Source organism: Oncorhynchus mykiss, chromosome 32, assembly GCF_013265735.2.
Source record: "Oncorhynchus mykiss isolate Arlee chromosome 32, USDA_OmykA_1.1, whole genome shotgun sequence".
Lineage (NCBI taxonomy): Eukaryota > Metazoa > Chordata > Actinopteri > Salmoniformes > Salmonidae > Oncorhynchus > Oncorhynchus mykiss.
Window position 1 is genome coordinate 40,156,132 of NC_050572.1, and position 144,179 is coordinate 40,300,310.

The window sequence follows — 144,179 nt, forward strand, 5'->3', positions numbered from 1 at the left end:
CCTAGCACTGTCTATCTGTTTGTTTACTCTATGTCCAGGTTCATTGAGCTTGCTTTTTCTCTCTCGCACATGTCAGGGAGAATTCAGAGGGCAGTGCTAAGTATGGGAGGTGAGCAAGCGCCTGAATGCCCAGCTGAAAGAGTCTGAGAAGAGACACCAGGAGGAGAAGGACTGAATGCAGGTCAGTGTTCACCAGATGATGAAGAATATTCATCCCCCTCTTTCTCTCTCTCTCTTTCATCTCCCATCCTTTTTTTTACTCAACTTGTCTACTGTCTCATCGGTCTCCCTCTTTCTTTTCCCCATCCCTCTCTCTCTATCATCCTATATCGTTTTGTTCGTTCGTTCAACTGTTATTCAGTGTCATCTCAGAACACAGTCATTAGTTCCAGTGTTATCATGATGCATATGTGTTGCATAATATTACATCCCAGTCCACAATTGAATTTTAACTATTTCCTGACCATTACTGTAACTAGATGTAATTGGGAACTCCCCCTGCAGACTGAAAGCGGTGAGTTCAGCCGGCGTCTTGACAAGCAGTCGAAGCACCTGCAGCGAGTGGAGGGGTAGGCGGAGGAGCGAGGTCAGAGGTTGGAGGAGTTGGAGCGGCTGCTGGGGGGCATGGAGCTGGAGGGTGTTGTCCTGAAGGACAAAATGGCCAACAGCGAGGCTGAACTGCTGCAGCTGAGAGCAGCCAAGGAGGGGGGGCAGGTGAAAAAGCAGAGGTGAGGAGGATCTGTCGCCATAATGACTACAAATCAGTCATACAACTGAAACGTAGACTGTCTGCACATAGTATCTCATATACAACTCTACATGAGTATACAACAATACAGTCCTCAGCAACAGACATTGAAACATTGCTACTCAAGCCTACAAAGTTCATGAATTTCCATACTTATAAATCCAAAGTTTGAAAAGAGTATACAGCATATTTTTTAAGATACTAAAAAGGATACGGTATACTCCCTTTAAAATTTGGACCCATAAATATGGCAAGTTCATACACAGTGTAGATATGATGGTAATTCTGTTTATGTAACCACTGGGTTGTGGTGTGAGAACTGAGGAGCTGGAGAAGGAGCTGGCTGTCCTGAAGGAGAAGATCCATCATCTGGACGACATGCTGAAGAGCCAGCAGAGGAAGGTCTGCCACATGATCCAACAGCACACACACACACTCGGATGCATATACATGCATGCGGCAGATACACACACACATACAGTGCATTCTGAAAGTATTCAGACCCTTTGACTTTTTCCACATTTTGTTACGTTACAGCCTTATTGTAAAATTGATTACACCCCCGCCCCCCTGTATCAATCAATCATTGCTGTTCTGGTTAGTGTTTATTGGCTTATTTCACTGTAGAGCCTCTAGCCCTGCTCATTATACCTTATCCAACCTTTCAGTTCCACCACCCACACATGCAATGACATCACCAGGATTCAATGATGTTTCTAGAGACAATATCTCTCTCATCATCACTCAATACCTAGGTTTACCTCCACTGTATTCACATCCTACCATACCTTTGTCTGTACATTATACAGTGCCTTGCGAAAGTATTCGGCCCCCTTGAACTTTGCGACCTTTTGCCACATTTCAGGCTTCAAACATAAAGATATAAAACTGTATTTTTTTGTGAAGAATCAACAACAAGTGGGACACAATCATGAAGTGGAACGACATTTATTGGATATTTCAAACTTTTTTAACAAATCAAAAACGGAAAAATTGGGCGTGCAAAATTATTCAGCCCCCTTAAGTTAATACTTTGTAGCGCCACCTTTTGCTGCGATTACAGCTGTAAGTCGCTTGGGTATGTCTCTATCAGTTTTGCACATCGAGAGACTGAATTTTTTTCCCATTCCTCCTTGCAAAACAGCTCGAGCTCAGTGAGGTTGGATGGAGAGCATTTGTGAACAGCAGTTTTCAGTTCTTTCCACAGATTCTCGATTGGATTCAGGTCTGGACTTTGACTTGGCCATTCTAACACCTGGATATGTTTATTTTTGAACCATTCCATTGTAGATTTTGCTTTATGTTTTGGATCATTGTCTTGTTGGAAGACAAATCTCCGTGCCGGTCTCAGGTCTTTTGCAGACTCCATCAGGTTTTCTTCCAGAATGGTCCTGTATTTGGCTCCATCCATGTTCCCATCAATTTTAACCATCTTCCATGTCCCTGCTGAAGAAAAGCAGGCCCAAACCATGATGCTGCCACCACCATGTTTGACAGTGGGGATGGTGTGTTCAGCTGTGTTGCTTTTACGCCAAACATAACATTTTGCATTGTTGCCAAAAAGTTCAATTTTGGTTTCATCTGACCAGAGCACCTTCTTCCACATGTTTGGTGTGTCTCCCAGGTGGCTTGTGGCAAACTTTAAACGACACTTTTTATGGATATCTTTAAGAAATGGCTTTCTTCTTGCCACTCTTCCATAAAGGCCAGATTTGTGCAATATACGACTGATTGTTGTCCTATGGACAGAGTCTCCCACCTCAGCTGTAGATCTCTGCAGTTCATCCAGAGTGATCATGGGCCTCTTGGCTGCATCTCTGATCAGTCTTCTCCTTGTATGAGCTGAAAGTTTAGAGGGACGGCCAGGTCTTGGTAGATTTGCAGTGGTCTGATACTCCTTCCATTTCAATATTATCGCTTGCACAGTGCTCCTTGGGATGTTTAATGCTTGGGAAATATTTTTGTATCCAAATCCGACTTTAAACTTCTTCACAACAGTATCTCGGACCTGCCTGGTGTGTTCCTTGTTCTTCATGATGCTCTCTGCGCTTTTAACGGACCTCTGAGACTATCACAGTGCAGGTGCATTTATACGGAGACTTGATTACACACAGGTGTATTGTATTTATCATCATTAGTCATTTAGGTCAACATTGGATCATTCAGGGATCCTCACTGAACTTCTGGAGAGAGTTTGCTGCACTGAAAGTAAAGGGGCTGAATAATTTTGCACGCCCAATTTTTCAGTTTTTGATTTGTTAAAAAAGTTTGAAATATCCAATAAATGTCATTCCACTTCATGATTGTGTCCCACTTGTTGTTGATTCTTCACAAAAAATACAGTTTTATATCTTTATGTTTGAAGCCTGAAATGTGGCAAAAGGTCGCAAAGTTCAAGGGGGCCGAATACTTTCGCAAGGCACTGTACCTTGAAGCTATTTTATCGCCCCCAGAAACCTTTTACTCTCTGTTCCGGACGTTCTAAACGACCAATTCTCATAGCTTTTAGCCGTACCCTTATCCTACTCTGTTCCTCTGGTGATATAGAGGTGAATATAGGCCCTGCAGTGCCTAGCTCCACTCCTATACCAGAGGAGCTCTCTTTTGATGACTTCTGTAACCGTAATAGCCTTGGTTTCATGCACGTTAACATTAGAAGCCTCCTCCCTAAGCTTGTTTTATTCACTGCTTTAGCACACTCTGCCAACCCGGATGTTCTAGCCGTGTCTGAATCCTGGCTTAGGAAGAACACCAAAAATTCTGAAATCTCCATTCCGAACTACAACATTTTCAGACTAGATAGAACGGCCAAAGGGGGCGGTGTTGCAATCTACTGCAAAGATAGCCTGCAGAGTTCTGTCCTACTATCCAGGTCTGTACCCAAACAATTTGAACTTCTACTTTTAAAAATCCACCCATCTAAAAACAAGTCTCTCACTGTTGCCACCTGCTATAGACCACCCTCTGCCCCCAGCTATGCTCTGGACACCATATGTGAACTGATTGCCCCCCATCTATCTTCAGAGTTTGTGCTGCTAGGCGACCTAAACTGGAATATGCTTAACACCCCAGCCATCCTACAATCTAAGCTTGATGCCCTCAATCTCACACAAATTATCAATGAACCTACCAGGTACCACCCCAAAGCCGTAAACACGGGCACCCTCATAGATATCATCCTAACCAACTTGCACTCTAAATACACCTCTGCTGTCTTCAACCAAGATCTCAGCGATCACTGCCTCATTGCCTGCATCCGTAATGGGTCAGCGGTCAAACGACCTCCACTCATCACTGTCAAACGCTCCCTGAAACACTTCAGCGAGCAAGCCTTTCTAATCGACCTGGCCGGGGTATCCTGGAAGGACATTGACCTCATCCCGTCAGTAGAGGATGCCTGTTTTTTGTTTTAAATGCCTTCCTCACCATCTTAAATAAGCATGCCCCATTCAAGAAATTTAGAACCAGGAACAGGTATAGCCCCTGGTTCTCTCCAGACCTGACTGCCCTTAACCAACACAAAAACATCCTATGGCGTTCTGCATTAGCATCAAGCAGCCCCCGTGATATGCAACTTTTCAGGGAAGCTAGAAACCAATACACACAGGCAGTTAGAAAAGCCAAGGCTAGCTTTTTCAAGCAGAAATTTGCTTCCAGCAACACAAACTCAAAAAAGTTCTGGGACACTGTAAGGTCCTTGGAGAATAAGAACAACTCCTCCCAGCTGCCCACTGTACTGAGAATAGGAAACTGTCACTACCGATAAATCCACTATAATTGAGAATTTCAATAAGCATTTTTCTACGGCTGGCCATGCTTTCCACCTGGCTACCCTTACCCCGGTCAACAGCACTGCACCCCCACAGCAACTCGCCCAAGCTTTCCCCATTTCTCCTTCTCCGAAATCCAGTCATCTGATGTCCTGAAAGAGCTGCAAAATCTGGACCCCTACAAATCAGCCGGGCTAGACAATCTGGACCCTTTCTTTCTAAAACGAAATTGTTGCAATTGTATTACTAGCCTGTTCAACCTCTCTTTCGTGTCGTCTGAGATTCCCAAAGATTGGAAAGCAGCTGCGGTCATCCCCCTCTTCAAAGGGGGGGACACTCTTGACCCAGACTGCTATAGACCTATATCTATCCTACCCTGCCTTTCTAATGTCTTCGAAAGCTAAGTCAACAAACAGATTACCGACCATTTCAAATCCCACCATACCTTCTCCGCTATGCAATCTGGTTTCAGAGCTGGTCATGGGTGCACCTCAGCCATGCTCAAGGTCCTAAACGATATCTTAACCGCCATCGATAAGAAACAATACTGTGCAGCCGTATTCATTGACCTGGCCAAGGCTTTCGACTCTGTCAATCACCACATCCTCATCGACAGACTCGATAGCCTTGGTTTCTCAAATGATTGCCTCGCCTGGTTCACCAACTATTTCTCTGATAGAGTTCAGTGTGTCAAATCGGAGGGCCTGTTGTCCGTGCCTCTGGCAGTCTCTATGGGGGTGCCACAGGGTTAAATTCTTGGACCGACTCTCTTCTCTGTATACATCAATGATGTCGCTCTTGCTACTGGTGAGTCTCTGATCCACCTCTACGCAGACGACACCATTCGGTGTACTTCTGGCCCTTCTTTGGACTCTGTGTTAACAACCCTCCAGACGAGCTTCAATGCCATACAACTCTCCTTCCATGGCCTCCAATTGCTCTTAAATACAAGTAAAACTGAATGCAGATCACTGCCTGCACCTGCCCGCCCGTCCAACATCACTACTCTGGACGGTTCTGTCTTAGAATATGTGGACAACTACAAATACCTAGGTGTCTGGTTAGACTGTAAACTCTCCTTCCAGACTCACATCAAACATCTTCAATCCAAAGTTAAATCTAGAATTGGCTTCCTATTTCGCAACAAAGCCTCCTTCACTCATGCTGCCAAACATACCCTTGTAAACCTGACCATCCTACCGATCCTCAACTTCGGCGGCGTCATTTACAAAATAGCCTCCAATACCCTCCTCAATAAATTGGATGCAGTCTATCACAGTGCCATCCATTTTGTCACCAAAGCCCCATATACTACCCACCACTGCGACCTGTACGCTCTCGTTGGCTGGCCCTCGCTTCATACTCGTCGCCAAACCCACTGACTCCAGGTCATCTACAAGACCCTGCTAGTCCCCCCTTATCTCACCTCGCTGGTCACCATAGCAGCACCCACCTGTAGCACGCGCTCCAGCAGGTATATCTCTCTGGTCACCCCCAAAACCAATTCTTACTTTGGCCGCCTCACCTTCCAATTCTCTGCTGCCAATGACTGGAACGAACTGCAAAAATCTCTGAAACTGGAAACACTTATCCCCCTCACTAGCTTTAAGCACCAGCTGTCTGAGCAGCTCACAGATTACTGCACCTGTACATAGCCCATCTATAATTTAGCCCAAACAACTACCTCTCTCCCTACTGTATTTATTTATTTATTTTGCTCCTTTGCACCCCCATTATTTCTATCTCTACTTTGCCTGTCCACGACCATTCTCTTGCCTATTCCCTTTGGATTTATTAAACATCTTAAACTCCAAATCTACCATTCCAGTAGTTTATTTTTTTAAAAAATGTTTTTACATGCTATATTGTATTTACTTCGCACCATGGCCTTTTTTTGCCTTTACCTCCCTTATCTCACCTCATTTGCTCACATTGTATATAGACACATTTTCTACTGTATCATTGACTGTATGTTTGTTTTACTCCATGTGTAACTCTGTGTTGTTGTTCGTGTCGAACTGCTTTGCTTTATCTTGGACAGGTCGCAATTGTAAATGAGAACTTGTTCTCAACTTGCCTACCTGGTTAAATAAAGGTGAAATAAAATAAAAAAAATCTACTCACAATACCCCATAAAGCAAAAACAGGTTAAGAAATTTTTGCAATTGTATTAAAAATAAAAAGCTGAAATATGACATCACTGTTCAGACACTTTACCCTTTGTCATTATGGGGTATTGTGTGTAGATTGCAGAGGATTTTTTTTTTTTAAATCAATTTTAGAACAGTAACAAAATGTGGAAAAAGTCAAGGTCTCTGAATACTTTCCGAAGGCACTATACAATACAGACACAGAAATACAGAAATTATATTGAGATGGAGGGAGTAGAGGGTTCCTAATTGCTTTGGTTTGTAAAGGTGGTAGGGGAGTTACTGTAATCCACGCAAAACTGTTTGCTGAAACAGAATTATCATCATGAATAAGTGATGATATAGCCTCTTCTGTGAATGTTAGTTTTCCTCTGCAGTATCTATAGTGGAAAGAAAAAGTATGTGAACCCTTTGTAAATACTGTACCTGGATTTCTGCATAAATTGGTCAAAACATTTGATCTGATCTTCATCTAGGTGACAAGAATAGACACAGTCTGCTTAAACTAATAACAAACAGTTATACGTTTTCTTGTCTTTATTGAACACACCGCATAAACATTTACAGTGTAGGGTGGGAAAAGTATGTGAACCCTTGGATTTAATAACTGGTTGACCCTCCTTTGGCTGGGCCACTCCAGAAGGCACATTTTCTTCTGTTTATTTACGTCTGTGTTTTGGGTTGTTGTCCTGTTGTGTCACCCAACTTCTGTTGATCCTCAATTGGCGGACAGATAGCCTTACATTCTCCTGTAAAATGTCTTGATAAACTTGGGAATTAATTGGGGCGGCAGGGTAGCCTGGTTAGAGCGTTGGACTAGTAACCGGAAGGTTGCAAGTTCAAACCCCCGAGCTGACAAGATACAAATCTGTCGTTCTGCCCCTGAACAGGCAGTTAACCCACTGTTCCTAGGTCGTCATTGAAAATAAGAATTTGTTCTTAACTGACTTGCCTAGTTAAATAAAGGTAAAATAACATTTTAAAAATTCTGCCGATGATAGCAAGCTGTCCAGGCCGAGGCAGCAAAGCAGCCCCAAACCATGATGCTCCCTCCACCATACTTTACAGTTGGGATATTTTTGCCAGTAGCACTGGAATATCCAGGTGCAGGGGGAGGCCCCCTGGTTGTAACCTTTTGCCTGTCCACGACCATTCTCTTGCCTATTCCCTTTGGATTTATTAAACATCTTAAACTCCAACCATCTGCCTCTTGTGTCTGCATTTGGGTCTCGCCTAGTGTCATGATACCTACACTGTGAATGTTTAAATGATGTATTCAATACAGACAAGAAATACAATTTATGTGTTATTTGTTTAAGCACGCTATGTTTGTCTGTTGTGACTTAGATCGGATCATTTTGCAGAAATCCAGGTAACTCCAAAGGGTTCACATAATTTTGTTGCCACTGTACGAGTATTCTGTTTTGTGAGTGTTACAGCTGCAGAACTCACGGACAGTGATCCAGGAGAGAGATCAAGTGATCAGGGATCCAGAGGGGAAGGTAATTTTCTGGAAGCTGAGGTCCGTACTCATACAGCTATCTGTGTTGTGGTGCGTGTGCATGTTTTTGAGGGATAGGGGTCCCTCTCTCTTTGAGTGACTTTTCACCCCTCTCCAGAACACAGAGATGCGTGACCAGATGGAGTACTTCCTGGAGGGTCAGAAGCCCACCTCTCTGCCCACCAAAGAATGGAAACCCAAACCCCATCATCTACAGGTGACAACACCATCTTCCTGTCTCTTATCTCTATAGGGCCGATTTCCCGGACACAGATTAAACCTATTCCTTAGTCCTGTGCTAGGCCTAATCTGTGTCTGGAAAACTGGCTCATAATAGTTCTTCGCATTTGACTCACCTGTCTTGACATTCAGTCAGTGTGCGACGGTTATTTTCATGAACAACAGCAATGCAGTATACTTTTTGAGGATAGAAACGAGGGCCAAGGAAGTGGAAGAAAATCTATGTCCACCTTGTGTTTTACGGTATATTTCTGCTTTTTTGCCCACAGTAAGCTGATAAAACCTTCAACAATGCAAGGCAACAAGTCACTTCTTTTAATCATTCATTGAGGTCAAGGCTTGGGAGCGGGAGAGAGAATAGTATGTGAGTAGTCTGTCTACGCATGTACAGTGTATTCGGAAAGTATTCCGACAACTTGACTTTTTCCAAATATTGTTACGTTACAGCCTTATTCTAAAATGTATTAAATTGTTTTATTTCCTCATCAATCTACACACAATACCTCATAATGACAAAGCAAAAACATGTTTTTATGTTTGCAAATTCATTATTCTTATTATTTTTAAATATCACAAGTATTCAGACCCTTTACTCAGTACTTTGTTGAAGCACTTTTGGCAGCGATTACAGCCTCGAGTCTTCAAGCTCTGTCAAGTTGGATGGGAAGCATCTCTGCACAGCTATTTTCAGGTCTCTCCAGAGATGTTTGATCAGGTTCAAGTTGGGGCTCTGGCTGGGCCACTCAAGGACATTCAGAAACTTGTCCTGAACCCACTCCTGCATTGTCTTGGATTGTGTGCTTAGGGTTGTTGTCCTGTTGGAAGGTGAACCTTCACCCCAGTCTGAGGTCCTGAGCACTCTGGAGCAGGTTTTAATCAAGGATCTCCGTACTTTGTTCCGTTCATCTTTCCCTCGATCCTGACAGCATGATGCTGCCACCACCATGCTTCACCGTAGGAATGGAATTGGCTAGGTGATGAGCGGTGCCTGCTTTCCTCCAGACGTGATGCTTTCTTATGGTTTAAAAGTCCTTTAGGTGCTTTCTGGAAAGTTCCAAGTGGGCTGTCATGTGCCTTTTACATGTGCCTTTTACTTCCATCTTGTCACGTTCGCTGGAATAAATACCGGAACAAGCTGCAGCGTGATATGGTTTCCACATATTATTTATTAGAAACTAACAAAAACAATAAACAAAGAAAGAACGAAACAAACAACGAACCATAACTAAGAGGTGTAACATACACTAACTCAAAACAATATCCCATAAAACAAAGGTGGAAAAAATGCTACTTAAATATGATCTCCAATTAGAGACAACGATAGCCAGCAGCCTCTAATTGGGAATCATATCAAACACCAACATAGAAAAACTAAACTAGAAACCCACGTAGAAAATAACAACTAGAAACCCCTCCTGTCACGCCCTGACCTACTCTACCATAGAAAATAAGGGCTCTCTATGGTCAGGACGTGACAGTACCCCCCCCCCCCCCCCCAAAAGGTGGGAAACCAAAAGGGAGAGCCTGAAACCAAAAGGGAGGGTCAGGGGGGTGTCTAGTGTCAGTGGCGGCTCTGGTGCGGGGCGAAGTACCCGCTCATCCTGCGGATCCGCCAGCATCGGGGGCAGCTCTGGTGCGGGACGAAGAACCCGCTCAGCTCGCGGATCCACCATCTTTGTTTTTAAAGTAAGTGAACCACACAACAAAACAATAAAGAATAATCAAAATGTGACAACAATGGAGTGCTAACATGCAACTACACATAAACATTATCCCACCAAACACAGGTGGAAAAATGCTACTTAAATATGATCCCCAATTAGAGACGACAATAGCCAGCTGCCTCTTGGGAATCATACCAAAAACCAACATAGAAAACAAAACTAGAACCCCACATAGAAAATATAAACTAGAAACCCCCCAGTCACGCCCTGACCAACTCCACCATAGAAAATAAGGACTCTCTATGCTCAGGACGTGACACATCTGGCCACTCTACCATAAAGGCCTGATTGGAGGAGTGCTGCAGAGATGGTTATCCTTCTGGAAGGTTCTCCCATGTACTCTGGAGCTCTGTCAGAGTGACCATCGGGTTCTTGGTCACCTCCCTGACCAAAGCTCTTCTCCCCCGATTAGTAGCCTTCCCCAGGTCTGTGCTTCGACACAATCCTGTCTCTGAGCTCTACGGACAATTCCTTCGACCTCATGGCTTGGTTTTTTCTATGACATGCACTGTCAACTGTGGTATCTTACATAAACAGGTGTGTGCCTTTCCAAATCATATCCAATCAATTGATTGGCGTCGACCTGTGGTAAATTCAAGTTGTAGAAACATCTCAAGGATGATCAATGGAAACATGATGCACCTGAGCTCAATTTCGAGTCTCATAGCAAAGGGTCTGAATAGTTATGTAAATGTATTTCTGTTTAAAAAATATATAAATATCAAAAAACCTGTTTTCGCTTTGTCATTATGGGGTATTGTGTGTTGATTGATGAAGGGAAAAATATATTTAATCAATGTGAGAGTAAGGCTGTAACGTAACAATGTGGAAAAAGCTAAGGGATCTGAATACTTTCCGAATGTACTGTATATAGCCACCTCCTAGCGTTGATGCTGATATGTGTTGGTTCATTGTGGTTTGGTGCCTGATATACACTAGATAAACCCCATGATAAAAAAGCACTCCATTTGCAGGAACATTCCCAGTTCGATCATTACTTCCTTGCTTGAGGCATAACTGAATTTGAGACTGTTTTATGTGTGATTTATTGTCTCTCTCAACTTTTCTCAAGCTGTATCTAGAATTGGGAATTTGGCCAATACATGTACAGTGGGGCAAAAAAGTATTTAGTCAGCCACCAATTTTGCAAGTTCTCCCACTTAAAAAGATGAGAGAATTAATTGTAATTTTCATCATAGGTACACTTCAACTATAACAGACAAAATGAGAATTTTTTTTCCAGAAAATTCACATTGTAGGATTTTTAATGAATTTATTTGCAAATTATGGTGGAAAATAAGTATTTGGTCAATAACAAAAGTTAATCTCAATACTTTGCTATATACCCTTTGTTGGCAATGACAGAGGTCAAACGTTTTCTGTAAGTCTTCACAAGGTTTTCACACACTGTTGCTGGTATTTTGGCCCATTCCTCCATGCAGATCTCCTCTAGAGCAGTGATGTTTGGGGGCTGTTGCTGGGCAACACGGACTTTCAACTCCCTCCAAGGATTTTCTATGGGGTTGAGATCTGGAGACTGGCTTGGCCACTCCAGGACCTTGAAATTCTTCTTACGAAGCCACACCTTCGTTGCCCGGGCGGTGTGTTTGGGATCATTTTCATGCTGAAAGACCCAGCCACGTTTCATCTTCAATGCCCTTGCTGATGGAAGGAGATTTTCACTCAAAATCTCATGATACATTGCCCCATTCATTCTTTCCTTTACACGGATCAGTCGTCCTGGTCCCTTTGCAGAAAAACAGCCCCAAAGCATGATGTTTCCACCCCATGCTTCACAGTAGGTATGGTGTTCTTTGGATGCAACTCAGCATTCTTTGTCCTCCAAACACAACGAGTTAAGTTTTTACCAAAAAGTTATATTTTGGTTTCATCTGACCATATGACATTCTCCCAATCTTCTTCTGGATCATCCAAATGCTCTCTGGCAAACTTCAGACGGGCCTGGACATGTACTGGCTTAAGCAGGGGGATACGTCTGGCACTGCAGGATTTGAGTCCCTGGCGGCGTAGTATGTTACTGATGGTAGGCTTTGTTACTTTGGTCCCAGCTCTCTGCAGGTCATTCACTAGGTCCCACCGTGTGATTCTGGGATTTTTGCTCACCGTTCTTGTGATCATTTTGACCCCACAGGGTGAGATCTTGCGTGGAGCCCCAGATCGAGGGAGATTATCAGTGGTCTTGTCTGTCTTCCATTTCCTAATAATTGCTCCCACAGTTGATTTCTTCAAACCAAGCTGCTTACCTATTGCAGATTCAGTCTTCCCAGCCTGGTGCAGGTCTACAATTTTGTTTCTGGTGTCCTTTGACAGCTCTTTGGTCTTGGCCATAGTGGAGTTTGGAGTGTGACTGTTTGAGGTTGTGGACAGGTGTCTTTTATACTGATAACAAGTTCAAACAGGTGCCATTAATACAGGTAACGAGTGGAGGACAGAGGAGCCTCTTAAAGAAGAAGTTACAGGTCTGTGAGAGCCAGAAATCTTGCTTGTTTGTAGGTGACCAAATACTTATTTTCCACCATCATTTGCAAATAAATTCTTTAAAAATCCTACAATGTGATTTTCTGGATTTTTATTCTCATTTGTTCTTTCATAGTTGAAGTGTACCTATGATGAAAATTACAGGCCTCTCTCATCTTTTTACGTAGGAGAACTTGCACAATTGGTGGCTGACTAAATACTTTTTTGCCCCACTGTATATTGCACCTTTTTAAAAAGGGCGGTGCCTGTTTTCTAGTTCACCCAAGGGAGAGACAATCAATATAAAAGCAGTGCAGCTCTGTTGTCACTCAGACACACTTGGAGTTTTCAGCACACAGATTCGTAGCTTAGTTAACCAGTTTTAGGGTCCATACAGTAGGTCGCATTCCTGTGTTTGCAGTGCACCTTACACACAGAGGTATTTAGTTGTTTGTTAACATTAATATGTTCTCTGATTTAACCTACTTGTTTTTCTCTGACATAAGATGGAGATAAAAATCCATAGTTCATATTCGTAGAATTATGAGTTATGATTTTTTTTGTTTATTACTAAATGTAATATTGTACAGAAACGTAATGTCCTCTTTATACCTAGCTTACCTCTGTCAGTTATTAACCAAGTAGATAAATGGTTATACTGAAAAATACAACATGCTGTTATAATGCTGCACGTGGTGGCTGTCGGATGTACAGTATCAATACAATTAATAATAAAAATATGTATGTATCTAACCTGCCATCTAAGCATAAATATGCAAGTTGCTTACAGTTCTTTCACCTCCCAAGATTAGACGTTTTCAGTCTTTGGCCTTGATGGTATCATTTTAAAGGGGGTATTGCGTTAAATTATCATTACACCCTGCATGTATACTGTATAACTACTGATGATTATGGGGTGTCCCCCAAATGGCACCCTATTCCCCCTTTGTGCCTTGGTCAAAAGTAGTGCACTAGGTAGGGAATATGGTACCATTATGGACACATCCAATGTGTGGTATTATCCTATATATTAGTAACCATTTTCCTGTCTGGTTTAAGCTCTTATTTTATGTAACAACTGTTATTTTTCTGTTACAGTAATTACAAACCAAGCATATTTAATGTGAAAACTACCCCTATGTCTATTGTAGATAGAAGCATTGTAGTCTGTCTTTATTTGTCAGAATAAAACTTATTTAAAAAGTGTTTCCCTCCTTTTTCTATCCCAGATGTTAGATACTTTGAAGAATCTCAAATATAAAATATATTTTGATTTATTTAACACTTTTGGTTACTACATGATTCCATGTGTTATTTCATAGTGTTGATGTCTTCACTATTATTCTACAATGTAGAAAATAGTAAAAAATAAAGAAAAACCTTGGAATGAGCAGGTGTGTCAACTTTTTACTGGTACTGTATATTTTCATATCAGGGCGCACGATTCCTGGCACAATGATATTGCAATGTTAAAATGAAAATCTAAAATGGAAGAACATATTAGACTGGTAAGCAAAAGCAATTTTTCTGGTCTCAGGCAAAGTTAGTCAACACAAGGCAAAGTTACTCATCACATGTGTATGGTCACCGAACCAATTCTCCCTAGTTAATTGTTTGCATGATGAGTAACCTTGCCTGATACCTGAAGAGTTGCATTGTCTATAGGCTTTGGTTTAGCAGGCTAATGTGCTCTTCTTATGTGCAGAAGACAGTAATTTGAACCCTGTCGGTCATCAGGGTTTTTTTCTGGATTAAAAACTGGTTTAGGTGGTGGGCGTGGCAATGTGCGCGGTCGACCAGCAGCTGAATTTTAGATAACATTTTAGAGACCCCCATCTTGGCAGTGTAGATACATTTTAAGCCAATTTCCTGCAATATGCAAATGTGTCCATGGAGTTGAGGGGAAATATTGCAGTTAGGGTTAGGGTAATTTCTTGCTAATTTCCTGCAATTCTATACATTTTGCCAATGCTAATTGGGTTTTCTTTTTCTAACATTTTACTCAGTGCAGATGTTGCCTGTAATCCATGGCTTCTGGTCGGGATATGTACAGTACATTCTGAAAGTTCAGACCCCATCCCTTTTTCCACATTTTGTTTTATTACAGCCTTCTTCTAAAATTGATTAAATAAAAAAAGGTCCTCATCACTCAACACACAATACCCCATAAAGACAAAGCAATTTTTTTGCAAATGTATTACAATTTAAAAAACATAAATACCTTATTTACATAAGTATTCAGACCCTTTTCTATGAGACTCTAAATTGATTTCAGGTGCATCCTGTTTCTGTTTCTGATAATCACCCATGAGTCCACCTGTGGTAAATTCAATTGAATGGACATGATTTGGAAAGGCACACACCTGTCTATCTAAGGTCCCACAGTTGACGGTGCATGTCAGCAAAAACCAAGCCATAAGGTCAAAGGAATTGTCTGTAGAGCTCTGAGACATGATTGTGTCGAGGCACAGATCTGGGGAAGGGTACTAAAAAATGTCTACAGCATTGAAGGTCCACCAAGAGTTTGGAACCACCAAGACTCTTCCTAGAGCTGGCTGCCCGGCAAAACTGTGCAATCGGGGGAGGATGGCCTTGGTCAGGGAGGTGACCAAGAACCGGATTGTCACTCTGACAGAGCTCCAGAGTTCCTCTGTGGAGATTGGAGAAACTTCCAGAAGGACAACCATCCCTGCAGCACTCCAGACTAATGCCACTCCTCTGTAAAAGGCACATGACAGCCCGCTTGGAGTTTGCCAAGAGGCACCTAAAGACTATCAGGCAATGAGAAACAAGATTCTCTGTTCTGATGAAACCAAGATTGAACTCTTTGGCCTGAATGCCAAGCGTCACATCTGAAGGATTTCTAGCACCATCACGACGGTGAAGCATGGTGGTGGCAGCATCATGCAGTGGGGATGTTTTTCAGCGGCAGGGACTGGGAGACTAGTCAGGATAGAGGGAAAGATGAACGGAGCAAAGTGTAGAGAGATCCTTGATGAAATCTCCTCCAGAGCGCTCAGGACCTCTGACCAGGGTGAAGGTTCCCCTTCCAACAGGACAACGACCCTAAGCACACAGCCAAGACAAAGCCGGGAGCGGCCCAGCCAGAGCCCGGACTTCAACCCGATCATACATCTCTGGAGAGACCTGAAAATAGCTGTGCAGTGACGCTCCCCATTCAACCTGATAGAGCTTGGGAGGATCTACAGAGAAGAATGGGAGAAACTCCCCAAATACAGGTGTGCCAAGTTTGTAGCGTCATACCAAAAAAGACTTGAGGCTGTAATTGCTGCCAAAGGTTCTTCAACAAAGTACTGAGTAAAGGGTCTGAATACTTATGTATATGTTATTTCATTATAAATTATATTTCGTTTAAAACAATTTTTTTTATAAATTACCAAACATTTCTAAAAAACAGTTGTTTGCTCTTCATTATGTGGTACTGTGTGTAGATTGTTGAGGGGGAAAAACAATTTAATCCATTTTAGAATAAGGCTGTAACGTAACAAAATGTGGAAAAAGTCAAGGGATCTGAATACTTTATGAATGCACTATAATAGCTCCAGGGTGCCTATAATAATTTGTCCATACCATTTGTCTCTATTTTCTGCATTAAAATTGTGAACTTTAAAAAAAGAAAAAAGATTCTTCCTTGCTGAAAATCCAAGAATAAGGTGTCATACTGATTGATCACCCGGCATACTGTACTTTATAAGCCCCTTTCCTTGAATAAATGCAGTGGACCAAGTTGCTCCCCAACATGCTAATGCCATCTACTGGAAGAATCAAAACACACCACTGGTGTATTCCATTTGGTCCCATTCCATGTTTTAATCAGAACACAAGAGCACATCACTACATAATTGAAAGAAACATAATTGAAATAAATCATGAAATTCATATAAATGTATTTTCTTATTCTATACAAATAATTATTCAACACAAATATATGAAGTTGACAATTCCCCTCTCTCCACTGGGATTCTCTGCCTCAAACCCCATTACAGGGGCTGAGTCACTGGCTTACTGGTGCTCTTCCATATCGTCCCTAGGCGGGGTGCATCACTTGAGTGGGTTGAGTCACTGATGTGATTTTCCTGTCCCGGTTGGTGCCCCTCCTGGGTTCGTGCCATGGGGGAGATCTTTGTGGGCTATACTCGGCCTTGTCTCAGGATAGTAAGTTGGTGGTTGAAGATATCCCTCTAGTGGTGTAGGGGCTGTGCTTTGGCAAAGTGGGTGGGGTTATACCCTGCCTGTTTGGCCCTGTCCGGGGGTATCGTTGGATGGGGCCACAGTGTCTCCCAACCCCTCCTGTCTCAGCCTCCAGTATTTATGCTGCAATAGTTTATGTGTCGGTGGGCTAGGGTCAGTCTGTTAGCTTTACGCCTCACCCTGGGGATTATTAGGTGACCGTGATGGTTTGAGGGCCAGATTGGGAATTTAGCCAGGACACCGGGGTTAACACCCCTACTCTTACGATAAGTGCCATGCGATCTTTAATGACCTCAGAGAGTCAGGACACCCGTTTAACGTCCCATCCGAAAGACGGCACCCTACACAGGGCAGTGTCCCCAATCACTGCCATGGGGCATTGGGAAAAAATTTTAGACCAGAGGAAAGAGTGCCTCCTACTGGCCCTCCAATACCAAATCCAGTGTCCTGTGTGAATTTAAGTATGCCTGCTCTAATTCTCTCTCTTTTTCTTTCTATCTCTCTCTCTCTGTCTCTCTCTCTCACTCTCACTCTCACTCTCTTTCTCTCTGAGGACCTGAGCCCTAGGACTATGCCTCACGACTACCTGACCTGATGACTCCATGCTGCCCCCAGTCCACCTGGTCGTACTGCTGCTCCAGTTTCAACTGTTCTGCCTGCGGCTAAGGAACCCTGACCTGTTCACGTGATACCTTGTCCCAGACCTGCTACTTTCAACTCTCTAGAGACATCAGGAGTAGACTGACATTTACTCCTGAGGTGCTGACTTGTTGCACCCTCTACAACAGGGGTGTCAAAGTCAAATGGACGGAGGGCCAAATAAAAAAATCAGCTACAAGACGAGGGCCGGACTGTTCGAATGTTCATTGAAAAATTTTTAAATGACGCATATAGTCTAGTGAACCTAATTGAACCTACTGAAAACCTAACAAATATATTACAATATGATCAGATAAATAAAGCAATATTTTCTTATGGCTCTGTCAGTAATCTTTAATTTTCAACAGACACAAAAGACAAATTTCCTTTATATAAATATCCCCATAACATGAACATTAAATGAAAGAAACCGGTATTCAAGGCACCATCAGTAGACTATATTTTCTATTTTAGCAAAAGTGGGCTAAATTTACTTCAAAGAAAAAACAATAATAGCAATTTTCTATCATCCACTCAACTGAAATATTTTTAAAATATAATTGGATTGAAATACAAAAAAATAAAGTGCAAAAATCTATTAATCAAAAACAACACTTTGTTTAAGGAGAAGTAACATGCAGTGAAAACAAATATTAAATTTTAACTTTTAAACTTGAACTGAGTAAAAACTCTAAATATGTGATTGCACAGTAATGTTCACTTGTTTGAGGTTGAGGGTGATACTTGGTGGTGTCCCATCTTTTCCACAAGTTCATCAATGTTCGGGGTAAGGCTCTGAGCTGAAGAAATCCTCAGAATTGAGTGGAGGTGTTCAGCAGTAAGTCGACTTCTGTGTGATGTTTTGTTCAGGTTCATCAAAGAAAACAGTTGTTCACACAGGTATGTGCTGCCAAACATAGACAACGTTTGAGCAGCCTGGATGCGCAGCTGGGGCATTGTGCCGGGGAGGAAACGGGCGAACTCCGCAGCACCCACTGCCGCATATTTTGCCCTCAGTGCATCATTGCATTGGAGGTCAATCAACTCCATTTGGAGGTTTGGTGGTGAGCTTTCCACGTCAACAGCAAATGGGTTACCGAGCAGTTCCAACCTGCTTTTTTGTGCTTCAAAGTCAGCAAATCGGCGTCGAAAGTCAGCGGCAAGCATACCTATTTTATCAGCCAACTGTGTGCTCGGGAACGCACTGGTAGAGAGCTTCTCTTTCATGGTCTGGCAGCTGGGAAAGTGGCTCAAATTTTCTTTCCGCATCTGCGTCTCCCACAGAGTCAGTTTGGTTTTAAATGCCTTCACTGTACTGTGCATATCAGAGATGACACGATCCCGACCCTGCAGCTGCAAGTTTATTGCATTCAGATGACTCGTAATGTCACACAGAAAAGCCATTTCACACAGAAACATTTCGTCTCGGAGTTGTGTTGTGTCTTTCCCTTTGCTGTCCAAGAACAGACAAATCTCCTCACGAAGCTCGAAACATCTTTGAAGCACCTTTCCCTGGCTTAGCCATCGCACCTCTGTGTGATAAGGCAAATCACCATGCTCCGTTTCTAACTCCGTCAGAAATGCCTTGAACTGGCGGTGATTCAAACCTTTGGCTCTGATAAAGTTAACTGTGCGCGTGATGATGCTCATTACATGCTCCATTTTCAAGGCTTTACCGCACAACGCTTCCTGGTGTATGATACAATGATAAGCTGTCAGCTCACCTGTCGCGTTTTCCTCTTGCATCTTTTCCCGTATCTTCGCCACCAGTCCGCTCCTGTGTCCACACATCGCAGGTGCTCCGTCGGTTGTCAAACCCACGAGTTTTTCCCAAGGCAGCTCCATCTCATTTACACATCTTGACACCTCTTCATACAAATCATGCCCCGTAGTTGTGCCATGCATAGGACGTAAAGCCAAAAACTCCTCTGTCACGCTTAGGTTGGAGTCCACTCCGCGGATGAAAATTGACAACTGGGCAATGTCAGAAATGTCGGTGCTCTCATCCACAGCCAAGGAATATGCAATAAAATCTTTTCCCTTTTTCACAAGCTGCTCTTTTAGATTGATGGACAACTGGTCTACTCTCTCGGCAATGGTGTTTCTGCTCAGACTCACATTTAAAAAGAGTTGCCTTTTTTCTGGGCAAACTTCGTCACAAACTTTAATCATGCAGTTTTTGATGAAATCCCCCTCCGTAAATGGCCGGGCTGATTTAGCGATCTCTTCTGCCAAAATAAAACTGGCCTTTTGTAGCCTTTGTTCCATGTCCATATTCTTGTTTTTGTCCGCGTGTTTCGTTTCATAATGTAGTCTCAGATTATACTCTTTCAGTACCGCCACACTTTCTCCACACAGAAGACACACAGGTTTTCCAGCTACCTTCGTGAACATATACTCCGACTCCCACCTTGTTTGAAACCCCCGGTTCTCAGTATCCACCTTCCGTTTTGCCATTTTTGATGGGTATCTGAAAGTTAATTTTACTGTGATGCTGACGACTGCTGTGCCAATAAATATTGAAATGAAGCAGCCTACTGCTCGGTGCGTCACCTTTGCATTGTGGGAAATGTAGTATTGGTGCGTGTAAAAGATCTGCGGGCTGCCGGCTTGCTGCGGGCCGGTTCTAATAATAAATCAAGATCATCCCAGGGGCCGTAAAAAACCTTCTTGCGGGCCGGATGTGGCCCGCGGGCCTTGACTCTGACATATGTGCTCTACAACCACTTATTATTTGACCCTGCTGGTCATCTATGAACATATAACATCAAGGCCATGTTCTGTTATAATCTCCACCCGGCACAGAAGAGGACTGGCCACCCCTCATAGCCTGGTTCCTCTCTAGGTTTCTTCCTAGGATCCGGCCTTTCTATGGAGCTTTTCCTAGCCACTGTGCTTCTACACCTGCATTGCTTGCTGTTTGGGGTTTTAGGCTCTGTTTCTGTGCAGCAAATTGTGACATTAGGTGATGTAAAAAGGGCTTTATAAATAGATTTGCTCTCACAACAAGCGCATCTACTCGACCACCGCTGTAAACACAGTCCAGTTCCAAGTAAATGGCACAGATCCATATATGGCAATAGTCTATCTGCATATAGGCCTACAACAAAATCTCTTGCATAGTACGTTTTGTTTCAGTATGTTGCATTGAAAGTGGCTAATATTGCGTTGCTTGTGTCACAATTTCCACAGTAAAGGGAAACGTTGACAGTGTTAACTAAGAGGGAAAACTCTAGAAAGTTGAATGAAGTTAAATCTAAGAGCAGAAAAAGTTTGTAATCTGAAAATGTGATTCATATTATCAAATAGGCAGGAGGCCTATATATTCTCATATTTGTGTTCTGCTGTGGCCTACGTTGATTTATTTTATTTAAAGCTATATTCCGATATTGGTTCTATTCCTACTTTGATGTCTTAAAAATTATATGAAATTCGGGTATTGTAAGCCCCACAGCTGAGTATGTGTGCATATGGCGTTTACTCTGCAGTGTCCTCTAAAAATGTTGCTGAACATTGATGTCTAGAAAATGAGGCAATAAGAAATTCGGACTTGTAAGCCTTGTAGGCATTCTGCAGTGACGTCTAAAATTATTTGAATGAATTAGCACCTTGGAGAGTGCTGTCCGTTTCACCACCATGTATAGTAGGCTACTTTCCACTACGTTGTGTTTGACACTTTTTTTCTCAATGTGTTCCGGTACCTGAGCACTGATTAACACATGTAATGTCAACTCATCACATATTGTGAATTGGACAGTGGTCCTCAATAGGTTTACAAGATAATTACAATCTAGTCTTAGTAGCATTCAGGGCGACTGGCATGCCAATCATTTTTTTTTTAGTTAAGATTGAGGTTACCTGGCACACTCCTTAGACACACCATCACGGTCACTGTAGTGCAGCTAATAGTGGTCCTGCTGAACAGCCAGTCACTCTGACAAATATGACAATCTAGGATAGGAAATCACTATAAATATTTTAAAGTTTGTTTATTTATTTGATATGCATTTTTTTTTAGAGATGGGTGATCACGTGTCCGGGGGTTAGTTACGTTGAAGCGCCCGGTCAACCACGTGACGGAGCTATTTGCGGTGTCAAAGTGGAAAAGACACAGGTAAATGCCGAGTCTCTCGCTTATTGTCTGCGCGAGTCGGTTCGGCATAGTTCCTCATATAAGTGTATTATTTTGGGGCTTTGAGGTTTCATTTCGTCGAAATCCGATTAGGAGGTCGACAGAGAGACCGCTTGGTCGGTTTTTATAGCAGAATATCTGACATTCATCTGGGTTTCTGGTCAGTATCGCTTGTTATTTATTTTCTTTATTTTTGGGCCTACGGGCCTACCTAGAGCCTCGGTGTCGTGTTTATTTAAACAGACATCGGAGGCGCGTTTGCTGGTGCTGCATAGTGCAACTTGTAATGTGATTTGTGAGTTAGTTACCACGTTAATGTGCGGCCTATACGTTTGTGGGCTCAGTAATATGCCTTACTAGTAACCATGTTTGCCAGTTAGGCTAAAAGTGATGATTTGCAACAATCTAGCTAGCTATCTTCTCTTCGCCATGAGGTTGAGAAGAACGGAATCTCATCGACATCTTCGGCCAGGCTGGATGGATGTTCCCTAAAAATGGCATCTTAGCTCGCTAACATTTGGACAATAATGTTATGTTTATGAAGCAAATTGTATTTATTGAAAGACCTGACGTTAGCTAGTTAATGGTTGTGGTGAAATTATATTCATGGAGTTTATCTAATGTTGGGTAGCTTAGCTAAAGACGAATCGCTAGCTATCGTTAGCTAAATAAAACCATGTTGTGGATGTCAAATCCAGAGCGATGTGTATATTGCATCGTTCGCTAGTGGACGCCATTACAATCTGCTAAATTAGTTCGCAAACAAGTTACCATAGTAGTTACAGTACCTTGTTAGCTAGACTCAGCTAACAAACTACCATAGTAGCTATATTATCTTGTTAGTTAGCCTCCCAGCAAATGTGTGCCAAATAAATGTAATTTGCCAGATCTCAATTAGCTAAAGTAGCTAACTAATGTTCGCGAACTCAAATTTCATTGGACCCTATTTGGATATACTAAACCTAACGTTAACTACCTAACTAGGTATAGAATTTAAGTTGGACAATTAGCTAGCTAGGACCATTGTTTAAATTTAGGTAACGTTAGCTTAGTTAACCATGTCTTTGGATAGGTCGTTACAACAGCCACAGTCAGAAACCCCGCCTATTTCTACAAAAACTCAAATTAAAATAGATACACAAGGCGAGGTATGGCTTAACAACCACAAATTAAATGGCATTATGAACTGTATAACTGGCGACTGAGGTCAGCATGCATGCGCCTGGCCTGCCAAAAGGAGTCGCTGGAGCGCGATGGGGTCAAGGACATCCCGGCTGGCCAAACCCACCCCTACTCGGATGACGCCTGCTCATGGTTCTCCAGATCGCAGCCGGCTGCGGCACAGCCTGGGATCAAACCCGGGTCTGTAGTGACGCCTCTAGCAGTGCCTTACACGGAACCCAAACTGGCTGCACCGTCGTGTATAAATGTATTTTGTCCCCCTATACCAAACGCAGGTTAAAATATAAAAACAAACTGGACCAATGACATTAATTTTGGGACAGGTCGAAAAGCATTAAACATGTATGGCAATTTAGCAATTTTGCACTTGCTAGCTAACGTTAATTTGTCGTATTTAGCTAGTTTGCTGTTGCTGGCTAATTTTTCCTGGCATATAAACATTGAGTTGTTGTTTTACCTGAAATGCACAAGGACCTCTACCCCAACAATTAATCCACACAAAACGGCCAACCAAATTGTTTCTAGTCATCTCTCCTCCTTCCAGGCTTTTTCATCTTTGAACTTATATGGTGATCGCATCTAAACTTTCATTGTATTACCACAACAACCGGCAACAAAGTTCGTCTTTCAATCACCCACGTGGGTACCTGCTTCTATAAACCAATGAGGAGATGGGAGTGGCAGGACGTTCAGCGCGATCTGCATCAGAAATAGGAATGACTTCTATTTTAGCCCTTGGCAACGCAGAGGCTCGCGAGCGCAGTGGGTGCAATAATTGAATAACATGGATTTCAAAAATTATTTTTAGACTCCTGCCACTCGTGATGGGTTTAAGTCCGGGCTCTGGCTGGACCACTCAATGTCATTGACTTGTCCCGAAGCCACTCCTGTGTTGTTTTTGCTGTATGCTTAGGGTTGTTGTCCTGTTGGAAGGTGAACCTTTGCCTCCGTTTGAGGTCTTGAGTGCTCTGGAACTGGTTTTCATCAAGGTTCTCTCTGTACTTTGCTCCTTTCATCTTTCCCTTGATCCTGACTAATCTCCCAGTCCTTGCTGCTGAAAAACATCCCCACAGCATGATGCTTCCACAACCGTGCTTCTCAGTAGAGATGGTGCTAGGTTTCCTCCAGACGCGAGGCTGGGCATTTCGGCAAAATCTTGGTTTCATCAGACCAGAGAATCTTGTTTTCTCATGGTCTAAGAGTCCTTTAGGTGCCCGTGGGCAAACTCCAAGAGGACGGTCATGTGCCTTTTAACTGAGTGGCTTCTGTCTGAACACTCTACCTTAAAGGCCTGATTGGTGGAGTGCTGCAGAGATGGGTTGTCCTTCTGGTAGATTCTCCCATCTCCACACAGGAACTCTGGAGCTCTGTCAGTTACCTTCGGGTTCTTGTTCACCTCCCTGGCCAGAGTTCTTCTTCCCATTTGCTCAGTTGATTCAAAGATGGCGTAGCAGTGCAGACGTTGTTTGTCGGTCTCACGTGTACATTTAGTCTTTTTTTGTATACATTTCTATATATTTTCAATCTCAACATTTTTAAAATGAAATACACCTTCCGGCATCCCGCCTCACCCAATGTGATACGGATCTGCTATTTGTAGACCTTATAACCAGAACATCCATCAGAAGCTAATTATCTAATTATCTACTAGCTATTTAGTCATTGTTAGCCACTGCTAGCAGCCTTTACCTTTAGCACAGATACCAGCTGCTTTTAGCCTGGATAATACTTGCCAGCCTGCCTGCTCAGCGCGTTAACTAGTGTGTCCAGAGATGCAACCTCTTATCGTCACTCAATGCCTAGGTTTACCTCCACTGTACCCGCACCCTACTATACCCCTGTCTGTACATTATGCCCTGACTATCCTACCATGCCCAGAAATCTGCTCCTTTTATTCTGTCCCCAACCCATAAGATGACCAGTTTTGATGGTCTTTAGCTGTACCCTCATCATACTCCTCCTCGGCTGATGTGGAGGTTAACCCAGGCCCCGTGTGATCCCAGGCGCTCACATTTGTTGACCTCTGTAACCGTAAAAGCCTTGGTTTCATGCATGTTAACATCAGAAGCCTCCTCCCTAAGTTTGTTACTCAGTACTTTAGCACACTCCGCCAACCGTGATGTCCTTGACGTGTCTGAATCCTGGCTTGGGAAGGCCACCAAATATTCTGAGATTCCCATCCCCAACTAAAACATTAGCCGTCAAGATAGAACTACCAAAGGGGGAGGAGTTAGCCTGCAAAGTTCTGTCCTACTTTCCAAGTCTATGCCCAAACAGTTCGAGCTTCTAATTTAAAAAATTAATCTCTCCAGAAATAAGTCTCCACCTGTTATAGACTCCCTTCAGCTCCCAGCTTGTACCCTGGACACCATATGTGAATTGATTGCCCCCCCCCATCTATCTTCAGAGCTTGCACTGTTAGGTGACCTAAACTGGGATATGCTTAACCGGTTATGGCTGCAATCCCGATACCGGGATCAATATGACAACTACCAGTGAAAATAGAGGGCGCCAAAATTCAAACCACAGAAATCTCATAATTACAATTCCTAAAACATACATGTCATATCATTTTAAATACATTTTCTTTGTTAATCCCACCAAAGTGTCCGATTTCAAATAGGCTTTTCAGCGAAAGCACGACAAACGATTGTTAGGTCTCCACCAAACCACAATAAGCACAGCCATTTTCCAGCAAAATATAACCTTCATAACCAGAAATAAAGAAAATTAATCACTAACCTTGAATTATCTTCATCCGATGACAGTCATAGGACTTCATGTTACACAATACATGCATGTTTTGTTTGATGAAGTTCATATTTATATAAAAATAATTGAGTATACATTGGCTATTTAGATTCACTAGTTCCAAAAACAAGTGATTTTGCATAGCCACATTGTTTCAACAGAAATACTCATCATAAATGTAGATGATAATATAGTTATACACATGGAATTATAGATATACCTCTCCTTAATGCGACCGCTGTGTCAGGTTTCAAAAAACTTTACGGAAAAAGAAATGCATGCAATCTGAGACGGCGCTCAATTTAACACCACAGCCGCAAAGATGGCGTCTAAACAAGAAATTACATGATACATTTTCCCTTTGATCTACATCAGAAAGCACTCCAGGAATCCCAGGTCCACAATAAATGTTTTTGTTCGAAAATGTCTTATTTATCTCCAAATACCTTCTTTTATTAGAGCGTTTGGTATACATATCCAAACGCTAATTCTGGTCAGCGTTATATCGGACAAACTTCAAAAAGTGATATTACCGGTCGAAGAAACATTTCAAACTAAGTACAGAATCAATCATTAGGATGTTTTTAACATATAGCTTCAAAGTTCCAACCGGAGTATTCTTGTCTTCGTGAGCAATGGAAGGCAAGTGACTACCATGAGGAAAAAGTGGGATCACAAAATGGCTGCTTGATGGACAGCTGATATATTCTGCTCTCATTCACTCACACAACAACATAGAAGCCTCATTATACTTTCTATTGATGGTTGACATCTAGTGGAACCCATAGGCAGTGCAACATCATTCATATCTCGGCGGGATTTCATTGGGGACTCTGGTGAATACATACAAGCTCAGATTTCTGACTTCCTGTTTTGATTTCAACTGTGGATTTTGAGTTCTGTTATACTCACAGACATCATTCAAACAGTTTTTGAAACTTCAGTGTTTTCTATCCAATACTAATAATAATAATAATAATATGCGAATATTAGCAACTATGACTGAGGAGCAGGTCGTTTTGATATGGGCACCTTTTCATCCAAGCTACTCAATACTGCCCCTGCAGCCATAAAAAGTTAACACCCCGGCAGTCCTACAATCTAAGCTTGATGCCCTCAATCTCACACAAATTATCAAGGAACCCACCAGGTACAACCCTAAATCTGTAAACATGGGCACCATCATAGATATTATCCTGACCAACTTGCCCTCCAAATACACCTCTGCTGTTTTCAATCTGGATCTCAGCGATCATTGCCTGCATCAGCTAAGGGTCTGTGGTCAAATGACCACACCTCATCACTGTCAAACGCTCCCTAAAACAATTCTGCGAGCAGGCCTTTGTAATTGACTTGGCCCGGGTATGCTGGAAGAATATTGACCATCCCGTCAGTAGAGGATGCCTGGTCGTTCATTAAAAGTAATTTCCTCACCATCTTAAATAAGCATGCCCCTTTCAAAAATGTAGAACTAAGAACAGATATAGCCCTTGGTTCATTCCAGACCTGACTGCCCTCGACCAGCACAAAAACATCCTGTGGCAGACTACACTAGCATCGAATAGTCCCTGAGATGTACCACTTTCCAGGGAAGTCAGGAACCAATACACATAGTCAGTTAGGAAAGCTAAGGCTAGCTTTTTCACAGAAATTTGCATCCTGTAGCCTTAACTCCAAAAAGTTCTGGGACACTAAAGTCCATGGATAATAAGAGCACCTCCTCCCAGCTCCCCACTGCACTGAGGCTAGGAAAGACTGTCACCACTGATAAAACTACAATAATCGAGAATTTCAAGAAGCATTTCTCTACCTCTGGTCATGCTTTCCTCCTGACTACCCCGGCCAACCGCTCCGCACCCCCCGCAGCTACTTGCCCAAGCCTCCCCAGCTTCTCCTTCACCCAAATCCAGATAGCTGATGTTATGAAAGAGCTGCAAAACCTGGACCTGTATAAATCAGCTGGGCTAGACAATCTGAACCCTCTCTTTTTTTAAATTATCCACTTCAATTGTTGCAACTCATATTACCAGTCTGTTCAACCTCTCTTTCGTATTGTCCGAGATCCCTAATGATTGGAAAGCTGTCGCGGTCATCTCCCTCTTCAAAGGGGGAGACACTCTAGACCCAAACTGTTATAGACTTATATTCAGCCTGCCCTGCCTTTCTAGTCTTCGAAAGCCAAGTTATCAAACAGATCACTGACCATTTTGAATCCCACCATACCTTCTCTGCTGTGCAGCCTTCTTCATCGACCTGGCCAAGGTTTTTGACTCTGTCAATCACCACATTCTTATCGGCAGACTCAACAGCCTTGGTTTCTCAAATGACTGGTTCACCAACTACTTCTCAGAGTTCAGTATGTCAAATCAGAGGGCCTGTTGTCCGGACCTCTGGCAGTCTCTATGGGGGTACCACAGGGTTTAATTCTTGGGCTGACTCTTTTCTCTGTATATATCAACGATGTCGCTCTTGCTGCGGGTGATTCCCTGATCCACCTCTACGCAGACGACACCATTCTGTATACATCTGGCCCTTCTTTGGACACTGTTAACCAACCTCCAAACGAGCTTCAATGCCATACAACACTCCTTCCGTGGTCTCCAACTGCTTTTAAACGGCAGTAAAAAACTAAATGCATGCTCTTCAACCCATCGCTACCCGCACCCACCCACCATCACTACTCTGGACGGTTCTGAATTAGAATATGTGGACAACTACAAATACCTAGGTGTCTGGTTAGAGTGAACTCTCCCTCCAGACTCATATTAAGCATCTCAAAAATTAAATTGTGAATCAGTTTCCTATTTTGCAACACAGCCATCTTCACTCACGCTGCCAAGCATACCCTCGTAAAACTGACCATCCTAACGATCCTCGACTTCGGCGTTGTTATTTACAAAATAGCCTCCAACACTACTCAGCAAATTGGATGCAGTCGATCACAGCGCCATCCGTTTTGTCATCAAAGCCCCATATACCACCCACCACTGCAACTTGTATGCTCTCGTCAGCTGGCCCTCGCTACATATTCGTTGCCAGACCCACTGGCTCCAGGTCATTTAAGTCTTTGCTAGGTATAGCTCCGCCTTGTCTCAGCTCACTGGTCATAGCACTCACCCTAGGCATGCGCTCCAGCAGGTATATCTCACTGGTCATCCCCAAAGCCAACACCTCCTTTGGCTGCCTTTCCTTCCATTTCTCTGCTGCCAATGACTGGAACAATTTGCAGAAATCGCTGAAGTTGGAGACTTGTATCACCCTCACTAACTTTAAGCATCAGCTATCTGAGCAGCTTACCGATCGCTGCAGCTGTACACAGCCCATCTGTAAATAGCCCATCCAGCTACCTACCTCATCCCCATTGTATTTATATACTTTTTTGCTCTCTTGCACACCAGTAGTTCTACTTGCACATCTATCACTCCATTGCTAATTTGCTAAATTGTAATTACTTTGCTACTATGGCCTATTTATTGCCTTAACAACTTACTCTGTTTGCTCACACTGTATATAGACTTTCTATTGTTATTGACTGTACGTGTGTTTATTCCATGTGTAACTCTGCTGTTTGTGTCGCACTGCTTAGCCTTCTTGGCCAGGTCGCAGTCGTAAATGAACTTGTTCTCAACTGGCCTACCTGCTGAAATAAAAAAACTAATCTTCACCTGGGTGGCCAGAGAGAGCCTTGGTAGTTCCAAACTTCTTCCATTTAAAAATGGAGGCCACTGTGTTGGGGACTGCAGACATTGCAGCAGAGATTTGGTACCTTACCCAGATTTGTGCCTCAACACTACTCTCAGAGCTCTACGGACAATTATTTTGACCTCGTGGCTTGGTTTTGCTCTGAAATGTACTGTCATTTGTGGGACCTTATACAGACAGGTGTGTGCCTTTCCAAATCATGTCCAATCAGTTGAATTTACCACAGGTGGACTCCAAGTTGTAGAAACATCTCAAGGATAATCAATGTACCGTAATTTCCGGACTATAAACCGGTACTTTATTCCCAGGCTTTGAACCTCGTGGTTTATACAATGACGCGGCTAATTTATGGATTTTTTTTCTGCTTTCAAAAAAACTGAGCACCGTCACATAATGTGACGTAAATCGAGCGCACTCAAACTTCCCATTATTCTGATTACGGTAGTAAAGGCTGTGTAAAGTTCATTTGTTTCAATGTACCGGTAGGCACCTGCGGCTTATAGACATGTGCGGCTTATTTATGTACAAAATACATATTTTTTTATAATTCAGTGGGTGCGGTTTATATTCAGGTGCGCTTAATAGTCCAGAAATTACGGTAAACAGGATGCGCCTGAGCTCAATTTCGAGTCTCATAGCAAGGGTCTTATGTACATTTTTTAACATTTGTTTTTTATACATTTGCAAACTTTTCTTAACCGGTTTTCACTTTGTCATTATGGACTATTGTGTAGATGAGAATTAAAAAATTATAATTTTACAATAAGGCTGTAATGTAACAATGTGGAGGAAGGGGTCTGAATACTTTTGAAATGCACTGTATGTGTGTGTATACAGGGGCAATTTGTAAAAGAGACCTTGGTCTTTAAAGTAATTGACGCAGGAGGGCAAAAATGCATCTGATGCACTTAGCTGTTCTACGAGTGGTCTGAGGCAGGCGTTTTAGATTACAATTTAAGTACAATGTTAATAATTATGTTTTGGGAAACCAGTATATTTAACAATGCTCCTAAGAACATTTTAATGTTAACTTAAGCTCCTGGGATCAGGGCCCTTGGCCTTTACGATATCACTATCTATGCTCTATTCCCAGTTCTGGGGTTAAACTCCATGTTTTTTGGGGGGTACTGTTTTTCTAGGTAGTACATTTGATCCCTAACATCGTGTGAAAGATGCGCATTAACAATTGCTATTGAAAATCAAAATGGTTATTTCTAGATTGTTACCAGGCCACACTCATTTATAGGTTAATTAAGCCACTGATTCTCAGGAACTGCAAAACTGCCATAAGCAGTCTTACCAACTAGTTTTTTAACTAACCCTGGTCGTACTTTACAATATTCATTCTGTAATTAGTGAATAATTTGCACTTAAATCCGTGGTGATGTTCCCAAACCCTACCTTACTAATTTGTTTCACCTAACCACCAAAAATGCATGGTTTTAGTGTCGGTTGGATTTTCCAAATGGTAATTTGACGTTGAACCTCTCTCCCAACTCTTTCTCAGGTGTTATTCCTTTGTAAATACTGTTATTTGTATATACTGTAAATGATGACGTCTGTGGGCGGAAACCGAGCCTGCGGCAGTTGGGAGCAGCAGACAGGCCAGACACAGCACAAGCAGAGACCTCAGGTTGGTACCTCGCCCTCGACCCTTCTGCCCACACTGGATGTTACTTACCACACACACAGACCCAACGCTGATTCTTTGTTTCCAGGGCCTAAAATGAACTTTTTGGTCCACCAGCCACTGTGGCAAGTAGATGGCGAAATCTACCAGCCACTCCAATTGTATTTATTTTAACAGCCAAAATATTATTTGATATTTATTTACGGTTGTTTTTACAAAAATGCATGCTTAATTTTTCTAAAACAAAAAATATTTTAGTAGAAAGTAATGTGATATATTCCTCTATTTGTTACCCAAGTCGCTTGACTAAAATACCTGCCACTTTAAGGGCGGGAGGTTACCATAGTAACAGTGCCACTCAAGTTGTCAAGTGGTGGTGAGATTTTGGATCTGACTAGTAGTAGACAGCGTCTCTTCACTATCAGTTAAAGCAGCAGATTCAAACTAACATTAAAAATCAACCGACCGTGTCAACAAAACAATGTAAATACTAGAGATGACTATTTAGTCGATTGGTCGACTGAATCTCTTTAGTCAAGCAGTCGCAATTTATTTTTCTTTTCATGGTGCACCTGTCTGATTCGCGCCTGTCTCTGGACTAATTCATTGCGGAGGCCACGGATGGCACAGTCCATCACTTGAAGGCATGTGATAGTTAAATTGTATATGGTTATTATGTCAAAAAAAAAAATGTCGCTACACTAATAAATGTAATATTATTTTATAACAAATGAGCCTTCTCCCGCGTTGGATTGGCGCCTTTCCTCATGTTGCTACACTATTTACAAAAGTATGTGGACACCCCTTCAAAATTTCGATTCTTCTGTTTCAGCCACACCTGTTGCTGCCAGGTGTATAAAATCAAGCACACAGCCATGCAATCCTCATAGACAACATGGAAGAACTGTGACTTTCAATGTGGTACCGTCATATTACGTATCTTTCCAACAAGTGAGTTTATCAAATGTATGCCCTGCTAGAGCCCCACTCAACTAAGTGCTGTTATTTTGAAGTGGAAACGTCAGGAGCAACAAGGCTCAGCCGCAGCTTGGTAGGCTGCCACACAAGCTCACATAACTATGAGTGCTTAAGCATGTAGCGCGTAAAAAATAATCGGTTCTTGGTTGCAACACTCGCTACTAAGTTCCAAACTGCCTCTGGAAGCAACGTTGACACGATAACTGTTCGTCGGGAGCTTCATGAAGTGGGTTTTCATGAGCAGCCGCACTCATGCCTAAAATCACCATGCGCAATGCCAAGCGTTGGCTGGAGTGGTGTTAAGCTCGCCGCCATTGGTCTCTGGATCAGTGGAAACGTGTTCTCTGGAGTGATGAATTATGCTTCACCCTCTGGCTGTCTGACGGATGAATCGGAGTTTGGTGGATGCCCGACTGGATAGTGTCAACTGTAACGTTTGGTGGAGGAGGAATAAATGTTTGGGGCTGTTTCATGGTTTGGGCCCAGTGAAGGGAAATATTAATGCTAAAGCATACAATGACATTCTAGACAATTCTGTGCAGTTTGGGGAAGGCCCTTTCCTGTTTCTGCATGACATTGCCTCTGTGCACAAAGCGAGGTCCATACAGAAATGGTTTGTCGAGATTGGTGTAGAACTTGACTGGCCTGCACAGAGCCCTGACCTCAACCTCATCGAACACCTTTTGGGATGAATTGGAATGCCTAATGAGCCATGACTAATCGCCCAACATCAGTGCCTCATCTCACTAATGCTCTTGTGGCTGAATGGAAGCAAGTCCCCGCAGCAATGATCCAACATTTAGTGGAACGCCTTCCCAGAAGAGTACAGGCTGTTATAGCAGCATAGGGAGGACCAACTCTATATTAATGCCCATGATTTTGGAATGAGCAGGTGTCCACATACCTTTGGTCATGTAATGTAGCTACAAATCATAACCTGCAATTTTTTCAGTTCGCACATCTATTTTTAGGTACATATGTAAGTACAATTGTTGCACTGTAAAGCCTTGACATTTTACTTGCAGATGAAGCATCATGCTCTCCCCCACCTCTGTGTAAAGAAATTAGACTACAACCAGCCACGGGTACCGGGAGGCAGGACAGACGGCAGACTGTCAAACCAGCATGGCTTCCCTGTCATCGCTCTCTTTGTGACTGACAGGGCGGCACCTGTCATATCAGTAGATCACTAGAAGATGCATATCGTTCATTCTAGCAGGAGAGGGCTCTGCAGACTTTTCTGATTAGTGCATTGAAAATTATCGCCTAGTTAATTTAAGTGAAAAAAGTAGCCGGCTGCAAGTGAGTAGTCAGCTGTTCAGCGCTAGTGGAAGGCACTTGAGTTCTGGACAATTTTATGTTGTCTGAATCACCCACCTGTGGAATTTTATGACGCTGAATCGTTAGATTTGCCAATTCTGATTGAATCAACATTCAGCGTTTACTGTAAATGCAGTGTCTACTTTAGAATGGTAGTGTGTTTTAAGTCCAAAAATTGATGTATTAACTACAGATTGCCCCTTTGTCTATCAATAGTGTGAAAGTTTGAGCATGTGTCCGTTAGGCCGAAGGATTTTTCACATCACCATGAATTAGATTCAACAATAAAGGCCTCACTTTAATTCCATAGGCTCAGATTCTCACTACGCAGCTGTTGCAAGAGTGCACTTTTCACTGGCTGTCCACTGGTTTCAAAAACAATGATTGATAGGCAGCTTAAACTCCATTATTGGGTTGAAATACACAATTAGATTTGTAAACAGCCATCCACAACGACCACAATCCGTAAGGTGCAAATAGCTGAAGGAGAGTGCAGCAGTGTGATTCACATCAATGCGCTATGTAGATATCAATAAGTGATTTCCGTATCACCGTGGACTACACTGCTGTCATCCTTAACTCCAAGCGTTTATTTAAGTTGAATAATCTTTGCATGCCGACAGCAGTCGCACCATTGGAAGACAGCTTATTCCTGCTCTTTTACCGCGATCCTTCAACCCCATTTGGTATGTCATCATAGTGGTCTCTGACTTGTGGTCAGACTTGCTCAGGTGGAACAAACGTATACTTGCCTTTTTTTTCAATGCTGATTTGATTGTCATTAGGAAAACAAGTGTTAAAAAAAGTACTTGTTGCTTGATCGAGTCTCCGTGCTGACAAGGTAAAAATCTGTCTTTCTGCCCCTGAACAAGGCAGTTAACCCGCTGTTCCCTGGTAGGCTGTCATTGTAAATAATAATTTGTTCTTGACTGACTTGCCTAGTTAAATTTTAAAAAAATAATAGAGACGACAGACACTTTTTTTTTTTTAAAGGCTATTTGTGGTCACTCAGAAGTTGTTCCACCCTTCTCTACACAGGCCACTGCTGAGCAGATCCGACTCGCGCAGATGATTTCGGACCACAATGATGCTGATTTTGAAGAAAAAGTTAAGCAGGTGAGAGCGAACATGGCATCCCAGTGCCCTTTAAGACCCTTTTTGCTGCCTGAAGGGAGAACCGTTACATTAATGTAAATTCACAGAGATCTAGAAGTGTCTTAGCCTCTCTTGACACTTTCTCTGGTCTGGTAGCTAGAGCTTAAAGTAGAATTGTCAAAAATATTCCATAACCCTTTACACTTGTGGGAATTGGCTAGGGCTAAATTGAAACGTTTCTCACTGAATAAATATGAAAAGCATACATTCCATTCTGGAAGTATTCTGACCACTTGACTTTTCACATTTGTTGTTACAGGCTTATTCTAAAATTAATTAAATACAGAATGTCTTCAGTCTACACACACTACCCCATATTGACAAAGTGAAAACGGGTTTTTTGAGATGTATTCAGACCCTCAGCTCTGTAGAGAAGAATGGGAGAAACTCACGAAATACAGGTGTGCCACGCTTGTAGCGTCATACCCAAGAAGACTCTAGACTGTAATCGCTGCCAAAGGTGCTTCAACAAAGTACAGGGTAAAGGGTCTGAATGCTTATGTAAATGTTATTTAATTTTTTTTAGATAAATTTGCAAATATTCGTGAACCTGTTTCTGCTTTGTGGTATTGTGTGTAGATTGAAGGGGATGACGACGATTAAATCCATTTTAGAATAATTCTGTAACCTAGCAAAATGTGGGAGAAGTAGTGGTCTGAATACATAAGCATGGTAAAAATTAAAATAACAGTTTGGAGATTATGGGGAATGTATTAGACAAGTTGGACACAACAGGTTCACCCGACAAGACTTATTCCAAATATAATTTGTTAATAACATCGTAATATACTCTGGATACGTTCAGAAACATACGGTTATTCCTGGAGAATGTGGGTTAAGTGCAACGTAAGACAAATACAATTGCAATGGTTTGATGGTTACAATTGCAATGGTTTGAACTAACTGCTGTCTCAAGTTGGCCATACACCTCTCCTAAGTAATTACAAAACACTTATGACTAAATATAAAAATGTTTAGCTCTCCTAGCTGTGCCATTGAAACTAGAGCATGCACTTGTAGTTTTGTTTGGGGGACAACCCTACATCCCAGCCAACACTATTTACACAATCCAAAAATGGCCCATTTAAAAAAAACATCTATCTGGTTCAGGTGGGCATCATTTGAAGGGTTGTTCTATTGCCAGCATGACTTACTAAGTTATACAATAGTCTTTGGGTTTTAGGCTTTCACAGGTGTTTGACTTGCTTGTATGACATCAGTCACATTTTTATTATAATCCTCAACATCTCATCTTTCAAAATACGTAGTCGTCTCAAATGTACCCCCAATTTTGTGATTTCCTATTGGTAATTAGTCTTGTGCCATCGCTGCAGCTCCCGTACGGATTCAGGAGAGGTGAAGGTCGAGAGCCATGCATTCTCTGAAACACGACCCTGCCAAGCCACACTGCTTTGTTACACTATGTTCGCTTAACCCAGAAGCCAGCCGCACCAATGTGTCGGAGGAAACACTATACAACTGGCGACGTGTCGGCTTGCATGCACCCAGCCCACCACAAGGAGTCGCTGGAGTGCGATGGGACAAGAACATGCTGGCCGGCCAGCCAAACCCTCCCCTAACCCGGACGATGCTGGGCCAATTGTACATCGCCTCATGGGGGAGACCCGACTCTGTAGTGACGCTTCAAGCACTGCTGTGCCTTGGACCGCTGTGCTACTCAGGCAGCCAAATGTACAATAGTTGTCCATTTTAGTGGGAGGGATGTTTGCAACTACTTGTTTTGTGTGTGGGAGGTGTTAAAAAGGGTCAGTCTCAACCCATGCAGTGCTATAAAGCGCAGAGACTGAGCTGACATTATATATCATGTTACTTTACAGCCACTGTGTTCCAATTTCAAGTGCTTATTAGTGCCCAAATATCCTGTTTTCAACACTTATGAGGGTAAAGGGCTACGTTGCAATATACTCAAAGTTTCTTATCCATTTCCCTGTCCAGCTGATTGACATCACAGGCAAGGACCAGGATGAGTCTATGATTGCATTGCATGACTGCAACGGGGATGTCAACAGAGCCATCAACGTGTTGCTGGAAGGTAGCCCAGATACTGTGAGTTTGGCCTTTGTGTCCGGGCTTAGTTGTTGGCAAAGGGAGGGAGTAAACCAAGTTACCCATCCAGCTCATTACAGGGAGAATCCTAACTTCCGCTTAGTCTCCCACTGACATGAATGCATACCAAAGTGAAAATTCCACTTTAAGTGGAAGTTAAGATTCTCCCCTAATATAATCAAACTGAACCCTGTCACCTCACCTCTCCTCAGGACTCTTGGGAGATGGTGGGGAAGAAGAAAGGAGTGTCTGGTCAGAAGGAGCCTGGCCATGCTGAGACCGGCGAGGAAGGAAAGGAGAACCGGGAGAGGGGAGCAGAGAGGGACGTGGCACGTCGTCGAGGTGGAGCCCCACGCAGGGGTAGAGGGGCTAGTAGGGGACGAGAGTGTGAGTAGAAAGCACATGCCTTTTGCTTTAGGGTCGTGGGATGTGACACTGGCATACAAATAGGCTCTTTGTAGCTCCTGCCCTTGTTATGGAGGGGACAGTGTGTGCTACCAACATTCTCTCCTTAGATTTCTGGAAGAAAAATTGCCGTTGTAGCGACTTAACAGACATGTCTAACGTAATTTCTGACTCCACACACACACACACACACACACACACACACGTCTGTTTTTCCTCCCTACCTCTAATGCGCTCGCCATCTCCTCTCAGTCCGTGTACAGGAGAATGGTCTGGATGGAGGAAAGGCTGCTGGGATAGCAGGCAGGGGCACAGAGCGAGGCCACAGGGTGAGGGGCAGAGGAAGAGGTAAGTCCCTCGATCATTGGCAAGAGCTGTTGGTTGGACTCCTGATACAAGTTCCCAACACAAACTAAGGCTAATGCCCCCTCCTAGTGTGTCAGATGTCATAGCATTCCAGTGCTCCGGATGAACCTTTTACCCTGGTGCTACTAACCTTTTCAGTTGGTGCCACCAGTCCATGATTTTGTCAGGAATGCATGATTCAAGATATTTTGATGTACACCCTATTCTAGTGATTGTCATAAATGTTGGGTTGACAATTAGGTGGTTACTGTCAAAATAGAGCTCTAAAATGGTCACTTTTTCTTGTTGGCTCTGTGTACTAATATCACATGGGCTAATTCAACTACCTGAGGAAGTAGAAACTCAAAACACATGTTAGATTGCTAACACTAAATATAATACCTACTGCTAATAGCCATGTATTACCAATCTAACAGTAAACTTGAGTCCTATATGCACTCAATGTGAAGCTTGCACCAATTAGACAAATTAAATGTTTTACACTCAGCCAAGTCAAAGGGTCGCAAAATGCGGCTGAATGGTTGCATTATAGAGCCATGCGTTCTCTGTAGCGCGCTCAATACCATTTTAATGTGCATTCAAGAGGGCAAATGTTCCTCAAGGGACAATGCATTCTATTTTCTGTAGTATTTTTGGGTCAATGGTGTAACTTGTCTGTCCCTCTAGGGGGAGAACGGGAGCGAGGCAGGCGAGGGGGACGGTTTTCTGCGCAGGGCATGGGGTAAGTGAACACCTGTGCTGCTCACAGAGAAAAATGTCTGTTCCCTTTTGCCATGGTCACCAGAGAGCAGGACCTGGCCCATTTTAAGAATATACATCGGCCAAATCCAGTTGAGATGGGCTGTACATAAACCCTTATGTAACTCAATATGACCACCTCTGTACACTTGTCTGTGAATATGGGATTTGCATTCAAATCCGATATTGGTAGACCCCACACCATACATGTAACTCAACAGGTGGGCATTGAGACTGTTGCACATAGGGTTCTGCTCTCGGTGTCTCTGACATGGTGTTCTTGTTCCTTGTCTTTCCCTTTTGGGTTGAATGGAGCACCGGTTTGTGTGTTTGTATTGTCTGTCTGTGTATGCATTGCCTCGTACCCAATCCTGGTCATTGAGCACCCTAGATGTTTATATACAATATATTTTTGATTGTTTTGACGAGGCTCACAGTGACGAGATTGTAAACGGTCCTTTATACAGGCTTTGATAATGAGTAGTATCAAATTCCTTCTACATTAGACATATTTCTATCTTGTATGTCACTTTGTATTTAATTATAATTAACACTTAGTTGGCTATATAATTCCTCCTAGGTGTCAGGGCTAGCATTTAAGCTCCAGTGAGATGACTACTATTTCTAGGGTTGTCAAAGACCAGGCTTTGTGGGGTTTAGGTGAGTGGGCGCTGCTAGTGTGGGCTCTTTCCTAGGGGTGCAGCAGGTTAAAACGCTTCCTCAAAGATGAACCTGCATGTTCATTTCATCCCTTTGACATAATTAATGGTGATTTTTTTTTAATGTCTGAATCACCTGGATTGTGGAACATAAGATTAACTGATCATAAAATGCGAAAATTGTGTTTTAATGGCTACTTCAACTGCATCAGTGCTTTCATTTTAACAAGTTGAAATTATCTTTTAATGTTATTCTACAGTGTATAGGGGGGATACGTTAGAGGAGAGGGCCAATGCGTTGGCTGTGGCAGAACGGCTCCAGTCAGCCGGCGTGTATGTGTGCGCAAGTTTGGCTTGTTCTGATGGTGACTAACCTGGAGCGTGAGTGAGCCAGCGCCATAGGCTTACATAGACTGACAGCCAGGCAGTTTGTGTTGCGTTGTCCCCAACATGTCCCTCTTAGGATGTGTTGCTTCCGCTGCTGCTCTTGTGGCCTTTGGGCGCCTGTGTTTGCATGAGTGTGTTCTGTTGGTTTTAACTGTGCTTCCTCTCCTGATCATAATGCAATTATTGTTACTTATGGAACACAGTCTTCAGTTTGAGTGTTTGTTTGGCAGCCATGTTTTCCCCTTTTTTAGTCTACCAACTACACCTATAGAAAGTGACACTGCCCCAACAATGCAGTGTTGACAGATGTGTGTTGCAAAAGTGTGAGTGTAGTGACTTGTCCATGCATGTGATTTCCCTACATTCCTCTGTAAAATAATGAAGTCTAAAACCACACACTGCATCCCCATCTGTCCCCGTTGTGCTGCTTGTAATCGTTGCTGTTGTTTTTCCTCTAAAGCCAGATTGATAAGGGGCCCAGATATGATTTTTCAGGAGATGAGAGGTGAGTGCACCGCCACTGGTGTGTCAGTGTGTCAATCTTGCTATCTGTTGGGGGGATCATTCTGCCAAATGCCACGAGAGAGGGAAGGATGGAGCTAGACACACAGGGTATCAGGGCAGATGAAACCAATGTCGTGCACCCTGGTAACACGATATGGGGTTAAATGACAGCTGTCTATTGAACATCGAGGGTAAACCTGTTCACCCAAGCCCCATAAGAAATCACATGAATGTTTATTGGTCGCTTACACAGTTTGGCAGGTGTTATAGCGGTGCGTTGAAATGCTTATCTTAACAATGCAGTCAAATATCAATGTGTAGGGAGGATGCAATAAATCAAGAAGGGCAGGACGAATCCAATTAATAACCCAAATAGCACTGTAGCAGTATCAGAATTGAATCTGTACATCTCTACACTGGGGAATTTACACATGCTAAACTAAAATACAATCTACAGTAGTAGCTTATTCTAATAGTTCTATGTCAGGGATACAGTATTTCAATTCTGTTAAATGGGCGTGACCAGTGGTTCAATCAAAAGTCCCTCCCTGCCAATCTACAGCACCCCTGCTATCGTTGGTTCTCACCGGGAGCTAGTCAAACATGAATAGTCTGAATTCCAGTCAGATCCTGAAAATGACTGAAGTCCGTCTACTGTACTGCACTAGGTTGTACTGCACTGTACAACTTGTGTGCCTGAGCCTGAAAGAAGCAAGAGAATAGTTACTGTGAAATGATGCGTTGAAAGACGTTATGTTTTTTGCCACCGCGCAGTGCCAGAGAAAGAGTTGAGGAAAAATAAGGCACTGCCTGGATTATTTTCCCATTCCTTGGTTGTCCTCCAGTATTTTTGAATCTGTCATCCTGAGATTTCTCAGATGAATGTTGTCTAACTCCTACACATCAGATCACCTCAATCACTTCCTCGATCTCGCTGCTTACTTACTTCCTCCTTTACAGTATATCTCATTCCAGTTGGTAGACTCATAGGAAGGGGTTGTGCTCAAAACCACGGCTTCTTCTCTTTTGTAGAACGTTCAACCCGGCGGACTACGCTGAGCCGACCCAGACAGAGGAGAGCTACAGCGGGGGAAGCACCTGGAACAACACGGGAAACCTGGAGCCAGAGGAAGGACCCAGTAAGGAGCCCAGCTACTGCTCAGCCCCAGTCCAAAATCACCCAGCCTAGACCCTTCATATATCTCTGCAAGATGATTGAAAGTCCATCTAGTTTATCTAGAGCCAAAGGAAGGAACCATTAAGAAACCAAGCTAGTGCCTAGTCCAGAAAGATAGGTGTAGGCAAGATGGTGGAAAACCCAGCTGGCCTACCAAAGGGTTAGGTGGAAGTTAGCTTAACATTCCAGCTCAGACTGCTAACTCTAGCAGGCTTGTAATGGGTGTGCATGTGGCTAGTTGAACTCCAAACTCTTAATTGAGACCATTCTGGCTATGGTGTGATATAGGCTTTTAGAAGTGTCATCTTTATTTTATGACTTTTCGTTCATAGTCTTTGGTGTACTTATCAATGCAGAAGCACCTTTTCCCCACTCCTATCGATGAAATCATTTAAGTCAAGTTTTACTGTGAAGTTTCAAGTGTGTTCTATTATTACTAAATGTGTAATGTGATAGGTATTTTAATAGGGGTGTAACGGTTCTGTGTGAAATGCGGTTTTAGGGTCACGTTTTGGTACAGCGGGAAAATGTACAGGCCATTCACAATGTTCAGCTTTCAAAATGGTTGTAAAGTCGTAAATACAAGTTGAATGCATTCATATGATTTGAACTCGTTGAGAAACCATTTGGCGTCAACGATAAACTAAAAGTACAGCTATATGTGTAAACAAATTAGTTAAAACACATTAATAGATTGTTATAAATATTTTGTTGTATTAACTGCCAAAACTTCTCTTCTGGAGGCCATTTCCTTAGGTGACTTCAGAGGTCACCATGTGGGAGAAGTGGATGATAGCCTAGTTTCCCTCTAGTAATTATCAGTTTGAGGGCTGTTCAAGTGGATCTTTCTCATGTCATATGTGGTAAATTTCCACTTGGTTACGAACGCACCATGACACTGTCTCAAGTGTCAATTGCGCACTTGTGACTTATAAAGGGGGTATATCTTTTTTATGTGTTAATTTGGGTTCACAGGCTGAACCAAAGTCCCCTTATCAAACTGTTTGGTACGAATATGTGTACCGGTACACTATTTTAACGCTATTTTTTTTTTTTTACATTTGGGTAATAAAATATTGAATATGTCTTTCTCAAATGAAGGGGATGATGACAAATTCTTAACAAGTGGAGGGAATCTGATTTCATTGCTTAACTCGCAGCTCACGCTTCATTCTAAATAAATGAAGTTAGTCTGCCCTGGAGCAGGTTAGTTCTGAAGGATTCATTGCCATAGAAATGTACTTTGCTTAAAGGTGAGCTATTTTCATGGTCCAGGTTATCCCGAGTTAAACTTTGGTCAACTCGCTAACGCCTCAAACCCGGTACGCAGTATACCCCTCTGTAAACTTACATGTCTCACCTTTCACTTCTGCTTTTTGTAGGGATTGAGTACTCTGCAGGAGGAGAGGGAACAAATTACCAACCCAAGTTTGACTCTGCCCCTTGTAAGATTGAACCTCACTCCTTTTTTTTTGTTTGATGCCTGGTTGGGTTGAAACCTATTACTCAGTATGTTTTTCCTCTACATTCCTATAGGTGCCTGGAGGAGTGCGACGGAAGAGTGGGGTACTGAGGACTGGAATGAGGACGTGAGTACATTTTTACTATGCCTATTCATTGATTTGGTGGTGTGCCTATTTGATGTATGACTTATTGATGTATTCTGACAGATCTCATCTTTTGAATGAAAAAATAATGACAAATCACATTGTTTCTGCATATAGCACCCTCAAAGAATTCATACACCTAGACTTATTTCAGTCTTTTTGTTACCGCCTGAAAAGGAAATACAGAAATATCTCACAAGTATTCATCCCCCTGAGTCAATACTTGGTAGAACTCCTTTGGTAGCAATTACAGCTGAGTCTTTCTGGGTAACTAAGAGCTTTCCACAGCAGGATTGTGCAACATTTGCCCATTTAAAAAAATATATTTTAAAAATTCTTCAAGCTTTGTCAAATTGGTTGTTGATCATTGCTAGACAACCATGTTCAGGTCTTGGCGTAGATTTAAGTCCAAACTGTATCTCAGCCACTCCGGAACATTCACTGTCTTGGTAAGCAACTCCAGTGTAGATGTAGCCTTGTGTTGAGGTTCTTGACCTACTGAGTAGTGAATTAATCTCCCCAGTGCCTGGTGGCAAGCAGACTGAACCAGGATTTCCTGTAGGATTTTGCATGTGCTTAGCGCCATTCCATTTTTTTTTTTTTTATCCTGGAAAAACACCCCAGTCCTTAATGATCACATGCATACCCATAACATGATGCAGCTACCACTATGCTTGAAAATATGGAGAGTGGTACTCCGTAATGTGTTGTATTGAATTTGTCCCTAACACTTTGCCACATTTTTTTCAGCATTTAGTGCCTTGTAGCCTAATTGAGACCAGGGTCTCATTCCCAATGGTGCCCTGAGTACCAACAATTTGGTTGGGGCCTTTGGTTTGAGGGGGAATATACACGGCTTTAAATATAACCGAAGCGAATTCTCTTGGGAGGTAATACGGTCGGCATTTGAGGTATTCTAGGTCTGGTGAACAAAAGGATGTTATCACAATTCATGTGTTAACCTAGGATTACATCCATCTTTAACCCTTAGTTGTTGTTTTTTTGACATGTTTATCTGCAACAGAGTTAAACAGGGAAATAAAACAATTATGGGCATGATCTGAGTCGATGCTAGCTGACAATCCCTCAGTCACTTAACCCCAGCTCAGACATAAAAAACTGCATAAAAAGTATCTTATATGTGCAATGGGACAATGGTCACTAATCTCATTGGCAAATATCCAATTGTCTGTAAAATTGAGATTTTGTTAGAATAATATCTAAGAGGATTTTTCAGGGTTTAGCCGAGTTAGATTTAGCTCAGTACAAATATCTTTCAGCCCATCCGATACTAGCAATAACCAATCTAGATTTAAAATCACGATCAGTAATTCAGATTGAGCATAATTATACAGCAGGTCAGACAATTTGCTAAGACCACATCTGGAGGCTGATAAATTCCCGATAGCGTCAGATGGGCATTTTTTTTCTAAGTCTCGCACCCGCTCATTTTTCTCTACAATCAGAAAGCAAATTTGTTGGTCCGGACCTCTACAGTCCGTCTATACACTCTAAATAAAATGTGAAATGGTCTGTAAATGAATATAAAATATCTTGTGGAAGACTTTAACTACTCGCACCTTACACAAGTTGCTGGCTCTCCTAAGGCCTGCTCAGCAAGCTGGTGTGTGTGAAAGTAAGTATAAATGTCAAGGGAAGATGAACAGAAATCTAGGCCTAGGTTCTATTTCTATTGGTATTTGTGCTCCACTAGTTAACCTTATCGGAATAGGTCACACACCTAACAGATACGAGAGTTTGTCTATTTGATTTTTCTGTTTTCTTTGAAATAAATATGTATGTATGTATATATAAAATAAATCGCTCATCTTGCTCTCTCTTTCTCTTCTAGCTGTCAGAGACCAAGATCTTCACAGCCTCCAGTGTGGTCTCCATGCCACTCCCCCAGGAGAATGTCACCATCACTGCAGGACAGAGGTGGGTGGGCCTGACGCGTAATGCACACACCCACAGCCATTCACAAGAAATCAGTCGATTTAAATAAATGCGTTAGGCCCTAATCTCTGGATTTCACATGACTGGGAACACTGATATGCGTCTGTTAGTCACAGATAGCTTTAAAAAAATATGTTTGGATAAGAAAAGTATCAGTCGCTATCTAGTGTGACCACCATTTGCTTCATGCAGTGTGCCACATCTCTTTCGCAGGGTTGATCAGGCTGTTGAATGTTGTCCCACTCCTTTTCAATGGCTATGTGAGGTTGCTGGATATTGGCAGGAACTGGAACACGCTGTCATACATGTCGATGCAGAGTAACCCAAACATGCTCAATGGGTGATATGTATGAGTATGCAGGCCATGGAAGAACTTAGACAATGGGCCTCAGGAGCTTGTCACGGTATCTCTGTGCATTCAAATTGCCGTAGATAAAATGCAGTTGTGTTCGTTGTTTGGCTTATGCCTGCCCATACCATAATCCCACTGCCACCATAGGGCACTCGGTTCACAACGTTGACATCAGCAAACCGCTCGCCCACACGACGCCGTACACGTGCTCTGCGGTTGTGAGGCCGGTGGGACATACTGCTAAATCTAAAATGATAAAAAGTTTGTTAGAGAAATTAACATTCAATATTCTGGCAACAGCTCTGGGACAATCCTGTAGTCAGCATGCCAATTGCACACTCCCTCAATAGTTTAGACATCTGTAGCATTGTTGTGACAAAACTGCACATTTTAGTGGCCTTTTATTGTCCCCAGCACAAGTTGCGCCTGTGTCATAATTATGCTGTTTAATATATGCCACACCTGTCAGGTGGATGGAATATCTTGGCAAAGGAGAAATACTCACAAACAGGGTTGTAAACATAGACATTTCAGGGATCTTTTATTTCACCTTATGAAACATGGGATCATGTTTCATGTTCAGTTTGTATTATAACGACAACTTAGATTGCCATAAATGCAATGACAGAAGTGTTTTTGTTGTCACAATTTGAACAGCTCTGTCAAGACACCACCATGATAAAGCGTTAAACAGGTTTTAAATCGACTCGTGAATTGTATTGAATATAGCGACGTTCCCCCTTAAATCTTAATGCAATCACATAAAAAAAATCGGCAGATTATTATCAATGATGTAATGTAACAAGTTGTCCCGCGTAAGAAACCCTCACTGGTACCTTAGTTTATAGGAAGACCCATATACATGCAACCACTTTTCCACTCACTGAAAGCTATGCGTTGTGTATCCTGACTCATGTCCATGTAAAACACTTGTCTTCAACATCACCAAACTCTGCAGTCTAGTCAAATATCCAATGTTTTTTCACCTTTACTGAGTGTAGAACATTCAAATTTGTAATTCAAGCACTTCTGGTGTTGACTACGATTTTCAGCTCTGTATTATGTTTCATCCACCCCAAAACGTACTATCACATTTCCAATCAATTAGCTAACGTGACTCAGAACAACATCCATTTCTCAGACCCTGTGATAGGCTAGTGTCCTGTCTAGGGGTTGTACTTGTACATAAAGCTGCCTCACGCTACAGAAGCAGGAGATGGGCTCCTGCTCTATGGGCTGTTCTGGCTCGGACAAGGCTAATTACTAACTCTGACCTCTGTCCCCTGCAGGATTGATCTGGCAGTGCTGCTGGGGAAGACTTCCCCGTCCTCTGAGGCCCCAGGCCCCATAGAGGCCAGCCAGCCCCCCTCCCTCCCTCAGTCACTTGTGTTCAGCAACTCCAAGCAGCCGCTGTCTCAAACCACCTCCAGCAGCACCTCCTACACCCAGCACAGCATGGTGAGCCCACAGGACACACAACTGCCTTCACCCTATTCTACAGTTTTAGTGACTAAAGTATTGTACCAAAACGTTATGATACCACCAACATTTTCCAGCCCTACCAATCCAAAGAACACCTGTTATAAAATGTTAATAAAGTCAGTTTTGTTTATATATGCAGTTACATTTTAAGAAAAAGCCACAAGTCTTGTATGCGCCGGTCCAGTAATATCCACTTCACTTACACACGCATATCATATCACGTGTGGGAGTCCAGCATCCTCTTCCAGCCATCACTCACCTGCTTCTCCCCATCCTCTCTTCCTGCACATCTGTTCCTCAATCAGTTTTTCAACTCTAATTTAGCCGGGATGGTGAGAGGGGATGCAGTCATTGAGTCTTCTGTTACATTTGTGTATTTGATACATTAGAGCAGCGTGCAGAGCGAGCAAAGTTGATGCATTGTGTAATTTCTTCTCTGACATTACCAAGAGTACAGGCCAGTTTTAGTAGGCTTTGCAAGTACGCTGTCACGCGGCCTTGGAGTGCCAGGGAGGACAAATAGAGTACAGCAGTGTGACAGGCATGCTTGCAGCTTTACAGCAAAGATAACGGCTTGTCTATAGCTCAAACTGTAAAAATAAAGGACCCTTATTATCAACACTATTTTTTTCCCCAGTGGGATTTCGCACGCATTTTATATAACTTCACAAACCATGTCGCGGGCTGTTTTAAAATAATCCTGTTTTTGGTAATTATTGGTTTGATCATGAAAGTTACGTTCCTAGCTAACCTGCAGTAGGTCTAAGCAGTTCAAAAGTATGTCAGTATCTGGTGTGGCCACGAGCTGCATTTTAAGTACTGCAGTGCATCTCCACCTCATGGACTGTACCAGATGTGCCAGTTCTTGCTGTGAGATGTTACCCCACTCACCTGCAAGTTCCCAGACATTTCTGGGTGGAATGGCCCTAGCCCTCACCCTCTGATCCAACAGGTCCCAGACCTGATTGAGATCCGGGCTCTTCGCCCGCCATGGCAGAACACTGACATTCCTGTCTTGCAGGAAATCACACACAGAAAGAGCAGTATGGTGGCATTGTCATGCTGGAGGGTCGTGTCAGAATGAGCCTGCAGGAAGGGTACCACTTGAGTGAGGAGGATGTCTTCCCTGTTATGCACAGTGTTGAGATTGCCTGCAATGACAAGCTCAGTCCGATGATACTGTGACGCACTGCCCCAGATCATGACGGACCCTCCACCTCCAAATTGCTCCTGCTCCAGAGTATTGGCCTCGGTGTAATGCTCATTCCTTCGACGATAAACGCGAATCCAACCATCACCCCGGTTGAGACAGAACCGTGACTTGTCAGTGAAGAGCACTTTTGCCAGTCCAGTCTGGTACAGTGACGGTGGGTTTGTGCCCATAGGCAATGTTATTGCCGGTGATGTCTGGTGAGGACCTGCCTTTACAACAGGCCTACAACCCTCAGTCCAGCACTTCTCAGCTTATTGCGGACAGTCTGAGCACTGATGGAAGGATTGTGCATTCCTGGTGTAACTCGGGCTGTTAATGCCATCCTGTACCTGTCCTGGAGTTGTGATGTTCGGCTATACAGATCCTGTGCAGGTGTTGTTACACGTGGTCTGCCTCTGCGAGAACGATCAGCTGTCTGTCCTGTCTCCCTGTAGCGCTGTCTTAGGCGTCTCACAGTACGGACATTCAATTTATTGCCGTGGCCACATTTGCAGTTCTCATGCCTCCTTGCAGCATGCCTTAAGCATGTTCACGCAGATGAGCAGGGACCCTGGGCCATTCTTGAACATGGGGTGAGACATTCTTATCTGCTAGAACCAGTTTGGATTTAAGTATAACTTTCATATGACCTAAGCCTGTAGTAAGAGTATAATGCTTTTTTAAAAATATAATCTCTGCTCTCTGAATTCATATTCATTATATAAATAAGCCCGTTTTTAAATTGTCTGGCTTGCAATTCTAAATAAAATTGACTTTTTTGCTCATATAACCTAAAAAAAAAAACAAGTTGATAGGTGTAGGCAAGGCCATTAGCAAATGGGTAAACTGGGATATGACTAAAGAGTTAATCAGGGAAAAACAATTCCACTAATTGACAGCTATTTTCCTTTCCACGGTAGCAAGATCTTAGCAAAGGCAACTTTATATAATGTTTTATTGTGAGAATTTCTTTCTTTCGGGATGTGAATAGCGAGTTTGTCACTTCACCGTCGGACCATTTTATTGGTAAACTACAAGTTGTTTTTATTAGTGATCAATACGTAATATTTATCATAATTTGGTTGTAATCCAGAGGTTAGAAAATGTATAGAGGCTGTGGAGCGATCCAAATTGTGGATTTAAAAGAAAATATGAACAATCATGAATTGTTAACACCTTGTTTTTAAGCTCTAGATTTCTAGACCTTTGATATTATTGTTGGATCTTATTTGAACAGCTAATGTTTAAGGCCATAATAAATAGACATGCTGATCGTGGAAAACCATTGTTTTAATGCTTTCTGAGAAGTTGCAATTATTTACCATAACTTTAGCCCATTGTGTAACAGAGATTCTCCAAAATTGAAGTATTCCAGGCATTTATATATAAGTTCCTGTCATACTTTTCAAAGTTGGCTATGAATACCAGGCCTGGTTTCCCAGAATTCTCGGTGTTCTATTGTTTCCCATACTCCTCTTATATTATCTCTAATGTATCGTCCATGCAGAAAAACCTTTCTGATTAGGATGAATAATATCCGAGTCTGTATTCCAAGTAAGGCTTCTCTCAGAAACATCCATCCATAACATCCATTTCAACAGTATTGATTATCTTTTAGCTTGTTTCTTTATCCATGGTCACAGCTTTTTCGTCACTCATTTCGAGTCTCCCCTTCATATCCTTTTATTTCTTTACTTTAGTTCAAGTACACCCAATTTATCATTCGCAAATTTTTAGCAGAACGGTTTCTACTCTTGGCGTACCAGGTGGCGAAAAGCATAAATCATCTGTCTGTCAAGGAATCTTGTAGCATTGTCTTGGAGTTTGGTTCTCCATTTTTCGTCCCGGTTCCTTTCCGACATGTTTTGGCCTTGACTGTGTATGTAATGTTTATCAATTAACTTCTCTGGCCTCGTGTTTTTTGGTGTTATTATTCAGCTAGAATGTTATTGCCCACAATAATATAAATCGGTGTAGTGCTACTATTTAGTCCGTTTTAGAGACAATTAATATTGATTTTGCATAACTCATTTTACACCGCCATCTTCAGTCCACCATCACTGCCACAACCTTACGAATGTTTGCATGTCCTCGTTAGTAAAATCTTGGTATCGTGACAGCACTAGTTCTAGCAATAAACCAGCACAGCTGTTATATTCTGTTCAACGCTCATTCCTGAAACTTGCAGGATTTCAGTTCCTCTTTTGTTCCCATTGCAGGTAAACATGCTGCGGAAGGGCTTTGGGGAGGTGGGGGACCCTAAAGGAGGCAGCACAGGGACGACCAGCGGCTCCCAGTTCTTGGAGCAGTTTAAGACTGCACAAGCCTTGGCCCAGCTGGCTGCCCAGCAGTCCCGGACAGGACAGCCCAACCCCACCCCCTCTTCCTGGGACACCAACTCCGCAGAGCTGGGCCACTATGGTAAGAGGAGATATATAGGGACAGTCGGTATGGTTAAGTAAAGCAGGGGTGTACATAGTGGTTAGACTTACTTGGGTTTACAGAGATTTTGAAAAATGCCTACATGACTGGTTATGAAGAGAAGACATCTTAAATGCCCTATGCATGGTTCAGAATTGGATGTTTTATAGCGGTCAGGTGCAGCCCCTATATTCCTTTCTCCCATCCTTCTCTCCCCCCAGACATCAAGGCCCAGCCAGAGCCTCCGGTCCACAGCCCCTTCACCAAGCGTCATCCCTACCAGCCCACCACCTCCGTGTTGGACGCTTTCCTCCCCCCTTCCTCAGTTTCCTCCTCCTTGCCCTCACAGAGCAGCCCCTCGTCCCACATGGCGCCCCCTGTGTCTGTCCTCCCCAAGATGGTGGTGCCCCCCTTGGGGCACCAGGTGTCCCCTGACTCATCGGATGCTCAGAGTTCCAGCCCTCTGCCACTGCAGCAGCACAAGCTCAAGCAACAGAAGAAGAGGACCTCCATCACCACCAAGGTAACAGCTCAACGCTGATATAAGGACAATGTAAAATGGCTGGTCATGCTGCGCCTAATTTCTAATTATTTTCGATAGGTTGCTCACTCACAGCCAACAGTGTGCACACATTCACTTTACTGTTAGCCTAACCATTGTTTCCCTCCCTACCTCTGCTTACCTTTTCATAAATAATTACCTTGCTTTCCCAGACGTCAACCATATCTTTATTATATTTTATTCCAGATCCCAGCAATGGCGGTGGAGATGCCTGGCTCGGCAGACATCTCTGGGCTGAACCTGCAGTTTGGAGCACTGCAGTTTGGCTCTGAACCTGTGCTCCAGGAGTATGACAGCGCCAACACCACCACCACCACCACACCAGGAAGCCAGGTTCAAAACAGCCTCTACACAAGCCCCAGCTGGTGAGCACACCAGTCATACCTGACACTGCAAAATTGGTGTACGATATGAGTTGTATACCGCTATAACACCACACACGCATGTGTGAGGCACCAGCGTCAGTGGGCCCACTTTGATGCTGGACCCCTTCTCTTTTCTCAAAGTAACCCATGGCTTTATCTAATCTCTCTGCTTCTTGTCCTCCAGTGAGGCGATTCCCTCCAACCCCAGTCAGATTGACATGTACGACCAGAGGGCTCCCCAGGCCCGGCACTTCCCCACCCCTGTCTCCTCCCCGCAGAAAGAGGTGAGCCTCAATTCCTATTGCTCTACCTCCTTGAGATGAATTCCTCTATTCATATTGCTTTGATTCTTAGAGAAATACAAAATAAAGCAATTTCTCTGTTTTTCACTTTTCTTTGATTGGCTCCCTCTGTTATTGAATAGCCTGTTGCTATGGAAACGACTCCCCTAAATTTGTGTACCCTAACAAGCCCACCTGAACTTGTTTTTTCAGAATGGATTCAATTCAATACAGACGCATTCTGTGGAAGGTGAGTGATTTTGGTAGCGGTGAGGGTTTGCAGTGAAGGAAGTCTAATATGTGGTGTTTATGGCCGGCGTGGAAACCGTGTGAGTGGTAATCCGCTAACATGCATTATAATGCATTTCCTGGATGTAGGTTAAGTACTCGGGAACCATGCCTGTTATTTTGTGGTCCTCTATTAGTATTTTACAGCTATTCGCCCAGTGTCCCTAAAAGTTAATACTGTTTAGAATGGCAATCTGCCCTATTAGACGGTGTGTTCTAGAGCTGTCGTCTATCTGGGTTGACACTAATCCCAGACTCTTTCTCTCCCCCTCCCACTTTCTGTTTCTGTCCAGCTGCAGCAGGCTCTGCAGTGTCTGTGAAGTCGGCCTCTGATTCGGCCACGCCTGCGTCAGTCTCCATGGCTACATTGACAGACAGTGGCTCAGGGCCCGTGTCCTTGTTGACCACATCCAATCAGTTGTCGCACAGCGCTCTGGGGCACAATGAAGACCTGCCCCCGAATACCATGCCTCAGCACAGCAAGTAAGATGCCACTCTTGAAGGGCTTGAGTAATTTGAAGAGTTTGGATTGTAGAAGTGCCAGTGGATAATGGTTCTTTATTCAACTAAATTGATGGATGATCGTTTGTTCTTTCAGTTCCCTTTCTACACAGCAGAAAAGTCTTGCGCCATCCCAAGTCCGCACATCCAACACCAGTCTAATGGTGAGTGTGTGAGAGAAGAGATTGCATTTCCTTTGATGGATGCATCAAATACTTCTTAATCTAACCTAGTGGGTATTTAATCATGTTTATCATAACCATTTCCTCTTCTCTCCATTCATCCATCCTTACAGCACCAGAGCATAGAGGACTCTAGCTTGCACTCTTCCTCCTTCACTTCCTCTGTCTCGGCGGTCCCCTCTTCCTCTGTCCTCTCTTCCTCGTCGGTGGTTGCAGCAGCTCAGCAGGTCTCCATGGTGGCCCCTCAGCCCTCTTCAGTAAACACAGTGTCTCAGTCAGCCCCATCAGGCTTGGCCCCTGTGAGCAACCTAGCGGCCATGGGCCTCCACACAGTAGCCTCCATGGGACCTCCAGCCGTTGCCTCCGCAGCCATGTCCACAGGAGCACCAGCCCAGGCTATCGCTTCCTCCGCCTCCTCACGCAGCTCTGCAGTCTCCTCAGGTTAGACATGGATTGTTGGTAAAGGGGTGCGTCACAAATGGCACGGTTTCCTATATAGTGCACTACTTTTGACTGGAGCCCTATGGGCCCTGTTCTAATGTAGTGCACTATATAGGGAATAGGTTGCCATTTGGGATGTAAATGGGGTCTGGTTTAGATTTGAGTTGTGATGGGGTGTGTTAACTTGAAGTGTGTTGTATGTTTTTTCTTTCTAATACTATTTCCATCCTATTATTTCACATGGTTTTTGTCTTGTTTTTGCTGGTCTCTTTACAGGGAAAGCACCTCCTAACCTGCCTCCTGGAGTGCCCCCTCTGCTTCCCAACCCATACATTATGGCCCCCGGACTACTGCATGCTTACCCTGTAAGTACTCCTCGCGGTCTCTGTCAACTAAACCTGCCTTTAGGTCATGGAAATCTTGAGGTCTATCGAAGTGTGACCGACTGCTTATATCTGCGCATATCGTCATTCTATGTTCTGTTTTTTTTACACTTTCTAAAAGTTCAGATTTAGTGCTTCATAATGGTATACTGCAATTGGAGGGTAATTCCCAAAGTAACCCCCCCCCCCCCCCCCCTTTTTGTCTTGTTTCTCAGCCTCAGGTGTATGGCTATGATGACCTACAGATGCTCCAGACAAGAATACCATTGGTGAGTCTAAGCTATCTGGATATAACCCATCCATGCGCTTACTGGCCAAATATGACTTTGCTAGTAACTCTAGCAACCGCTGGTTATTTAAAGACGTGAACAACTGTTCTTGGAACTCATTTGTTTCCAGGAACTTTGCGATGTGATGCAATTGAATATATATATATATATATATATCTCATAATCCTTTCGTACAAGTCAAAACTGAGCCTCTTCTGTCGTCTCAGGATTACTACAGCATCCCGTTTGCCACCCCCAGCACAGCACTGACTGGCAGAGATGGCAGCCTGAGCAACAACCCTTACTCTGGTAAAGCACCGTTCTAACCTCCGTCTCTATCTGACTCTACTTTCCTATTCTACGGTCAATGTACTGAGTGCTAACACAGTGACGGGAGCGGTTTGGTGTTGGGAACAAACACGCATCAGTTGACCCTGACCTGTGTCTCATGTCTATGCAAGGGGGACAGTGGTGCTAGAACAGTGTGCAGCTGGCACCAGATAGTCGGACCTTAATCGCCGTGACTAAATGATCTCAATGATTCACCCGCCCATTGCTTGAACACAATGGAAGTTGTCACTTTTTCCTCACTCATCTCTCCCTCATCCCCCTTTCACTCAATCCCCCCCGGGCAGGTGACTTATCAAAGTTTGGTCGAGGTGATGCGTCGTCCCCGTCGCCGGCCACCACTTTGTCCCAGCAGACGCAGCAGAACCAGAGCCAGACGCACCACACCACGCAGCAGCCTTTCCTCAACCCAGCGCTGCCCCCAGGCTACAGCTACACCAGCCTGCCCTATTACACTGGCGTGCCTGGTCTGCCCAACACCTTCCAGTATGGCCCCGCTATGTTCCCGGTGAGGCTTCACATGATTTGTCTGGATGTTGTTTTGGATGTTTTAAAAAAAATATTGTGAAGTTTATAAGTCAACGAGAGCATGTTCTCCTGATACATGTACAAATGCATTTTGTAATATGAATTGTGAACTGTCCTAATTTTATAATCGGGACACAAATACTGTAAACAGTTTCTCGCTTTAATTGAGAGAATCCAGTATGCTGTAAAAGGAATTTTAAATGGCATGTGTTAGTGTTACGCCCCTGAAAAAGCAGACTTTTTTAAACATTTTTTTTTTTTACATATGTTAGTTAATGAATTATATTAGTTTCACCTCTAACCTGTGTTGGTTTCTAGGTGGCTCCTACCTCGTCGAAGCAGCACGGTGTGAACGTTGGAGTCAATGCCTCGGCAACTGCCTTCCAGCAGGCCAGCGGCTACGGTACCCATGGTTACAACACTGGTAAGACTCACCCTGTGTAACGGCATCTGTTCAGGGCTTATTCAGTACACTGTACATGCTGATATAATGGCTATCTACACTACATGCAACTGAAAGTCAGTTTAGTTGACAATGTGTGCTTTCACTTTTATATTTATTAGGCCTCTTGCATTCAAAGGTTTGTTGGGTTTGATGCAACACTTGCCTGTTGTGCCTAAGCCTGCTAAGGCTGACATTGCCCACATTACCGGTCAACATCAAATGTTCTTCAACATGGCTAGTGGATGAAACGGCATGAACTCCAACCTTTCTAATCAAGCATGCATAGCCACAGCAGGGTTTCCGTTATCCAGTAATACCCGGCTTTAGGCTGTTAATAAATGGAGAAGCTGATGAACAAAATTAGCGCCGCCCAATTGTTCGGGAGAAGAAAAATCCCACTGTGAAGTAACGTGTTTTTTTTTTTTGTTGCCTATTCATTGATGGAAATGTCAGTTGATGTAAATTTGACCGGTCATGCTTTTCGGTCTGTGTTAATTTGCATAAGTATGTGGAATTAAATTGGCATGTCAGTGTATATTCATTATGTATCACATGCGTACCTTTGGGTGTAAAATGTCAGGCAGCTCTTTTATAAGCCCACTCATTGCGCAACAATTCTAAATGCAATCGTGTGTTAAAAATAGTTTTTGGCCCACGATTTAAGAGCTATTTTTATTTCTCAACTGGCAATTGAAACACTCTTTTCATTCACCATTCAAATGCATAGGCAACCACTTAGCATTGAGCTGGAGGCCGTATGCATTTTGAAAACATATAGCTACTTAATTGTTTGAAATGTGAACATTTTACTGCAAATTATGAGGTATGTTTTACCTCCCTTCAAAGTAGCAAATCCAAAATCAAACCATATCTGTAGAGGCAATTTATTTCAATACTTCCATATGCCATTGAAACCAGTAGCCTATTTCTCTCATGTTCTACTGGTTTTCAACTTTCTTTCATTGTCTGGTAACCAAATGCACATTTGTACGTTGCCTACTGCCATGTGCGCATTGCTGCTCTAATAATGTTAAGAAATAGTTTATCAACATTTTAAGCTAATAGTTCTGATCACTTGCATCAGATTCATTGCTTTAAAGAAAATATATGTTGCCTTGGCCTACTGGTTGTACGAATTGTCCCAGGGTCTGTCTGGGCTATTTCTTTCTAGACAAGCTGACTAATAGAATAAGTACACTTTACTACTATGGGGGATAGTAGTTAGACATATGCTCATAAGCGGCACGTCCATAAACCTAAGGGGAAAGTCTCAACTTAATTGAGCGAACAACACCTTAATGGCACCAGTGGAGAGCATTCTTGTTCAACTAATGTTTTTTTGGGGGGGGGGGGGGGGGGGGGGGGGGGGACAATAATTTCCTCCAGTTCAGATGGATGTCATATTCTATTTCTCTTCTCCGCGTAGGCCAATTATATGGTCAAAGTTGTGCTAATTGTTATGTTTTCCAGTGTTAGCAGAGTAGGCTATCCTTTAATTTGTCCTATTAAAAAATATTTTGAATATCTCAGTGTAGGAGAATTGCATGAAATGTGTTTCCTGTGCAAAGAAAGGAACATATCTGCTATAGCACATGTTCAGCCATGCATTCATTGAGCAGTCTTTTTTTGAGAACAGTGAGTTATATTATTAGCCGAAATAATGACTGTCCAATCTATATTACGAATAGTAGGCCATCTTACATAAGTCTGTAAATACGATGACGCATGGAATGCTTTATTAAAGGTGCATTTTTATGGTGAAAATTTGCTTCCCCAAACTTGGAACTCACGCGCACCTATGCATAGGCTAGTGATTTTGCTGTTCGTTGACAGTTGTTCTAACATGTTCAAAGTGCGCGGTAAGGACACGCGTCTTTGACTTGAATGTTATGTTGAGATTATTTGGCATAATCTGTTTGATTTTGTCATTTTGAGCACTTTAAAAAAAAAATATATATATATATATATATATATATATTACAAAAAACACAAGGAAGGGGTAACATTAAGGTATTAGAACATGAAGGACAAACAATACAGCATCAAAACACTATCAAACATGCTTCAATCTTTCCGCAACAGTGAGGGTGCGTGTGCATGATAGTGATATAAAATATACACTGCTCAAAAAAATAAAGGGAACACTTAAACAACACAATGTAACTCCAAGTCAATCACACTTCTGTGAAATCAAACTGTCCACTCTGGAAGCAACACTGATAATACATTTCACATGCTGTTGTGCAAATGGAATAGACAACAGGTGGAAATTATAGATAATTAGCAAGACACCCCCAATAAAGGTGTGGTTCTGCAGGTGGTGACCACAGACCACTTCTCAGTTCCTATGGCTGATGTTTTGGTCACTTTTGAATGCTGGCGGTGCTTTTACTCTAGTGGTAGCATGAGACGGAGTCTACAACCCACACAAGTGGCTCAAGTAGTGCAGCTCATCCGGATGGCACATCAATGTGAGCTGTGGCAAGAAGGTTTGCTGTGTCTGTCAGCGTAGTGTCCAGAGCATGGAGGCGCTACCAGGAGACAGGCCAGTACATCAGGAGACGTGGAGGAGGCCGTAGGAGGCCAACATCCCAGCAGCAGGACCGCTACCTCCGCCTTTGTGCAAGGAGGAGCACTGTCAGAGCCCTGCAAAATGACCTCCAGCAAGCCACAAATGTGCTCGCCAGAGGTAGCCTGACTGCCATTAGGTACCGAGATGAGATCCTCAGACCCCTTGTGAGACCATATGCTGGTGCGGTTGGCCCTGGGTTCCTCCTAATGCAAGACAATGCTAGACCCCATGTGGCTGGAGTGTGTCAGCAGTTCCTGCAAGAGGAAGGCATTGATGCTATGAACTGGCCCGCCAATTCCCCAGACCTGAATCCAATTGAGCACATCTGGGACATCATGTCTTGCTCCATCCACCAACGCCACGTTGCATGCTTTAGTCCAGGTCTGGGAGGAGATCCCTCAGGAGACCATCCGTCACCTCATCAGGAGCATGCCCAGGTGTTGTAGGGAGGTCATACAGGCATGTGGAGGCCACACACTACTGAGCCTCATTTTGACTTGTTTTAAGGACATTACATCAAAGTTGAATCAGCCTGTAGTGTGGGTTTCCACTTTAATTATGAGTGTGACTCCAAATCCAGACCTCCATGGGTTGATAAATTTGATATCCATTGATAATTTGTGATTGTTGTCAGCACATTCAACTATGTAAAGAAAAGTATTTAATAACAATATTTCATTCAGATCTAGGATGTGTTATTTTAGTATTCCCTTTATTTTTTTGAGCAGTGTATGCCAGTTCCCTTTTTCATGATCACAACCTTGTGAAACCCGAAACCTCCAAGATCTCCCCCCCCCCCCCCCCCAACTGTTGGTGGATGCCTAATTAGGTTATGCACCCAATGCATACGTGGCCATCTGAATTTCTCAAATGTCTGGTAAATTTAAAATGCTCCTGGTCAAATGTCCGGCGCCACATTTTCATAACGGAAATGCTGAGCCACAGTCACTGTTGTTGACCAGCTGGTATGGAGTTGTTTCTGTTACTTGGAGACAAACTGCCTGCTGCCTCCATTACCATCAATACCATTCGACCGACACCAACCCTGAGTGCTGTCTGGTATGGGCCAGCTATAGTGATCTGGGACCAATATTGATTATTAGTTCGAGGCTCTTTGTGGTTTGTCTTCTTTTTTTTTGCCGGGTATGCGTTTGTAAGACTTCAAAAGTTTCTAACACTTTTCTGAAATGGGAGTTGTATGATTCTGCAACTTACATTGTTATTTTGAATGGGGAAGGGAAGGATATATAGTTTACCCTTGTACTTTTTTTGTTAGAATGTTCATTTGTTCTATTTTAGTAGTTTTGGAGTTGAAAAGTGGACTGTCTCGATGGCCCTTCTACTACATATATTTCGGGGGAGTAGGGTGGTGGGTGTTCTGTTGCTTTTGCCTGTCATTGCTTGCCTCTGCTCATTCAACAACTGGAGTTGGTCTTCCGGCTACACCCTCCACCTTCCACCCCCTCCCACATGGAGGTCATCTTAAAACGTCACCTCTCTCCACCTCTATCCTTCCATCATCCTATCTCCCTCTATCCGCTTGGTCACGCACCACCTTCTGCTTCCTGCTTCCACCCCGCCCTGCCTGACACCCCCTAACCCTGCCTGGTGTGTCTAACACTGTGGGCTGCGTCTGACTGTTTCAGGCTATGAGGATATGGGCCAGGCTTCAGGGAGTGGGGATTTCTGTAAGGGTGGATACGGCACTGCCGTGGCCGCCGCCGCTTCTGCACAAAACAAGCAAGCCAGCTCTGTCAGCGGGCCTGGAGTCGGTGAGTGCCGCCACATGCCAACCCTCACTTCCTCGCGCCGTCATCACCTCCATCCTCTCACTCATCGCTGCTTACCGTCTGCACCACACAAATGCCCGTTATGCAGTCAACCGCCACCCTCTGCCTCCATGCCCCAATACTACGACTTAACAGTTGCGTAGCCCTGGTCCATGCACACTCTGCTGCCAGCTTTCCACCAACGTGTGCTTGCTTAAATGTATGTGTCAGCAGTACCTCTCTGCCCGTTGCCCTGTGTGGTTGACACAGGATACACACACCAAGGGTGGTGAACGAGTGACAAAATGGAGGCCCTGCCTGTTGAACTGCCATGCTCTCAAATGGGGACAGGAGACTGGGGTGTGACTGTATCATGTTTACAAAGTGATACTCTCCCTCAAACTCTATGTATATTTTGTCTCAACTATAGCAGATAAAAGGGAATGTGTTTTTATGTAGTTAAAGTGAATTTCCTGAGTTTGATGCTAGGTAACGGTAAACTGGAGTTGTCGTTTGAGTGACCGCCGGAGGTTAGAATCTCGGCTTTTAGTCTCTGTTCTCTGTGCCGCACATTTGTTGACCCTGTCCTGCGTCTCCATGGTGATACAGGGGGACTAACCTAACACAGCAAACGTAAAAGAAACGCCTGAGCAGGTTGGAAGAAACTGGAAGCATCGGGTTTTCAGGCTTTGCCTCTTCTCTGGCTTTTCCCTTGAAATGGATGCTTCTGACCTCCGAGTGCAGTGGGACAGTGGTGTGCCAGAACAATACGTAGCTGCCACCAGATAGTCAGACCCTCATCGCCATGCCTGACTGGAACTGATACACTGCCACATCTTTCTTTGCATCCTCTTTTTTTTTTTTCTTTACATCTCATTCTTTCATTCTCCTGCTGCCTTTTTTTTTTCACTCTCCTCTTACATTGATGCATCTGATGCTAATACACAGTATCTAGTGACCATCTTCTTGAAAGTCCTGTATTGCTCCTATACACCCTTGTACTGAGTTTTGATCCAAGGTGTATAGATAGAGATGGGTTACCTGGCAATGTCACAAAATCAATGCGCATGCTTCAATGGGGCAGTCTGAGTTGTAGGAGGAAATCAAACCATGTACAAGGAGTCCTATAGGATCGATAATGGTGTAGGAGCAAATCAAACCATGTACTAGGAGTCCTATATGATCGATAATGGTGTAGGAGCAAATCAAACCATGTACTAGGAGTCCTATAGGATCGATAATGGTGTAGGAGCAAATCAAACCATGTACTAGGAGTCCTATATGATCGATAATGGTGTAGGAGCAAATCAAACCATGTACTAGGAGTCCTATAGGATCGATAATGGTGTAGGAGCAAATCAAACCATGTACTAGGAGTCCTATAGGATCGATAATGGTGTAGGAGCAAATCATGTAAAAGGCATTATTGCTATAGGAATGGTATAGGAGCAAATCATGTACAGGCCTTAATGTTTCTGTGTGGAGTTTCTCACCCTGCACCTAATTAGAATGTGATGCATGTTTGACAATTTATTTGAAACTGCTGCCTTAATCCTGGACCACTCTGGATCTGACTCCCAGGGGTTTTCTTGCCTCTCCTGCAGGGGTTGTAACCTGGTGAACATGATGAAGTAAATGTGTCCAAACCCCTTTGTTTCCTCTGCAGGAGTCTCTGTGACATCAAGCAACACTGGGGTCCCAGACATTTCAGGGTCTGTTTACACAAAGACACAGCAGGTGAGAATAATGCTATAAACACTAGAATAAAATATTATGTTCTGAAACATACGGAAAGGTTATGAAAACCAGTGTCTGTATGCAGGAAAACAAGTGTAAAATCTGCAGACTAGAAAAGACGGGCGTCTGACTTTGTTGTGTTAATCCCTTCAGCAGCAGTCTTATGAGAAGCAGCAGGGTTTCCACGCTGGTACACCGGCAGCTTCCTTCAGCCTGCCCTCGGCCCTGGGCGGCGGGGGTCCCATCAACCCCCCAGCTGCAGCTGGTTATGCTCCAGCCCCCTTCATGCACATCCTGGCACCGCACCAGCAGCCCCACTCGCAGATCCTGCACCACCATCTGCAGCAGGACGGACAGGTACTGTGTGTGTGTGTGAGACGGCATGTGTGTCACACTATCTTGGAGAGAAATAGTTGGCACAGAATACTTTGCCTATGGTCTTTTCCTATCCTCTCTCCTTCTAACAGAGTGGTGGCACTGGACAGCGCAGCCAGAATGCTTCGCTTCAACAGAAGACCCAGATCAACAAGTCTGCATACAACAGCTACAACTGGGGGGCCAACTAACACCCGCCCATCATCCAGCCCCCTGTCCCGAAGTCTGACAAAGGGGGGCATCCTTCCCCACAAATGGTCTCCATATAACCCCCTCTCTCCTACAGTGATCCCATTCTCTTGGCTCAGCACACCGGCAGTACTCACCACTGCCACGGGTGGCGATGTGCTGAGGGAACGCACTAGTGTGGCGAGGAGAGCATGGGGGCAGTCTTAAAAAGAGAGCAGGGTGGAGTTAAATGGTTATAATAACAGTTTGTTAAGAGCTGATTATTGAGTGTTTGGAATTTTGTATCGTGTTCAACCCCCCCCTTTCACTCTGTTGTATGTAACATAGAACTGTTTTCTAAAAGAAATAATGTTTTTGTTTTTACTGATGGGAGGAACAAAGAAAAATCTGAAGGTGGGGGACAGGCTGGCTTTCTATTTCTCCCCTCACCCCCTTATACTTGGTCAAAATGTACTGTTCCCACCCTAAACCCAAACGCAGATGAACTTTTCCTTGGTTTCCCATTTGGTTTTTACAACATTTTAGTTTCGCTAATGGTTTCTCTAAATTGACAGGAGTTGTGAAGTTTATTTTTTACCATAGATATATATATAGATCAATCTAGATATAGATATCTATATTGTGTGTGTACACTGGTGGTCCCTCAAACTGATACCAATTGAATTGATTTCCCATTATTTTATGTTGCAAATTAGCTTTACCTGTGATACCTTTTTTTTAAAATTTTTTTTACATTTTGTAGATTCTGCAGTACAAAATTGTTGTACGGGAGGCCAGGGCACACCCTTACCTATGTGTTCGAGTTATTTTTCTAATCCCCTACACGCTCACTCCACCTGTCCCCCCCAATATATTATTAGGAAACCTGCAGCAATGATTACTGATGGACAAAATGTTACTTTTTTTTGTCAGTGATTTTTCTTTTTGTACTGTGTTTTTTAAATGGATGGATGAGTGTGTACCTACATGGCCAAAAGTATGTGGACACCTATTCATATTAGTCTATTTAGCTATTTCAGGTGTATAAAATTGAGCACACAGCCATCACTCCATAAACATTGACTGTAGAATGGCCTGTACTGAAGAGCTCATTGACTTTCAAAGTGGCACTGTTGTAGGATGTCACCTTTCCAACAAGTCAATTCATAACATTTCTGCCCAGATAGAGCAGCCCCAGTCAACTAAGTGCTGTTATTATGACGTGGAAACGTTTAGGAGCAACAATGGCTCAGCCGCAAAGTAGGAGGCCACACAAGCTCACGGGACGGGACCACAGAGTGCTGTAGCACGTAAAAATCGTCTGTCCTCAGTTCCCACACTCACTACGGAGTTCCAAACTGCCTTTGGAAGCAACGTCAGCAGAACTGTTCGTCGGTGCATCATGAAATGGGTTTCCATGCTCGAGCAGCCGCACACAAGCCTAAGATCACCATGCGCAATGCCAAGTGTCGAATGCTACCTGCCCAAATGCATAGTGCCATTTATAAAGTTTGGCGGAGAAATAATGGTCTGGGGCTGTTGTTCATGGTTCTTGCCCCTTAGTTCCAGTGAAGGGAAATGTTAACGCTACAGCATGCAATGACATTCTAGATGTTTCTGTGCTTCCAACTTTGTGGCAACAGTTTGGGGAAGCCCCTTTCCTGTTTCAGCATGACAATGCCCCTGTACACAAAGAGAGGTCCATACAGAAATGAATGGTTTGTTGAGATCGGTGTGGAAGAATTTGACTGGCCTGCACAGAGCCCTGACCTCAACCCCATCGAACACCTTTTAGGATGAATTGGAATACCGACTGCGAGCCAGGCCTAATTGCCCAACATCAATGCCCGACCTCACTAATGCTCTTGTGGCTGAATGGAAGTAAGTCTCCTCAGCAATGTTCTAGAATGTGGTGGAAAACCTTCCCAGAAGAGTGAAGGCTGTTGTAGCAGCAAAGGTGCGACCAACTCCATATGAATGCCCATGATTTTGGAATGAGATGTTCGAGCAGGTGTCCACACATACTTTTGGCCATGTAGTGTAATATCACACACACACACACGTACTGTAGTCCTTGTTTGTTCAATGGCTTTCCCCCTTCTCAAATCAGACTTGTTAGCTTTTTTGTTTCATGTTTTTTATTTTGTAAAAAATATATAAATATTAATTAAATAAACAGGAAAAATGCATTTTCATCATTTTGGCTTGTATCGTGTGGCTTTTAAATACAGTAGTGTCTTTCAATTTAGTCAGCTGAACACAGCCTTGGTCTTGGCTGTCATTCTGCAAGTTTCCCTTTTTAACTCCTATTTATTTTTAGTATAATTTGGTTGAATACAGTACTTAGTTCAAAAGACATGAATTGAAGGGAACCCTCAAGGACAGCCTTAAATTAACAGGGATGACTACAGAGCAGAGATGTCCAATCAAGGGGGTGTGCAGGGCTGGGTTGTTACAGCAGTATCAAATAAAACATTTCTCTGTAGAACTCTGCATGGTGCATACTTGGTGCTACGGCTGTTATGGTGACCTTGTGACCGCCGGTGTGGCGGTAATGAGTCATGACTGTTGTCAAATTCCACGTGACATTTTAGTCACGATAATTTGGCTTCTCCAAGCTCGGATGCTGCTGATGGTCATTAGTAGCCTACCACACTTGCTATTTGTCTGTGGTACTCAGCACTGTTGTCTCTAATCCCTCTAACAGCAATGCAAATGTAATCGAAAATCGAATAATGAGAGCGAGCTCATGTTGAGAAACATTATTATAGGCTATGCAATTGCGTGAGAACCGTGATGGCCTCTCAAAAAGAGGATCGCATCAGCTTTGTATAGGCTAGGCGTACTATATTTATTGATCAACATTCCTAATATTAAGCACATTGCTTCTCTTTGCAACGGGTATAGCCTGCCTACCTGGCTGGCATGAAAATGAAGCACGGGAAAAGCGTTGTCCATTCGCTGTTTTAAGTGTGTGTGTGTGTGTGTGTGTGTGTGTATATATATATATATATATGTATATATATATGTATATATATATATACTGCTCAAAAAAATAAAGGGAACACTTAAACAACACAATGTAACTCCAAGTCAATCACACTTCTGTGAAATCAAACTGTCCACTTAGGAAGCAACACTGATAATAAATGTCACATGCTGTTGTGCAAATGGAATAGACAACAGGTGGAAATTATAGGAAATTAGCAATACACCCTCAATAAAGGAGTGGTTCTGCAGGTGGTGACCACAGACCACTTCTCAGTTCCTATGCTTCCTGGCTGATGTTTTGGTCACTTTTGAATGCTGGCGGTACTTTCACTCTAGTGGTAGCATGAGACAGAGTCTACAACCCACACAAGTGGCTCAGGTAGTGCAGCTCATCCAGGATGGCACATCGATGCAAGCTGTGGCAAGAAGCTTTGCTGTGTCTGTCAGCGTAGTGTCTAGAGCATGGAGGCGCTACCAGGAGACAGGCCAGTACATCAGGAGACGTGGAGGAGGCCGTAGGAGGGCAACAACCCAGCAGCAGGACCGCTACCTCCGCCTTTGTGCAAGGAGGAGCAGGTGGAGCACTGCCAGAGCCCTGCAAAATGACCTCCAGCAGGCCACAAATGTGCATGTGTCTGCTCAAACGGTCAGAAACAGACTCCATGAGGGTGGTATGAGGGCCCGACGTCCACAGGTGGGGGTTGTGCTTACAGCCCAACACCGTGCAGGACGTTTGGCATTTGCCAGAGAACACCAAGATTGTCAAATTTGCCACTGGCGCCCTGCCCTGTGCTCTTCACAGATGAAAGCAGGTTCACACTGAGCTCGTGACAGAGTCTGGAGACGCCGTGGAGAACGTTCTGCTGCCTGCAACATCCTCCAGCATGACCGGTTTGGCGGTGGGTCAGTCATGGTGTGGGGTGGCATTTCTTTGGGGGGCCGCACAGCCTCCACAGCCTCCATGTGCTCGCCAGAGGTAGCCTGACTGCCATTAGGTACCGAGATGAGATCCTCAGACCCCTTGTGAGACCATATGCTGGTGCGGTTGGCCCTGGGTTCCTCCTAATGCAAGACAATGCTAGACCCCATGTGGCTGGAGTGTGTCAGCAGTTCCTGCAAGAGGAAGGCATTGATGCTATGGACTGGCCCGCCCTTTCCCCAGACCTGAATCCAATTGAGCACATCTGGGACATCATGTCTCGCTCCATCCACCAATGCCACGTTGCACCACAGACTGTCCAGGAGTTGGCGGGTGCTTTAGTCCAGTTCTGGGAGGAGATCCCTCAGGAGACCATCCGCCACCTCACCAGGAGCATGCCCAGGCTTTGTAGGGAGGTCATACAGGCACGTGGAGGCCACACACTACTGAGCCTCATTTTGACTTGTTTTAAGGACATTACATCAAAGTTGGATCAGCCTGTAGTGTGGTTTTCCACTTTAATTTTGAGTGTGACTCCAAATCCAGACCTCCATGGGTTGATAAATTTGATTTATATTGATAATTTGTGTGATTTTGTTGTCAGCACATTCAACTATGTAAAGAAAAAAGTATTTAATAAGAATATTTCATTCATTCAGATCTAGGATGTGTTATTTTAGTGTTCCCTTTATTTTGAGCAGTGGATTTATTTTTTCTCCTGCCCTTGTTTCAAGACCGGTGTATGGAAATGGTACATTCTAAATCAGAACACATATTATTTCGTATATGTTTAGACTAGATTAAATCTAAGTCTGATGGGTGACAATGTTATCCTATCACTTGTGAATGATGCGACCTTATTCAATCATAGTCGCACACCTCATGTAGCCTAGCCCATAGGAATATGTTTTGTTAAGGTTTATCACAACTAAAGTGGCCAAATAACAGCTTAAAATTAAACGCATTAATACGCTCTCCAATGGGTGTAGAGCTTTAACTGGCATGCGTGTACGCGAGTTTCAAATTTGGGGAAGATAATTTTCACCATTTAAAAAATGCACCATTATAATCAAAGAATTACAAACATAATTGCATTTGCGATCACTTGAGCAATGAGTAATTCCCGCTAATTGTTGCGTTTTGGAACATTCGAGCTTATAGCCTACTTCCATGTGCGCATTCAAGCGCTTATAATGTGAATAAATAAACTATCAACACTTTTTAAGCTAAACGTTCTGATCTGTTGTCAGCCTCATTGCGTAAATTCGTTTTTTATGCTAGTGGTTGTAGCCAAGTTTTACATCTAACGTTTGATTTAAATGAGCGTATTTGATCTGTTTCGTGGTACCTGGAGGGCCGAAGGTGATATACCTGAAGCATTGCTTCAGGCTGGATTGCAAGAACAGCGGCCAGTTACTTGCTAGCTAGCAAAATTAGCCACTTGGCAAGCTAACTATAATGAACACAAATATAAACTGAACATGTAAAGTCTTGGGCCAGTGTTTCATGTGCTGAAATAATAGATCTTACAAACTTTACATATGAAAAATATTTTTTCAAATTTTGAGCACAAATCTGTCAGTGAGCATTTCTCCTTTGCCAAGCTAATCCATCCATTTGACAGGTGTGGCATATCAACAAAACTGATTAGAAGGACGATCTTTACACAGGTGCACCTTGTGCTGGGGGACATTAAAAGGCCTAAAATGTGCAGTTTTGTCAACACATGCCACCGATGTCTAAACTATTGAGGGAGAATGCTATTGGGATGCTGACTGCAAAAATGTCCACCAGAGCTGTTAATGAATGTTAATTTCTCTACCATAAGTCAGTTTAGAGAATTTGGCAGGACGTCCAGTACATCAAGGAAGTTGGTTGTCCTCACCAGGGTCTTGACCTGACTGCAGTTTGGGGTGGTAACCGACTTCAGTGGGCAAATGCTCAATTTCGATGGCCACTGTCACGCTGGAGAAGTGTACTCTTCATGGTTTCAACTGTACCGGGCAGATGGCAGACAGCATCGCGTGGCGTCATATTGGCCAGCGGTTTCCAGATGTCAACTTTCTTAACCAAATTCCCCATGATGCCGTTATGGTATGGGCAGGCATAAGCTACGGACAACTAACACAATTCCATTTGACCTATGGCAATTTTAATGCAGAAATACCGTGATGAGATCCTGAGGCCCGTTGTCGTGCCATTCATTCGCCGCCATCGCATGTTTCAGCATGATAACGTCACAAGGATCTGACCACAATTTCTGGAAGATGAAAATGTCCCAGTTCTTCCATGTCCTGCATACTCACCAGACATGTCACCCATTGAGCATATTTAGGATGCTCTGGATCGACATGCACGACAGCATGTTCCAGTTCCAGCCAATATCCAGAAACCTCGCATAGCCATTGAAGAGGAGTGGGACAACATTCCACCGGCCACAATCAACAGCCGGATCAACTCTATGCAAAGGAGATGTGGTGGTCACCAGATACTGATTGGTTTTCTGATCCAGGCCCTTAACTTTTTTTAAAGGTAGCTGTGATCAACATATGCATATCTGTATTTCCAGTTGTGAAATCCATTGACCAGTACTAATCATTTTTTTCAATTTACTGATTTCCTTTACTGATTTTCTTATATAACTCAGTAAAACCTTTGAAATTGTTGCATTTTATATTATTGTTCAGTGTAGATTGCTAATAACATGAATGGCACTGCATAACCCCTGTTAATAATCTGTCTTGAAGCCAATTAAACCAGCGCCCTAACTAGTTGAGATATGTTTAGCAAGCTATTTAATGATAAGTATTTTATTGGTTTGTCTTCTACCACAAAATAAGTATTTCGTGCTAGAAGATTTTGACCAGAAGGTGGGGCTAAAGTGTAGGTTGTGATGTAGCTGTGTCCCCCCAAAACAAGCAAAATGCTATTACTTCCTTGTACAAGCATAACTGCTTAGATGCAAAATAACATCTCCTTAAAGTTTCTCCTTGCTCACTTCTCCTAATCTTGCTCAGAGACCACTTCTTTGATGGCATGACACATGATGAAGATGAAAAGTAGGATGGAATGTACTTTGATGGTTCTTAAGGTGGCGGTGGCCAGCAGGACCCGTTTGATGATCAGTGGGGGTTTGGGTTCAGCTTGGGCCCAAACTGAGTGATGATCCAGGAGTCTGAGGTATTTGGCCAGGTTTTCAAAGAGATGTAAGAGTTCTTCTCACCGCTAGGCTGATTCGATGGCCAGTTTTGACCAGGACAGTTGGGTAGGAGCACTCAGCCATCCTTGGCCTGGTCACTGGCCTTTTTTCTTTGGCATGACAAGGTGTTTGTATGATGGCAAAAACACAACACAACCCTCGGACATACCAATACAAAGTTGATATTGACAGGGCAGTGCTGATTCTAATGTGTAGTGTGAATGAAATTCCCTGGTTAAAAAAATATATGGTTATAGATGAGCCATGCCATTACTACTGGTTTAGGTATTTAACTGAGGCAGATTGCATAGTTGTTGACTGATGCTTGCCAATTGCCATAACCAACTGAGCATCATCTCTGTAATAGACTGGTCTAATAACATTTATTGTAATTACTGTTTAATGTTGTAACACTGTATTAATTTCTGTGACCTCTCCCTCATGCCAGGTGTTCCCAGTATTGAGGTGCCCTCTCCCCAGGTCAGGCCGGAGAGAGGTGGTGGAGGGTCCAGTGGAAACTCCTTGAGGGACTTCATGTTGAAAGGGGCCGACTGGGCCACCCTCAGGACCGTCGGGACCTTCATCTGGTGACCCATGTTTCCCCCAACACACCCTTTGATCGCTGGACACGTTTTTCTAAGGTATAAGGGGGGGGGGGGGGGGGTCTTGCCCAGTCATCATTCTCAAATTACAGCATTATACATTCTTCCATATATACTCTCTTCTCTTCAGTAATCATGTCCTTTGATTCTTTCTTTTCTCTGGTTCAATGATATTTGGAGAGAAGGGTTACAAAGGGGTCAAGAGGTCAAGAGCAGGGGCCAAAAGTGTACAGAGGTATGGGCATGTAATTGTCAAATGGCCAAGTTATTTAGATTTAGACGTAAGGTCCTGTAAGTGCTTCAGGGTTGGGTTCAAATATAACTCCTCATATTAGCAAATAGCAAACTTTGCAACGCTCCAGTTTGATAAAGAAGATGTAACAAAGGTAGATAGTCTTGTTCTTTGTTGGATTTCCATAATCATTTCCCAAACACCATCTCCTCAGATCTGGACTCGCAAGTCTCCGCTTGAGGGCTGGATCAGATTCTAGCTCCACCTGCTCGGTCTCCCACTCAGCCAAAAACAAGCTCTTTCTTCCGAAGTTGTGAAGCCTGAGGCACAGTTCACCTCAAAATGATAGACAGTAGAAATTAGTCTACTTATTTTTGAAAGTTGTATCTTGGTCCACAATAAAGTGCTCCCTGTTTTTCCCCAAGATGGTCAACATGGAGAAACTCAAATATATGTCCCAAATGACACCCAATTCCCTATATAGTGCACTACATTTGACCAGAGCCATTCACTACATAGGGGATAGGTGCCTTATTATGGCAGATCATATTTAGGACTGCAATCATATTAATTTGCATACAATTGTGTCAAATCATAGGTCTGTATGTGAAAATAACCTGAAGCTGAGAACTGTACATGGTCATGGTTTAGGTCAAAGTTGGCAGCCATGTATTTATCACTGAATATGGGGGAGAACTGTATATTATGTGATACGTAAAATACCTTATCAACCTCCAACAGAACTTTGTGCAACGGACTTACCAGTTTTCCCCAGGTGGCAAAACACATTTTTGGACATGCACAAATTCTTTGGATGCTGGAGATATACCTATTGATTTGGAGCTCGGAAGATGGTCATCATTTTTAGACATTATTTCACTGTATTGTGGCACATGGCAGTAAAGTCATGTTTAGGGTTGGTTGTATATTCGGTAAGGATTTAATGAAGCCTGTTTATATTGTCTCGCTCTATGGGCAGGCTGGATCAACTTAGCCTGGTTCCAGATCTGATGGTGCTCTTGCCAATGCCATTGAGTTGGCATGATGGTGCAACAGACTGGCACTCAGGCTAGAACCAACTTTGATGACCAAAAAACCTGAGTATTTATGTATTGTAAAACATATAGCATGGCAGTGTGATTCTTAATCGACCACTGATAAGCTAGGCAGGAAACGGTATGGACTAAACTTAAGTCAAGTAACCCTTTTGTGAATAGCAAGTTTGTTTGCAGAAAGAGCTCAGCTTAAATCAGGCACCAGCAAATTCTCAATGTATATATATATATATTTTTTAAAGTCCTTTTCAGATTCTGCAATGTGAATTTATGACTGAACAATAGAGGTATGATAGTGTTTTATGAAATTGTGATGCTTTGAATATGAAAAACAACCTGTCGAGGGCCCTGGTCAAAATGTGTGCACTATATAAGGAATAGGGTGCCATTTGGGATGAAGTAACACTCACAAGAGGAACTCTGTACCCCTTTTGCCTCAATAAGTATCACACTAAGAAGCTTTTGATGGATCACACACAAAATAATGCTTGATGCCATTTCTATGAACTAAGATGAAGTACAAAAGAAGTAGGCTACTTCTCGCAACAATTAAATGGTCTGTCCAGAAAACAAGTGTAACGCCTACCTTTTTGCTGCTGCATGAGGACAAACTGAAGTAATTTTGAAGATTGTTGACCAGCCCTGCACTAAAGCATTGCTACACGTACTCTAAAATATGGGTTAACTTTCATGTGATCTTCATGATTGCCAGATACTTCTGTAGGTGTGGTGTTAATGGCCTGTGTAGCAACAGTCCAAGGCTTCTGATTTTAAAATGTACTTCATGTCATACTTATTTCTTGAGATGCAATAGAGAGAGCATGGATATCTTATCATAATTGAGCTAAACGCTTACCTCTGGCCTCATCTGTTCTAATACACTGCTCAAAAAAAATAAAGGGAACACTAAAATAACACATCCTAGATCTGAATGAATGAAATATTCTTATTAAATACTTTTTTCTTTACATAGTTGAATGTGCTGACAACAAAATCACACAAAAATTATCAATGGAAATCAAATTTATCAACCCACTCATTTTCATTTTGAGTCACACTCAAAATGAAAGTGTAAAACCATACTACAGGCTGATCCAACTTTGATGTAATGTCCTTAAAACAAGTCAAAATGAGGCTCAGTAGTGTGTGTGGCCTCCACGTGCCTGTATGACCTCCCTACAACGCCTGGGCATGCTCCTGATGAGGTGGTGGATGGTCTCCTGAGGGATCTCCTCCCAGACCTGGACTAAAGCATCCGCCAACTCCTGGACAGTCTGTGGTGCAATGTGGCGTTGGTGGATGGAGCAAGACATGATGTCCCAGATGTGCTCAATTAGATTCAGGTCTGGAGAATTGGCGGCCAGTTCATAGCATCAATGCCTTCCTCTTTGCAGGAACTGCTGACACACTCCAGCCACATGAGGTCTAGCATTGTCTTGCATCAGGAGGAACCCAGGGCCAACCGCACCAGCATATGGTCTCACAAGGGGTCTGAGGATCTCATCTCGGTACCTAATGGCAGTCAGGCTACCTCTGGCGAGCACATGGAGGCTGTGGAGGCTGTGCGGCCCCCCAAAGAAATGCCACCCCACACCATGACTGACCCACCGCCAAACCGGTCATGCTGGAGGATGTTGCAGGCAGCAGAACGTTCTCCACGGCATCTCCAGACTCTGTCACGAGCTCAGTGTGAACCTGCTTTCATCTGTGAAGAGCACAGGGTGCCAGTGGCGAATTTGCCAATCTTGGCGTTCTCTGGCAAATGCCAAACGTCCTGCACGGTGTTGGGCTGTAAGCACAACCCCCACCTGTGGACGTTGGGCCCTCATACCACCCTCATGGAGTCTGTTTCTGACACATGCACATTTGTGGCCTGCTGGAGGTCATTTTGCAGGGCTCTGGTAGTGCTCCTCCTGCTCCACCTTGCACAAAGGCGGAGGTAGCGGTCCTGCTGCTGGGTTGTTGCCCTACTACGGCCTCCTCCACGTCTCCTGATGTACTGGCCTGTCTCCTGGTAGCGCCTCCATGCTCTGGACACTACGCTGACAGACACAGCAAACCTTGCCACAGCTCGCATTGATGTGCCATCCTGGATGAGCTGCACTACCTGAGCCACTTGTGTGGATTGTAGACTCCGTCTCATGCTACCACTAGAGTGAAAGCACCGCAAGCATTCAAAAGTGACCAAAACATCAGCCAGAAAACATAGGAACTGAGAAGTGGTCTGTGGTCACCACCTGCAGAACCACTCCTTTATTGGGGGTGTCTTGCTAATTGCCTATAATTTCCACCTGTTGTCTATTCCATTTGCACAACAGCATGTGGACTTTATTGTCAATCAATGTTGCTTCTTAAGTGGACAGTTTGATTTCACAGAAGTGTGATTGACTTGGAGTTACATTGTGTTGTTTAAGTGTTCCCTTTATTTTTTTGAGCAGTGTATATATATTGTCAGAGACTAAACTGTTTTAAGAAATAAACATGAATGAAATGTATAGGCAGTTTGTTTTTGACCTCATTCTCACTTGCTTGGCTACTGTAGTGTCTATTGTCCTACTGGAAGCAGTTTATCTAACATGGTTGTAGACTGTTGTTCCAAACATACAGTAGTTGCTCGTTTGTCCTACTCCCCGTGACATACTTATTGCGTTAATAGAGGGGTCATACAGGACGGACAAGCTGAGTTACCTGGACAGAGCCTCTGCAAACAGATAGTTTAACCACCGATGACCACTTTAGTTGTAAGTATTTTGGGTTTGACGCAGGACTACCAGGACGAGACAATCGGATATCTAAGAGGGTAATATTGATAGAGAACAATTGGGAGACTTAGAAAAAGAAACAATTGATTTAGTTGGTACAGATGGGTAGAAAGGATGGAGGGACTGAAGAGACGGGTGAGGAATACGCTGTTAAGACCTTGGCTACGTTCGTCCTTATGGTGAGTACTTTATCCCAAAATGTATTTCTTTCTCAAGGGTTGTTAATGTTTTATGCATTCTTACATCTCCTAGGAATTTGTTTATTCTGTGCTTGGGAGAAAAAACTACCTCACCACAATGTTGAGCATAATCGAAATGCTCTACAGAGTAGCTGTTTCCGAAATAATCCATTGACCCTTTATTTTTATTGAACCTTTATTTAACTTGGCAAGTCAGTGAAAGATTTGTTTTGACATGGTAATCGAGACTTGAGAGTTGGAGTGCGATCCAGAAACATTCAACTGAACAGAGCAACCCTGGGTTCAAATGGAATGTTTTTGATTAGAAAGTACTTTACTCTTCCATCACCTCCATTGCAAGTCTCTACATGCTGCTTTTAGTTCTCGCCAACCTTGTTGCAATCTCCGTATTTTTCTCTTCCATCTTCATTCCCTTATCAGTGTGCTTTCTATCGAAGACGTTTGTCTAGCATGCATGTTGACTGTACTAACTTGACCGTGGAACATTGCTCTCCCCCATGCCTCTCCCGCCCTTTCTCCTCTATCCCCATTCCGTCCCTCTCTCTCTCTCTCCCTCAGATGTTTGGCTGTGCGGTAATAGCCCAGATGAAGTTGACTCTGGGGACCAAGGGTCAATATTGCCTTTTCAGTGGGTGTCAGGTACCTCTAGTAACTGTAAAACAGAGATAATCCAAATAGTCAAAGCAGTGTGAATGTTATAATTTGTAACTCTCATGGAATCCTACTGTCGTAGCCCGATCAAACTTTACGTATTTATGCTGCAATGGTGTTGTAACAGAGCGCTCTATTAACAGGACAGAGTCATATATAGTACATATATATACAGCTTTTGAGCAATCTGTACATCATTACATTTACACTCCATTTAATGATACTGTTGTTTACAACAGTATGAACCATAGAGCTGGCAACCGGCATTAATGAGATGTCATACAGGGGTCGTTTCACAAATAGAGTACATTTTGGGTAGTATAAACGATTCACCTAATTTTAACATTGCCATAAAGAGCACATGTTCAACTTAATAAAAAACTATATTTTACCATCTCAAGGGGTAAAGAATAAAATGGATATAGTAAGTGACATTAAAGTAACAGGGTTGAGTTTTTCATCTTAAATCAGCCATGAATCCCCTTGTGACAGGGGGAATGGAAGCTTGTTGTGTGCAGCAGGGAGGGGCAGTTGAATGCAAGCTTAAAAATTGTTGTATTTTTAAAACACTTCTAGCTATGGGTAACGGGGTTGACATGTTATTCTCGGCATGCTCAGTTTTTCATCACAAAATCTCAGAAAATGGCTAAAAAAGAGTAGAACCAGCTCACCTGCTTTACCAGAGATATGACTATGTTCAATGTTTCTTTTATAAAAAATAATTAACTCAATATGAGAGTTAATTTCATGAAACACGATTGACCTTAAAATGAGGGACCGCCGTAAATGACGTCACATGAAATAAATGATCTTCAGAAATGACTGTCAAAGCAAGTCCATCACTTTTGCATGCCTTCTCAAACAGCTACAACCGTATATGCATTAGCACATCAAGTATTCTCTGGAGTTGGGCTCGGGGATGGAACAACTGTTGACCACCTGAGTTTGTGGTTGTTTGTAGGGAGAGTGTGTATGTTTCCCACATCTGTGGCTAAGGGGTAATGGTGTTAGAGACAGTATAGGATAAATCACAATAAATGATTTGTGTTGTTGTCATGCCAATCCTGTTTAAGGGTAACAATCCTTTGTATGAAGTGCCTACTTTATTACGCATATAAGTTCATTGTGGAATTCAATTTTAAAATTATACACAGTACCAGTCAAAAGTTTGGACACCTAATAATTCAAGGTTTTTATTTATTTGTACTATTTTCTACAATGTAGAATAATAGAGAAGACATCAAAACTATGAAATAACACATATGAAATCATGTGGTAATCAAAAAAGTGTTAAACAAATCAACATATTTGAGATTCTTCAAAGTAACCACCCTTTTCCTTGATGACAGCTTTGCACACTTGGCATTCTCACAACCAGATTCTTGAGGTAGTCACCTGAAATGCAGTTCAATTATCAGGTGTGCCTTGTTAATTTAATTTGTGGAATTTCTTTCCTTAATGTGTTTGAGCCAATCAGTTGTGTTGTGACAAGGTAGGGGTGGTATACAGAAGATAGCCCTATTTGCTAAAATACCAAGTCCATATTATGGCAAGAACAGCTCAAAAAAGCAAAGAGAAACGACAGTCCATTACTTGAAGACATGAAGGTCACTCAATGCGGAAAGTTTCAAGAACTTTGTAAGTTTCTTCAAGTGCAGTCGCAAAACCCATCAAGAAGCTATTGTATAGCTTCTGTCTCGCTCCTCGCCCCTACCTGGGCTCGAACCAGGTATCCTCTGCACACATAGACAACAGCCACCCTCGAAGCATCGTTACCCATCGCTCCACAAGGGGAACAACTAATTCAAGGTCTCAGAGCGAGTGACGTCACCGATTGAAACGCTATTAGCGCGCACCCCGCTAACTAGCTAGCCATATCACATCGGTTACATTATGATAAAACTGGCTCTCATGAGGACCGCCATAGGAAAGGAATACCCAGAGTTACCTTTGCTGCAGAGGATAAGTTCATTAGAGGTACCAGCCTCAGAAATTGCAGCCCAAATAAATGCTTCACAAAGTTCAAGTAAAACACCTCAACTGTTCAGAGGAGACTGCGTGAATCAGGCCTTCATGGTCGAAACCACTACTGAAGGACACCTATAAGAATAGACTTGCTTGGGCCAAGAACCATGAGCAATGGACATTAGACCAGTGGAAATCTGTCCTTTTGGTCAGATGAGTCCAAATTTGAGATATTTTGTTCCAACCGCCGTGTCTTTGTGAGACGCAGATTAGGTGAACGGATGATCTCCGCATGTGTAGTTCCCACCGTTAAGCATGGAGGTGGTGTGGGGGTGCTTTGCTGGTGACACTGTCTATTTAGAATTCAAGGCACACTTAACCAGCATGGCTACTACAGCATTTTGCAGCAATACGCCATCCCATCTGGTTTGTGCTTAGTGGGAATGTCATTTGTTTTTCAACAGGACAATGCCCCACCACACCTCCAGGCTGTATAAGGGCTATTTGAGGAGAGTGATGGAGTGCTGCATCAGATTACTTGGCCTCCACAATCACCTGACCTCAACTCAATTGAAATGGTTTGGGATGAGTTGAACCGCACAAGCCGGACAAGCAGCCAACAAGTGCTCAGCATATGTTGGAACACTTTCAAGACTTGGAAAAGCATTCCAATTAAGCTGGTTGAGAGAATGCCAAGAGTGTGCAAAGCTGTCATCAAGACAAAGGGTGGCTACTTTGAAGAATATATTTTGATTTGTTTAAACTCTATGGGACCGGTGTCCTTATACCGGAACGGTTGAGCTAACGTGTGCAAATGTGATTAGCATGACTGTTGGAAGTAACAACTTTCCAGGACATAGACATGTCTTATGTGGGCAGAAAGCTTAAATTCTTGTTAATATAACTGCACTGTCAAATTTACAGTAGCTATTACAGTGAAAAAATACCATGCTATTGTTTGAGGAGAGTGAACAACAACAACAAAAATTATCATGGCAACTGGTTTGATACATTCACCTCTGAAGGTAATATTACATTAAGTAATCTCGCTCTGATTTGTCCTTTTGAGGGTACCAGAGATAAAATGTAGCATAGTTTTGTTTTATAAAATCTATTTTTCTATTCAAATGTAGGAACTGGGTTCTATAATTTTAACCCCTGCTGTCTCTGGCTCCACACCCACCCTGCCCAGCCATCTAGATATGTGAAAGTTAGTGTATAAGCTAATGATCCATCATGTATGAAATTCCTGTGAGTGTGTACACTTACATTTTGTATTACCATATCATTTTTGTATGTTCTCTATAGTTATGTACTTTAAAATGTATCAATTGACCAATTCGGAACATTTGGGAAAACTTGATACAAAATATTGTCCAGTATTGCAATCTGATACTTTGCACACACATCTAGTGGCCAAAATCTAAATTATGCCTAAACTGCAATATTATATTATGGCCTTTCTCTTGCATTTCAAGGATGAAAAATATGAAAACGCATTTTTTTTGTTACCCCCAGGGTAACCCCAATGTCCCCCCCCCCCCTATGAGACTACCTAGTCTCATATAACCATGTACAGAAATCAACGTTAGACATCTGGAACTTTTAACCATTCACATATAGGTGGTATAGTCATCATCCTCTGGGTCAGATGGGCAAGCAAGAGGGTCATAGTTGGGGTCAACGCCAGTGGCATCATAGTATCATAGTATTCATCATATGAGGCAGGTAAAGCCAATACTACTAAACCAGGCATGGTCTTCTTCACTGCCCATTTACCAAGACAACAAAAAATCAAAACACTCATAGAATACAACATTCCACAGGCCTGATCCGTCTCTGCCATTGGACTACTCATTGAACCAAACAACTCTCTCATGGATTTGGGTTTAGACAAAATTAACACTGTAGCCCCGTTTGGGGACACTTCTCTACCTAAGTCTCGAACAAACTTTACCCACGTGTTGACAGGGCCGGCTTCACCCACACAAACATGTAGTGAGGAAAGAGCCAACACAGTCAACCACTATACGTAATAGAACTATGGTTTGGAGGCTATGATGCTGCCCTCTGCTTTGTGAAGGTTGCTGTGTATGGGTAACACCATGGCAGATGAGGCTGCTAAATTGCCTATTTTAGCAGCCTCACCTGCCATGGTGTTACCCATACTCACAAAATCTTTCCTGCCCAGTGTGAGCAGCAACCTTCACAAAGCAGAGGGCAGCATCATAGCCTCCAAACCATAGTTCTATTACGAATAGGACTTCCACAAGCATTGTGAAAAACCCTACTCCTCCAGACACCACACCAGGAGAGACAAACCCCTATCGCATAAGCAGAATCATAGAAAATTGGTCAGCGAAAAGCTCCAAGTCAGAATCAGGCAGTGCAGTGTCAGAGAGGTCAGGCCCAGCCTTCATTGATGTGGAACCCACTGTCTCTGTACTGCCTTTGGTTGAATCTGTCACGGTGCCCCGTGATTTTGTTTTAATCAGGTTCTATGTAATGTGGACTGAGTGACTTATCTGTATGGTAGTGTAGAAAACCCCAGTTCTATCCCCGTATACAGGTAATAGAACGTAACATAGGATGATATACCCAACCCAGTTCTATTTTCTATAACCCCTCTTCTTTAGTTTCACTACATTTATTCACGAACCACGCTCCTGTAAATGGTTCCACATATGTGTGGTAAATAACCATAATTGGTTTCAATTGTATTTTAACTTCAGTACGGGGGTCTCCCTGTCTCCTCTCTTGTGGATGTCATGGAAGAGTAAACTCACAACATGTCTTTCCCAACACGCAATTCGCAAATGTGTCCCTTCTGGTACTAGTCTTAAAGACTTGTTGTCTATACCAGTCTAGATTTATTTCAGTACATAGAAATTGTTGATATTGACTAGCATATATCCATTCACTGTTATCAAATACACAACTCATACAACAATTGTCCCACACCAAATCTATAATCCCACCAATTATACATATATCAAAACAAAACCAGTGTCTTCCCTCATGTAAGGACACCATACATAAAACCAGCGTATTCCCTCAGGTAAGGACACCATACATAAAACCAGCGTATTCCCTCAGGTAAGGACACCATACATAAAACCAGCGTATTCCCTCAGGTAAGGACACCATACATAAAACCAGCGTATTCCCTCAGGTAAGGACACCAAACACAACTATTCTTTAAAAGCCCGTGCCTTCCCTCAGGTAAGAACACCAAACACAACTATTCTTTAAAAGCCCGTGCCTTCCCTCAGGTAAGAACACCAAACACAACAATTCTTTAAAAACCCGTAACTTCCCTCAGTAACTTCCCTCACACATGCGCATTTAACATATTCAATCACTTGGGGTGTGTGTTGTATGTTTCCTTTACCAATCAGTCTTCCAGATAGATGACACAGGAACCTTGGTATAAAACTCTTTAGTAATAAAACGCAATTGCAGACAGAGATTCACATACAGAATACCTCAGTAAAGATCTGTGCGGCGAAACAGGAGACAACGCTCTTTATACAACTGGTGTGGACAACCTACCCTCAATCATACCTTAACATTGTTGCATTGGATTAGATACAAAGTATCTGAAATGAGAAAAACACGTCTAAAGCAGTACATCTCCATTTACCCAGTGCTTTCCCACCATTGCTCATTGCAAGCATACAAAGGTTATCACATATATACAGTAATCATGGCACTGGTGTAGCCACAACCGACCCCCAGGGTAACCTCCAACAGTCCCAGTCTTTCAAAGGCCCTAAGATCCAGATGGACAGGGGTGGTCTGCCAGTCACTGGGACGACAACCCAACTTGGGAAGGTTTTAGCGAGTGGAATAGTGGAGAACAATGGGAGGTTTACTCGGTAGCAGTGCAAATATCATGGCACAGCTACTGTATATGGATACTCAATCATCATGGTACTTTTTAATGGTAAGCTTACAAACATATATTAAATGGAATTGAAACTTGTACTGTATCTCATCATGGGAAATGGAGTATTTACCTGGCTAAAAGAGAAGGAATATAATATAATTTACAGGAAACTCATTGAACAATCTTTGATGAAGTTGTGTGTAAAAAGGACAGGTTGGGCGAAATATACTACACCCATGGGCTAAGAAACTCAAAAAGGGGTGATGATATTAACTATGCAAATTGTCCAAACAGATCCACAAGGTAGATGGATTCTTTTAAATATTGGACCAGAAACAGATTTGGCTCATTATTCTATACGGTCCAAATAATGATGATCCACTCTTTTTTGAATATATATGGAATATTTTTTCAAAACTACAAGCAATAAAATACTATTATCATGGAGGGTGATTATAATACGGTTTTAAATACTACGGTTTTAAATACCTCAATGGTTTGTAAATGGCATTAAACTATCACCCACATGCACTTAAGTACATCAAGAATATCATGGAAATGTTGGAACTAGGTACTATAAAAACTGTACCATAGAGGCACAGAATAACAAAAAGAACTGGAGGAACTTATTCAACAAAGATAAAGTCTAATATATTATTAAGTTCTTTGTTTCTGACCATTTTGAGCTGTAATCGAACCAACAAATGCTGATGCTCCAGATACTCAACTAGTCTAAAGAAGGCCAGTTTTATTGCTGCTTTAAGCAGCAAAACAGTTTTCAGCTCTGCTAACATAATTGCATAAGGGTTTTCTAATAATCAATTAGCCTTTTAAAATTATAAACTTGGATTCGCCAACACAACGTGCCATTGGAACACAGGAGTGATAAGATGGCGTGGGAGAAGAAGGCAGGCGTGCCCCCAGCCGATTGTGGTCTGTTGTTCATTTATTTGCGTTGTTTGTAACTTTTTTTTAAAACGTATTGTGTACGTAATGTTGCCACTCCCATTTCTTATGCCCGAAAATAACTTCTAGACATCAGGACTGCGATTACTCACCACGGACTAGCAGAATCCTTTTTTCCCTTTCAGTGTTTCGGTACCCCCCTGTATATAGTCTTTCCATTGTTATTTTACAGCTCTTTAATTACTTGTTACTTTTATCTCTTATCTGTATTTTTTTTAACTGCGTTGTTGGTTAGGGGCTCGTAAGTAAGCATTTCACTGTAAGGTCTACCTGTTGTATTCGACGCATGTGATTAATACAATCTGATGGTTGCTGATAATGGGCCTCTGTAGATATTCCATTAAAACAAATCTGCCGTTTCCAGCTACAATAGTCATTAACAATGTCTACACTGTATTTCTGATCAATCTGATGTTATTTTAATGGAAAAAAAGGTGCTTTTCTTTCAAAAACAAGGAAATGTCTAAGTGGCCCCAAACTTTTCAACGGTTGTGTATGTACAAATGCCTTGAACATTTCAATTTGAGAATCTCTGTTATACACTGGGTTAAAGTTATGTACAGTTGAAGTCAGAAGTTGACATACATTTAGGTTGGAGTCGTTAAAACTAGTTTTTCAACCACTCCACAAAATTCTTGTTAACAAACTATAGTTTTGGCAAGTCGGTTTGGACATCTACTTTGTGCGTGACACAACAATTGTTGGAAAAATTATGTAGCAGACAGATTATTTCACTAATTGTTCACTGTATCACAATTCCAGTGGGTCAGAAGTTTACATACACTAAGTTGACTATGCTTTTAAACAGCTTGGAAAATTACCGAAAATGTCATGGCTTTAGAAGCTTCTGATAGGCTTATTGACATCATTTGAGTCAATTGGAGGTGTACCTGTGGATGTATTTCAAGGCCTACCTTCAAAACTCCATGCCTCTTTGCTTGACATCATGGGGAAATCAGCCAAGACCTCAGAAACAAAATTGTAGACCTCCACATGTCTGGTTCATCCTTGGGAGCAATTTCCAAATGCCTGAAGGTACCACGTTCATCTGTGCAAACAATAGTACGCAAGTATAAACACCATGAGACCACGCAGCAGTCATACCGCTCAGGAAGGAGACGCGTTCTGTCTCCTAGAGATGAACGTACTTTGGTGCGAGAAGTGCAAATCAATCCCAGAACAACAGCAAAGGACTCTCTGTTTATTATATATGTTTATAGCCTGTCTTTTTACTGTTGTTTTATTTCTTTATCTACCTATTGTGCACCTAATACCTTTTTGCACTATTGGTTAGTGCCTGTAAGTAAGCATTTCACTGTTGTATTCGGCGCACGTGACAAACTTTGATTTGATTTGAAGATGCTGGAGGAAACAGGTACAAAAGTATCTATAGCCACAGTAAAACGAGTCCTATATCAACATAACCTGAAAGGCCACTCAGCAAGGAAGAAAGCCATTGCTCCAAAACCGCCATAAAAAAAAACAGACTACGGTTTGCAACTGCACATGGGGACAAATAGCGTACGTTTTGGAGAAATGTCCTCTGGTCTGATGAAACAAAAATAGAACTGTTTGGCCATAATGACCATTTATGTTTGGAGGAAAAAGGGGGAGGCTTGCAAGCCGAAGAACACAACCCCAACCATGAAGCACGGGGGTGGCAGCATTGTGTTGTGGGGGTGCTTTGCTGCAGGAGGGACTGGTGCACTTCACAAAATAGATAGCATCACGTGGAGGGAAAATTATGTGGATGGAAAAAGCTTGGTCGCAAATGGGTCTTCCAAATGGATAATGACCCCAAGCATACTTCCAAAGTTGTGGCAAAATGGTTTAAGGACAACAAGGTCAAGGTATTGGAGTGGCCTTCACAAAGCCCTGACCTCAATCCCATAGAAAATGTGTGGCCAGAACTTGAAGTGTGTGCAAGCAAGGAGGCCTACAAAACGGACTCATTTACACCAGCTCTGTCAGGAGGAATGGGCCAAAATTCACCCAACTTATTTTGGGAAGCTTGTGGAAGGCTACCTGAAATGTGTGAACCAAGTTAAACAATTTAAAGGCAATGCTACCAAATACTAATTGAGTGTATGTAAACTTCTGATCCACTGGGAATGTGATGAAAGAAATAAAAGCTGAAAGACATAATTCTCTCTACTATTATTCTGACATTTCACATTCTTAAAATAAAGTGGTGATCCTAACTGACCTAAGACTGGGAATTTTTACTATGATTAAATGTCAGGAGTTGTGAAAAACTGAGTTTAAATCTATTTGGCTAAGGTGTATGTAAACTTCCGACTTCAACTGTATAGTAACCCTAGGTGTAAAATAATAAATAATGTTTACTTCTCAAAGTATTAAACTGTCAAGAGGAGTAAAACAATGTTTTCCACTATCGGCATATCTATTTATTATGGCCATTGAAATGTTGGCTATTAAAATCATAATATCAAAGGGATAGAAATCCAGGGTTTAAAAACAAAGGTGTCATTGTACGCTGATGACACATGTTTTCTTTTGGATCCTTCCATAGCCTCAGAGGATCTAGATTTTTGTGTACCATAATACCTATTGGATCACAAAAAAAATACAACTTTTACATTACCGTGTAGTTTACCAACACAATTGTCTGGCGGCGAAGTGGACACACTCGGTATTCATATCCCAAAGAGAGAAATTCTCACAACAATACATTTTTATACAAAGTTAGAAAAAAATAGACAAGATCTGGCTACCATGGTGTTGGGGTTCATTTCCTTGTTCATTGGTGAAATTAGCATTATGACTATCTTTAATTAAATCATTCAAAAACCTTTATTAATGCAATTGCAGACAGAAGTTGACAACAGGAACATAACTCATGTTTCCGAGTAAGTTCTGCATAAAAGAAAAGGTCCCAAGTTATTTGATTAAACCCAAAGTCCAGTCCTAGATACGTCATTATCTTCTTCTTATGAGACCAAACCATGCCTACTCAACACTAAAACTCTTGTTTATATAGCTATCTAAAAGCTTAGCAGTTTGTCCAAATTGATTTATAGTGGAATGTCTGACTAATCTCTTATCTCTTACACTCCCCTGCTGAGTTCTGTCTTCATAGTCACACATTTCTCAGACAGTTTCTTCATAAGAAGCAGAGAGACTATAAAAGTACTGTGGAACGATATTAAACCTCATAATGTGTATATATATTGTTCATCTGTAGTCTTGGACCCTATACATGTAAGGAGGGAGGGGTCTTATAACGACTCCCCTTTTTATTAATACAACATAATCAATTATTATAATACATCAAACATTTGGTACGACCCCTAGGTGAACCCCTTTAATTTCCCCCTTTGAGACTAATTAGTCACGAGTTGAAAAAATAATGAGATGACGAGAAACCAGAAATAAACCAGTCTCACCTTCAGCACGATTTGTATCAGCTTCCACCAACACAATCATTCCAGCATGTTCAAGAGCAGTTAGTCATTTTCTTACAAATATAAACGGTAACCAAAATCGCCAAACCTCCTACAAGCATAGGAGTAAACAATGAAAACAAAGTCAACAACTTATTCCATCACATTTCCAAAATTAGCATTACATTTTTCAGATTTGATTAAAACCCTGTACTTTCAAATTAGTAAGGGCCTGCATGGAGTATGTCAAATTGTTAATCCCCTTTACTACAACTCCTGCACCGAGAAAGATGACTAGGGCTGCCATCTCTACCTGAGACAACACATGTCCATTAGCTTCATTATTTTGAGCCACTGCTCTTTTAGCTCTGCCATTCGATCTGAAACTAATTTGCAAAGAACTGTTCAGCAACTCAGAAGCAAGTAATGTTGCTACTGTCAGTTCAGTTTCCCCCAGATAATAACACCCTTTCCATCCCATGGGGAGGAACATGTAGCCATTACCCCCTCAGATCCAGAGATGATCTGGAGGTGTACCCATGCCTTTGCCTATGTCTGACATATTTACCCTAGTTATCAATTGTTGCCTATCCAGTACATCAACACTACTGGTATCTGTTTTTAGGCCTGTGTAAGACGGGCAATTAGTGGTGTTTCCTACAATTCCCTGAGTTGCAGATACAGGGGGGGTTATTTTTGGTCTTAATCCTGCCAACACAACATCTCCTTTATCATTTAAGGGCTTTACACTACCAGTCAGATACTCTCCCCATTGTACTTATGGAGGTCCTATGCATTTAATCAACTGGGAATTGTTACCTGGTTGTACGCTAGGAACCTTCTTCTACCATGGCCACCCTCCTTAAATTATTTAGCTGCATCTGAACTATAACCTATTGTCTTATTGGATAATCCACATTCCCATGCTGCTTCCTTTCCCCTAGTGACCAACATCAGAATAGTATAATTGCTGTTTCTTTGTCTAACCCTGGTATTGTTACTTTGCATAAAATGGAATAATTAACATCCAAACTCCTTCTTTCCAATTGGTACTACCTGGGTTTCCCACAGAAAGACTATGGAGGTGGGTTTATGGAAAATCATTACCCGTGTGCCAGATGTGTTCCCCTTCCCCTGTAATCCTATGTATGTCACTGCTTTCACCCATTTATTATTCTCCACATCCCCGTCCACAAAGGGAACGGGTAGGATGTGAGAGCAATAAATACCCTGCATGTGTGTTTCCATGGTTGCGATTTTCTTGTTTCACAACCATAGTGTGTGTATATGATGGTTTTCTCGACATCTGATGACTCTTCAGGTTCTGTGGCTGAACCCTCAGCCACAGAACTGGTTCTTCTGACCTTTGGTCTTGGCCCTCTGGCTGTGGTCTTCCCCTTTTCTCCTCCGGCCCTCCTCATCGGTGGATCTCAGCCTCTTTCCTCCTCTGTGTCCTAAAGCAGGATGGTTGCCAACCTGGTAGAAACCTGGAATGGGAGAGATGGTGCCATCCGGACCTCTGGGATTGGTTCTGCTGCCTTCCTAGTGTGAGAGTGGAGAAAATTTACAACAGAAGTTAGTTCCTTCATGTACTCAAGATGGTCTCAGTTATGTCTATCTGTCGGTCAGTCATAGGTCTCACCCCTGGGGTGTTCATTGGTCGTCTTATTAACATTTCATAACCGAATACCTTTGTCAAGGCTGCTACGCATTTTCAAGAGGACAAGAGGTAATCCAATGCAAACAAAAATGCCTGTCTATTTGTGAAAAAATCACTAAGCTAATGACTTGTTTATAAAATTATATGAGCTAAAATGATTCATTTCTATTTGGAATGGCAAGCCCTACAAAATTAAACGGGCCTATTTATATAATGCATTTGAATTCGGGGGGTAGAAATGATTAAATACTAAAGGCTTCAGTCATACAAAAGCTTTACTTACAGTGCCTTGCGAAAGTATTCGGCCGCCTTGAACTTTGCGACCTTTTGCCACATTTCAGGCTTCAAACATAAAGATATAAAACTGTATTTTTTTGTGAAGAATCAACAACAAGTGGGACACAATCATGAAGTGGAACGACCTTTATTGGATATTTCAAACTTTTTTAACAAATCAAAAACTGAAAAATTTGGCGTGCAAAATTATTCAGCCCCCTTAAGTTAATACTTTGTAGCGCCACCTTTTGCTGTGATTACAGCTGTAAGTCGCTTGGGGTATGTCTCTATCAGTTTTGCACATCGAGAGACTGAAATTTTTCCCCATTCCTCCTTGCAAAACAGCTCGAGCTCAGTGAGGTTGGATGGAGAGCATTTGTGAACAGCAGTTTTCAGTTCTTTCCACAGATTCTCGATTGGATTCAGGTCTGGACTTTGACTTGGCCATTCTAACACCTGGATATGTTTATTTTTGAACCATTCCATTGTAGATTTTGCTTTATGTTTTGGATCATTGTCTTGTTGGAAGACAAATCTCCGTCCCAGTCTCAGGTCTTTTGCAGACTCCATCAGGTTTTCTTCCAGAATGGTCCTGTATTTGGTTCCATCCATCTTCCCATCAATTTTAACCATCTTCCCTGTCCCTGCTGAAGAAAAGCAGGCCCAAACCATGATGCTGCCACCACCATGTTTGACAGTGGGGATGGTATGTTCAGCTGTGTTGCTTTTACGCCAAACATAACGTTTTGCATTGTTGCCAAAAAGTTCAATTTTGGTTTCATCTGACCAGAGCACCTTCTTCTCCTTCTTCTGTTTGGTGTGTCTCCCAGGTGGCTTGTGGCAAACTTTAAACAACACTTTTTATGGATATCTTTAAGAAATGGCTTTCTTCTTGCCACTCTTCCATAAAGGCCAGATTTGTGCAATATACGACTGATTGTTGCCCTATGGACAGAGTCTCCCACCTCAGCTGTAGATCTCTGCAGTTCATCCAGAGTGATCATGGGCCTCTTGGCTGCATCTCTGATCAGTCTTCTCTTTGTATGAGCTAAAAGTTTAGAGGGACGGCCAGGTCTTGGTAGATTTGCAGTGGTCTGATACTCCTTCCATTTCAATATTATCGCTTGCACAGTGCTCCTTGGGATGTTTAAAGGTTGGGAAATCTTTTTGTATCCAAATCCGGCTTTAAACTTCTTCACAACAGTATCTCGGACCTGCCTGGTGTGTTCCTTGTTCTTCATGATGCTCTCTGCGCTTTTAACGGACCTCTGAGACTATCACAGTGCAGGTGCATTTATACGGAGACTTGATTTATCATCATTAGTCATTTAGGTCAACATTGGATCATTCAGAGATCCTCACTGAACTTCTGGAGAGAGTTTGCTGCACTGAAAGTAAAGGGGCTGAATAATTTTGCACGCCCAATTGTTCAGTTTTTGATTTGTTAAAAAAGTTTGAAATATCCAATAAATGTCGTTCCACTTCATGATTGTGTCCCACTTGTTGTTGATTCTTCACAAAAAAATACAGTTTTATGTCTTTATGTTTGAAGCCTGAAATGTGGCAAAAGGTCGCAAAGTTCAAGGGGGCCGAATACTTTCGCAAGGCACTGTAAATCCAAACTGGTTCTCTAGCAGATTAGTAAAGAATGGCCATTTTCCCTCTATTCAGGTTACAACCTCCGACTTTCGGTTATTTGAAAATGAAATAATCTCCAAAGTATCGCTATTTTTAAAACAACCCATAGAAATTTGGTTGCAATTTCTGTTTAATCCACCAGAAAAGACAGAACTTTATATTACAGCAAATATTATGGTGAAACTCAAATGCAAACTTGGCGCCGACAGATACGGCAGCTCTTAAGCAACTTCACAGCATTTCATTTTTTATTAGCCCAGGAAATGTTTTGTGTTATTACATATACCCGGAAATAACTTTTGGATATCGGAGCGGCGGTAACTCACCAGCAATACAACTTTCCCGAGTTTCCGTTGTTCCTAACCCCCAGGGCAATTGAACTGATTCCAGAGGCTTATCCAAAACATCGGCAGCGGAGAAGAGGTATTCGGAGTGGTCTTCTAGTCCGACTCAGGAGGTGTGCGCACCACCCACCGCTTCTGAGTATATTACTCGCTTATGTTCAGTCTCTGGATAATAAAGTGGTTGAGAATCTCCTTCCAGAGAGACATCAGGGATTGTAACATACTGTTTCTCAGAAACATGGCACTCTCTGGATATACTGTCCCTGTCCATACAGCCAGCCGGGTTCTCAGTATATCGCACAGACAGGAAAAAAGAACTCTCCGGGAAGAAAAAAGGTGGGGGTTTATGTTTCGTGATTGTGATAACATACAGAAACACAAGTCCTTTTGTTCACCCGACCTAGAATACCTCACAATCAAATACCTCCCAAGAGAATTCTCTTCGGTTATAGTCACAGCGGTGTATATTCCCCCTCAAGCCGATACCACGACTGCCCTCAAAGGTCTTCACTGGACCTTTTGCAAACTGGAAACCACATATCCTGAGGTCGCATTTATTGTAGGGATTATTATTATTATTTATTGTAGGGATTATTGTAGGGATTTTAACATAGCAAATTTGAGGAAAACGTTACCGAAGTTTTATCAACACATTGTGACTGTAGTACTCTCGCTGCTAAAACACTCAACCACTGCAACTCCAACTTCCAGGATGCCTACAAGACCCTCCCCCGCCTTCCCTTCGGCATATCAGATCGACTACATTTTGCTCCTCTCTTCCTATTGGCAGAAAATCAAACAGAAATGACCCGTGGTAAGGACTATTTAATGCTGGTCTGACCAATCAGAATGCACGCTTCAATATTGTTTTGATCACGCGAACTGGGATATGTTCTGGGTAGCCTCAGAATAACATTGACGAATACACTGTTACGGTGACTGAGTTTATCAGGAAGTGTATAGGAGATGTTGTACCCACTCTGACTATTAAAACCTAGCCTAACCAGAAACCGTGTATAGATGGCAGCATTCACGCAAAACTGAAAGTGCGAACCACCGCAAGGTGACTGGGAATATGGCTGAATACAAAGTGTAGTTATTCCTTCCGTGAGGCAAGCAAACAGGCAAAACGTCAGTATAGAGACAAAGTGGAGTCACAATTCAATGGCTCCGACACGAGACGTATGTGGCAGGGTCAACAGACAATCACAAACTACAAAGGGAAAACCAGCCATGTCGCGGACACTGTCGTCTTGCTTCCGGACAAGCTAAACCCTTCCACCGGCTTTGAGGATAACACAGTGTCACGGACCTGGCCCGCTACCAAGAACTGTGGGCTCTCCTTCTCCGTGGCAAAAATGAGTAAGACATGTAAGCATGTTAGCCCTCGCAAGGCTGCCGGACCAGACAGCATCCCTAGCCGCGTCGTCAGAGCATGGGCAGACCAGCTGGCTGGAGTGTTTATGGACATATTCAATCTCTCCCTATCCCAGTCTGCTGTTTCCACATGCTTCAAGAGGGCCACCATTGTTCCTGTACCCAAGAAAGCAAAGGTAACTGAAACTAAATGACTATTGCCCCGAAGCACTCACTTCTGTCATCATGAAGTGCTTTGATAGGCTAATTAATGATCATAATACCTCTATCTTACCTGACACCCTAGACCCACTTCAATTTGCTTACCCTCTCAAAAGATCTACAGACGATGCAATCGCACTGCACACTGCCCTATCCCATCTGGACAAAAGGAATACCTATGTAAAAATGCTGTTCATTGACTATAGCTCAGCATTCAACACCATAGTACCCTCCAAGATCATCATTAAGCTCAGCCCCCTGCTGTACTCCCTGTTCATCTATTACTGCGTGGCCACACACGCCTCCACACACGCCTCCGGCAAACACATCACTGACAATCTGAAATGGTCCACCCACACAGACAGTGTGGTGAAAGCACAAAAGCCCCTCTTAAACCTCAGGAGACTTAAGAAATTTGGCTTGGCACCTATACCCCTCACAAACTTTTACAGATGCACAATTGAGAGCATCCTGTCGGGCTGTATCACCGCCTGGTATGGCAACTGCACCACCCGTAACCGCAGGGCACTACAGAGTCAGTCTGCTCTTGTGGAAATTCAGTACTGAGACTGTCATTTCTTCAAACAATCATCTTTATTTAAAATCAATTCATTATTGCAATAATGAAACCGGTCAACTCAACAGTCTTGACTGTTGGGCTGAGCAGCCTTTACAGATAATGCACAGTTTTTTTTTTTTTTATATAGCTGATTTTATATAGCTGATACCAAGTATGTTCCACCCTTCCCATATAGATAGGGGGGCACCATAAGCCACTTTGGGTTCATCCTGTTGTCATCTGCCTCTGGTGTTGTCTCCCAGATGCCAGGATAATTAGACACAATAAGTATTATGTTCTACTCCCCCAGGCTCTATTTATCTCGGTTACACCCACCTCATCTTATCTAGGGAATGCCAGCTGTAGGTCTTTACCTGGCCATCATTAATCAGTTGCTAGGCCAAGCTTCAAAAGACTCAGTTCACTCAGAATGAAGGAGAGAAATGTCTCACTATTAGTTAAGTGTATATAATCGTTAATTATTCATGTCATACAAATCAGGTAAATATATCATTTATCTATCACACTGCCCAACGCATCACCCGGGGCAAACTCCCTGCCCTCCAGAACACCTACAGCATCCGATGTCACAGGAAGGCCAAAAAGAGCATCAAGGACAACAACCACCCGAGCCACTGCCTCTTCACACCACTATCATCCAGAAGGCGAGGTCAGTACAGGTGCATCAAAGCTGGGACCGGGAGACTGAAAAATAGCTTCTATCTCAAGGCCATCAGACTGTTAAATAACCATCACTAGGCGGCTTTGACCCAGTTACGTAACCCTGCACCTTAGAGGCTGCTGCCCCATATACATAGACTTGAAACGTAATAATGGAACACGAGTCATTCTAACAATGTTTATATATTTTTGCTTTACTCATCTCATATGTATATACTGCATTTTAGTCTATGCCACTGACATTGCTCATCCTAATATTTATATATTCCTTAGTTCCATTATTTTACTTTTAGGTTGTGTGTATTGTTGGTAATTGTTAGATATTACTGCACTGTTGGAGCTAGATCAGCAAATTTACAGCTGTGCCATACAGATTGCAAAATATTTTCGATGCACCAATTCCAAGGCACATGGTTTAAGAACTGATACACAAAACAACGCTGGATTCAAAACGTAGCATTTTTCTACTTAAATTTGATACAAAATTCTTGCAACCAATAGAATGTTAGGGGAAAGTGGTAGGGTTAAGGAAAAATATATATATTTCAAATAATATATAGTTATACAAAACATATAATATTGGAAATGATGCAGACAATTACATTGATTGTGGTTTCTATCTAGTTCCAATATTAAAGCTGACCCCACCCAAAAAAAATAAAAAATAAATACCGGGGTTGTTTTAAAGGGCTCTTCATTTAATATAACAAACAAATGTAATATTGGTGCACAATTCCTACTTAAAAAAAGAAACTACTCTATTCGTGGAATGACCCACAGATTGATAACCCATCTACATACATACACAAGCCTCAGTCATGCCATAAAACAAGTGACGTAGAGGACTGCGGGTATGAGTGCAAGCCTTCTCAGTCGTGAACGTGTTAATAGTCAGCCGGAGAGGAAAAGTTCACTGTCCAAGTTACGTAGTACTACTGATGAAGACATTATATTAGCTTCCTTTTTGGTGTCCAAAACACGCTACAGGGATGGACCGACTGCTAAATAAATTTCGAATCAAGAGTAGCCTTGCCAGAGAGTGTTTGGCTGAGTGCCTGGGGGTCTACATCATGATTGTGAGTGCCTTTCTGATACTGGGCAGAATAGTACATGCTGCTCTGTAGGAATGGTTGGAGAGACTTGTCCTTCTAGTACCTCAGTTGTAAGGGTTGAGGTTAGGCAGAGGGAGAGGATTGTAGTATTTCAAGGATTGTATATGTGTGTTGGTGTGTATCCTTCAGGTTGAGCCTTATTCCTTAAGACATCTGTCCATTGGTCGGTCTGTCAAAGTACAGTGAATGGTGGAAGGGACAGCGCAGGTGCAATCCAACTAAGGATAACTTTGGCATTTAATGTTTCTATTATTCTAATTTGAATCTCCAGTCATTCCACACGCTATCTCGCTCTGATCTTGTTTTGAATTGTAAGTGCTTGCAAAACCCCATTTGTGCTATTGGTGGATCGTTACAATGGCTAACCAAGGACTTTGACCTCAGAGAGAGCAAAAGAGAGCATGAGTGGAAGGAGAGGTGTGGGAGGGAATTCCTAAATCAGTAGAGTTTGAGTAATTTGGAAAAGAGAATGTTTGTACATTTCGGTTTGCAATATTATAAACGTTCTGCCCTATTGAACATGCCCCAAGCCAGGGTCAATAAAAAATTATAGCGCACAACAAAATCATAAAGCGATACACTTCCTAAGAACAGTGGACTGTAAAGACTGGCTTGTCAGCCAAACGTGCCTAATCTTGGTTGGTACTCTGAGGTTACCCCACTACTTGAGTAAACGACAATGGGGAACCACTTTCAATTGATATTTGATATAGGCCTTCCTGGTTACCTGATTTATTACCCATGACAGTAAATTCTGAGATTATTTGACATCTCAATTCAAGCAGTAGTTTTAAAAAATGGGGATACGATGCATTAGGGATGTAACTCCTCTGATACAGGCCTTGTTTTGTTGTGACTGCAGCTGTTTGGATGTGGCTCCGTTGCCCAGGTAACAACATCTGAAAACAGTAACGGTCACTACCTGTCAATCAATCTGGGTTTTGCTCTGGGAACCACCTTTGGAGTCTATGTTTCCCGTGGGGTGTCAGGTAAAGTCTATGAGTGTAAATCTATACATGTGGATGAGGGAGAGGAAAGAGGCCATATCTTGATAAAATAGTTGATACATTATCAAATAATGGTTGTTTTGTTCTCTCAAAGGTGCTCACCTGAACCCTGCAGTGTCTCTCAGCCTCTGCTTTCTGGGCAGGCATCCTTGGACACGCCTGCCTTTCTACGTCTTGTTCCAGATTCTGGGGGCCTTTATGGCTGCTGCCACCGTAGCCTTGCAGTACTATGGTAAGGGGAAAATGTAGAATATCAACCTTGAATACTAGAAAATCTAAAGTTATGGCTGGAGCATGATTGTGCGTGTTTCCATTCACAGATGCTATACAGTTGTACAGCGGTGGTCACCTGACCGTGAGTGGTCCCAAAGCCACAGCAGGCATCTTCTCCACATACCCTGCTGACTACCTGAGCCTGTGGGGGGGCATCATGGACCAGGTCGGAACCCCCTTCTTGGTTTACATGAATATAGGATAACTAACATAAACACATTGGAAATGTATGTGTACCTGGAAGACTCAATCAGGTATTTTACTAAGGGCTGATTTGTTATCAATCATTTGGGAGAGGTTGAATGGCGCCTCAGCCATCATGGTGTCACTGCTCTGTAGTGGTTAACCGGTTCACCACCTCCAGGTGGTTGGCACGGCTGCTCTCATGGTGTGTATCCTGGCTCTGGGGGACAGCAGGAACAGCCCGGCGCCTGCAGGTCTGCAGCCGGTGCTGGTGGGGGCTGTGGTGTTGGTGATCGGAGTCTCCATGGGCTCCAACAGCGGCTACGCCCTGAACCCAGCCAGAGACATTGGGCCTAGACTGTTCACATACATTGCTGGCTGGGGGGATGAGGTGTTTAAGTAAGTCAGTTCTGCTACATATTTTGACACTCTTAATGCCCTTGTTTAAGTAAACCAAACAAGTACTTTAATATGTTAGGCATTTTTATAGGGATCTTGAAATTCACATGAGAATCTTAAGCTGAACGCAAAGTATTGTACTTTGACATTGTGTATACGCTGATACAGATAGCAGGTAAGAGATGTTACTGTTTCTTTCTTTCCCTCTCAGGGCGGGACGTGGTTGGTGGTGGGTGCCTTTAGTGGCCACTTGTGCCGGCGCTCTGGTAGGCACACTAATCTACGAGCTCCTCATTGAGGTCCACCATCCAGAGAAGGGGCTCATCTCAGAGTCCTCAGCCCAAGGACAGGCCACTGAGAGCAGGCAGGCAGTGGAGCTACATCCAGAAAAAAAAGACCCTAAGGATGGACTTGATGGAACCATCATGTGAAATGGGAGAATCTAATAGTGGGATATATATAGGACTACACTCTTTGCAAGACACTTGTGTATGTGTCACAATTATAAACAGAGGAATGATTATCTATCTGTATAAAATACTGTAGTTGTAAATGTGCCTAAATTAAAAATACAATACTATCCCTAAACAGTTATATAAAGCTTCTTCAATGACTGGACAGAAGTAAAGGCTTGATAGAGCAAAGTTCTCCCGTACACATTTATTTTGAAACGGCACATAAAATGTATGGCAATTCAGCACACAGACCACAATACAGATGGAAAATAAAAGCGGAATCATTATTTATCTATAGTGCCTTCGGAAAGTATTCAGACCCCTTCCCTTTTTCCACATTTTATGTTACAGCCTTATTCTAAAATGGATTAAATAAAAACTTTTCCTCAATCTACACACATTTTTGCTAATATCTAAAAAATAAACATACCTTAGTTACATAAGTATTCAGACCCTTTGCTGTGAGACTCGAAATTGAGCTCAGGTGCATCCTGTTTCCAATGATCATCCTTGAATGTTTCTACAACTTGGAGTCCATCTGTGGTCAATTAAATTGATTGGACGTGATTTGGAAAGGAACACACGTCTATATAAAGGTCCCACAGTTGACAGTGCATGTCAGAGCAAAAACCAAGCCATTAGGCCGAATGGATTTTCCGTAGAGCCTTGGTCAGGGAGGTGACCAAGAACCCGGTGGTCACTGACAGAGCTCCAGAGTTCCTCTGTGGAAATGGGAGAACCTTCCAGAAGGACAACCATCTCTGCAGCACCCCACCAATCAGGGCTTTATGGTAGTAGCCAGATGGAAGCCACTCTTCAGTAAAAGGCACATGACAGCCTGCTTGGAGTTTGCCAAAAGGAACCTAAAGGACTGACCATGAGAAACAAAATGCTGTGGCGTTATGAAACCAAGATTGAACTCTGCGGACTGAATGCCAAGGAACCCTGCCACCATCCCTACGGCGAAGCACGGTGGTGGCGGTTTTTAGCGGCAGGGACTGGGAGACTAGTCAGGATCAAGGGAAAGATGAACAGAGCAAAGTACAGAGATCGTTGATGAAAACCTGCTTGCTTCTTCAGAGCACACAGGACCTCAGACTGGGGCGAAGGGTGGCTACTTTGAAGAATCAAATATATTGTGATTTGTTTAACACTTTTTGGTTTACTACATTATTCCATTTGTGTTATTTCATATTTTGTCTTCACTATTATTCTACAATGTAGAAAATAGTAAAAGAAAAACCCTGGAATGAGTAGGTGTGTCCAAACTTGACTGGTACTGTATATACAGTGCATTCGGAAAGTATTCAGACCCCTTGAATTTGTTACGTTACATCCTTATTCTAAAATTGAATAGTTTCTTCCCCTTCAAATCTACACACAATACCCCATAATGACATTTACATAAGTATTCAGACTCTTTACTCAGTACTTTGTTGAAGCACCTTTGGCAGTGATTACAGCCTCGCGTCTTCTTGGGTATGATGCTACAAGCTTGGCACACCTGTATGAGGAGTTTCTCGCATTCTTCTCTGCAGATCATCTCAAGAGCTGTCAGGTTGGATGGGGAGCCTCGCTGCACACATTCTCAAGTTTCTCCAGAGATGTTCGATCGGGTTCAAGTCTGGACTCTGACAGGGCCACCCTAGACATTGATACTTGTCCCAAAGCAACTCCTGTGTTGTCTCGGCTGTGTGCTTAGGGTCATTGTCCTGTTGGAAGGGGAACCTTCATCCCAGTCTGAGGTCCTGAGCGTTCTGGAGCAGGTTTTCATCAAGGACCTTTCTGTACTTTGCTATGTTCATCTTTCCCTCGATCCTGACTAGTCTCCCAGTCCGTGCCACTGTAAAACAACCCCACAGCATGATGCTGCCACCACCATGCTTCACCATAGGGATGGTGCCAGGTTTCCTCCAGACCTGACGCTTGGCATTCAGGCCAAAGAGTTCAATCTTGATTTCATCAGACCAGTTAGGAGCCTTTAGGCAAACTCCAAGCGGGCTGTTATGTGCCTTTCACTGAGGAGTGGCTTCCGTCTGGTCGCTCTACCATAAAGGCCTGATTGGTTGAGTGCTGCAGAGATGGTTGTCCTTCCATCTCCACAGAGGAACTCTGGATCTTTTGTCAGTGACCATCAGGTTCTTGGTCACCTCCCTGACCAAAGCCCTTCTCCTGTGATTGCTCAGTTTGGCCGGACGGCCAGCTCTAGGAAGAGTCTTGGTGGTTAAGAATAATGGAGGCCACTGTGTTCGTGGGGACCTTCCATGCTGCAGAAATGTTTTGGTACCCCTCCCCAAATTTGTGTCTCGACACAATCCTGTCTCGAACCTCTACGGACAATTTATTCGACCTCATTGGTTTGTGCTCTATATAACTGTGGGACTTTATATAGACAGGTGTGCCTTTCCTAATCATGTCAAATCAATTGAATTTACTACAGGTGAAAAACCTGTTTTCGCTCTGTCATTATGGAACATTGTGTGTAGATTGAGGAAAATGTTTTATTTAATCCATTTTAAAATAAGGATAAAATGTGGAAAGGGTCTGAATACTTTCCGAATGCACGGTATATACACTGCTCAAAAAAATAATGGGAACACTAAAATAACACATCCTAGATCTGAATGAATGAAATATTCTTATTAAATACTTTCTTTACATAGTTGAATGTGCTGACAACAAAATCACATTTGATTTCCATTGATAATTTATGTGTATCAACCCATGGAGGTCTGGATTTGGAGTCACACTCAAAATTAAAGTGGAAAACCACACTACAGGCTGATCCAACTTTGATGTAATGTCCTTAAAACAAGTCAAAATGAGGCTCAGTAGTGTGTGTGGCCTCCACGTGCCTGTATGACCTCCCTACAACGCTTGGGCATGCTCCTGATGAGGTGGCAGATGGTCTCCTGAGAGATCTCCTCCCAGACCTGGACTAAAGCATCCGCCAACTCCTGGAAAGTCTGTGGTGCAACGTGGCGTTGGTGGATGGAGCGAGACATGATGTCCCAGATGTGCTCAATTGGATTCAGGTCTGGGGAACGGGCGGGCCAGTCCATAGCATCAATGCCTTCCTCTTGCAGGAACTGCTGACACACTCCAGCCACTCTACGCTGACAGACACAGCAAACCTTCTTGCCACAGCTCACATTGATGTGCCATCCTGGATTAGCTGCACTACCTGAGCCACTTGTGTGGGTTGTAGACTCCGTCTCATGCTACAACTAGAGTGAAAGCACCGCCAGCAGTACTTCATAGCAGGTGACGAAAACAAAAAAACTCTCCCTCTGCTTAGTTGAGTGACAATCTATAGCTAGCCTACCTCCCATAAAAATCATGTTCATTTTTGTTTCAAATTGGTTGAAGAACAAAACATTTGAGTACAAATACTATACTTAAATTCACATTTTCATAACAAGTAACAAAACCCGAACACTTTCTTTTAGTGTATGACATGTTCCGTGCAACATATACCCATGTCCACCACTGGTAAAACCTTGGAATTCACTTATCTTGGCTAGAAGATTGATGACAATGTACCACTCGAAACAAGACGGGTTACAATAATCTACACTGAACTTATATATAAACGCAACAATTTCAAAGATTTTCCAGTTCATATAAGGCAATCTGTGAATATAAATTAATTAATTTGGCCCCAATCTATGGATTTCACGACTGGGAATACCAATATGTGTGTGTTGGATACATACCTTAATAAAAAAGGTAGGGGCGTGGATCTGAAAACCAGCCAGTATCTGGTGTGACACAGCTTCCCATAGAGTTCATCAGGCTGTTGCCTGTGGAATGTTGTCCCACTCTGCAATGGCTGTGCGATGTTGCTGGATATTGGCGGCAACTGGAGCACGTTTTCGTACATGTCAATCCCAAACATGCTCAATGGGCAACTGGAGTATGCAGGCCATGAAAGAACTGGGACATTGAGCTTCCAGGAATTTTGTACAGATCCTTGCGACATGGGGCGTTGCTTTATCATGCTGAAACATGAGGTGATGGCGGCGGATGAATGGCGGGACGGTGGGCCTCAGGATCTCGACACAATGTCTTTGTGCGCTCAAACTGCCAATGATTAAATGTGTTCGTTGTCCGTAGCTTATGCTTGCCCATACCATAACTCCACCACCACGGGGCACTCTGTTCCCCATGTTGACGTCAAAAAATCGCTCATCCACACACCATCTGCCTCGTATAGTTTAAACTGGGATTCATCCGTGAAGAGAACGTCTCCACCTCCAGTGGCCATCGGAGGTGAGCATTTGCCAACTGACATGGTTGACACCAAACTGCAGTCAGGTGAAGACGACGAGTGCGCAGATTAGCTTCCCTGAAATTTCTGACAGTTTGTGTTGAGGTCCTGGGCTGGCGTGGTTGTGAGGCCGTACTTGTTTGAATGCTAAATGACGAGACAGAGGCATTGATGCGAGTAACCAGTCTTGCTCAGTACATCACAACACATCCGGGTATCTCAAGCACCCCGGTAAAACACAAGAGTTGCAGTAATGAACATTTACCAACAGATGGCATCACTGTGCCATCTTACACCCATAACATATTCCCTTTAATAAAATAGGACAGGAGGTGTCAATTCACTAACAAAACAAACCTAGTAACAATTTCCAACATGAACAGTTTAGTATTTTTTTTTTTTTTTTTTTCCAGAACAACAACACATTTTGATATTCTCTTCACTTTTATCTCTGTCAACAATCCCTGATGGGAAACCTACAGATTAAGTATTTTTGGTGGCTGGGACAGACGCCCGCATCGTGAAAAGACAGGGGGCTTGTCTGCGAGGACTGCGGGTTCCCGCACAGGCGTGTCACCTGAATGTCTAAGGGGAGAATTGATGGGCGAGGGAGCGGCCGACCTGTGATCCCCTGGCTCTTCGCCCAGTGCCTCAGGCCCCATGTGACTTGCTGGGGTTCTGTCTTTTGTCATGCGACCCCTTTGACCATCAGGGTTCTGAGTAGGTGCTGGCTCAGCAATCCGAAGGTCAACCCTGTTACGACGGTACAGTGATCCATTCACTTCGACCAAGTAGGAGCGTGGTGCCACTTTCTGTACACAGGATCCGAGTCTCCAGAGGCCTGTCCGGTCCCCTGGTAGTGGCTTCATTCGCACCGTTTCACCCACCCTGAGCTCAGGTAAGTCTTTTGCTGATTTGTCGTAGATGAACTTGGAGACCTGTCTTCTGTGACGTAGCTTCACCAGCACGTCTGTCACCACACATGGCTCCAGGAGAGTGCTGGCTACTGGCAGAGCTGCTTTTAAGCGCCGTGCCATGAGGCGCTGTGCCGGGCTGCTGTCCATGCCTTCTGTCGGGGTATTGCGCCACTGCAGGATTGCTTTCCAGGCATCTTTGCCCTCTCGCAGAGCCTTTTTGCAGAGGTTCTTTGCGATTTTTACTGCGGACTCTGCCTTCCCATTAGCTTTTGGGTGTCGTGGTGATGATGTGACGTGCTCGAATTCCCATCCTGCAGCAAATTTTCGGAACTCAACTCCTGAGAATTGGGGTCCATTGTCTGAAATTACCCTATCTGGCTGGCCATAGCGGGCAAACTGAGCCTTGCAGCGTTTGATCGTTGTCTCTGCTGAGAGGTCGGGGAGGAGGTCGATCTCCCAAAAGTCTGAGTAATGATCGACTACCAGCAGAAAGTCTTTGCCACTGTGCTGGAAGAGATCTAGACTTACTATCTGCCAGGGGCGCATCGGTAGCTCGTGGGACATCATCGTCTCTCTCTGTTGCTCAATGGCATATTCATTGCAGATTGTGCATTTACTGACATAGTCTTTAATTTCACTCTGCATTCCTGGCCAATACAGTGTGTCACGTGCTTGTCTGTAACAGGCCTCACCTCCTATGTGACTTGAGTGCACGCGTGCCAACATCTCAGGGCGCAGAGACCGGGGAATAACGACTCTCTGACTCTTGAATATCACTCCGTTTTGAACACTGAGCTCCTCTTTGATTGGCCAATATTCTCTGACGGCTAAAGCAGTTTCTTCCCTGCAGTCGGGCCAGCCCATCAGAATCACAGACCTCAATGCCTGGAGTTGCCCGTCCCTGTCTGTGTGCTGTCTGATTTGTATAAAGCGCTGGTCCGTAACATTAAGGTAGTCAGCCTGGTTGATGTGTTCAACATCCACTTGCTCTGTTTGCAAGCTGCACACTGCGTGTTGTTCATGCATGGAGCGTGTGTGAGTGCCTGATGCAGTAGCCCTGCAGACGTGTCACTCACATACATCTCTGGCCCTGGCTTATACACCACCTTGAGGTTGTAGTTTTGTAGGGCCAGTAGCATGCTCTGCAGTCGTTTTGGGGCATTCAGGAGAGGCTTGCTGAATATAGCAATAAGGGGCTTGTGATCGGTCTCTGCGGTAATATTGTCGCGCCCGTACAGGTAGTGGTGGAAGCGTTGGCATGCAAACACAATGCTGAGGCACTCCTTCTCTATCTGGGCATAGTTCTGCTCTGTTGGGGTGAGTGCCCTAGAGGCGAATGCCACAGGCTGGCCCTCCTGCATGAGGCAACAGCCAAGTCCATACTGGCTTGAGTCACTCTGAATCGTGACAGGTTTTGACACATTGTAGTATCGCAGTACAGGTGTCTGGGTGACCAGTTGTTTTATTTCCCTCACCGCTGCGTCATGTTTTGGGAGCCAATGCCAGATGGTGTCCTTGTCCATGAGCCTCCTCAGTGGCTCACACACTTCAGAGAGCCGCGGTAGGAATTTGGCCAGGTAGGTGACGAATCCGACGAAGCGCTGCACTCCCTTCACGTCAGATGGGTGGGGCATTTCCAAGACAGCCTTCACTTTTTCAGGATCCGCCTTCAATCCGGTGGAGGACAAGATGTGCCCATGAAAGCGGACCTCTGGCACTTTAAACTGAAGCTTTTTTATGCTTAGCCTTAGCTTGACCTGTCTGCATCTGACCATCAGGGCCAGCAGCTTGGCGTCATGGTCACATTCTGCCTCCTCATCACTGTCCCCACAGCCCACTACGAGAATGTCATCTGCTATGGGTTCCACGCCACTAAGTCCCATCAACAGCTCATGCTGTTTCCGCTGATACACCTCTGGAGCCACGGAGACACCAAACGGAAGCTTCAACCACCTCTTCCTGCCCCAGGGTGTCCAAAAGGTGGTCATGTAGCTGCTGGGCTCGTCGAGCTTGCACTGCAGAAAGGCATCTCTGGCATCCACGAGCGTGAAGACTCTGGCCTTTGGGAGCTTGTAAAGAACATCCTCCAACGTGGGCATAATGTAATGTGAACGTCGCAGAGCCCGGTTGAGGTGTTTAGGATCAATGCATATCCGTAGCTTGTCTGGTTTCTTGACGATAACCATATTACTTATCCAGTCCGTAGGCTCGGTGACGGATATGATGTGGCCATCTGCTTCGTATTTGTCAAGCTGAGCCTTCGTAGCTGCTTTCATGGCCACTGGTACATTGCGGGGTGCACACTGGACAGGCTGGATTTCTGCGTCCAACTCAAAGTGGACTTCCCCAGGAACTGACTCGACCGGTGCGTTGAAGACATCATGGTACTTGCTTAGGAGTGTCTCCTTGCTCAGGGGCCCAGCCTGGACTTTGTCTATAATGTTAAGATCAACTGGGATGGTGAAGTTAATAAGTCCAAGGCGCTCGCATGTAGAACCTGACAGTAATGGCTGTTGACTAGCCTCAACTATTTCAAACTCAAGGGTGTATTTCTGGCCACGTAAAACACACTCTGTCACAAACAGGCCTAAAGAGGTCATGAACTGGCCTGAATACAGTTTCAGCTTGGTGCTACTCTGTGTGAGTTTGTCTCTGGGCGCGAGCCTCCTTTTGTCTTTAAGGCTCATAACGTTGCATGTGGCCCCTGAATCTAGCTGGCATTGCTGCGGTTTATTATTAAGTAGCAGAGTGACAAACCACTTTTGTCCTTTTGCCCTCACTGCCCCTATGCACTCGCTAGCATATACATCCTCTGTGCTGTCGTTCCCTTCATCTGTGTTTGTTTCCATGGAGTGCACTTTACCCTCCTTTCTCTTGCTTTTCATGCAGACCCTTGCGAAGTGATTAGCTGTACCACAGGATTTGCATATTTTTCCATAGGCTGGGCAGTGTTCTTTTCCTCGTCCATGAGAAATGCCACAATATCGGCATGTATTGGGGTTGTCTACTGCAGTTGGCTGTAGTATTAGCATTAGCTGTGGCAAAGGGGAATTTCTTTACTGGCTGCCTGAATGTTGCATTTACATTGTCCGTATGTTGCCTTTCTAGCTCCATGGACCTCATCCGTATATCAGTAAGCTCTGCTGCACGGCATGTCTCCACTGCCAAGGCCAGCGTCAGGTCACGTTCTCTCAGCAAACGTCTGCGGGTGCCCTCATCCGTTATGCCAAGCACAATCTTATCTCTGATCAGTTCATCTCTTAAAGCACCATAGTCACATGTAGCTGCCTTTTCCCTTAACCTAGTGACAAAGCTGTCAATGGACTCCCCGTCCTCCTGTTTGCAACGACCGAAAACATAACGCTCGTAGATGACGTTCTTTGCTGGCGTAAAGTAATGTTCAAGAGCATCAAGAATAGCTATAGCGTTACCTTGCTGTGCTGCTGTTAGGTTCAGGTTGTGTTTGTATACGTGTCGGCATTCAGTTCCCATTATAGTCCTCAAAGTGGCAGCCACTACCTCATCTTCCTTTTCCAGAAGTCCCGTTGCTAGCGCATAGTCCTCCCATTCACCTCTAAACGTATCCCAGTTCGTGCTCCAATCCCCACTGAACTTCATAACGGCGGGAGGGGGAATGTTCGCTGCCATGTCTAACCGGTGCTAACAACACTGAAGCTAACTAGCAAACTCACTCTAGCTTAAGGCCAATTCCGGGCGAAATTTTACACAAATAAGCATTTGTTTGTAAACCAGAGCAGGTGACTCTAATTTGCGGAAAGCATGGTTAGTTATCCCACTTCTGACACCATGTTTGAATGCTAAATGACGAGACAGAGGCATTGATGCGAGTAACCAGTCTTGTTCAGTACATCACAACACATCCGGGTATCTCAAGCACCCCGGTAAAACACAAGAGTTGCAGTAATGAACATTTACCAACAGATGGCATCACTGTGCCATCTTACACCCATAACAGTACTTGCCAAATTCTCAAAAACCACGGAGGCAGTTTATGGTAGAGAAATTAACATTCAATTCTCTGGCAACAACTCTGCTGGACATTCCTGCAGTCAGCATGCCAATTGCACACTCCCTCAAAATATCTGGCATTGTGTGTGACTGAATTGCACCTGTATAATTAGCTTCTTGATAATCCACCAAACAGGTGTGTCATATCTTGTGGCAAAGGAGCAATGCTCACTAAAAGCACATTTGTGCACAAAATTTCAAAGAAGCTATTTGTGCGTCTGGAACATTTCTGGGATATTTTATTTCAGTTCATGAAACATGGGACCAACACTTTATATATTGCGTTCATATTTTTGTTCAGCGTATCAAAACAGAGAAATAAATCTCACCTGTCTGTGTCATACATTTCAAGTTCCCTTTACCATAAGATTGGCTGCAATGTCTCACAAACAACGACAACAATGTGTTTCATATAAATAAATAGAACAATGTCATTAGTACTTAAAATCAGTGTTACTCTCAATACAATTTTTTACTTCAGATACTGATTTGAGAACAGTTATCGAACCCTCACTAAAGAGGTGGACCCATAGAAACTGATCTATGACCAACAAGAGTGCTTTCTTTGTACAGTGGGTCCGTATAGATACAACGCGAGACAGAATACCTTTCGAGACACATAGCTCGGAAAAGGAAGGAAATGCATGTAGAAATGATAGCATGGTTCACATTAAAGATAGACAAACCATATTAATGGCAGAAAAACGTACACAATCATGGAAAAGTTGGACACGTATGTCTGATATCGATGCTATGATCAGGTGGTCAGAAGTACATCTGGGTCAGCTCTCATCTATCCACATTCAGTTCCCCTAAAATTATTCCAAGTCAAAACCCCTCATCTCCCAGGCCTGTCGGTTACTCCGAGGCCTCACCCCTCCTTTCCATACTGGGGCTTGTCCGGCTCTGGAGTGAAGTTTCCCCGAGTTACAGATCTAGGATCTGCTTCTTCTCCCCCAATCCTAACCATTAGTGAGGGAAATGCAAAACTGACCCAGGATCAGCATCGAGGGGCAACTTCACCCTACTGGGGCTTGTCCGTCTTGTGGGCGGTAATGAAGGCCATGCCGTGGGTCCTCAAGTGGGTGTTAAGGTCGGAGGCCCTGTCGAAGCGCCGGCTGCACACCCTGCAGCTCATTTTCCCCTTACCGTCCTGTGGGGACGAGGGTAAGCCGTCCGGGGAGGAGGGGGTGCGGGGTGGCCTGTGGTGTGACTCCCCCTGGGGATCTCTCACGCGGTGGGCGATGAAACGGTGGCGTCCCAGGGAGCCAGCCGAGGCGAAGCACACGCCACACTGCAGGCACTGGAAGGAGGCGACATCAGCGCGATGCTGCGGGATGTGGCGCTGGAATTCGGCACCGTCCTCCGTGGCGAAGCCGCACGGCACGCAGCGGAACACGTTGTCGTCCTCCTCGGGCTCGGGAAGCGCCGACGCTCGCGTTTTCTTCACAGGAATGCTGCCCCCCTCTGTGGCCTCTCTGCTGTCCGTGCCACCCCCTTCCTCGTCCCCTGGTGGCCCCCCCTCTCCGTCAAGTTCAGATGAGCTGCCTGGGCCCTTACCCGGGACTGAACGCTTCCTGGTCTGTGGAGATCCATGCATGGGGACAGAGGGGTGATGGGGGGGGGGGGGGGGGGGGGTAAAAAAGAGAGAACGTCAAAAAGCAGTATTGATTTTTGGTTTAACATACTCAGATCCATGTCACCACACCATGGGTAACATTACTGAAATGTACCCCCACCAAGTGATGGAAAGAAGAATGGATTCGAACTGACCTGTCCGTCAGTGGCTCTGACCCTGTGATGATGGACCTGGATATGCTTCTCCAGTATGAGCCGACTGCTGAAGGTCCGCTTGCCCTCTGTGCAATATCTGCAAACACACAAGTATACACATAGGCTCTGAGGATGCTGCACACTTTCCCTAGGTGGGCTGATATTCGACTGAACTTAACATTCTAAATATCCCTGCCAATTGTCTTGTCATATCAACTCTACAGACATTTTCAAGTATAATATATATCCTACTTAGCAGACGCTTTTTACCCCAAAGTGAGTTAGTCATGCATACAGCCTGTTTTTATGTACGAGTGGCCCTGGGAATCAAAGCCCACTATCCGTGTTCTACCAATTGAGCTACAGGGGACAAAATATGGTGCTTTTGTGGATGTTTAGATGAGTATGGGGTTCCCTCACTGGCAGTTGAAGACTCTTTTGTTGCCCTCGTGGATGACGCGTACATGACGCCGCAGGCTGGAAGAGGTGGAGAAGGAGCTCTCACACACACAACACGGGAACTTCTTCATAGTCTACAGGGGAAGTTTCGAGGAGAAAAGAGGGTGAGTCCTCTGTGCACACACCCCCATTACACTAAGGTCATACAAATACTAAACAACCTTGGTACAACACCACATCGTGCACATAAAAAAGTTGGTTAAATTCCCATGTACCGAATGGAAAAATACAAGTAAAATGGGTTTCCATTGCATTGAACTCTACTGATGGGTTTGTCACAAAAACAGTTGCGTTATATAGAAAATGTGCCTAGTCTGGTCTTGGCACATGTGCTCTAGCCAACAGCTTGCCGATGATGTAAGCAACCTACATTAAGATAATTATTATGGATAAGAACTGTATTTTTATTTGTCAAAAGGCAGCCAAGCATCGATCATTGCGTCACAAAAATAAGACCCTGGATATTTATTGGAACAGAGGCATTAAGCTCATCATGTGCACTTTCACCACCCTGTGAAGTTCATCATTTATTTAATCTGTAGCCTAATAAACTGCATGGTTTCCCAAGTCGTTGTGGGAGGACCACACAACATATCGCGCAACTCCAAGTTTACTTCGTAATGGTTATTATATCAATTTCTCGCAGAATTAATTTTACATATTTTTGTCTGCATTTATAACCGGCATATCCTATTTCCATCAGCACGCACAGACTTTTATCCGCAATAAGTCAGTTTGATGGCAACATATCTCGTGGGAAAATGTGCATTTATGCAGATTTTCGAATATTCACATGAAAATCAGACGCAAATTGTATGGAAATCTAGCTACAGCAAGCATGTCCCAGCCAAATTAGTACATTTTTCCAGAGGCATGGTTCTGCCATATTTCAATGTAAACAGGATCCACCAGAGCCTAATTTTGAATCTCATAGCAACAGGTCTAAATAATTATGTAAATAAGGTGTTTTTTTATATTTAATAGTTGCAAAAATGTCCAAAAATCTGTTTTGGCTTTGTCATTCTGGGGTAGTGTGATGAGAAAATATATATTTAATCAATTTTAGAATCAGTCTAACGTAACAAAATGTGCAAAAAGTCATTTGGTCTCAATACTTTCCAAATGCACTGTATTTTCTAGGTTAGTCAGATTTATTTTTCCTTAGAAGGTTTCTCTGCAAGTTGACTGGCATCTATTGTGTTGCAATGCCCAAAACAAGTTTCACAGCAACATAATCCCAACGGAAGGCTACAAATTTTTATGTTTTGCAATTCACAAATTATTATTTGATTCAATTCACCGCGATCTAACCGAATCCCAAATACTACAATTTAAAAATAATCGATTCACATCTTTATTTTTTTTATGTGAAGTGGGTCATAGGTTATACAGATAATTACCTTTCCGTGCTCTGTCTTCATGTGAGAGATGTAGTCGTCGCTCTGTGTGAAGGTCTTCTGACATTGCTGGCAGCTCCATTCTGAGATGGTCCCACGATGGCTGCCTACCTCCATAGAACTAGACTGATTCTCAGGTTCCTCATAGTCCTCACCCCCCTCTTCCTCTCCTTCCTCCTCCTCTTGGTCTCGGCCCCAGTCCTCCCCATCTGAGTTGTCCTTTTTTGCAGAGGGCTTGGATTTTGGGAGGGAGGGGGCTGAGGGGTTGGTGGGGGCAGGGGCATTGGATTGGCCCTCCTGTTTGACTGACTGCCTTCTGTGAGCAGTCTGGATAAGAGGAAGTAAGAAAGGGATAACCAATCAGACAAGAGAAAAGGGAAGACAATATTGACAAATTAGCTCCTATAAATTACTATTTACCATCCAGGGGATTGATCAACTAACATGTCACTTTCCTTTACTACAATCGTATGTTTACCTATGAGTTGGAATTTCACTAAACAAACCTTTATGTGTTCCATCATGGAACCTTTCTGTGCGTAGAGTTTGGTGCAGTCAGGACACTTGAACACATGCACTTTCTGCTTGGCCAGGTGGGTGTCGAAATGCATGTACAGTAAGGGTTTCTGGGTAAAAACTGTATCACACATCACACACTTGTAGATCAATCTGCAAATACAGAGAAAGAGGGTATTTAGGAGTGAATTAAACTTTTTTTCAGGGCTCAAATTGTGACAAAAACAGACAAGAGACATGCTTTACAATCAACTAAAAACCAGTGTTTCCCAATTCTGGGGACCCAAAGAGGTGTACATTTTTGTTCTAACACACATGAACACAGTTGAATTAAGTGTGTTAGTGCTAGAGCACTAGGACAAAAACGTACACACCTCTGGGTCCTCTGGACCAGGATTGCAAAACACTGCTCTAAACCTAGAGACATAACATGGTTCAGTGACTGTGGGGTATTTACTTGGCCTGTCCCCCGGTGAGGGTAGGGTGCTGGGTGCTGATGTGTCCCTGTGCACTAGGGGCAGACTTAAAGGCCATAGGGCAGCTGGGGCACTTGTGGAACACCTCGCAGTGGGCCGTCTGGATGTGGGACTTGATGGAGTTCAGACCCCCGAAGACCACCTGGCAACTGGAGCACCTGGGGAACAGATATGAACAACAACAAAATGTTAAACACATAGGTTTAGTCACTGATGCTAATATTGGGTGGCTTGATTGTGATGCAACTAAGGAAAGGAATCTTCAACCACATCTTTTCACATATCTTTGAGATAGAGGGAGTGTATTTGCATTTGATTACTGTATGTATCCCTCATACATCCACCTGACAATGGAGTGTCATAATAATACATAACGCTGCATCTACGCAGTAGTTTGTGGTATGTACACGTGCATGTATTTGTAGCACAATTGTCTATCAGTGCAGATGACCGACACGACACACTGAATAAGGCTGCTAAGCCGAAACATCTGTTTAAGCTAGTGATAAGCTAGTGAAAATACTTCTGCGACTTCCTTTTGTGTGCGGACTTATTACATTTGTTTCAGACACTATCTCTTCACCTGTATCCAATGCGGCGGGCGAAGTGCAGACAGGCCTCCTCCAGGTGGGTCTGGAAGCTGGCCTGCCGGGCGATGCCCCCACACTCTGGACAGACGTGGGGTGCCCGGTGCTTATGAATCCTCTGGTGAGCCGACACACTGCACCAGTTAGGCAGCATCATGGGAGGGGAGCACAGCATACAGGTCTGGGCAGGAAGATGAGAGGTTTAACGATTGACATACAGCACACACATTGAGGAATTAATCAGAACTCGTTTTCATAGTAAACATTAGCAGCATCATGGGAGGGGAGTACAGCATACAGGTTTGGGTAGGGAGGAGGGAGAAAATGTTTAAAAGTTGACTAAGGCATAACACTATGAATACACTACTATTTCTAATACTAGTACTGTGTAATAAGCCAGTCATCAATGCACACCCACAGGTGTCTGGCCAAGGAAGAGAGAGAACATGTTTTAAAGTTAATTGAGGCCTTACAAATGCCTTGTTTTCATAGTAAAACACTAATATTGCGTAATAGTATTGACTAATACATAAAGTAAAGCAGTCCACAATCTGTGTCTGGGAAACTGCCTTATTCAGTCATTATGTATGACTAAGCTTGACACTAGTAGTTCGTCATTAGCCTGTGAATAATGCACACCCATACTTCAGGCTCTGTATCAAAGGGCTCACCGAGTTGGGGGTAGCTCTGATCTGCTGGAAGTGGGCGACCAGCTCGGCCTTGCCAGAGAACTGGGCCTGGCACTCGGGACACTTAAAGTTGTGGTACTGCAGCACCTCTCCCTTCTTGCTGGGGAGGGGCATCAGCACCTGGGGGATCTGGGGCGCACGGCGGACCGGTCTCAGCTGGGCTGCAGAGGGAGACTGTGCGTCCTTCAGTGGGCTGGAACTGGATGACACTGCGGGGGCTCCGGATGTGGTGGAGGGGGAGGAGACTGGAGGAGGAGAGGAGATTGAAGAAGGGGAACACAAGCCTGGTCAACAAAGCAAGAAAGCAAAGCAAGAATACAAAGAAGTTGGAAGTCAATTGCATGATGGTATCTCTCTCTTGTATTTCATATAATAAAATGGACCACATCCTGACAGAAATAAAGCTTTGTTTATATAGCCACATTGTATGCGTCTTAAATTGCTTAAACTTTTTTGCTGCGTCCTATGGGACGAAGCCATTTTCACTAAACTCTCCCGAAAGTGCCGCCTTACTGATGGGTGTGGTGTCCTGCTGGCCAATCATCTGCTCCACGGTGACGGGCCTCATGACGAGGTGAGAGCACTGCATTACCAGCCCTCGTTCCTTATGCTCCCTGGCGTGGAGCAGCAGGCTGCACTTGTTGAAAAAGGCCAGCCGCTTGGCACAGTGGTTGCAGGTCACCTCGATGCGCAGCGAGCGCCTGTCATAGTGGCGAGCCAGGCTGCGCTCCAAGGCGAAGGCATCGCCACATTCTAGACAGCGGTAGCCCATGGCAGGCAGAGGGAGCCCCCACTCTGGGGGCGGAGCCGCCGAGAGGTCAGGCTTATAACTGGGCAGCAGGTTCTTGCTGTTGAGGATCTTGTTGAAGGCCTCCACCAGGCTAGACTGGCTGCGGGAAATGACGGCGCCCGTGCTGTTCACAATGGAGGCAGGCTTGTTTGGCTGGTGAGTACCGGCTAGGACGCTGGCGCTGCCCCCGTTAGACGTTTTAGCACCAACAGGACGTACACTCATCCCACCCATGGCTACTGAGAACTTCGGAGAGGAAGCAACCGAGGGAGTGGCAGGCAGGGCGGCAGATTTAGTGATGCTAACAGCAGTGGCAGATACCTTGGCCTTGTCCGAGTCCGAGGAGGCAGCCATCTTGTTCTGAGCCTTGGTTGCAGCGGCTAGCATAGCACTACTGGCTGCTAGTGTAGACACGGGTAGTGTGTTGAGACTCTTTGCTTTCTGTGACTGGGAGGGTGCCATACGACCAGAGGGAGTGTCAGGTTTCCAGGCCCTGTTGACTGGGGTCTTCCGCACCCCTGGTGGAGCTTTGCTAGGCTCCAAACCCTTGGCTCCAGCAGCACCTGCTTTGGGTGCGACTCTGGTAACAGTTCTGGTGATTCCACCAGTGGAGGTTTTGATGGTCTTTATCCGCACTTTGAGGGGCCGGGCAGGAGCAGCAGGCCCTCCTGGAGTTGAGGTGCAACTTTCAGTGGTTGGAGGTGTAGACTTGCCATCATCCACTTCCATTTTCTCCTCTCCTGTTCTTGCACCCTCTTCCTCTCCAAAATCTGCCTTTCCATCCATAACCTTCTCTATTCCATTTCCCACCTCCATCTCCTCCTCCTCCTCCTTAGGCTCCTGAAGGTCTGAGGGGGGTGGTGTGGAGGCTACTGCAGGGCTGGAGCACCTCTTGGCGGTTACTGGTGCAGCCGATATGGCTATTTCTGGCTCAGGACTTTCAGGTGAGTCTCGCTCTACTATAACATGCTCTGGGTGTTTGTCTTCCTGTGGTAGACTCTTGGTGGAGCCTGACTGGGCGGTTGAGGTCACTCTACAGCCCGAGGGAGTGTCCCCTGGTTTGGGGTGAGCTGCCGATGAGGCCATGGGATGGGTGGAGTCAGAGCTGCCAGCAGAGGACCTAAAACGACGGGTCAGTTTGGGAGGGGTGCGGGAGGGGGAGCCAGGGGGTTCCTGGATCAGCAGCGGGGGCCCTAGGTCCAGATCGGAATCAACCCCCTCTGATTCTCTGGGACACAATGTCGGGCCGGCTTTAGGTGCCCCGTTAAACGGCTGAGATGAGTGCAACGGGTGTGAGGAGAGGGCGGATGGCGGAGACGGGAGCAGAGGCTTGGAAGGCGGGAAGAAAGAAGAGGACAGTCCTACTGACACTCCTGAGACAAGAGACGCAGACACAACAGATGAAGAGGAGGATAACGAAGCGTCTTTGCCTGCCTCTTGCCGTGTGTGCTGCTGCTGTAGGAGCTGCATCTTCCTCGCCCTCCCTACAGGGTCTCCCGACCCTTGCACCATGAGAGGCTTCAGTCTGTTGAATATATTGCCAACCTGCTTGACCGATTTAGTTGATCCAGCACCACCTCCTCCACCCTCCGTTTTGGGGGTAGACACTGACCACGGCTCCCCATTTGATTGGGCCTGAGCCTGGGTTAGGGGCGTAGTTATACCAGCAGCCCCAAACCCATTGTGATTGAGTGGTTCAGATTCCGCTATGTCTGGGGCACAGACACAGAGCCGTGGACCCATAGCGACCCCGGCAATGCTGTCCATAGTGTTCTGGTCTGTGTCCTCATCCCCTCCATCAATGTCAGGTCGTACACAGTTCTTTACGATAACGCTGACAATAGGGGTGTCAGCCTGTGGGTCCGTGGGGCTAGCTGGTCTCAGAGATGGCCCTACACCAACCCCACCGTCTGGCTTTCCCAGAGGTGCACCGCCTGGCCCGTCAGCCTCATCAGCAGACTGGATGGCCTCTTTAGCATCGATGTCAGGAATGTCAAATGCTGCCAATAGGTCATCGAAATCTGGGGTCTTCATGTCCCCCATGCCGGGACCAAATCCTGCAAGAGAGGATACACCAAGAGGACAGAAAATGAGTGATATGATTCCAAGTTTAAAACATCCTGTTTCTCTAATTTCTAATTGAAATTGCTAGCCAGCTGGCTGTCCTTATGTGTTGCAGTTCAGTAAAGGTACCTAGCTAGTTAGTAGCTAAGCAAGTTATTAACACAGATCCAAATCGAACAGGATTGTATTTGACCCGAGCATTTGTAGCGACTGTTAGCCAGCTTAGCAAAACATTGCATACAGTAAACATTTCGAGAGGGATGCTGCTATTACCTAGCCAACTAGCATGAACACAATGCAGTTTGACACATAGCCCGTCTCGCTACGATTGTCAACAAATAGCTATCGCTAGCTGGCTAAAACATACGACAGACTAGCGACAACATATTTAGCTAACTAGCTAAGAAATACATCCAATTGTTTATCGGTTCAATAGATGAATTCACCGAGTGTGGACGTTAAATGTTATATACTTGACATATGGATTAACCTGCAATGGCTTCACAACTAATCAATCATTTAAAAGCACAAACGTCTCGCAGCTGTTAAGTTTATTTTGGCTTCCCCCGCCAGGCTAGATGGCCCGGCCGCGCTGTGCCCAAGCAGAGCGAGGGGTCCTTTAGTGGAGGCCATCCCATGCATTCATAACGAGTTACTGGGAAATAACCATAAATCATTGTCACTGTGGACAATTGATGGGACCGGTATTTTGATTCTCAATTGCACATATTTTTTTTAAATAGTTTACCTGGATCTGTGATTCAACTATTGTCGCTCGCTCCAGATGACGTGCCTTTACTTCCTGCCACACAATGAAGAGGTCCTATCAGATCATTGTATTAATGCAATTTTTGTATTGCCGAAGCTACAAAAAGAAAATGTCGTGGAAATGGTGCCACATACGGACAAATGTAATTTGTTAATATTCAATGTGAACACAAAAGATAACATAATAAAAACGGATATGTTAATTATTGCCACAATAGTTCACACACCTCTCTCTAATTAAGCTTTGCTGTTCTGGCTATATGGGGTGGAGGGGAGTGGGGACTCAATCAATCAGACAGATATACACACCAACAAGCGTCATCCATCTTATTTATTGCAATAGAAAAATAACAAAATAAAAGGAGGATATTGTTTAGTTTACAAGCTTGGGGACCTGTCATTAAATACAACATATAATGCCAGTCAGTCTTGCGAGTCAGTCAGTTAAGATGGGGTAAATCAGTGAGAAACCAGAAAATATGGATATTCCATTTTTAGATTGTATGCCAATGTGGCATTCTCCAGTTTGGTCTTATTGTCTGGTCTGTTTGTGTGTGCTTGTGGGTTTCTTGTGAATGTTGTTGACTGTCCGTCATATCACACGTTAGTGTCCGTCTTCCTGTCTGTAGCCTTGCATAATTCTGTTGGTGTCAACTACCCTACCAGAGCCATGTCAAAAGTCGTGCACTATTTAGGGTGCCATTTCGGACACAACCCATGTGTGTCGTCAATTTGTCTGTCCCCATGCCTCATTTCTTCTTATCCTCGTCTTTCTTGCGGTTAGGCTTGGGTGGGCCTGTCTGGGAGGCCAGGGAGCCCATGGCGTTTCGGATGGCCTCATTGTTAGGGTCGACACCTGGCAGGTTCTGCAGGACGCTTTGGAGAAACTCTGGGTCCTGCATCACATCATAGTCATCCTCCTCCTGAGGAAGGCACATCATTAATAAAGGCACTGATTATGTATTCTGTTTGTTGTCAGCACCATTTCAGCAGGTCAAATTCCTGGTACATGTACTTGCAAATAGAGGTGATCCTGATTGGAAGGGAGATGGAGAACTTACACACGAATGAGACAAAACACCAGTGACTAAATCGAGAAAGGGCGTGTTCCATAAACTGCAACTGGGAAATTTTAGCGGACCGACGTCACACGACTGTATTGAAAAACAAATGATAAGGTTTCTGATTTCATTGATCATGCGAGTTACCTACCGTGGCAGTTTCAGTGTCCATAGCATCGCCATACTCTAATCACAGGGATGGGTTGGTAGGGAATGGAGGGAGAGAGTCAAAATCAAATAAAATGTATATCATATGGAAACTCCATGTATCTGGAAATGTCCCTTTGTTTTGGTTTGCGGTGTAACTATGACAGTCCAGATCATTGGTAAGTACCAAGCTTTAAAACGAAATGTAAATGTTTTATTTTTTTTTAATCATCCACACCGCAAAGTGTGTGTGTGTGTCAGTAGGTGCTATTCTGAAAGCATGAGTGGATGGTGATTATAACGCACCCTCTCCGGCCAGAGACATCCGCATGGCGTATGCAATCTGCTCCTCCTCTGTCATATTGCTGAAGTCAGGCAGCACTGCAGCACCACCCGTCTCAGGCTGAGACACCGACATCTTTAGCAGGGCCTCCTCGGATTCTGAGAGCGAGTCAATTAAACCATTACAGTACAAACATCTGTATTCTCCTTTATACCTAACATACGTGAGATATTAGAATGGTTATGCATAAATAATACAGCAGACAAAAGGGATACACAACTTACTCACTACATATACACACACATATCTATACCTACCCTCACTTTCTTTACTGTCTGCTGTGGTGACATCGGCTGCAGAAGCAACAGCCACCTGGCGAGCCTCCTCCTCCTGCCTTTGTCTCTGCTCCTCCATGGACACGCGCAGAGCCTGAGTAGAGAGGGACACAGTTAGTTAAAGGCCAGAAAAACTGTATGCAGGTAACTCTGGTTCACTGATTAAGGTCACTCTGGATAAGAGCATCTGCTAAATGACCAAAATATAAATGCAAAAATGTCACTTTAAAAGGAACCCTATTGCATTTTTACCAGAGCAAGCTCGGGGTCGGCGCTGGGGTCCACGCCAAACTCAAAGTCGCTGGCGCCCAGGCCCATCATGGAGCCTCCTTCCCCAGCCAGGATGGGGGAGGAGAGCAGGGCGTCAGCCAGGCTAGGCCCTGGGGGTACAGTCACCAGGTGGGAACCCGTACCCTCCTTCCCATTCAGAGTGTTGATGAAGGCAGTCAGCTTCTCCGTATTAAACTCCTGGAGGACGATGGAGGAAGAGGCACACAATAGAGAATATGGGAGAAGGGGAGAGTGAGAATGAACCATTCAAGAGTTAATACTGTGTTATCTATGAAAATGTATAAAATAAATGTATTTAGCTTGGAATGGAAACAAGCAGGAGTTAAAACCAAGTAATTGTGTTAAATCACACACACACACACAGAGCCTTTGGAAAGTATTCAGATCCCTTGACTTTTCCCACATTGTTAAGTTACTGCCTTACTCTAAAATGTATTAAATTGCCCCGCACCCCCAATCCACGCCCCGCACCCTCAATCCACACACACACACCCACCACCATAATGACAAATCAAAAACACATTTTTGCTAATATTAAAAAAATAATAATCTAAAAACATACCTTAGTTACATAACTATTCAGACCTTTTGCTAGGAGACTCGAAATTGAGCTCAGGTGCATCCTGTTTCCATTGATCATCCTTGAGATGTTTCCACAACATGGGAGTCCACCTGTGGTAAATTCAATTGATTGGAAATGATTTGGAAAGGCACACACCTGTCTATATAAGGTCCCAAGGCATGTCAGAGCAAAAACCAAGCAATGAGGTCAAGGGAATTGTCCATAGAGCTCCGAAAAAGGATTGTGTCAAGGCACAGATCTGAGGAAGGGTACCAAAAAATGTCTGCAACATCGAAGGTTCCCAAGAACAGAGTTGCCTCCATCATTCTTAAATGGAAGAAGTTTGGAACCACCAAGACTCTTCCTAGAGCTGGCCGCCCGGCCAAACTGAGCAATCGGGGGAGAAGGGTCTTGGGCAGGGAGGTTACCAAGAACCCAATGGTCAATCTGACAGAGCTCCAGACTTCCTCTGTGGAGATGGGAGAACCTTCCAGAAGGACAACCATCTCTACAGTCCTCCACCAATCAGGCCTTCACGGTAGAATGGCCGGACAAACGCCACTCCTCAGTAAAAAGGCAAGACATCCTGCTTGGAGTTTCACAAAAGGCACCTAAAAGGACACTCAGACCATGAGAAAAATGCTCTGATCTGATGAAACCAACATTGAACTCTTTGGCCTGAATGCCAAGTGTCACATCTGAAGAAACCGGGCAAAATCCCTACAGTGAAACATTTGTGGTGGCAGCATCGTGCTGTGGGGATGTTTTTCAGCAGCAGAGACTGGGAGACCAGTCAGGATCGAGGCAAAGATGAACAGAGCAAAGTACAGAGAAACCCTTCATGAAAACCTGCTTCAGAGCACTCAGGACCTCAGACTGGGGCGAAGATTCACCTTCCAACAGGACAACGACACTAAGCACACATCCAAGACAACTTCGGGGCAAGTCTCTGAATGTCCTTGAGTGGCCCAGCAAGAGCCTAGACCCCGATCGAACATCTGTGGATAGACCTGAAAATAGCTGTGCAGCAATGCTCCCCATCCAACCTGACAGAGCTTGAGAGGATCTGGTGTGCCAAGCTTGTAGCGTCACACCCAAGAAGATTCAAGGCTGTAATTGCTGCCAAAAGTGCTTCAACAAAGTAGAGTAAAAAAAAAGAGCAAAAACATCTAAAAACCTGTTTTTGCTTTATCATTTTGGGGTATTGTGTGTAGTTTGAGTGAAAAAAAAAAACTTTTTAAAATAAGGCTGTAACCTAACAAAATGTGAAAAAGTCAAGGGGTCTGAATACTTTCTGTATATATAAACAGTACCAGTCAAAAGTTTGGACACCCTTATTAATTCCAGGGTTTTTCTTTATGTTGACTATTTTCTACACTGTAGAATAATAGTTGAGACATCAAAACTATGAAATAACACATATGGAATCATGTAGTAACCAAAGTGTTAAACAAATCAAAATATATTTTATATTCTTCAAAAGTAGCATGCTTTGCATTGACAGCTTTGCACACGCATGGCATTCTCTCAACCAGCTTCACCTGGAATGCTTTTCCAACAGTCAAAGGAGTTCCCACATATGCTGAGCACTTATTGGCTGCTTTTCCATCACTCTGCGGTCCAACTCATCCCAAACCATTGCAATTGGGTTGAGGTTGGGTGATTGTGGAGGCCAGGTAATCTGATGCATCACTTCATCACTCTCCTTATTGGTCAAATAGCTCTTACACAGCCTGGAGGTGTGTGGGTCATTGTCCTGTTGAAAAACAAATGATAGTCCCACTAAACGCAAACTAAATGGGATGGCGTATCGCTGCAGAATGCTGTGGTAGCCATGCTGGTTAAGTGTGCCTTGAATTCTAAATAAGTGAACGACAGGGTCACCAGAAAAGCACCCCCACACCATCACACCTCCTCCTCCATGCTTCACAATGAGAACCACACACGCATCATCTGTTCACCTACTCTGCGTCTCACAAAGAGACGGCGGTTGGAACCAAAAATCTCAAATTTGGACTCATTGGAAATCTGTCCTTCTGGTCCATCGGTCTAATGTCCATTGTTCCGGTTTCTTGAACCAAGCAAGTCTCTTCTTCGTATTGGTGTTTTTTAGTAGTGGTTTCTTTGCAGCAATTCGTCCATGAAGGCATGATTCATGCAGTCCCTTTTGAACAGTTGATGTTTAGATGTGTCGGTTACTTGAACTCTGAAGCATTTTTTGGGGCTGCAATTTCTGAGGCTGTTAATTCTAATGAACTTATCCTCTGCAAATCACATCAAATTTTATTGTCAACATATGTGTCCAGCAGATGTTACTGCGGGTGTAGTGAAATGCTTGTGTTTCTAGCTCCAACAGTGCAGTAATATCTAACAAGTAATATCTAACAATACACACAAATCTAAAGCAAAGGAATGGAATTAAGAATGTATAAAATACTTGGACGAGCAAAGTCAGAGCGGCATAGACTAACATACAGCAGAATAGAATACAGTATATACATATGAGATGAGCAATATGTAAACATTATTAAAGTGACTAGTGTTCTACTATTAAAGCGGCCAGTGATTTCAAGTCTATGTATATGGGGCAGCAGCCTCTAATGTGCTAGTGATGGCTATTTAACAGTCTGATGGCCTTGAGATAGAAGCTGTTTTTCAGTCTCAGCTTTGATGCACCTGTACTGACTTTGCCTTCTGGATGACAGCGGGGTGACCAAGCAGTGGCATGGGTGGTTGTTGTCTTTGATGATCTTTTGTCTTTAGACCCTGCCACATACGTCTCGTGTCTGAGCCGTTGAATTGCGACTCCACTTTGTCTTTATACTGACGTTTGCCTGTTTGATTGCCTTATGGAGGGAATAACTACACTTTGTATTCGGCCATATTACCAGTCACCTTAAATGCAGTGGTTCACACTTTGTTTTGCGCGACTGCTGCCATCTACGGTTTCTGGTTAGGGTAGGTTTTAATAGTCCGTGGGTACAACATCTCCTATCCACTTCCTGATAAACTAGGTCACCGTAACAGTGTATTAGTCAATGTTATTCTCAGAGGCTACCTGGAACATATCCCAGACTGCGTAATGAAAACAATCTTGAAGCGTGGATTCCGATTGGTTAGACCAGCATTGAATAGTCCTTAGCACGGGTACTTCCTGTTTGAGTTTCTGCCTATAGGAAGGCAGAAGCAAAATGGAGTCGTGATCAGATTTGACTAGGGGGGGCCTTATAGGCATCCCGGAAGTTGGAGAGTAGCAGTGGTCAAGTGTTTTAGCAGCGCGAGTACTACAGTCAATAATATGGACTTGGTATTTTACCAAAGAGGGCTATGTTCTGTATACCACCCCTAGCTTGTCAACACAAATTATTGGTTCAAACGCAATAAGGAAATCAATTCTACAAGGCACACCTGTTAATTGAAATGCATTCCAGGTGGCTACCTCATGAAGCTGGTTGAGAGAATGCCAAGAGTGTACAAAGCTGTCGTCAAGGCAAAGGGTGGATACTTTGAAGAATCTCAATATAAAATAGATATATAAACTACAACACTTTTTTGGTTACCACATGATTCCATGTTATATTTCATTCGCTGTCTTCTCTATTATTCTACAATGTAGAAAATAGTAAAAATAAAGAAAAACCCTAGGTGTGTCCAAACTTTTGACTGGTGTATGTATGCATGCATGTAGTGAGCACCATAATTCATTGGAAAGTGACATTTTTTTTGTTATTTTGGTTCTGTACTCTAGCACTTTGAGTTTGAAAGGATACAATTACAATGAGGGTAACGTGCAGACTGTCAGCTTTAATTTGAGGGTATTTTCATACATATCGGATGAACCGTTTAGAAATTATAGAAGCTTTTGTACATTGTCCCCCCATTTTCGGGCATCAAAAAACATTGGACAGTTTAACATAATGTAGAATAAAGTAATCATTGTTAATATTTGGTTGAATATCCATTGCATGCAATGACTGCTTGAAGTCTGCGATGCATCGACATCACCAGAAGCTGGGTATCTTCCCTGGTGATAGTCTGCCAGGCCTATACTGCAAGCATCTTCAGTTCCTGCTTGTTTTGGGGACTTACCGTGCCTTGCGAAAGTATTCGGCCCCCTTGAACTTTGTGACCTTTTGCCACATTTCAGGCTTCAAACATAAAGATATAAAACTGTATTTTTTTGTGAAGAATCAACAACAAGTGGGACACAATCATGAAGTGGAACGACATTTATTGGATATTTCAAACTTTTTTAACAAATCAAAAACTGAACAATTGGGCGTGCAAAATTATTCAGCCCCTTTACTTTCAGTGCAGCAAACTCTCTCCAGAAGTTCAGTGAGGATCTCTGAATGATCCAATGTTGACCTAAATGACTAATGATGATAAATCAAGTCTCCGTATAAATGCACCTGCACTGTGATAGTCTCAAAGGTCCGTTAAAAGCGCAGAGAGCATCATGACGAACAAGGAACACACCAGGCAGGTCCGAGATACTGTTGTGAAGAAGTTTAAAGCCGGATTTGGATACAAAAAGATTCCCAAGCTTTAAACATCCCAAGGAGCACTGTGCAAGCAATAATATTGAAATGGAAGGAGTATCAGACCACTGCAAATCTACCAAGACCTGGGCGTCCCTCTAAACTTCCAGCTCATACAAGGAGAAGACTGATCAGAGATGCAGCCAAGAGGCCCATGATCACTCTGGATGAACTGCAGAGATCTACAGCTGAGGTGGGAGACTCTGTCCATAGGACAACAATCAGTCATATATTGCACAAATCTGGCCTTTATGGAAGAGTGGCAAGAAGAAAGCCATTTCTTAAAGATATCCATAAAAAGTGTTGTTTAAAGTTTGCCACAAGCCACCTGGGAGACACACCAAACATGTGGAAGAAGGTGCTCTGGTCAGATGAAACCAAAACTGAACTTTTTGGCAACAATGCAAAACGTTATGTTTGGCGTAAAAGCAACACAGCTCATCATTGTCTTCAAGTGTGACTGCAGACAGAAGTAGAACAATGAATTCTGAAGTCTACAGAAATATTTTATCTGCTCAGATAAAACCAAATGCCTCCAAACTCATTGGTAGGCACTTCATCATGCAACAAGACAATGACCCTAAACATACTGCTAGAGCAACGAAGGGGTTTTTGATGACCAAAAAGTGGAAAATCGTTGACCGGATCTGGATCCAATTGAACATGCATTTTACATGCTGAGGAGGAGACTGAAGTTAATACAGTGCCTTGCGAAAGTATTCGGCCCCCTTGAACTTTGTGACCTTTTGCCACATTTCAGGCTTCAAACATAAAGATATAAAACTGTATTTTTTTGTGAAGAATCAACAACAAGTGGGACACAATCATGAAGTGGAACGACATTTATTGGATATTTCAAACTTTTTTAACAAATCAAAAACTGAAAAATTGGGCGTGCAAAATTATTCAGCCCCCTTAAGTTAATACTTTGTAGCGCCACCTTTTGCTGCGATTACAGCTGTAAGTCGCTTGGGGTATGTCTCTATCAGTTTTGCACATCGAGAGACTGACATTTTTTACCATTCCTCCTTGCAAAACAGCTCGAGCTCAGTGAGGTTGGATGGAGAGCATTTGTGAACAGCAGTTTTCAGTTCTTTCCACAGATTCTCGATTGGATTCAGGTCTGGACTTTGACTTGGCCATTCTAACACCTGGATATGTTTATTTTTGAACCATTCCATTGTAGATTTTGCTTTATGTTTTGGATCATTGTCTTGTTGGAAGACAAATCTCCGTCCCAGTCTCAGGTCTTTTGCAGACTCCATCAGGATTTCTTCCAGAATGGTCCTGTATTTGGCTCCATCCATCTTCCCATCAATTTTAACCATCTTCCCTGTCCCTGCTGAAGAAAAGCAGGCCCAAACCATGATGCTGCCACCACCATGTTTGACAGTGGGGATGGTGTGTTCAGGGTGATGAGCTGTGTTGCTTTTACGCCAAACATAACGTTTTGCATTGTTGCCAAAAAGTTCAGTTTTGGTTTCATCTGACCAGAGCACCTTCTTCCACATGTTTGGTGTGTCTCCCAGGTGGCTTGTGGCAAACTTTAAACAACACTTTTTATGGATATCTTTAAGAAATGGCTTTCTTCTTGCCACTCTTCCATAAAGGCCAGATTTGTGCAATATATGACTGATTGTTGTCCTATGGACAGAGTCTCCCACCTCAGCTGTAGATCTCTGCAGTTCATCCAGAGTGATCATGGGCCTCTTGGCTGCATCTCTGATCAGTCTTCTCCTTGTATGAGCTGGAAGTTTAGAGGGACGCCCAGGTCTTGGTAGATTTGCAGTGGTCTGATACTCCTTCCATTTCAATATTATTGCTTGCACAGTGCTCCTTGGGATGTTTAAAGCTTGGGAATCTTTTTGTATCCAAATCCGGCTTTAAACTTCTTCACAACAGTATCTCGGACCTGCCTGGTGTGTTCCTTGTTCGTCATGATGCTCTCTGCGCTTTTAACGGACCTTTGAGACTATCACAGTGCAGGTGCATTTATACGGAGACTTGATTTATCATCATTAGTCATTTAGGTCAACATTGGATCATTCAGAGATCCTCACTGAACTTCTGGAGAGAGTTTGCTGCACTGAAAGTAAAGGGGCTGAATAATTTTGCACGCCCAATTGTTCAGTTTTTGATTTGTTAAAAAAGTTTGAAATATCCAATAAATGTCGTTCCACTTCATGATTGTGTCCCACTTGTTGTTGATTCTTCACAAAAAAATACAGTTTTATATCTTTATGTTTGAAGCCTGAAATGTGGCAAAAGGTCACAAAGTTCAAGGGGGCCGAATACTTTCGCAAGGCACTGTATTAACTTCAGTCTCCTCCTCAGCATGTAAAATGCATGTTCAATTGGATCCAGATCCGGTCAACGATTTTCCACTTTTTGGTCATCAAAAACCCCTTCGTTGCTCTAGCAGTATGTTTAGGGTCATTGTCTTGTTGCATGATGAAGTGCCTACCAATGAGTTTGGAGGCATTTGGTTTTATCTGAGCAGATAAAATATTTCTGTAGACTTCAGAATTCATTGTTCTACTTCTGTCTGCAGTCACACTTGAAGACAAGTGAGCCTGTTCCACTGGCAGCCATACAGGCACAAGCCATAACACCCCTCCACCATGTTTCATGGATGAGGTGGTATGCTTTGGATCATGGGCATGTCTTTTTTTCCTCCACACTTTTCTCTTTCCATCACTCTGGTACATGTTAAACTTTGTCTCATCTGTCCACAATACTTTTTCCCCCAGAACTCTTGTGGCTCTTGTAGGTGCTTTTTTAGCAAACTGTAATCTCGCCTTTCTGTTCTTCAGGCTTATCAGTGGTTTGCATCTTGTAGCGTACCGTCTGTAGTCCTGCTGGCGTAGTCTTCAACGTAACGTATGGTAGACTTTGACACATCTACACCTGCATCCAGGGTAGTGTTTTTGATCTGCTGGGCTGTTGTCAGGGGGGTTCTTCACCATAGAGAGCATTCTCCGGCCATCCACTACAGTGGTCTTCCTCAGTCTACCAGGTCTTTTGACATAATTGAGTTCACCGGTTGTTTTTTTCTTGTTAATGATGAACCAAACTGCTGACTTGGGCATGCCCAGGGTTTTTGCAATGTTCCTGATTGATTGATTTTAATTTCTGAGCCTTATGATGGCCAGCTTCATTTGCATCGACTCTGCCGTCTTCCTCGTGTTGTCACACCCCAACAACAACCTCCAAAGGCAATAGCAGTCTAGAATCAATACATTCATCAACAGCTCTCCTGCATTCACTAACGACACAAATGAATACACCTGCCTAACGACACACATCTGTGAAGCCAATTCAACAAATACTTGTAGTAACTTAAAATGGGGGGGACAGTGTACAAAAGGTGCTGTCATTTCTAAACGGTTCATCCGATATGTATGAAAATACCCTCAAAATAAAGCTAACAGTCTGCACTTCACCCTCATTGTCATTGTATCCTTTCAAACTCAAAGTGCTAGAGTACAGAACCAAAATAACAAAAAAAGGTTACTGTCCAATGAATTATGGTGCTCACTGTATGTATGTATGCATGTATGTACAGTTGAAGTCGGAAGTTTATATACACCGTAGTCAAATACATTTAAACTCAGTTTTTCACAATTCCTGATGTTTAATCCTAGTAAAAATTCCTTGTTTTAGGTCAGTTAGGATCACCACTTTATTTTAAAAATGTGAAATGTCTGAATAATAGTAGAGAGAATGATTTATTTCAGCTTTTATTTCTTTCATCACATTCCCAGTGGGTCAGAAGTTTACATACACTCAATTAGTATTTGGTAGCATTGCCTTTAAATTGTTTCACATGGGCCAAACGTGTCGGGTAGCCTTCCACAAGCTTCCCACAATAAGTTGGGTGAATGTTGGCCCATTCCTCCTGACAGAGCTGGTGCAATGGAGTCAGGTTTGTAGGCCTCCTTGCTCGCACATGCATTTTCAGTTCTGCCCACAAATCCTATATGGGAGTGAGGTCAGAGCTCTGTGATGGCCACTCCAATATCTTGACTGTTGTCCTTAAGCCATTTGCCACAACTTTGGAAGTATGCCTGGGGTCATTATCCATTTGGAAGACCCATTTGCAACCAAGCTTTAACTTCCTGACTGATGTCTTGAGATGTTGCTTCAATATATCCACAATTTTCCTGCTTCATGATGCCATCTATTTTGTGAAGTGCACCAGTCCCTCCTGTAGCAAAACACCCCCACAACATGATGCTCCCACCCCCGTGCTTCACGGTTGGGATGGTGTTCTTTGGCTTGCAAGCCTCCCCCTTTTTCCTCCAAACATAACAATGGTCATTATGGCCAAACAGTTATATTTTTGTTTCATCAGACCAGAGGACATTTCTTCAAAAAGTACGATCTTTAAAGTACGATCTTTGTCCCCATGCGCAGTTGCAAACCGTAGTCTGGCTTTTTTATGGTGGTTTTGGAGCAGTGGCTTCTTCCTTGCTGAGCGGCCTTTCAGATTATGTCAACCTGTACCTGTTTCCTCCAGCATCTTCACAAGGTCATTTGCTGCTGTTCAGGGATTGATTTGCACTTTTTGCACCAAAGTACGTTCATCTCTTGGAGACAGAATGCGTCTCCTTCCTGAGCGGTATGATGGCTGCGTTGTCCCATGGTGTTTATACTTGTGTACTATTGTTTGTACAGATGAACGTGGTACCTTCAGGTGCTTGGAAATTGCTCACAGGGACGAACCAGACTTGTGGAGGTCTACAATTTTGTTCTGAGGTCTTGGCTGATTTCTTTTGATTTTCTCATGATGTCAAGCAAAGAGGTACTGAGTTTGAAGGTAGGCTTTGATATAAATCCACATGTACACCTCCAAGTGATTCAAATTATGTCAATTGGCCTACCAGAAGCTTCTAAATCCATGACATCTTTTTCTGGAAGTTTCCAAGCAATTTAAAGGCAGTCAACTTAGCGTATGTAAACTTCTGACCCACCGGAATTGTAATACAGTGAATTATAAGTGAAATAATCTGTAAACAATTGTTGAAAAAATTACTTGTGTCATGCACAAAGTAGATGTCCTAACCAACTTGCCAAAACTATAGTTTGTTAACAAGAAATTTGTGGAGAGGTTGAAAATCGAGTTTTAATGACTCCGACCTAAGTGTATGTAAACTTCCGACTTCAACTGAAAACATAAAAATAATAGGGCTAATTAAAAATACTGGCACAAGGAAACAATTCTTACCTCTTCCCCAAAATTTATAATATCCACATTGACCTTCTCTTTCTTTAAGCGCTTGGCCATTTTAACAAGCTGTGGGGCCATAGATTGGGAGGAACGGAAGCAGAGGGGGAGAGAAAGACCAGTAACCATGGTGACAAGTTGCATGTCTATTGTTGAAAACACACCTTCTGTGGGACCAGCTACAATGTTCATTCATTTTATACAAAAATTGTATGTGCCAGAAAATAGTACCATTGTGAGAAAAATTACATAATACTCTGTTAGGCTAGTTGCTATATCATCAAAGTAAGAGAAATATATGTTTAGATAAGACACTGGTAGGTGGCAAACTCACATCCTTGTCACTGTCTTCCACAGGGCTGCCAACAAAGGCAATTATCCTCATCTTGTGGTTCTTCCCCTGTCTGTGCTTTAGGGCCAGCTATATAGACATGGAGAAAAACACATTATGCATGAACACACACACACAACACTAGCCTGCTCAATTGTAACCTTTGTAACTCAGTGTAAAATAATTATCTGGCTTATATGACATTTTCAAAGACAATTTCTGCAGAAGCAATGACACTCACATGGGCCACCCGGATGCCAGTGCAGAAGCAGATCTTGCCTTTGGGCTGGATAGCGTGCAGTTTGGACAGGATGCGGCCACTGTCTGGGGTCAGTGTGGTCAAGACCTCACAGTTACTGCAGTCAAACATAAAAAATCCAACCAAACAGCATTAAAACTGGGAATGTCTGTCAGTCAAGGCATCGGTTTTTCACCTAAACACCACTATTTGATATCAGAGGCCTCCATTTTATTTTACAGGCCACACAGTTCAATTAGTTTCAGACTCACATGTTCATATGAAACACTAGTTTCAGAATAGTTGTTTGTTCTCCTAGTTTTCAGTCAGACAACTCGTATTTTGAACACACAAAAAAACACAAGCTTACTTAGCCATCGAGATTAGGCCGACATTGTTCTCGGGGTTTGCCCGAGTTTTGGAGTGACAGACGATGTTGACGGCATCTTGCTGGGCTTGTAGTCTAGTGGGCAGGAAGTCTCCATTGCGCATATACTCACTATTGTCCACACTGGGGATGAGAGAGGGACATAAATGAGCCGGATTGAAGAACAATAGGATTATCAGAATGGTTAATGCTGCTATGCAGAGCTGGGACGATAAACTGAAAATTATTGACACCGATCATACAAATCATTTATCGCAGGCCTTTTGCTGATAACGTTCATTCTGATAAGTAGCCTATACTAGAGAAATGTGAAGTTTGAAATTAAACAAGTGTGCTAATATGGGTGATCGTTAATGGGCCAATTGATGGCGACTACAATCAAACTATCGGTAGTAGCAGTTTAAATGGTAATTTAAAAAAAATGCACATTAATGTTTTAGACTTATCGTTCCATTTATCATCACATCAATTCAGGCAATGTATAGCGATATGGATTTTTGTCCATATTGCACAGCTCTATAAACACCTGCTTTCAGAATGGTGACACTGCAAAATGTAAAAGGGTAGCTAATGAAAGAATGTAAACAGCTAGATAAAAATCAACAAATGCCATTCTTATGCCTTTCTGGACTCTGGAGACTAGAATAGTTTGGATGACAGTTGAAACATTCAAGATAAACTGGTCATGGGAACATGTAGGATAGGAATGGGCAACGCCAGCCCACCTTTAGAAGGCTGGCCTCATTAATAAATATTCTCAGGGCCAGGGGACTCTAGCCAAGTTGCTAGATCACCCAGAAATATTACATATGTAAAGAAGCCAATTGATATACACCCGGAAATATGAAGAACTAGGCTGAATAAATTGCTATCAAAGACAAACTGTTAGCTACAGTTCATGTCTGTCTAGCCAGCTAGCTAGCAATTAACGTTAGACAACCTCTTGTGATTAGCATACAAGCTAAGCTAACGTTTAGCTAAATGGCAGGTAAAGCTAGTTAATAACATCATATGCTAGTAGGCAAACGGGTGCCATTGGTTTGTTATCCATTTGTTCAAAGTGACAAATAACGTATATGATAATGAAAAGCGTTAACGAATTTTGCCCCTTAATGTTCCCTAACACCGATAGATAACGTTAGCTAGCCAGCTAATGACTCAAGTCAGTCAGTAATCCCCCTATTCCACTGGTTTAGCTAGCATAAACAATTGTACCCCAAGAAGTATACAATTACGTCGGCGTTTCCTTCACTTCATTGTAACGTATAAAGAAATCCTTTATGAAACAGATGTGTGTTATTCTTACCACACCATAGTACTTTCGAGTCCCATTTTGAAAACTTTCTGGTCGCTCTCTGACAATGTAAGAACGTCACTGTCTATTGGAGAGAAGAAACAAGACATGTGATTGGCTAATAGATGTTTTCGCTGACAATGTGCAGCTAAAATGTGCAGAAGTCAGTGAGTTCTTTTGATTCTGGATGGCCAAATAGCTAACGTTAGCAACAATGACAAGAAACTGCCATGCATGAGTAAGTGATTCGTTTCAGTTAGTTTCATTCTTGTTCTTGATACCATGTCTTGTTTTGACTGATTTCATGTCAATGCTCATATGGCTAAAATGAACTAGCTACATAACCAACAACTGTAATATAGTTTACATGTTGTCAACAATCTAAACCAAGTCTGTTTTGTCCCATAGTTGCGCACACGTCGGTTTTGTTAGGTAACTATAGCACCTCATATCAAAGACCCTTGCTTTTTTTTTCTCTGATACCCAAATGTGTAATCATTCCTCCAAGCATATTCATAATAAAATGTTAAATAATATAAACAGCACATCATGTAAATTATGCAAAAATATTTTCCCTACATCATCTTTCAAGATTTCAGGGAATTCAGGGAGCAATACAGTATGAAAACATGCCAGTTCTCCAAGAACAGAAATACAAATTTGCAATTGACAGCATATGAAAAGGCATTTCTGTGATTCCAATATACAGTACCAGTCAAAAGTTTGGACACACCTACTAATTCAAGGGTTGTTCTTTCTACATTGTAGAATAATATTGAATACATCAAACTATGAAATGACACATGGAATCATGTAGTAACCAAAAAAGTGTTAAACAAATCAAAATATATTTAGCTTATGTAACCTTCCTGGTCCCATCCCTCAAGTCAGTGAGTCAACAAAGGATGGAGCAATGGATGGATAGTTCATTTATTTCCAAAGCTGCAATGCTGGGACACACACAGTATGGATGAATGATCATTAGTCAACGGGATATAAATAGCACTCCCACAGCAATTCTCCATAAATCTGCTGTATAATATACTAACAAAAAAAACAATCAAAATGTCTATCAAGGTCATTGTGATCATATAGTGGATTTAACCATTTCTAATAATTCCTATAATAAAAATAAATACATTGTTTCCATGTGTAATCTCATATTTACAGCATCATCCATTTTAGTATTCAAAATACATAAAAAATAACTTGAAATTACTCAATGTCCCACTTGTGGCAAAGAAATATAATACACCTAGAATGTATTACAAATAAATATATTACACCCGAGAATGTGATAAATATTTGCCTCAACTAACAAAACCAGGCAAATACACTGGCTGGTGCTTATGAGTTTATAAAACATATACATTTGTCATAAATTACCTGCAATGATGGGACACACATAGTATGGATGAATGATCATTAGTTGATGGGATATAAATAGCACTCCTAAAGAAGATGCATTTTCGAGTTAGCTACCAATTTCAAAGAGGGAACTTTAGCTAGCATAAAACCCACAAGGAAAACTGAGATTCGGCAAATAACAGAGTGGTTTATTTGAAGCCAAACCAACAACAGTAGTTACTAATAACATACATTTGTAATGTACAATGTAAAAGGTCGATTTTACAAATTTCTCTCCCGGGACATAAATCTGCGGTGGATTACCCAGAATCCCATAATTTTATCACTGGGTGTATTAGACAATGTAAACACACTAATCTACCAGGAGGTGGCATAATACCCATTTTATGCAGGAATTTAACATGTAATTACACTGTTACACTTACAAACCATAACGCAAAAATATTGCTGATTGTCACCAAAAACCAGTCACTTAGTCTCCCCCACCTCACTTCTCTCCCAGTCAGTATCATCTTTGCTCAAGCTTTGAATTGAATGATGTCATGTGTGAATGATGTCATGGGTCTTAGAGACAGCACACACTTTTATAAAAGAGATTGCTTCTTCTAGGCAAATGCTGTAATGTTTCATTATATTGGTATCACTCCGTGGCGGATGGATACATCCGAGGTGAGAATTTACAGATTTACTCCCGTGGTCACCTGTGTCACGGCTGGGGTCTGCCCCGCCCCTATATATAGACCCCATGGCCGCGACACACATTATCTTTCATTTTCTCGGTGGACGTCCGTATGGTTCGCTTGGTAAGTCACTGGGAAGTGTAATATCTTGAGTGGACTTATACTCACTGGCTGTTTGCATCTGGCCACATGGCCAGCCCCTCCTCTTGAGTGCTCCACTTGCTGCACGTGGTTGATCTGTATCTGCCGCCCGTGGTTGCCGTGCTTGTGTTTTGTTAGCGTTACACTAGACTCCATGTGCATCCTTTAATATATTGGTGCCTCTTGCTGCCACAAACTGTGGTACACAACTTTCCAACTGGCTTGTTCTGTGTGTGTTGTGAATTGCTTCACATGGTGTGTTTTTTTTTTGTTCTTTCCCCTGCAGAATCCCCTGCAGAATGTAAGAGTATTACTCCATCATATGGTGCTGTTTTTACTGCTTGATATTAATCCAGCTAGGTAATATTGCAGTTGGTGTAAAAAAAGAGAACCACAAATCAAATCCATTACCTGGTTGCTGTTTTTTGTCTGCCTGTTTTTCCCACACGGGTCTTCCCTGTTTTTGCAGAGATACTGAGTAATTTATCCCTCATGAACTCTCCCAGGGTGTCAGAACCCTGCTTCATGGCCGTGCTCGCTTGGCTGAGCTTATGGCTTCCCTTTTTGACAGGTGTGATTGTGGCACACCCCCTGCATACCTCGTGTATGCACTGCCTGGGTTTCAGCCACGCGGAGAGGGCGGTAGAGCGCCCTACTGGATGCCTGTTTTGTGGTGTTCTCAGAACGCCTGCGCCTGGCGTGATTGGAGGCCATGCGCGAGTGGGTCAGCCAGGCTCGGGCTCAGGCTGGGGATGAGCTCCCTCCTTCAGGAGTGGTGCGCCAGCAATCTGTTAGGCCCTCTACTGGGCACAGTACCCCTCCCAGGAAGCTTGCCCGGAGCCACCACAGGCAGAGCCCATCTGCTTGCTAGTCCTGGATGGGGGCAGGGTTAGGGTTAGGGACCACCTTGAACGGAGGACGCATGACCTGTGTCAGGAGGTTGATAGCTTCGATGGAGACGACAGCTGTTCCCTGTTGGCCAGTGATAGGATGTTCCTGGGGGACGATGCTGGCACTGTTCACTACCATGAAGGGGCTACCAGGTTGACAGGCCATCAGAAGCCGGCGGTGGAGAGCGACCAGAAAGTTTTAAAAATGGGACTCGAAAGTACTATGGTGTGGTAAGAATAACACACATCTTGTTTGCTTTATATCTGTTTCATAAAGGATTTCTTTATACGTTACAATGAAGGGAAGGAAACGCCGACTCAATTGTATACTTCTTGGGGTAAAATTGTTTATGCTAGCTGTGCAGTGGAACAACAACCTGTCAACCGTCACCACCTTAGGGATGTGCCAGGGGTACCCAGGTGCTTGGGGCGCCAGAGGAAAGGTGGGCCCCGGCAGGACCCCTAACACGCCCTTCCCCGGCCTCGGCCGCTTCTCCTGGTCTCAAAGGGCAAAGTGGGAGGAGTGTGTTGAATCCCCATGGGTGTTGTCCACAATGCTCGAGGGGTACCGACTCCTTCGTGTCCCCACGGTGGCCGACCCCCACGGTGGCCCCACCATATTGGCCACACCACGGTGGCCGACCCCCTGCGGCTCTCTTTCACTCCTGGACAAGGGTGCCATCCGCAGGATCGAGAGTTCAGAACATCTATGTGGGTTCTGCTCCTTATTTTGTGGTCCCAAAAAGAGACGGAGGGTTTCGACCAATTCTGGACCTCTACAACCTCAATGGGTACTTAAAGGTACTGAGGTTCCACATGCTGTCCCCAGTCCCCAGCCTCTCACTCCATTCTCTCAGATGGGGTGGAGATGCTGAGGATGTGCCGCCGGGAGCTGGTCAGCACAGATGCCCCCCAGTTCGGCTGGTGTGACCAAGGGCAAGTCGGCCAGCAGCTGTTGGCTACCTTCTTGGTGCGACAGGCACATCAATACACTAGAGCTGTACTGCTGACCCTGCAGTCTTTTCTTCCACATCTGAAGGGAAGACATGTCCTGGTGAGAATGGACAACACCACAGTGGTGGCTTACATCAACCAGCATGGTGGACTGAGGTCACATCGCCTCCATCTTATGGCACGGGAGCTCCTTCTCTGGGCTCAGGGACGTCTAGCGCAGGGGTGTCAAAGTCAAATGGACGGAGGGCCAAATAAAAAAATCAGCTACAAGACGAGGGCCGGACTGTTCGAATGTTCATTGAAAATTTTTTAAATGACGCATATAGTCTAGTGAACCTAATTGAACCTACTGAAAACCTAACAAATATATTACAATATGATCAGATAAATAAAGCAATATTTTCTTATGGCTCTGTCAGTAATCTTTAATTTTCAACAGACACAAAAGACAAATTTCCTTTATATAAATATCCCCATAACATGAACATTAAATGAAAGAAACCGGTATTCAAGGCACCATCAGTAGACTATATTTTCTATTTTAGCAAAAGTGGGCTAAATTTACTTCAAAGAAAAAACAATAATAGCAATTTTCTATCATCCACTCAACTGAAATATTTTTAAAATATAATTGGATTGAAATACAAAAAAATAAAGTGCAAAAATCTATGAATCAAAAACAACACTTTGTTTAAGGAGAAGTAACATGCAGTGAAAACAAATATTAAATTTTAACTTTTAAACTTGAACTGAGTAAAAACTCTAAATATGTGATTGCACAGTAATGTTCACTTGTTTGAGGTTGAGGGTGATACTTGGTGGTGTCCCATCTTTTCCACAAGTTCATCAATGTTCGGGGTAAGGCTCTGAGCTGAAGAAATCCTCAGAATTGGGTGGAGGTGTTCAGCAGTAAGTCGACTTCTGTGTGATGTTTTGTTCAGGTTCATCAAAGAAAACAGTTGTTCACACAGGTATGTGCTGCCAAACATAGACAACGTTTGAGCAGCCTGGATGCGCAGCTGGGGCATTGTGCCGGGGAGGAAACGGGCGAACTCCGCAGCACCCACTGCCGCATATTTTGCCCTCAGTGCATCATTGCATTGGAGGTCAATCAACTCCATTTGGAGGTTTGGTGGTGAGCTTTCCACGTCAACAGCAAATGGGTTACCGAGCAGTTCCAACCTGCTTTTTTGTGCTTCAAAGTCAGCAAATCGGCGTCGAAAGTCAGCGGCAAGCATACCTATTTTATCAGCCAACTGTGTGCTCGGGAACGCACTGGTAGAGAGCTTCTCTTTCATGGTCTGGCAGCTGGGAAAGTGGCTCAAATTTTCTTTCCGCATCTGCGTCTCCCACAGAGTCAGTTTGGTTTTAAATGCCTTCACTGTACTGTACATATCAGAGATGACACGATCCCGACCCTGCAGCTGCAAGTTTATTGCATTCAGATGACTCGTAATGTCACACAGAAAAGCCATTTCACACAGAAACATTTCGTCTCGGAGTTGTGTTGTGTCTTTCCCTTTGCTGTCCAAGAACAGACAAATCTCCTCACGAAGCTCGAAACATCTTTGAAGCACCTTTCCCTGGCTTAGCCATCGCACCTCTGTGTGATAAGGCAAATCACCATGCTCCGTTTCTAACTCCGTCAGAAATGCCTTGAACTGGCGGTGATTCAAACCTTTGGCTCTGATAAAGTTAACTGTGCGCGTGATGATGCTCATTACATGCTCCATTTTCAAGGCTTTACCGCACAACGCTTCCTGGTGTATGATACAATGATAAGCTGTCAGCTCACCTGTCGCGTTTTCCTCTTGCATCTTTTCCCGTATCTTCGCCACCAGTCCGCTCCTGTGTCCACACATCGCAGGTGCTCCGTCGGTTGTCAAACCCACAAGTTTTTCCCAAGGCAGCTCCATCTCATTTACACATCTTGACACCTCTTCATACAAATCATGCCCCGTAGTTGTGCCATGCATAGGACGTAAAGCCAAAAACTCCTCTGTCACGCTTAGGTTGGAGTCCACTCCGCGGATGAAAATTGACAACTGGGCAATGTCAGAAATGTCGGTGCTCTCATCCACAGCCAAGGAATATGCAATAAAATCTTTTCCCTTTTTCACAAGCTGCTCTTTTAGATTGATGGACAACTGGTCTACTCTCTCGGCAATGGTGTTTCTGCTCAGACTCACATTTAAAAAGAGTTGCCTTTTTTCTGGGCAAACTTCGTCACAAACTTTAATCATGCAGTTTTTGATGAAATCCCCCTCCGTAAATGGCCGGGCTGATTTAGCGATCTCTTCTGCCAAAATAAAACTGGCCTTTTGTAGCCTTTGTTCCATGTCCATATTCTTGTTTTTGTCCGCGTGTTTCGTTTCATAATGTCGTCTCAGATTATACTCTTTCAGTACCGCCACACTTTCTCCACACAGAAGACACACAGGTTTTCCAGCTACCTTCGTGAACATATACTCCGACTCCCACCTTGTTTGAAACCCCCGGTTCTCAGTATCCACCTTCCGTTTTGCCATTTTTGATGGGTATCTGAAAGTTAATTTTACTGTGATGCTGACGACTGCTGTGCCAATAAATATTGAAATGAAGCAGCCTACTGCTCGGTGCGTCACCTTTGCATTGTGGGAAATGTAGTATTGGTGCGTGTAAAAGATCTGCGGGCTGCCGGCTTGCTGCGGGCCGGTTCTAATAATAAATCAAGATCATCCCAGGGGCCGTAAAAAACCTTCTTGCGGGCCGGATGTGGCCCGCGGGCCTTGACTCTGACATATGTGGTCTAGCGTCTCTACGCACAGCACACGTACCTGGCATCCTGAATGTGGCAGCGGATATGCTCTCGAGGGAGGGCCCGCCACCTTTGGACTGGAGCCTACATCCCCAGGTGGTGCAGCACCTGTGGGACAAGTTCGGGAGAGTGCTCGTGGACCTGTTTGCCTCCCTGGACAATGCGCACTGTGGTATTCCATGTTGGAGCCACCAGGCCCTCTGGGCTTGGATGCCCTGGCTCACAATTGGCCATGGCTGGAGCATTATGCTTTTCCCCTGATCCAGGATGTGCTGGACAAGACCTGGTCTGCTTCTGGTGGCCCCATACTGGCCCTGACAACCCTGGTTCAGCCTTCTGCTGTCGCTGTTGTCTGGGACAACTTGGCAACTTTCCCTGAGACTGGACCTGCTGTCTCAGGCCGGGGGAACTCTGTGGCATCCAAGTCCACCTCAGTCTGTGGACTTGGCCACTGAATGGCACCAACGGTCCATGTTAGTACTACAGGAGGGTGTAATGAACACCATGCAGAACGCAAGGGTTGTTCTGCTCTTGGTGCACTGGTATTGAGGTTGTGCCCGAGTCATGCGGGGTGTAGTATGTCCTCCAATACCTGCAGGCTCGCTTGGATGAGGGCTTGACAGCCTCTACAGCAGAGACTCTCTCACTGGATCATGGAAGCGTTTATGACAGCATACCACTTGGCTGGCAGGCCAGTGCTGGGATCTGTAGTGTCACATTCAACACGAGGTGTGGCTGTGTCCTGGGCTCTACTGAGAGGAGTGCCCTTCGCTGATATCTGTGCTGCGGCCAGCTGGGCATCCTCTTGCACCTTTGCTAGGTACCATTGGGTAAATGTGGCACCTCCCTGTGCGGTTGGTTCAGCGGTCCTGGGCATCGCCTCCCCTTCCGGGGACTGTGCCGGTACCCCCCTTTCCACATTGACGGACCCTGCGTCTTCGCCACTGGTTGGCCAGGTCCCTCTAGCACCGACTAATCTGGTATGGGTATACCAAAATATTGCAGTGATCCAGTATAGTGAAACATAAAGAAGGTTATGTATGTGAGCTATTTGGATCACTCCAATCCTCTAAGGTGCAAGATGCGCCTCAATGATGTAGAGAACGTGTGTTGAGGCCATGGGGTCTATATATAGGGGCGGACCCCAGCTGTGACACAGGTGTACACGGGAGTAAATCTGTACATGAATAAAATGGCGCCGGAAGAAATGGCAGCAGTTGTACGGGGCGCCCAACCAATTGTGCTATTTTGTGGGGTTTTTCGCGTTATTTGTAACTTATGTTGTACATAATGTTTCTGTAACCGTATCTTACGGCAACAAAAGAGCTTCTGGATATCAGGACAGCAATCACTCACCTTGGATTAGACAAAGATATTTTTCTACAGAACATTCTCCAAACACCCCACAGGGCCAACATCCCCGTTATATGCAAGAGGAAGAGACGCAGGTACAGAGGTCAACGAGCCGGATGCCTGGTCAGGACCCGGAGAAGGTGACTGGGAAAGCTGCCGTTACCGTCAATACTACTCGCCAACGTGCAATCATTGGACAATAAATTAGACGAGGTACGATCAAGAATATATCCTACCAACGGGACATCAAAAACTGTAATATCCTATGTTTCATGGAATCGTGGCTGAATGACAGCATGGATATTCAGCTAGCAAGATATACGCTGCTACGGCAAGATAGAACAGCACACTCCGGTAAGACGAGGGGGTGCAGTCTGTGCATATTTGTAAACAACAGCTGGTGCACGAAATCTAAGGAAGTCCCTAGATTTATTGGGATAAATTGCAGGTCACACTACTTGTTTTCAGCTATACTTTTCGTGGCTGTTTATTTACCACCAGAGACGGATGCTGGCACTAAGACCGCATTCAGTCAGCTGTATAAGGAAATAAGTAAACAGGAAACCACTCACCTAGAGGCGGAACTCCTAGTGGCCGTAGACTATAATGCAGGGAACTTGAATCAGTTCTACCAAATTTCCATCAACATGTTAAATGTGCAACCAGAGGGATTTTTTTCCCAGATCACCTGTACTCCACACACAGAGATGCATACAATGCTCTCCCTCGCCCTCCATGTGGTAAATCCGACCACAACTCTGTCCTCCTGATTCCTCCTTACAAGCAAAAGCACCAGTGACTCGGCCTATAAAAAAGTGGCCAGATGAAGCATATGCTAAACTACAGGACTGTTTCGCACAGACTGGAACATGTTCCGGGATTCTTCCGATTGCATTGAGGAGTACACCACATCAGTCACTGGCTTTATCAATAAGTGCATCGATGATGTTGTCTCCACAGTGACCGTACCGACATACCCCAACCAGAAACCGTGGATTAGAGGCAGCATCTGCACTGAGCTAAAGGCTAGAGCTGCCGCTTTCAAGGAGCGGGACTCTAACCCGGAAGCTTATAAGAAATCCTGCTACGCCCTCCGACGAACCAGCAAACAGGCAAAGCATCAATACAGGGCTAAGATTGAATCATACTACACCGGCTCAGACGCTCGTCTTATGTGGCAGGGCTTGCAAACTATTATAGACTACAAAGGGAAGCACAGCCGCGAGCTGCCCAGTGACACAAGCCTACCGGACAGCTAAATCACTTCTATGCTCGCTTCAAGGCGAGATGAGTAAGACCTTTAAACAGGTCAACATTCACAAGGCTGCAGGGCCAGACGGTTTACCAGGACATGTGCTCTGGGCATGTCTGTAATACCAACATGTTTCAAGCAGACCACCATAGTCCCTGTGCCCAAGAACACAAAGGCAACCTGCCTAAATGACTACAGACCCGTAGCACTCACGTCTGTAGCCATGAAGTGCTTTGAAAGGCTGGTAATGGCTCACATCAACACCATTATCACAGAAACCCTAGACCCACTCCAATTTGCATACTGCCCAAACAGATCCACAGATGATGCAATCTCTATTGCACTCCACACTGCCCTTTCCCACCTGGACAAAAGGAACACTTATGTGCGAATGCTATTCATTGACTACAGCTCAGCATTCAACACCATAGTACCCTCAAAGCTCATCACTAAGCTAAGGATCCTGGGACTAAACACCTCCCTCTGCAACTGGATCCTGTACTTCCTGACAGACCGCCACCAGGTGGTGAGGATAGGTAGCAATACATATGCCATGCTGATCCTCAACACTAGAGCTCCGCAGGGGTGCGTGCTCAGTCCCCTCCTGTACTCCCTGTTCACCCATGACTGCATGGCCAGGCAAGACTCCAACACCATCATTAAGTTTGCAGACGACACAAAAGTGGTAGGCCTGATCACCGACAACGACGAGACAGCCTATAAGGAGGAGGTCAGAGACCTGGCCATGTGGTGCCAGAACAACAACCTCTCCCTCAATGCAAAGACTAAGGAGATGATTGTGGACTACAGGAAAAGGAGAAACGAGCATGCCCCCATTCTCATCGACGAAGCTGTGGTGGAGCAGGTTGAAAGATTCAAGTTCCTTGGTGTCTACATCAACAACAAACTAGAATGGTCCAAACACACCAAGAGAGTCGTAAACAGGGCACGAAAATGCCTATTCACCCTCAGGAAACTAAAAGGATTTGGCATGGGTCCTGAGATCCTCAAAAGGTTCTACAGCTGCAACATCGAGAGCATCCTGACTGGTTGCATCACTGCCTGGTACGTCAATTGCTCGGCCTCTGACCGCAAGGCACTACAGAGGGTAGTGCGTACGGCCCAGTACTTCACTTGGGCTAAGCTGCCTGCCATCCAGGACCTCTACACCAGGCAGTGTCAGAGTAAGGCACTGAAAATGGTCAAAGACCCCAGCCACCCCAGTTTTAGACTTTTCTCTACTACTGCATGGCAAGCGGTACCGGAGTGCCAAGTCTAGGACAAAAAGGCCTCTGAACAGTTTTTACCCCCAAGCCATAAGACTCCTGAACAGGTAATCAAATGGCTACCCGGTCTATTTGCATTGTGTGCCCCCCCCGACCCAACTGTGCCTCCCCCCGACCCAACCCCTCTTTTACGCTGATGCTACTCTCTGTTTATCATATGCAGTCACTTTAACTATACATTCATGTACATACTACCTCAATTGGGCAGACCAACCAGTGCTCCCGCACATTGGCTAACCGGGCTATCTGCTTTGTGTCCCGCCACCCACCAACCCCAATTTTACGCTACTGCTACTCTCTGTTCATCATATATCCATAGTCACTTTAACCATATCTACATGTACATACTACCTCAATCAGCCTGACTAACCTGTCTGTATGTAGCCTCGCCACTTTTATAGCCTCATTACTGTATATAGCCTTTCTTTTTACTGTTGTTTTATTTTCTTTACTTACCTATTGTTCACCTAATACCTTTTTTGCACTATTGGTTAGGGCCTGTAAGTAAGCATTTCACTGTAAGGTCTAATACCTGTTGTATTCGGCGCACGTGACAAACTTTGATTAGATTTTAAATCCTCACCTCGGATGTATCCCTCCGCCGCGGAGTGGTACCAATATACTGGAGTGATAGCTCTCATAACCGTGGTTACATACGTGACCTTCGATCAGTACAATGAAGTACAATAGTCCCAAATGGAAGGTAAAACAGATTGATTTTCATCTGTAGCCTCATTAAATCAGCCAAAACAAGCTCAATAACTCAATGCATGCACAAACTCCTATTGAAATATGCATTCACCTGTATTGTAAATAGGCCTAGGCTACATCTTAGTTTACCCAGTTCTTCAATAGAGATTTACCTTTCAAATAAATGATTACCTTGATGTTGTTAGTTTTTTTTATCAAAGTAAAATGTAATGTATAATTGATTCATTAATGCACATATGAACTCAACAGATCTGTCTGGATCAAGTGCCAGTCTATAACCGTGGCTAATACGCCTTCTTTTTTTGGCGTGTTATCATTTTGGCATCAAGTAACATAATGGTATAGAGTATCGTGATACTAAACATGTCGTCAAAATTCTGGTTCCTCATAAGCGGATTTCTCACATATATTGAACAAAAATATAAAAGTAACATGCAACATTATCAAAGATTTTACTGAGATACAGTTCATATAAGGAAATCAGTCAATTGAAATAAATTAGGCCCTAATTTATGGATTTCACATGACTGGTCAGGGATGCAGCCATGGGTGAGCTTGGGAGGGCAAAGGCCAACCCACTTGGGAGCCAGGCCTACCCACTGGGGAGCCAGGCCCAGCCATTCAGAATTCGTTTTTCTTTGTAACAGACAAATACTCCTCAGTTTCATCAGCTGTCCGGGTGGCTGGTCACAGATGATTCCGCAGGTGAAGAAGCCGGATGTGAGTGTCCACGACTGGCATGGTTACACGAGGTCTGCGGATGTGAGGCCAGTTGGACGTACTGCCACATTTTCTAAAACGACGTTGGAAGCGACTTATGGTAGAGAAATTAACATGACATTTTCTGCAAAAGGCTCTGGTGGATATTCCTGCAGTCAGCATGCCAATTGCACGCTCCCTCAACTTGAGACATCTGTGGCGTTGTGAGAACTGCACATTTTAGAGTCCCCAGCACAAGGCGCCCCTATGGAATGACCATGCTGTTTAATCAGCTTCTTGATATGCCACACCTGTTCCGTGGCTGGATTATCATGGCAAAGGAGAAATGCTCACTAATAGGGATGTAAACAAATGTGTGCAGAAAATTTCTGTGGTCTTTTTATTTCAGCTCATGGAACATGGGACCAACACTTGACATGTTGCGTTTCTATTTTTGTTCAGTATAGATGCACATCTTAAAATCAGGTTACAGACGGTTAACTAGGCCCCTAGACTTAGCGAGTGAAACAATATTAGTAGGCTAGTTAATAGGTTTTGTAACGAGAGGTTGAGGTGTTGAGTACTATACTTTCATTGTTAGGTGTTGATAGGTTAGGTGCGGCAGGTAGCCTAGTGGTTAGAGCGTTGGGCCAGGAACCAAAATATTGCTAGATCGAATCCCCGAGCTGACAAGGTAAAAATCTGTCGTTCTGCCCCTGAACTGTTCCTAGGCTGTCATTGTAAATAAGAGTTTGTTCTTAACTGACTTGCCTAGTTAAATAAAAAATAAAATGGCACATTAACTCATTCCACGGAGGGCTGAGGGTTTGTGGGTTTTCGCTCTTCCCATGTCCTTGATTGATGAATTAATGTCACTAATTAGTAAGGAACTCCCCTTACCTGGTTGTAGGGCTGGACGATATAGCCATAATATCATATTAAAATATTTTTACAAAAAATTACGGTATTTGATTATTTGCCACATGCGCCGATTAGAACAAGTTTAGACTTTACCGTGAAATGCTTACTTATAAGCCCTAAACCAACTATGCAGTTCAAGAAGAAGAAAATATTTACCAAGTAGGCTAAAATAATAATAAAAAGTAACACAATAAGCATAACAATAACGAGGCTATATACAGGGAACAACGGTACCGAGTCAGTGTGCAGGGGTACAGGCTAGTTGAGGTAATCTGTACTTGTAAGTGGGGGCGAAGTGACTATGCATAGGAAACAAACAGCGGTTAGCAGCAGTGTACAAGAGGGGGGGGGGGTCAATGTAAATTGTCTGGTGGCGATTTTTATGAATTGTTCAGCAGTCTAATGGCTTGGCGGTATAGGCTGTTGAGGAGCCTTTTAGTCCTAGACTTGGCACTCTGGTACCAAATGCCATGTGGTAGCAGAGAAAACAATCTATAACTTGGGTGACTGGCGCCTCTGACAATTTTATGGGCTTTCCTCTGACCCCTCCTATTAAATAGGTCCTGGATAGCAGGAAGCTTGGCCCCAGTGATGTACTGGGCCGTTTGCACTACCTTTTGTAGTGCCTTACGGTCAGGTGCCGAGCAGTTGCCATACCAGGCGGTGATGCAACCGGTCAGGATGCTCTCCATGGTGCAGCTGTAGAACCTTTTGAGGATCTGGGGACCCATGCCAAATCTTTTCAGTCTCCTGAGGGGAAAAAGGTTTTGTCGTGCCCTCTTCACAACTGTCTTGATATGTTTGGACCGTGATAGTTCATTGGTGATGTGGACACCAAGGAACTTGAAACTCTCGACCCGCTCCACTGCAGCCCCGTCGATGTTAATGGGGGCCTGTTCGGCCCACCTTTTCCTGTAGTCCACGATCAGCTCCTTTGTCTTGCTCACATTGAGGGAGAGGTTGTTGGCCTGGCACCACTCTGCCAGTTCTCTGACAACCTCCCTATAGGCCGTCTCATCGTTGTTGGTGTTACGGCCTACCACTGATGTGTCATCAGCTCACATCGGCTACTGAGAACGTTATCACAGCCTTTTATGCTTGCGTCATCCAGAACAGCTGATGCTCTCGTGCAAGCTTCAGTGTTGCTTGCCTCGACGCAAGCATAAAAGGCATTTAGCTCGTCTGATAGGCTTGCGTCACTGGGCAGCTCACGCCTGGGTTTCCCTTTGTAATCCGTAATTGTTTGCAAGCCCTGCCACATCTGACAAGCATCAGAGCCGGTGTAGTAGGATTCAATCTTAATCCTGTATTGACGCTTTGCTTGTTTGATCGTTTGCCTGAGGGCATAACGGGATTTCTTAGAAGCGTCCGGATTAGTCTCCCGCTCCTTGAAAGTGGCAGCTCTAGCCTTTAGCACGATGTGGATGTTGCCTGTAATCCATGGCTTCTGGTTGGGATATGTACGTACAGCCACTGTGGGGACGACGTCTTCGATGCAATTATTGATGAAGCCGGTGACTGAGGTGGTGTATTCCTCAATTCCATTGGATGAATCCCGGAGCATATACCAGGCTGTGCTAGCAAAATAGTTCTGTAGTGTAGCATCCGCGTCATCTGACCACTTCCGTATTGAGTGAGTCACTGGTACTTCCTGCTTTAGTTTTTGCTTGTAAGCAGGAATCAGGAGGATAGAATTATGGACAGATTTGCCAAATTGAGGGTGAGGGAGAGCGTTGTATGCATCTCTGTGTGTGGAGTAAAGGTGGTCTAGAATAAATTTTTTACCCTGGTTGCACATGTGACATTCCGGTTAAAAATGTGGTAAATCTGATTTAAGTTTGCCTGCATTAAAGCCCCCGGCCACTATAAGCAACACTTCTGGGTAAGCATTTTCTTCTTTGCTTATGGCCTTATAGAGTTGGTTGAGAGCGGTCTTAGTGCCTGCTTCACTTTGTGGTGGTAAATAGACGGCTACAAATAATACAGATGATAACTCTCTTGGTAGATAGTGTGGTCGACAGCTTATCATAAGGTACTCTACCTCAGGCGAGCAATACCTTGAGACTTCTTTAATATTAGACCAGCTGTTATTGACAAAAAGACCAAAAGACACACACCCCCACCCCTCGTCTTACCAGAGGTAGCGCCTCTGTTCTGCCAGTGCATGGAAAATCCCGCCAGCTCTATATTGTCTGTTTCTTTATTAGCCACGTCTCGGTGAAACATAAGATGTTAAAGTTTTATTTTAATGTCCGATAGGATAATCTTAATACCGGTTAGGATAATCTTAATAAACTCGGCAATAAAAGAAATGCCCTTGCAAATGTCCTTGTCTTTCAAAGGTAATTAGTAAAAATCCAAATATCTTCACAGATTTTAATTGTAAAGAGTTTAAACACTGTTTCCCATGCTTGTTCAATGAACCATAAACAATTAATGAACATGCACCTGTGGAACGGTCGTTAAGACACTAACAGCTTACAGACGATAGGCAATTAAGGTCACAGTTATGAAAACGTAGGACACTAAAGAGGACTTTCTACTAACTCTGAAAAACACCAAAAGAAAGATGGCCAGGGTCCCTGCTCTTCTGCAAGGAGGACTGCAGATGTACAATCCCTCTATCAGTGCTCAGACTGTCCGCAATAGGCTGAGAGAGGCTGGACTTAGGGCTTGTAGTCCTGTTGTAAGGCAGGTCCTCACCAGACATCACCGGCAACAACTTCGCCTATGGGCACAAACTCACCGTCGCTGGACCAGACAGGACTGGCAAAAATTGCTCTTCACTGACGAGTCACGGTTTTGTCTCACCAGGGGTGATGGTCGGATTTGCGTTTATCGTCGAAGGAATGAGCGTTACACTGAGGCCTGTACTCTGGAGCGGGATCGATTTGGAGGTGGAGGGTCCGTCATGGTATGGGGCGGTGTGTCACAGCATCATCGGACTGAGCTGGTTGTCATTGCAGGAAATCTCAATGCTGTGTGTTACAGGGAAGACATCCTCCTCCCTCATGTGGTACCCTTCCTGCAGGCTCATCCTGACCCTCCAGCATGACAATCCACCAGCCGTTCTGTGTGTGATCTCCTGCAAGACAGGAATGTCAGTGTTCTGCCATGGTCAGCGAAGAGCCCAGATCTCAATCCCATTGAGCACGTCTGGAACCTGTTGGATCGGAGGTTGAGGGCTAGGGCCATTCCCCCCCAGAAATGTCTGGGAACTTGCAGGTGCCTTGGTGGAAGAGTGGGGTAACATCTCATCTGCAGTACTTAATGCAGCTGGTGGCCACACCAGATACTGAATGTTACTTACTTTTTTCAGGGACACATTATTCCATTTCTGTTAGTCACATGTCTGTGGAACTTGTTCAGTTTGTCTCAGTTGTTGAATCTTTGAAACATATTTACACATGTTAAGCTTGCTGAAAATAAAACGCAATTGATAGTGAGAGGACATTTATTTTTTTGCTGAGTTTAGTTGGTCATTAATTTTATTTTCCGACGATTGCACATTAGCAAGGAGAATGGAAGGCATTGGGAGTCTTCTCTCTCTCCTCCGGATTCTCAGAAGGATCCCCGATCTGCATCCTCTTTTCTGGTGTCTTTTCTTCATGCAAAAGGCGTGGATCTGAGCCTATTCCAATGAAAGCAGGATCTCCTCGTAGGACTCGTTAAAGGAAAAAGTTTCATCCAGTACACGGTGAGTAATTGCTTTTCTGATGTCCAGAAGTTATTTTCGGTCATAAGGGACGGTAGCAGCAACATGGTGTACACAATAAGTAAAAAAATAAGTTATGCAAAAACAATACCAAAATTGCACAATTGGTTGGGAGAATGTCCCAACGTCAGACACGTTCT

At 43.6% G+C, this 144,179-nt stretch overlaps 4 protein-coding genes, 1 long non-coding RNA gene and 1 pseudogene across 19 annotated transcripts; 4 read left to right on the plus strand and 2 right to left on the minus strand.

Annotated features, from left to right (window-relative positions):
• The first annotated feature begins 7,674 nt into the window (after window positions 1-7,674).
• On the plus strand, window positions 7,675-8,888 carry LOC118946501. The gene is made up of 3 exons (XR_005041366.1): window positions 7,675-8,170; window positions 8,288-8,386; window positions 8,679-8,888. It is a non-coding gene; the product is annotated as an uncharacterized LOC118946501 (long non-coding RNA).
• A 12,564-nt stretch (window positions 8,889-21,452) lies between these two features.
• LOC110519671 (ubiquitin-associated protein 2-like) lies at window positions 21,453-62,078 on the plus strand. Of its 9 annotated transcripts, none has more exons than XM_036971590.1 (30): window positions 21,453-21,576; window positions 30,737-30,862; window positions 34,196-34,273; window positions 36,269-36,379; window positions 36,592-36,766; window positions 37,037-37,132; window positions 37,817-37,871; window positions 39,395-39,439; window positions 40,471-40,577; window positions 41,998-42,060; window positions 42,152-42,204; window positions 44,075-44,160; window positions 45,820-45,988; window positions 49,424-49,625; window positions 49,847-50,148; window positions 50,374-50,552; window positions 50,737-50,836; window positions 51,047-51,083; window positions 51,415-51,604; window positions 51,720-51,786; window positions 51,918-52,245; window positions 52,510-52,610; window positions 52,844-52,897; window positions 53,125-53,206; window positions 53,533-53,753; window positions 54,092-54,197; window positions 58,437-58,562; window positions 60,226-60,296; window positions 60,450-60,653; window positions 60,764-62,078. In XM_036971590.1, the coding sequence occupies exons 2-30, from the start codon at window positions 30,779-30,781 to the stop codon at window positions 60,860-60,862; spliced, it is 3,591 nt and encodes a 1,196-aa protein (XP_036827485.1). In that variant the 5' UTR covers window positions 21,453-21,576; window positions 30,737-30,778; the 3' UTR covers window positions 60,863-62,078. The 9 variants fall into 9 exon arrangements, with proteins under 9 accessions (XP_036827485.1, XP_036827484.1, XP_036827486.1 ...); XM_036971589.1 differs by having other exon boundaries at window positions 21,569-21,754; XM_036971591.1 differs by having other exon boundaries at window positions 21,569-21,754; window positions 60,453-60,653.
• A 4,899-nt stretch (window positions 62,079-66,977) lies between these two features.
• LOC118946470 lies at window positions 66,978-69,182 on the plus strand (annotated as a pseudogene).
• A 19,348-nt stretch (window positions 69,183-88,530) lies between these two features.
• Window positions 88,531-94,332, plus strand: aqp10b (aquaporin 10b). Of its 2 annotated transcripts, none has more exons than XM_036971466.1 (6): window positions 88,531-89,145; window positions 90,231-90,399; window positions 92,624-92,761; window positions 92,850-92,968; window positions 93,167-93,384; window positions 93,596-94,332. In XM_036971466.1, the coding sequence occupies exons 1-6, from the start codon at window positions 88,777-88,779 to the stop codon at window positions 93,813-93,815; spliced, it is 1,233 nt and encodes a 410-aa protein (XP_036827361.1). In that variant the 5' UTR covers window positions 88,531-88,776; the 3' UTR covers window positions 93,816-94,332. The 2 variants fall into 2 exon arrangements, with proteins under 2 accessions (XP_036827361.1, XP_021451240.1); XM_021595565.2 differs by lacking the exons at window positions 88,531-89,145; window positions 90,231-90,399 and adding exons at window positions 90,743-91,486; window positions 92,385-92,511 and having other exon boundaries at window positions 93,596-94,326.
• An 8,940-nt stretch (window positions 94,333-103,272) lies between these two features.
• On the minus strand, window positions 103,273-112,749 carry LOC110516488 (zinc finger protein 687b-like). Of its 4 annotated transcripts, none has more exons than XM_036971748.1 (10): window positions 112,555-112,749; window positions 109,466-111,799; window positions 108,935-109,197; window positions 108,260-108,444; window positions 107,658-107,834; window positions 107,191-107,353; window positions 106,688-107,011; window positions 105,249-105,361; window positions 104,829-104,925; window positions 103,273-104,637 (listed from the first exon to the last, which is right to left on the minus strand). In XM_036971748.1, exons 2-10 carry the CDS (start codon window positions 111,783-111,785, stop codon window positions 104,080-104,082), a joined length of 4,200 nt encoding a protein of 1,399 aa, XP_036827643.1. In that variant the 5' UTR covers window positions 111,786-111,799; window positions 112,555-112,749; the 3' UTR covers window positions 103,273-104,079. The 4 variants fall into 4 exon arrangements, with proteins under 4 accessions (XP_036827643.1, XP_036827640.1, XP_036827642.1 ...); XM_036971745.1 differs by having other exon boundaries at window positions 108,935-109,236; XM_036971747.1 differs by lacking the exon at window positions 112,555-112,749 and adding an exon at window positions 112,297-112,456 and having other exon boundaries at window positions 108,935-109,236.
• Window positions 112,750-112,887: 138 nt separating this feature from the next.
• Window positions 112,888-127,376, minus strand: LOC110488394 (26S proteasome non-ATPase regulatory subunit 4-like). Of its 3 annotated transcripts, none has more exons than XM_036971750.1 (10): window positions 127,285-127,376; window positions 125,961-126,101; window positions 125,594-125,708; window positions 125,356-125,442; window positions 125,022-125,090; window positions 114,653-114,868; window positions 114,383-114,494; window positions 114,089-114,223; window positions 113,787-113,821; window positions 112,888-113,497 (listed from the first exon to the last, which is right to left on the minus strand). In XM_036971750.1, the coding sequence occupies exons 1-10, from the start codon at window positions 127,308-127,310 to the stop codon at window positions 113,324-113,326; spliced, it is 1,110 nt and encodes a 369-aa protein (XP_036827645.1). In that variant the 5' UTR covers window positions 127,311-127,376; the 3' UTR covers window positions 112,888-113,323. The 3 variants fall into 3 exon arrangements, with proteins under 3 accessions (XP_036827645.1, XP_036827644.1, XP_036827646.1); XM_036971749.1 differs by having other exon boundaries at window positions 125,594-125,720; XM_036971751.1 differs by lacking the exon at window positions 125,022-125,090 and having other exon boundaries at window positions 125,594-125,720.
• Window positions 127,377-144,179: the final 16,803 nt, after the last annotated feature.

What these genes read in the sequence shown, in the direction of transcription:
- aqp10b (XM_036971466.1), top strand. Translation starts at nt 88,777, where the DNA reads ATGTGGCAGGGTCAACAGACAATCACAAACTACAAAGGGAAAACCAGC. An exon ending in CTGTACCCAAGAAAGCAAAG is followed by an intron (nt 89,146 to 90,230) that starts GTAACTGAAACT and finishes CATACAAATCAG; the next exon opens with GTAAATATATCATTTATCTA. An exon ending in ACTATCATCCAGAAGGCGAG is followed by an intron (nt 90,400 to 92,623) that starts GTCAGTACAGGT and finishes GTTCTCTCAAAG; the next exon opens with GTGCTCACCTGAACCCTGCA.
- LOC110516488 (XM_036971745.1), bottom strand. Translation starts at nt 111,785, where the DNA reads ATGGGGGACATGAAGACCCCAGATTTCGATGACCTATTGGCAGCATTT. An exon ending in GCAGGACACCACACCCATCA is followed by an intron (nt 109,237 to 109,465) that starts GTAAGGCGGCAC and finishes TTTGTTGACCAG; the next exon opens with GCTTGTGTTCCCCTTCTTCA. An exon ending in AAAAGAGTCTTCAACTGCCA is followed by an intron (nt 104,926 to 105,248) that starts GTGAGGGAACCC and finishes GTGTGTTTGCAG; the next exon opens with ATATTGCACAGAGGGCAAGC.
- LOC110519671 (XM_036971590.1), top strand. Translation starts at nt 30,779, where the DNA reads ATGATGACGTCTGTGGGCGGAAACCGAGCCTGCGGCAGTTGGGAGCAG. An exon ending in GGCTAGTAGGGGACGAGAGT is followed by an intron (nt 36,767 to 37,036) that starts GTGAGTAGAAAG and finishes ATCTCCTCTCAG; the next exon opens with TCCGTGTACAGGAGAATGGT. An exon ending in GGAGCCAGAGGAAGGACCCA is followed by an intron (nt 40,578 to 41,997) that starts GTAAGGAGCCCA and finishes TGCTTTTTGTAG; the next exon opens with GGATTGAGTACTCTGCAGGA.
- LOC110488394 (XM_036971749.1), bottom strand. Translation starts at nt 127,310, where the DNA reads ATGGGACTCGAAAGTACTATGGTGTG. An exon ending in CTCGAAAGTACTATGGTGTG is followed by an intron (nt 126,102 to 127,284) that starts GTAAGAATAACA and finishes TCTCATCCCCAG; the next exon opens with TGTGGACAATAGTGAGTATA. An exon ending in GGCCTAATCTCGATGGCTAA is followed by an intron (nt 125,721 to 125,960) that starts GTAAGCTTGTGT and finishes TGGATTTTTTAT; the next exon opens with GTTTGACTGCAGTAACTGTG.